The 129,456-nt window shown below is 45.2% G+C and overlaps 93 non-coding genes and 12 pseudogenes across 93 annotated transcripts; 80 read left to right on the top strand and 25 right to left on the bottom strand.

Annotated features, from left to right (window-relative positions):
- Window positions 1-31,970: 31,970 nt before the first annotated feature.
- LOC135005944 (U1 spliceosomal RNA) lies at window positions 31,971-32,133 on the bottom strand. Its single transcript, XR_010206436.1, has one exon. It is a non-coding gene; the product is annotated as a U1 spliceosomal RNA (small nuclear RNA).
- Window positions 32,134-32,285: 152 nt separating this feature from the next.
- On the bottom strand, window positions 32,286-32,449 carry LOC135005642 (U1 spliceosomal RNA). The gene has a single exon (XR_010206172.1). It is a non-coding gene; the product is annotated as a U1 spliceosomal RNA (small nuclear RNA).
- Window positions 32,450-33,141: 692 nt separating this feature from the next.
- Window positions 33,142-33,283, bottom strand: LOC135005898 (U1 spliceosomal RNA; annotated as a pseudogene).
- Window positions 33,284-33,427: 144 nt separating this feature from the next.
- Window positions 33,428-33,543, top strand: LOC135006010 (U5 spliceosomal RNA). Its single transcript, XR_010206470.1, has one exon. It is a non-coding gene; the product is annotated as a U5 spliceosomal RNA (small nuclear RNA).
- A 270-nt stretch (window positions 33,544-33,813) lies between these two features.
- On the top strand, window positions 33,814-33,929 carry LOC135006017 (U5 spliceosomal RNA). The gene has a single exon (XR_010206477.1). It is a non-coding gene; the product is annotated as a U5 spliceosomal RNA (small nuclear RNA).
- A 286-nt stretch (window positions 33,930-34,215) lies between these two features.
- Window positions 34,216-34,331, top strand: LOC135006013 (U5 spliceosomal RNA). The gene has a single exon (XR_010206473.1). It is a non-coding gene; the product is annotated as a U5 spliceosomal RNA (small nuclear RNA).
- A 274-nt stretch (window positions 34,332-34,605) lies between these two features.
- On the top strand, window positions 34,606-34,721 carry LOC135006028 (U5 spliceosomal RNA). Its single transcript, XR_010206487.1, has one exon. It is a non-coding gene; the product is annotated as a U5 spliceosomal RNA (small nuclear RNA).
- Window positions 34,722-34,996: 275 nt separating this feature from the next.
- On the top strand, window positions 34,997-35,112 carry LOC135006045 (U5 spliceosomal RNA). Its single transcript, XR_010206503.1, has one exon. It is a non-coding gene; the product is annotated as a U5 spliceosomal RNA (small nuclear RNA).
- A 4,978-nt stretch (window positions 35,113-40,090) lies between these two features.
- LOC135005983 (U1 spliceosomal RNA) lies at window positions 40,091-40,254 on the bottom strand. The gene has a single exon (XR_010206457.1). It is a non-coding gene; the product is annotated as a U1 spliceosomal RNA (small nuclear RNA).
- A 151-nt stretch (window positions 40,255-40,405) lies between these two features.
- Window positions 40,406-40,569, bottom strand: LOC135005835 (U1 spliceosomal RNA). Its single transcript, XR_010206356.1, has one exon. It is a non-coding gene; the product is annotated as a U1 spliceosomal RNA (small nuclear RNA).
- A 664-nt stretch (window positions 40,570-41,233) lies between these two features.
- On the bottom strand, window positions 41,234-41,397 carry LOC135005878 (U1 spliceosomal RNA). The gene has a single exon (XR_010206397.1). It is a non-coding gene; the product is annotated as a U1 spliceosomal RNA (small nuclear RNA).
- A 152-nt stretch (window positions 41,398-41,549) lies between these two features.
- On the bottom strand, window positions 41,550-41,713 carry LOC135005664 (U1 spliceosomal RNA). Its single transcript, XR_010206193.1, has one exon. It is a non-coding gene; the product is annotated as a U1 spliceosomal RNA (small nuclear RNA).
- Window positions 41,714-42,384: 671 nt separating this feature from the next.
- Window positions 42,385-42,547, bottom strand: LOC135005868 (U1 spliceosomal RNA). Its single transcript, XR_010206387.1, has one exon. It is a non-coding gene; the product is annotated as a U1 spliceosomal RNA (small nuclear RNA).
- A 152-nt stretch (window positions 42,548-42,699) lies between these two features.
- On the bottom strand, window positions 42,700-42,863 carry LOC135005654 (U1 spliceosomal RNA). The gene has a single exon (XR_010206184.1). It is a non-coding gene; the product is annotated as a U1 spliceosomal RNA (small nuclear RNA).
- Window positions 42,864-46,626: 3,763 nt separating this feature from the next.
- LOC135005641 (U1 spliceosomal RNA) lies at window positions 46,627-46,790 on the top strand. The gene has a single exon (XR_010206171.1). It is a non-coding gene; the product is annotated as a U1 spliceosomal RNA (small nuclear RNA).
- A 152-nt stretch (window positions 46,791-46,942) lies between these two features.
- LOC135005827 (U1 spliceosomal RNA) lies at window positions 46,943-47,105 on the top strand. Its single transcript, XR_010206350.1, has one exon. It is a non-coding gene; the product is annotated as a U1 spliceosomal RNA (small nuclear RNA).
- Window positions 47,106-47,779: 674 nt separating this feature from the next.
- On the top strand, window positions 47,780-47,943 carry LOC135005593 (U1 spliceosomal RNA). The gene has a single exon (XR_010206127.1). It is a non-coding gene; the product is annotated as a U1 spliceosomal RNA (small nuclear RNA).
- A 152-nt stretch (window positions 47,944-48,095) lies between these two features.
- LOC135005894 (U1 spliceosomal RNA) lies at window positions 48,096-48,258 on the top strand. The gene has a single exon (XR_010206412.1). It is a non-coding gene; the product is annotated as a U1 spliceosomal RNA (small nuclear RNA).
- A 674-nt stretch (window positions 48,259-48,932) lies between these two features.
- On the top strand, window positions 48,933-49,096 carry LOC135005725 (U1 spliceosomal RNA). The gene has a single exon (XR_010206252.1). It is a non-coding gene; the product is annotated as a U1 spliceosomal RNA (small nuclear RNA).
- Window positions 49,097-49,248: 152 nt separating this feature from the next.
- LOC135005953 (U1 spliceosomal RNA) lies at window positions 49,249-49,385 on the top strand (annotated as a pseudogene).
- Window positions 49,386-50,083: 698 nt separating this feature from the next.
- LOC135005740 (U1 spliceosomal RNA) lies at window positions 50,084-50,247 on the top strand. Its single transcript, XR_010206266.1, has one exon. It is a non-coding gene; the product is annotated as a U1 spliceosomal RNA (small nuclear RNA).
- Window positions 50,248-50,399: 152 nt separating this feature from the next.
- LOC135005861 (U1 spliceosomal RNA) lies at window positions 50,400-50,562 on the top strand. Its single transcript, XR_010206380.1, has one exon. It is a non-coding gene; the product is annotated as a U1 spliceosomal RNA (small nuclear RNA).
- A 674-nt stretch (window positions 50,563-51,236) lies between these two features.
- LOC135005724 (U1 spliceosomal RNA) lies at window positions 51,237-51,400 on the top strand. Its single transcript, XR_010206251.1, has one exon. It is a non-coding gene; the product is annotated as a U1 spliceosomal RNA (small nuclear RNA).
- A 152-nt stretch (window positions 51,401-51,552) lies between these two features.
- LOC135005848 (U1 spliceosomal RNA) lies at window positions 51,553-51,715 on the top strand. Its single transcript, XR_010206368.1, has one exon. It is a non-coding gene; the product is annotated as a U1 spliceosomal RNA (small nuclear RNA).
- A 674-nt stretch (window positions 51,716-52,389) lies between these two features.
- On the top strand, window positions 52,390-52,553 carry LOC135005681 (U1 spliceosomal RNA). The gene has a single exon (XR_010206209.1). It is a non-coding gene; the product is annotated as a U1 spliceosomal RNA (small nuclear RNA).
- A 142-nt stretch (window positions 52,554-52,695) lies between these two features.
- On the top strand, window positions 52,696-52,858 carry LOC135005782 (U1 spliceosomal RNA). The gene has a single exon (XR_010206307.1). It is a non-coding gene; the product is annotated as a U1 spliceosomal RNA (small nuclear RNA).
- A 670-nt stretch (window positions 52,859-53,528) lies between these two features.
- On the top strand, window positions 53,529-53,692 carry LOC135006057 (U1 spliceosomal RNA). Its single transcript, XR_010206515.1, has one exon. It is a non-coding gene; the product is annotated as a U1 spliceosomal RNA (small nuclear RNA).
- A 3,239-nt stretch (window positions 53,693-56,931) lies between these two features.
- LOC135005585 (U1 spliceosomal RNA) lies at window positions 56,932-57,095 on the top strand. The gene has a single exon (XR_010206119.1). It is a non-coding gene; the product is annotated as a U1 spliceosomal RNA (small nuclear RNA).
- A 152-nt stretch (window positions 57,096-57,247) lies between these two features.
- Window positions 57,248-57,383, top strand: LOC135005925 (U1 spliceosomal RNA; annotated as a pseudogene).
- Window positions 57,384-58,081: 698 nt separating this feature from the next.
- On the top strand, window positions 58,082-58,245 carry LOC135005640 (U1 spliceosomal RNA). Its single transcript, XR_010206170.1, has one exon. It is a non-coding gene; the product is annotated as a U1 spliceosomal RNA (small nuclear RNA).
- A 152-nt stretch (window positions 58,246-58,397) lies between these two features.
- LOC135005826 (U1 spliceosomal RNA) lies at window positions 58,398-58,560 on the top strand. Its single transcript, XR_010206349.1, has one exon. It is a non-coding gene; the product is annotated as a U1 spliceosomal RNA (small nuclear RNA).
- Window positions 58,561-59,234: 674 nt separating this feature from the next.
- Window positions 59,235-59,398, top strand: LOC135005581 (U1 spliceosomal RNA). The gene has a single exon (XR_010206115.1). It is a non-coding gene; the product is annotated as a U1 spliceosomal RNA (small nuclear RNA).
- Window positions 59,399-59,550: 152 nt separating this feature from the next.
- LOC135005892 (U1 spliceosomal RNA) lies at window positions 59,551-59,713 on the top strand. Its single transcript, XR_010206410.1, has one exon. It is a non-coding gene; the product is annotated as a U1 spliceosomal RNA (small nuclear RNA).
- A 674-nt stretch (window positions 59,714-60,387) lies between these two features.
- LOC135005723 (U1 spliceosomal RNA) lies at window positions 60,388-60,551 on the top strand. Its single transcript, XR_010206250.1, has one exon. It is a non-coding gene; the product is annotated as a U1 spliceosomal RNA (small nuclear RNA).
- A 152-nt stretch (window positions 60,552-60,703) lies between these two features.
- LOC135005970 (U1 spliceosomal RNA) lies at window positions 60,704-60,839 on the top strand (annotated as a pseudogene).
- Window positions 60,840-61,537: 698 nt separating this feature from the next.
- Window positions 61,538-61,701, top strand: LOC135005693 (U1 spliceosomal RNA). The gene has a single exon (XR_010206221.1). It is a non-coding gene; the product is annotated as a U1 spliceosomal RNA (small nuclear RNA).
- Window positions 61,702-61,853: 152 nt separating this feature from the next.
- LOC135005781 (U1 spliceosomal RNA) lies at window positions 61,854-62,016 on the top strand. The gene has a single exon (XR_010206306.1). It is a non-coding gene; the product is annotated as a U1 spliceosomal RNA (small nuclear RNA).
- A 674-nt stretch (window positions 62,017-62,690) lies between these two features.
- On the top strand, window positions 62,691-62,854 carry LOC135005722 (U1 spliceosomal RNA). The gene has a single exon (XR_010206249.1). It is a non-coding gene; the product is annotated as a U1 spliceosomal RNA (small nuclear RNA).
- A 152-nt stretch (window positions 62,855-63,006) lies between these two features.
- Window positions 63,007-63,169, top strand: LOC135005874 (U1 spliceosomal RNA). Its single transcript, XR_010206393.1, has one exon. It is a non-coding gene; the product is annotated as a U1 spliceosomal RNA (small nuclear RNA).
- Window positions 63,170-63,843: 674 nt separating this feature from the next.
- On the top strand, window positions 63,844-64,007 carry LOC135005680 (U1 spliceosomal RNA). The gene has a single exon (XR_010206208.1). It is a non-coding gene; the product is annotated as a U1 spliceosomal RNA (small nuclear RNA).
- Window positions 64,008-64,149: 142 nt separating this feature from the next.
- On the top strand, window positions 64,150-64,312 carry LOC135005780 (U1 spliceosomal RNA). Its single transcript, XR_010206304.1, has one exon. It is a non-coding gene; the product is annotated as a U1 spliceosomal RNA (small nuclear RNA).
- A 670-nt stretch (window positions 64,313-64,982) lies between these two features.
- Window positions 64,983-65,146, top strand: LOC135005614 (U1 spliceosomal RNA). The gene has a single exon (XR_010206146.1). It is a non-coding gene; the product is annotated as a U1 spliceosomal RNA (small nuclear RNA).
- A 3,240-nt stretch (window positions 65,147-68,386) lies between these two features.
- Window positions 68,387-68,550, top strand: LOC135006031 (U1 spliceosomal RNA). Its single transcript, XR_010206489.1, has one exon. It is a non-coding gene; the product is annotated as a U1 spliceosomal RNA (small nuclear RNA).
- Window positions 68,551-68,702: 152 nt separating this feature from the next.
- Window positions 68,703-68,837, top strand: LOC135005957 (U1 spliceosomal RNA; annotated as a pseudogene).
- Window positions 68,838-69,536: 699 nt separating this feature from the next.
- Window positions 69,537-69,700, top strand: LOC135005639 (U1 spliceosomal RNA). The gene has a single exon (XR_010206169.1). It is a non-coding gene; the product is annotated as a U1 spliceosomal RNA (small nuclear RNA).
- A 152-nt stretch (window positions 69,701-69,852) lies between these two features.
- LOC135005825 (U1 spliceosomal RNA) lies at window positions 69,853-70,015 on the top strand. Its single transcript, XR_010206348.1, has one exon. It is a non-coding gene; the product is annotated as a U1 spliceosomal RNA (small nuclear RNA).
- A 674-nt stretch (window positions 70,016-70,689) lies between these two features.
- On the top strand, window positions 70,690-70,853 carry LOC135005592 (U1 spliceosomal RNA). The gene has a single exon (XR_010206126.1). It is a non-coding gene; the product is annotated as a U1 spliceosomal RNA (small nuclear RNA).
- Window positions 70,854-71,005: 152 nt separating this feature from the next.
- LOC135005891 (U1 spliceosomal RNA) lies at window positions 71,006-71,168 on the top strand. The gene has a single exon (XR_010206409.1). It is a non-coding gene; the product is annotated as a U1 spliceosomal RNA (small nuclear RNA).
- A 674-nt stretch (window positions 71,169-71,842) lies between these two features.
- Window positions 71,843-72,006, top strand: LOC135005721 (U1 spliceosomal RNA). The gene has a single exon (XR_010206248.1). It is a non-coding gene; the product is annotated as a U1 spliceosomal RNA (small nuclear RNA).
- A 152-nt stretch (window positions 72,007-72,158) lies between these two features.
- On the top strand, window positions 72,159-72,295 carry LOC135005952 (U1 spliceosomal RNA; annotated as a pseudogene).
- A 698-nt stretch (window positions 72,296-72,993) lies between these two features.
- On the top strand, window positions 72,994-73,157 carry LOC135005739 (U1 spliceosomal RNA). The gene has a single exon (XR_010206265.1). It is a non-coding gene; the product is annotated as a U1 spliceosomal RNA (small nuclear RNA).
- A 152-nt stretch (window positions 73,158-73,309) lies between these two features.
- LOC135005860 (U1 spliceosomal RNA) lies at window positions 73,310-73,472 on the top strand. The gene has a single exon (XR_010206379.1). It is a non-coding gene; the product is annotated as a U1 spliceosomal RNA (small nuclear RNA).
- Window positions 73,473-74,146: 674 nt separating this feature from the next.
- LOC135005720 (U1 spliceosomal RNA) lies at window positions 74,147-74,310 on the top strand. Its single transcript, XR_010206247.1, has one exon. It is a non-coding gene; the product is annotated as a U1 spliceosomal RNA (small nuclear RNA).
- A 152-nt stretch (window positions 74,311-74,462) lies between these two features.
- On the top strand, window positions 74,463-74,625 carry LOC135005873 (U1 spliceosomal RNA). Its single transcript, XR_010206392.1, has one exon. It is a non-coding gene; the product is annotated as a U1 spliceosomal RNA (small nuclear RNA).
- Window positions 74,626-75,299: 674 nt separating this feature from the next.
- Window positions 75,300-75,463, top strand: LOC135005679 (U1 spliceosomal RNA). The gene has a single exon (XR_010206207.1). It is a non-coding gene; the product is annotated as a U1 spliceosomal RNA (small nuclear RNA).
- Window positions 75,464-75,605: 142 nt separating this feature from the next.
- LOC135005779 (U1 spliceosomal RNA) lies at window positions 75,606-75,768 on the top strand. Its single transcript, XR_010206303.1, has one exon. It is a non-coding gene; the product is annotated as a U1 spliceosomal RNA (small nuclear RNA).
- Window positions 75,769-76,438: 670 nt separating this feature from the next.
- On the top strand, window positions 76,439-76,602 carry LOC135005602 (U1 spliceosomal RNA). The gene has a single exon (XR_010206135.1). It is a non-coding gene; the product is annotated as a U1 spliceosomal RNA (small nuclear RNA).
- Window positions 76,603-79,842: 3,240 nt separating this feature from the next.
- LOC135006018 (U1 spliceosomal RNA) lies at window positions 79,843-80,006 on the top strand. Its single transcript, XR_010206478.1, has one exon. It is a non-coding gene; the product is annotated as a U1 spliceosomal RNA (small nuclear RNA).
- Window positions 80,007-80,158: 152 nt separating this feature from the next.
- On the top strand, window positions 80,159-80,293 carry LOC135005956 (U1 spliceosomal RNA; annotated as a pseudogene).
- Window positions 80,294-80,992: 699 nt separating this feature from the next.
- LOC135005637 (U1 spliceosomal RNA) lies at window positions 80,993-81,156 on the top strand. The gene has a single exon (XR_010206167.1). It is a non-coding gene; the product is annotated as a U1 spliceosomal RNA (small nuclear RNA).
- A 152-nt stretch (window positions 81,157-81,308) lies between these two features.
- LOC135005823 (U1 spliceosomal RNA) lies at window positions 81,309-81,471 on the top strand. The gene has a single exon (XR_010206346.1). It is a non-coding gene; the product is annotated as a U1 spliceosomal RNA (small nuclear RNA).
- A 674-nt stretch (window positions 81,472-82,145) lies between these two features.
- LOC135005591 (U1 spliceosomal RNA) lies at window positions 82,146-82,309 on the top strand. The gene has a single exon (XR_010206125.1). It is a non-coding gene; the product is annotated as a U1 spliceosomal RNA (small nuclear RNA).
- A 152-nt stretch (window positions 82,310-82,461) lies between these two features.
- Window positions 82,462-82,624, top strand: LOC135005890 (U1 spliceosomal RNA). The gene has a single exon (XR_010206408.1). It is a non-coding gene; the product is annotated as a U1 spliceosomal RNA (small nuclear RNA).
- Window positions 82,625-83,298: 674 nt separating this feature from the next.
- On the top strand, window positions 83,299-83,462 carry LOC135005718 (U1 spliceosomal RNA). The gene has a single exon (XR_010206245.1). It is a non-coding gene; the product is annotated as a U1 spliceosomal RNA (small nuclear RNA).
- A 152-nt stretch (window positions 83,463-83,614) lies between these two features.
- Window positions 83,615-83,751, top strand: LOC135005951 (U1 spliceosomal RNA; annotated as a pseudogene).
- A 698-nt stretch (window positions 83,752-84,449) lies between these two features.
- LOC135005737 (U1 spliceosomal RNA) lies at window positions 84,450-84,613 on the top strand. Its single transcript, XR_010206264.1, has one exon. It is a non-coding gene; the product is annotated as a U1 spliceosomal RNA (small nuclear RNA).
- Window positions 84,614-84,765: 152 nt separating this feature from the next.
- On the top strand, window positions 84,766-84,928 carry LOC135005857 (U1 spliceosomal RNA). Its single transcript, XR_010206377.1, has one exon. It is a non-coding gene; the product is annotated as a U1 spliceosomal RNA (small nuclear RNA).
- Window positions 84,929-85,602: 674 nt separating this feature from the next.
- Window positions 85,603-85,766, top strand: LOC135005717 (U1 spliceosomal RNA). The gene has a single exon (XR_010206244.1). It is a non-coding gene; the product is annotated as a U1 spliceosomal RNA (small nuclear RNA).
- A 152-nt stretch (window positions 85,767-85,918) lies between these two features.
- On the top strand, window positions 85,919-86,081 carry LOC135005872 (U1 spliceosomal RNA). Its single transcript, XR_010206391.1, has one exon. It is a non-coding gene; the product is annotated as a U1 spliceosomal RNA (small nuclear RNA).
- A 674-nt stretch (window positions 86,082-86,755) lies between these two features.
- Window positions 86,756-86,919, top strand: LOC135005678 (U1 spliceosomal RNA). The gene has a single exon (XR_010206206.1). It is a non-coding gene; the product is annotated as a U1 spliceosomal RNA (small nuclear RNA).
- A 142-nt stretch (window positions 86,920-87,061) lies between these two features.
- Window positions 87,062-87,224, top strand: LOC135005778 (U1 spliceosomal RNA). The gene has a single exon (XR_010206302.1). It is a non-coding gene; the product is annotated as a U1 spliceosomal RNA (small nuclear RNA).
- Window positions 87,225-87,894: 670 nt separating this feature from the next.
- Window positions 87,895-88,058, top strand: LOC135005590 (U1 spliceosomal RNA). Its single transcript, XR_010206124.1, has one exon. It is a non-coding gene; the product is annotated as a U1 spliceosomal RNA (small nuclear RNA).
- Window positions 88,059-91,297: 3,239 nt separating this feature from the next.
- LOC135005619 (U1 spliceosomal RNA) lies at window positions 91,298-91,461 on the top strand. Its single transcript, XR_010206150.1, has one exon. It is a non-coding gene; the product is annotated as a U1 spliceosomal RNA (small nuclear RNA).
- Window positions 91,462-91,613: 152 nt separating this feature from the next.
- LOC135005924 (U1 spliceosomal RNA) lies at window positions 91,614-91,749 on the top strand (annotated as a pseudogene).
- A 698-nt stretch (window positions 91,750-92,447) lies between these two features.
- LOC135005636 (U1 spliceosomal RNA) lies at window positions 92,448-92,611 on the top strand. The gene has a single exon (XR_010206166.1). It is a non-coding gene; the product is annotated as a U1 spliceosomal RNA (small nuclear RNA).
- Window positions 92,612-92,763: 152 nt separating this feature from the next.
- On the top strand, window positions 92,764-92,926 carry LOC135005822 (U1 spliceosomal RNA). The gene has a single exon (XR_010206345.1). It is a non-coding gene; the product is annotated as a U1 spliceosomal RNA (small nuclear RNA).
- A 674-nt stretch (window positions 92,927-93,600) lies between these two features.
- Window positions 93,601-93,764, top strand: LOC135005580 (U1 spliceosomal RNA). Its single transcript, XR_010206114.1, has one exon. It is a non-coding gene; the product is annotated as a U1 spliceosomal RNA (small nuclear RNA).
- Window positions 93,765-93,916: 152 nt separating this feature from the next.
- On the top strand, window positions 93,917-94,079 carry LOC135005889 (U1 spliceosomal RNA). The gene has a single exon (XR_010206407.1). It is a non-coding gene; the product is annotated as a U1 spliceosomal RNA (small nuclear RNA).
- A 674-nt stretch (window positions 94,080-94,753) lies between these two features.
- Window positions 94,754-94,917, top strand: LOC135005716 (U1 spliceosomal RNA). Its single transcript, XR_010206243.1, has one exon. It is a non-coding gene; the product is annotated as a U1 spliceosomal RNA (small nuclear RNA).
- A 152-nt stretch (window positions 94,918-95,069) lies between these two features.
- Window positions 95,070-95,205, top strand: LOC135005969 (U1 spliceosomal RNA; annotated as a pseudogene).
- A 1,020-nt stretch (window positions 95,206-96,225) lies between these two features.
- Window positions 96,226-96,389, top strand: LOC135005692 (U1 spliceosomal RNA). The gene has a single exon (XR_010206220.1). It is a non-coding gene; the product is annotated as a U1 spliceosomal RNA (small nuclear RNA).
- A 152-nt stretch (window positions 96,390-96,541) lies between these two features.
- LOC135005776 (U1 spliceosomal RNA) lies at window positions 96,542-96,704 on the top strand. The gene has a single exon (XR_010206300.1). It is a non-coding gene; the product is annotated as a U1 spliceosomal RNA (small nuclear RNA).
- A 674-nt stretch (window positions 96,705-97,378) lies between these two features.
- On the top strand, window positions 97,379-97,542 carry LOC135005715 (U1 spliceosomal RNA). Its single transcript, XR_010206242.1, has one exon. It is a non-coding gene; the product is annotated as a U1 spliceosomal RNA (small nuclear RNA).
- A 152-nt stretch (window positions 97,543-97,694) lies between these two features.
- LOC135005846 (U1 spliceosomal RNA) lies at window positions 97,695-97,857 on the top strand. The gene has a single exon (XR_010206366.1). It is a non-coding gene; the product is annotated as a U1 spliceosomal RNA (small nuclear RNA).
- Window positions 97,858-98,531: 674 nt separating this feature from the next.
- LOC135005677 (U1 spliceosomal RNA) lies at window positions 98,532-98,695 on the top strand. The gene has a single exon (XR_010206205.1). It is a non-coding gene; the product is annotated as a U1 spliceosomal RNA (small nuclear RNA).
- A 142-nt stretch (window positions 98,696-98,837) lies between these two features.
- On the top strand, window positions 98,838-99,000 carry LOC135005774 (U1 spliceosomal RNA). The gene has a single exon (XR_010206299.1). It is a non-coding gene; the product is annotated as a U1 spliceosomal RNA (small nuclear RNA).
- A 674-nt stretch (window positions 99,001-99,674) lies between these two features.
- Window positions 99,675-99,838, top strand: LOC135005696 (U1 spliceosomal RNA). Its single transcript, XR_010206224.1, has one exon. It is a non-coding gene; the product is annotated as a U1 spliceosomal RNA (small nuclear RNA).
- Window positions 99,839-99,990: 152 nt separating this feature from the next.
- Window positions 99,991-100,153, top strand: LOC135005807 (U1 spliceosomal RNA). The gene has a single exon (XR_010206331.1). It is a non-coding gene; the product is annotated as a U1 spliceosomal RNA (small nuclear RNA).
- An 828-nt stretch (window positions 100,154-100,981) lies between these two features.
- LOC135005838 (U1 spliceosomal RNA) lies at window positions 100,982-101,144 on the bottom strand. Its single transcript, XR_010206359.1, has one exon. It is a non-coding gene; the product is annotated as a U1 spliceosomal RNA (small nuclear RNA).
- A 468-nt stretch (window positions 101,145-101,612) lies between these two features.
- LOC135005754 (U1 spliceosomal RNA) lies at window positions 101,613-101,775 on the top strand. Its single transcript, XR_010206280.1, has one exon. It is a non-coding gene; the product is annotated as a U1 spliceosomal RNA (small nuclear RNA).
- An 855-nt stretch (window positions 101,776-102,630) lies between these two features.
- Window positions 102,631-102,766, bottom strand: LOC135005936 (U1 spliceosomal RNA; annotated as a pseudogene).
- Window positions 102,767-102,918: 152 nt separating this feature from the next.
- LOC135005684 (U1 spliceosomal RNA) lies at window positions 102,919-103,082 on the bottom strand. The gene has a single exon (XR_010206212.1). It is a non-coding gene; the product is annotated as a U1 spliceosomal RNA (small nuclear RNA).
- Window positions 103,083-103,756: 674 nt separating this feature from the next.
- Window positions 103,757-103,919, bottom strand: LOC135005773 (U1 spliceosomal RNA). The gene has a single exon (XR_010206298.1). It is a non-coding gene; the product is annotated as a U1 spliceosomal RNA (small nuclear RNA).
- A 152-nt stretch (window positions 103,920-104,071) lies between these two features.
- On the bottom strand, window positions 104,072-104,235 carry LOC135005607 (U1 spliceosomal RNA). Its single transcript, XR_010206140.1, has one exon. It is a non-coding gene; the product is annotated as a U1 spliceosomal RNA (small nuclear RNA).
- Window positions 104,236-104,909: 674 nt separating this feature from the next.
- Window positions 104,910-105,072, bottom strand: LOC135005772 (U1 spliceosomal RNA). The gene has a single exon (XR_010206297.1). It is a non-coding gene; the product is annotated as a U1 spliceosomal RNA (small nuclear RNA).
- Window positions 105,073-105,224: 152 nt separating this feature from the next.
- On the bottom strand, window positions 105,225-105,388 carry LOC135006007 (U1 spliceosomal RNA). The gene has a single exon (XR_010206467.1). It is a non-coding gene; the product is annotated as a U1 spliceosomal RNA (small nuclear RNA).
- Window positions 105,389-107,812: 2,424 nt separating this feature from the next.
- LOC135005982 (U1 spliceosomal RNA) lies at window positions 107,813-107,976 on the bottom strand. The gene has a single exon (XR_010206456.1). It is a non-coding gene; the product is annotated as a U1 spliceosomal RNA (small nuclear RNA).
- A 152-nt stretch (window positions 107,977-108,128) lies between these two features.
- On the bottom strand, window positions 108,129-108,292 carry LOC135005824 (U1 spliceosomal RNA). Its single transcript, XR_010206347.1, has one exon. It is a non-coding gene; the product is annotated as a U1 spliceosomal RNA (small nuclear RNA).
- A 670-nt stretch (window positions 108,293-108,962) lies between these two features.
- On the bottom strand, window positions 108,963-109,126 carry LOC135005905 (U1 spliceosomal RNA). The gene has a single exon (XR_010206421.1). It is a non-coding gene; the product is annotated as a U1 spliceosomal RNA (small nuclear RNA).
- Window positions 109,127-109,961: 835 nt separating this feature from the next.
- Window positions 109,962-110,097, bottom strand: LOC135005923 (U1 spliceosomal RNA; annotated as a pseudogene).
- Window positions 110,098-110,249: 152 nt separating this feature from the next.
- LOC135005995 (U1 spliceosomal RNA) lies at window positions 110,250-110,413 on the bottom strand. Its single transcript, XR_010206463.1, has one exon. It is a non-coding gene; the product is annotated as a U1 spliceosomal RNA (small nuclear RNA).
- A 674-nt stretch (window positions 110,414-111,087) lies between these two features.
- On the bottom strand, window positions 111,088-111,250 carry LOC135005794 (U1 spliceosomal RNA). Its single transcript, XR_010206318.1, has one exon. It is a non-coding gene; the product is annotated as a U1 spliceosomal RNA (small nuclear RNA).
- A 152-nt stretch (window positions 111,251-111,402) lies between these two features.
- LOC135005650 (U1 spliceosomal RNA) lies at window positions 111,403-111,566 on the bottom strand. Its single transcript, XR_010206180.1, has one exon. It is a non-coding gene; the product is annotated as a U1 spliceosomal RNA (small nuclear RNA).
- A 674-nt stretch (window positions 111,567-112,240) lies between these two features.
- On the bottom strand, window positions 112,241-112,403 carry LOC135005771 (U1 spliceosomal RNA). The gene has a single exon (XR_010206296.1). It is a non-coding gene; the product is annotated as a U1 spliceosomal RNA (small nuclear RNA).
- A 152-nt stretch (window positions 112,404-112,555) lies between these two features.
- Window positions 112,556-112,719, bottom strand: LOC135005598 (U1 spliceosomal RNA). Its single transcript, XR_010206132.1, has one exon. It is a non-coding gene; the product is annotated as a U1 spliceosomal RNA (small nuclear RNA).
- Window positions 112,720-129,456: the final 16,737 nt, after the last annotated feature.

Genomic DNA, 129,456 nt, shown 5'->3' with positions numbered 1-129,456 from the left:
TGTACCTTTGCATTTTTCTCCCAAACGAAGGACACTAGAATGAAAATTTTAAAGCCTCCTGTTAGTGCTTCATCTACACGTTATAGCCCTGAATTTTCCAATGCCTATCTCTTTGCAAAAGAGAGATATCGGCAAGGAAAAGCAGCATTGTACTTTTGCATTTTTCTCCCAAACGAAAGACACTAGAATGAAAATTTTAAAGCCTCCTATTAGTGCTTCATCTACACGTTATAGCCCTGAATTTTCCAATGCCTAGCTCTTTGCAAAAGAGAGATATCGGCAAGGAAAAGCTGTATTGTACCTTTGCATGTTTCTCCCAAACGAAGGACACTAGAATGAAAATTTTAAAGCCTCCTATTAGTGCTTCATCTACACGTTATAGCCCTGAATTTTCCAATGCCTATCTCTTTGCAAAAGAGAGATATCGGCAAGGAAAAGCTGTATTGTACCTTTGCATTTTTCTCCCAAACGAAGGACACTAGAATGAAAATTTTAAAGCCTTCTGTTAGTGCTTCATCTACACGTTATAGCCCTGAATTTTCAAATGCCTATCTCTTTGCAAAAGAGAGATATCGGCAAGGAAAAGCTGTATTGTACCTTTGCATTTTTCTCCCAAACGAAAGACACTAGAATGAAAATTTTAAAGCCTCCTGTTAGTGCTTCATCTACACGTTATAGCCCTGAATTTTCCAATGCCTATCTCTTTGCAAAAGAGAGATATCGGCAAGGAAAAGCAGCATTGTACTTTTGCATTTTTCTCCCAAACGAAAGACACTAGAATGAAAATTTTAAAGCCTCCTATTAGTGCTTCATCTACACGTTATAGCCCTGAATTTTCCAATGCCTAGCTCTTTGCAAAAGAGAGATATCGGCAAGGAAAAGCTGTATTGTACCTTTGCATGTTTCTCCCAAACGAAGGACACTAGAATGAAAATTTTAAAGCCTCCTATTAGTGCTTCATCTACACGTTATAGCCCTGAATTTTCCAATGCCTATCTCTTTGCAAAAGAGAGATATCGGCAAGGAAAAGCTGTATTGTACCTTTGCATTTTTCTCCCAAACGAAGGACACTAGAATGAAAATTTTAAAGCCTTCTGTTAGTGCTTCATCTACACGTTATAGCCCTGAATTTTCAAATGCCTATCTCTTTGCAAAAGAGAGATATCGGCAAGGAAAAGCTGTATTGTACCTTTGCATTTTTCTCCCAAACGAAAGACACTAGAATGAAAATTTTAAAGCCTCCTGTTAGTGCTTCATCTACACGTTATAGCCCTGAATTTTCCAATGCCTAGCTCTTTGCAAAAGAGAGATATTGGCAAGGAAAAGCTGTATTGTACCTTTGCATTTTTCTCCCAAACGAAGGACACTAGAATGAAAATTTTAAAGCCTCCTGTTAGTGCTTCATCTACACGTTATAGCCCTGAATTTTCCAATGCCTATCTCTTTGCAAAAGAGAGATATCGGCAAGGAAAAGCAGCATTGTACTTTTGCATTTTTCTCCCAAACGAAAGACACTAGAATGAAAATTTTAAAGCCTCCTATTAGTGCTTCATCTACACGTTATAGCCCTGAATTTTCCAATGCCTAGCTCTTTGCAAAAGAGAGATATCGGCAAGGAAAAGCTGTATTGTACCTTTGCATGTTTCTCCCAAACGAAGGACACTAGAATGAAAATTTTAAAGCCTCCTATTAGTGCTTCATCTACACGTTATAGCCCTGAATTTTCCAATGCCTATCTCTTTGCAAAAGAGAGATATCGGCAAGGAAAAGCTGTATTGTACCTTTGCATTTTTCTCCCAAACGAAGGACACTAGAATGAAAATTTTAAAGCCTTCTGTTAGTGCTTCATCTACACGTTATAGCCCTGAATTTTCAAATGCCTATCTCTTTGCAAAAGAGAGATATCGGCAAGGAAAAGCTGTATTGTACCTTTGCATTTTTCTCCCAAACGAAAGACACTAGAATGAAAATTTTAAAGCCTCCTGTTAGTGCTTCATCTACACGTTATAGCCCTGAATTTTCCAATGCCTAGCTCTTTGCAAAAGAGAGATATTGGCAAGGAAAAGCTGTATTGTACCTTTGCATTTTTCTCCCAAACGAAGGACACTAGAATGAAAATTTTAAAGCCTCCTGTTAGTGCTTCATCTACACGTTATAGCCCTGAATTTTCCAATGCCTATCTCTTTGCAAAAGAGAGATATCGGCAAGGAAAAGCAGCATTGTACTTTTGCATTTTTCTCCCAAACGAAAGACACTAGAATGAAAATTTTAAAGCCTCCTATTAGTGCTTCATCTACACGTTATAGCCCTGAATTTTCCAATGCCTAGCTCTTTGCAAAAGAGAGATATCGGCAAGGAAAAGCTGTATTGTACCTTTGCATGTTTCTCCCAAACGAAGGACACTAGAATGAAAATTTTAAAGCCTCCTATTAGTGCTTCATCTACACGTTATAGCCCTGAATTTTCCAATGCCTATCTCTTTGCAAAAGAGAGATATCGGCAAGGAAAAGCTGTATTGTACCTTTGCATTTTTCTCCCAAACGAAGGACACTAGAATGAAAATTTTAAAGCCTTCTGTTAGTGCTTCATCTACACGTTATAGCCCTGAATTTTCAAATGCCTATCTCTTTGCAAAAGAGAGATATCGGCAAGGAAAAGCTGTATTGTACCTTTGCATTTTTCTCCCAAACGAAAGACACTAGAATGAAAATTTTAAAGCCTCCTGTTAGTGCTTCATCTACACGTTATAGCCCTGAATTTTCCAATGCCTATCTCTTTGCAAAAGAGAGATATCGGCAAGGAAAAACTGTATTGTACCTTTGCATTTTTCTCCCAAACGAAAGACACTAGAATGAAAATTTTAAAGCCTCCTGTTAGTGCTTAATCTACACGTTATAGCCCTGAATTTTCCAATGCCTAGCTCTTTGCAAAAGAGAGATATTGGCAAGGAAAAGCTGTATTGTACCTTTGCATTTTTCTCCCAAACGAAAGACACTAGAATGAAAATGTTAAAGTCTACTGTTAGTGCTTCATCTACACGTTATAGCCCTGAATTTTCCAATGCCTAGCTCTTTGCAAAAGAGAGATATCGGCAAGGAAAAGCTGTATTGTACCTTTGCATTTTTCTCCCAAACGAAAGACACTAGAATGAAAATTTTAAAGCCTCCTGTTAGTGCTTCATCTACACGTTATAGCCCTGAATTTTCCAATGCCTAGCTCTTTGCAAAAGAGAGATATCGGCAAGGAAAAGCTGTATTGTACCTTTGCATTTTTCTCCCAAACGAAGGACACTAGAATGAAAATTTTGAAGCCTCCTATTAGTGCTTCATCTACACGTTATAGCCCTGAATTTTCCAATGCCTATCTCTTTGCAAAAGAGAGATATCGGCAAGGAAAAGCTGTATTGTACCTTTGCATTTTTCTCCCAAACGAAGGACACTAGAATGAAAATTTTAAAGCCTCCTTTTAGTGCTTCATCTACACGTTATAGCCCTGAATTTTCCAATGCCTATCTCTTAGCAAAAGAGAGATATCGGCAAGGAAAAGCTGTATTGTACCTTTGCATTTTTCTCCCAAACGAAAGACACTAGAATGAAAATTTTAAAGCCTCCTGTTAGTGCTTCATATACACGTTATAGCCCTGAATTTTCCAATGCCTATCTCTTTGCAAAAGAGAGATATCGGCAAGGAAAAGCTGCATTGTACTTTTACATTTTTCTCCCAAACGAAAGACACTAGAATGAAAATTTTAAAGCCTCCTGTTAGTGCTTCATCTACACGTTATAGCCCTGAATTTTCCAATGCCTATCTCTTTGCAAAAGAGAGATATCGGCAAGGAAAAGCTGCATTGTACTTTTACATTTTTCTCCCAAACGAAAGACACTAGAATGAAAATTTTAAAGCATCCTTTTAGTGCTTCATCTACACGTAATAGCCCTGAATTTTCCAATGCCTATCTCTTTGCAAAAGAGAGATATCGGCAAGGAAATGCTGTATTGTACCTTTGCATTTTTCTCCCAAACGAAAGACACTAGAATGAAAATTTTAAAGCCTCCTGTTAGTGCTTCATCTACACGTTATAGCCCTGAATTTTCCAATGCCTAGCTCTTTGCAACAGAGAGATATTGGCAAGGAAAAGCTGTATTGTACCTTTGCATTTTTCTCCCAAACGAAGGACACTAGAATGAAAATTTTAAAGCCTCCTGTTAGTGCTTCATCTACACGTTATAGCCCTGAATTTTCCAATGCCTATCTCTTTGCAAAAGAGAGATATCGGCAAGGAAAAGCTGTATTGTACCTTTGCATTTTTCTCCCAAACGAAGGACACTAGAATGAAAATTTTAAAGCCTCCTTTTAGTGCTTCATCTACACGTTATAGCCCTGAATTTTCCAATGCCTATCTCTTAGCAAAAGAGAGATATCGGCAAGGAAAAGCTGTATTGTACCTTTGCATTTTTCTCCCAAACGAAAGACACTAGAATGAAAATTTTAAAGTCTACTGTTAGTGCTTCATCTACACGTTATAGCCCTGAATTTTCAAATGCCTAGCTCTTTGCAAAAGAGAGATATCGGCAAGGAAAAGCTGTATTGTACCTTTGCATTTTTCTCCCAAACGAAAGACACTAGAATGAAAATTTTAAAGCCTCCTGTTAGTGCTTCATCTACACGTTATAGCCCTGAATTTTCCAATGCCTATCTCTTTGCAAAAGAGAGATATCGGCAAGGAAAAGCTGTATTGTACCTTTGCATTTTTCTCCCAAACGAAAGACACTAGAATGAAAAATTTTAAAGCCTCCTGTTAGTGCTTCATATACACGTTATAGCCCTGAATTTTCCAATGCCTATCTCTTTGCAAAAGAGAGATATCGGCAAGGAAAAGCTGCATTGTACTTTTACATTTTTCTCCCAAACGAAAGACACTAGAATGAAAATTTTAAAGCCTCCTGTTAGTGCTTCATCTACACGTTATAGCCCTAAATTTTCCAATGCCTATCTCTTTGCAAAAGAGAGATATCGGCAAGGAAAAGCTGCATTGTACTTTTACATTTTTCTCCCAAACGAAAGACACTAGAATGAAAATGTTAAAGCCTCCTTTTAGTGCTTCATCTACACGTAATACCCCTGAATTTTCCAATGCCTATCTCTTTGCAAAAGAGAGATATCGGCAAGGAAATGCTGTATTGTACCTTTGCATTTTTCTCCCAAACGAAAGACACTAGAATGAAAATTTTAAAGCCTCCTGTTAGTGCTTCATCTACACGTTATAGCCCTGAATTTTCCAATGCCTATCTCTTTGCAAAAGAGAGATATCGGCAAGGAAAAGCTGCATTGTACTTTTACATTTTTCTCCCAAACGAAAGACACTAGAATGAAAATTTTAAAGCCTCCTTTTAGTGCTTCATCTACACGTAATACCCCTGAATTTTCCAATGCCTATCTCTTTGCAAAAGAGAGATATCGGCAAGGAAAAGCTGTATTGTACCTTTGCATTTTTCTCCCAAACGAAAGACACTAGAATGAAAATTTTAAAGCCTCCTGTTAGTGCTTCATATACACGTTATAGCCCTGCATTTTCCAATGCCTATCTCTTTGCAAAAGAGAGATATCGGCAAGGAAAAGCAGCATTGTACTTTTGCATTTTTCTCCCAAACGAAAGACACTAGAATGAAAATTTTAAAGCCTCCTGTTAGTGCTTCATCTACACGTTATAGCCCTGAATTTTCCAATGCCTATCTCTTTGCAAAAGAGAGATATCGGCAAGGAAAAACTGTATTGTACCTTTGCATTTTTCTCCCAAACGAAAGACACTAGAATGAAAATTTTTAAGCCTCCTGTTAGTGCTTCATCTACACGTTATAGCCCTGAATTTTCCAATGCCTAGCTCTTTGCAAAAGAGAGATATTGGCAAGGAAAAGCTGTATTGTACCTTTGCATTTTTCTCCCAAACGAAAGACACTAGAATGAAAATTTTAAAGTCTACTGTTAGTGCTTCATCTACACGTTATAGCCCTGAATTTTCCAATGCCTAGCTCTTTGCAAAAGAGAGATATCGGCAAGGAAAAGCTGTATTGTACCTTTGCATTTTTCTCCCAAACGAAAGACACTAGAATGAAAATTTTAAAGCCTCCTGTTAGTGCTTCATCTACACGTTATAGCCCTGAATTTTCCAATGCCTATCTCTTTGCAAAAGAGAGATATCGGCAAGGAAAAGCTGTATTGTACCTTTGCATTTTTCTCCCAAACGAAGGACACTAGAATGAAAATTTTAAAGCCTCCTATTAGTGCTTCATCTACACGTTATAGCCCTGAATTTTCCAATGCCTATCTCTTTGCAAAAGAGAGATATCGGCAAGGAAAAGCTATATTGTACCTTTGCATTTTTCTCCCAAACGAAGGACACTAGAATGAAAATTTTAAAGCCTCCTTTTAGTGCTTCATCTACACGTTATAGCCCTGAATTTTCCAATGCCTATCTCTTAGCAAAAGAGAGATATCGGCAAGGAAAAGCTGTATTGTACCTTTGCATTTTTCTCCCAAACGAAAGACACTAGAATGAAAATTTTAAAGCCTCCTGTTAGTGCTTCATATACACGTTATAGCCCTGAATTTTCCAATGCCTATCTCTTTGCAAAAGAGAGATATCGGCAAGGAAAAGCTGTATTGTACCTTTGCATTTTTCTCCCAAACGAAGGACACTAGAATGAAAATTTTAAAGCCTTCTGTTAGTGCTTCATCTACACGTTATAGCCCTGAATTTTCAAATGCCTATCTCTTTGCAAAAGAGAGATATCGGCAAGGAAAAGCTGTATTGTACCTTTGCATTTTTCTCCCAAACGAAAGACACTAGAATGAAAATTTTAAAGCCTCCTGTTAGTGCTTCATCTACACGTTATAGCCCTGAATTTTCCAATGCCTATCTCTTTGCAAAAGAGAGATATCGGCAAGGAAAAGCAGCATTGTACTTTTGCATTTTTCTCCCAAACGAAAGACACTAGAATGAAAATTTTAAAGCCTCCTATTAGTGCTTCATCTACACGTTATAGCCCTGAATTTTCCAATGCCTAGCTCTTTGCAAAAGAGAGATATCGGCAAGGAAAAGCTGTATTGTACCTTTGCATGTTTCTCCCAAACGAAGGACACTAGAATGAAAATTTTAAAGCCTCCTATTAGTGCTTCATCTACACGTTATAGCCCTGAATTTTCCAATGCCTATCTCTTTGCAAAAGAGAGATATCGGCAAGGAAAAGCTGTATTGTACCTTTGCATTTTTCTCCCAAACGAAGGACACTAGAATGAAAATTTTAAAGCCTTCTGTTAGTGCTTCATCTACACGTTATAGCCCTGAATTTTCAAATGCCTATCTCTTTGCAAAAGAGAGATATCGGCAAGGAAAAGCTGTATTGTACCTTTGCATTTTTCTCCCAAACGAAAGACACTAGAATGAAAATTTTAAAGCCTCCTGTTAGTGCTTCATCTACACGTTATAGCCCTGAATTTTCCAATGCCTATCTCTTTGCAAAAGAGAGATATCGGCAAGGAAAAGCTATATTGTACCTTTGCATTTTTCTCCCAAACGAAGGACACTAGAATGAAAATTTTAAAGCCTCCTTTTAGTGCTTCATCTACACGTTATAGCCCTGAATTTTCCAATGCCTATCTCTTAGCAAAAGAGAGATATCGGCAAGGAAAAGCTGTATTGTACCTTTGCATTTTTCTCCCAAACGAAAGACACTAGAATGAAAATTTTAAAGCCTCCTGTTAGTGCTTCATATACACGTTATAGCCCTGAATTTTCCAATGCCTATCTCTTTGCAAAAGAGAGATATCGGCAAGGAAAAGCTGTATTGTACCTTTGCATTTTTCTCCCAAACGAAGGACACTAGAATGAAAATTTTAAAGCCTTCTGTTAGTGCTTCATCTACACGTTATAGCCCTGAATTTTCAAATGCCTATCTCTTTGCAAAAGAGAGATATCGGCAAGGAAAAGCTGTATTGTACCTTTGCATTTTTCTCCCAAACGAAAGACACTAGAATGAAAATTTTAAAGCCTCCTGTTAGTGCTTCATCTACACGTTATAGCCCTGAATTTTCCAATGCCTATCTCTTTGCAAAAGAGAGATATCGGCAAGGAAAAGCAGCATTGTACTTTTGCATTTTTCTCCCAAACGAAAGACACTAGAATGAAAATTTTAAAGCCTCCTATTAGTGCTTCATCTACACGTTATAGCCCTGAATTTTCCAATGCCTAGCTCTTTGCAAAAGAGAGATATCGGCAAGGAAAAGCTGTATTGTACCTTTGCATGTTTCTCCCAAACGAAGGACACTAGAATGAAAATTTTAAAGCCTCCTATTAGTGCTTCATCTACACGTTATAGCCCTGAATTTTCCAATGCCTATCTCTTTGCAAAAGAGAGATATCGGCAAGGAAAAGCTGTATTGTACCTTTGCATTTTTCTCCCAAACGAAGGACACTAGAATGAAAATTTTAAAGCCTTCTGTTAGTGCTTCATCTACACGTTATAGCCCTGAATTTTCAAATGCCTATCTCTTTGCAAAAGAGAGATATCGGCAAGGAAAAGCTGTATTGTACCTTTGCATTTTTCTCCCAAACGAAAGACACTAGAATGAAAATTTTAAAGCCTCCTGTTAGTGCTTCATCTACACGTTATAGCCCTGAATTTTCCAATGCCTATCTCTTTGCAAAAGAGAGATATCGGCAAGGAAAAACTGTATTGTACCTTTGCATTTTTCTCCCAAACGAAAGACACTAGAATGAAAATTTTAAAGCCTCCTGTTAGTGCTTAATCTACACGTTATAGCCCTGAATTTTCCAATGCCTAGCTCTTTGCAAAAGAGAGATATTGGCAAGGAAAAGCTGTATTGTACCTTTGCATTTTTCTCCCAAACGAAAGACACTAGAATGAAAATTTTAAAGTCTACTGTTAGTGCTTCATCTACACGTTATAGCCCTGAATTTTCCAATGCCTAGCTCTTTGCAAAAGAGAGATATCGGCAAGGAAAAGCTGTATTGTACCTTTGCATTTTTCTCCCAAACGAAAGACACTAGAATGAAAATTTTAAAGCCTCCTGTTAGTGCTTCATCTACACGTTATAGCCCTGAATTTTCCAATGCCTAGCTCTTTGCAAAAGAGAGATATCGGCAAGGAAAAGCTGTATTGTACCTTTGCATTTTTCTCCCAAACGAAGGACACTAGAATGAAAATTTTAAAACCTCCTATTAGTGCTTCATCTACACGTTATAGCCCTGAATTTTCCAATGCCTATCTCTTTGCAAAAGAGAGATATCGGCAAGGAAAAGCTGTATTGTACCTTTGCATTTTTCTCCCAAACGAAGGACACTAGAATGAAAATTTTAAAGCCTCCTTTTAGTGCTTCATCTACACGTTATAGCCCTGAATTTTCCAATGCCTATCTCTTAGCAAAAGAGAGATATCGGCAAGGAAAAGCTGTATTGTACCTTTGCATTTTTCTCCCAAACGAAAGACACTAGAATGAAAATTTTAAAGCCTCCTGTTAGTGCTTCATATACACGTTATAGCCCTGAATTTTCCAATGCCTATCTCTTTGCAAAAGAGAGATATCGGCAAGGAAAAGCTGCATTGTACTTTTACATTTTTCTCCCAAACGAAAGACACTAGAATGAAAATTTTAAAGCCTCCTGTTAGTGCTTCATCTACACGTTATAGCCCTGAATTTTCCAATGCCTATCTCTTTGCAAAAGAGAGATATCGGCAAGGAAAAGCTGCATTGTACTTTTACATTTTTCTCCCAAACGAAAGACACTAGAATGAAAATTTTAAAGCATCCTTTTAGTGCTTCATCTACACGTAATAGCCCTGAATTTTCCAATGCCTATCTCTTTGCAAAAGAGAGATATCGGCAAGGAAATGCTGTATTGTACCTTTGCATTTTTCTCCCAAACGAAAGACACTAGAATGAAAATTTTAAAGCCTCCTGTTAGTGCTTCATCTACACGTTATAGCCCTGAATTTTCCAATGCCTAGCTCTTTGCAACAGAGAGATATTGGCAAGGAAAAGCTGTATTGTACCTTTGCATTTTTCTCCCAAACGAAGGACACTAGAATGAAAATTTTAAAGCCTCCTGTTAGTGCTTCATCTACACGTTATAGCCCTGAATTTTCCAATGCCTATCTCTTTGCAAAAGAGAGATATCGGCAAGGAAAAGCTGTATTGTACCTTTGCATTTTTCTCCCAAACGAAGGACACTAGAATGAAAATTTTAAAGCCTCCTTTTAGTGCTTCATCTACACGTTATAGCCCTGAATTTTCCAATGCCTATCTCTTAGCAAAAGAGAGATATCGGCAAGGAAAAGCTGTATTGTACCTTTGCATTTTTCTCCCAAACGAAAGACACTAGAATGAAAATTTTAAAGTCTACTGTTAGTGCTTCATCTACACGTTATAGCCCTGAATTTTCAAATGCCTAGCTCTTTGCAAAAGAGAGATATCGGCAAGGAAAAGCTGTATTGTACCTTTGCATTTTTCTCCCAAACGAAAGACACTAGAATGAAAATTTTAAAGCCTCCTGTTAGTGCTTCATCTACACGTTATAGCCCTGAATTTTCCAATGCCTATCTCTTTGCAAAAGAGAGATATCGGCAAGGAAAAGCTGTATTGTACCTTTGCATTTTTCTCCCAAACGAAAGACACTAGAATGAAAAATTTTAAAGCCTCCTGTTAGTGCTTCATATACACGTTATAGCCCTGAATTTTCCAATGCCTATCTCTTTGCAAAAGAGAGATATCGGCAAGGAAAAGCTGCATTGTACTTTTACATTTTTCTCCCAAACGAAAGACACTAGAATGAAAATTTTAAAGCCTCCTGTTAGTGCTTCATCTACACGTTATAGCCCTGAATTTTCCAATGCCTATCTCTTTGCAAAAGAGAGATATCGGCAAGGAAAAGCTGCATTGTACTTTTACATTTTTCTCCCAAACGAAAGACACTAGAATGAAAATTTTAAAGCCTCCTTTTAGTGCTTCATCTACACGTAATACCCCTGAATTTTCCAATGCCTATCTCTTTGCAAAAGAGAGATATCGGCAAGGAAATGCTGTATTGTACCTTTGCATTTTTCTCCCAAACGAAAGACACTAGAATGAAAATTTTAAAGCCTCCTGTTAGTGCTTCATCTACACGTTATAGCCCTGAATTTTCCAATGCCTATCTCTTTGCAAAAGAGAGATATCGGCAAGGAAAAGCTGCATTGTACTTTTACATTTTTCTCCCAAACGAAAGACACTAGAATGAAAATTTTAAAGCCTCCTTTTAGTGCTTCATCTACACGTAATACCCCTGAATTTTCCAATGCCTATCTCTTTGCAAAAGAGAGATATCGGCAAGGAAAAGCTGTATTGTACCTTTGCATTTTTCTCCCAAACGAAAGACACTAGAATGAAAATTTTAAAGCCTCCTGTTAGTGCTTCATATACACGTTATAGCCCTGCATTTTCCAATGCCTATCTCTTTGCAAAAGAGAGATATCGGCAAGGAAAAGCAGCATTGTACTTTTGCATTTTTCTCCCAAACGAAAGACACTAGAATGAAAATTTTAAAGCCTCCTGTTAGTGCTTCATCTACACGTTATAGCCCTGAATTTTCCAATGCCTATCTCTTTGCAAAAGAGAGATATCGGCAAGGAAAAACTGTATTGTACCTTTGCATTTTTCTCCCAAACGAAAGACACTAGAATGAAAATTTTAAAGCCTCCTGTTAGTGCTTCATCTACACGTTATAGCCCTGAATTTTCCAATGCCTAGCTCTTTGCAAAAGAGAGATATTGGCAAGGAAAAGCTGTATTGTACCTTTGCATTTTTCTCCCAAACGAAAGACACTAGAATGAAAATTTTAAAGTCTACTGTTAGTGCTTCATCTACACGTTATAGCCCTGAATTTTCCAATGCCTAGCTCTTTGCAAAAGAGAGATATCGGCAAGGAAAAGCTGTATTGTACCTTTGCATTTTTCTCCCAAACGAAAGACACTAGAATGAAAATTTTAAAGCCTCCTGTTAGTGCTTCATCTACACGTTATAGCCCTGAATTTTCCAATGCCTATCTCTTTGCAAAAGAGAGATATCGGCAAGGAAAAGCTGTATTGTACCTTTGCATTTTTCTCCCAAACGAAGGACACTAGAATGAAAATTTTAAAGCCTCCTATTAGTGCTTCATCTACACGTTATAGCCCTGAATTTTCCAATGCCTATCTCTTTGCAAAAGAGAGATATCGGCAAGGAAAAGCTATATTGTACCTTTGCATTTTTCTCCCAAACGAAGGACACTAGAATGAAAATTTTAAAGCCTCCTTTTAGTGCTTCATCTACACGTTATAGCCCTGAATTTTCCAATGCCTATCTCTTAGCAAAAGAGAGATATCGGCAAGGAAAAGCTGTATTGTACCTTTGCATTTTTCTCCCAAACGAAAGACACTAGAATGAAAATTTTAAAGCCTCCTGTTAGTGCTTCATATACACGTTATAGCCCTGAATTTTCCAATGCCTATCTCTTTGCAAAAGAGAGATATCGGCAAGGAAAAGCTGCATTGTACTTTTACATTTTTCTCCCAAACGAAAGACACTAGAATGAAAATTTTAAAGCCTCCTGTTAGTGCTTCATCTACACGTTATAGCCCTGAATTTTCCAATGCCTATCTCTTTGCAAAAGAGAGATATCGGCAAGGAAAAGCTGCATTGTACTTTTACATTTTTCTCCCAAACGAAAGACACTAGAATGAAAATTTTAAAGCCTCCTTTTAGTGCTTCATCTACACGTAATAGCCCTGAATTTTCCAATGCCTATCTCTTTGCAAAAGAGAGATATCGGCAAGGAAATGCTGTATTGTACCTTTGCATTTTTCTCCCAAACGAAAGACACTAGAATGAAAATTTTAAAGCCTCCTGTTAGTGCTTCATCTACACGTTATAGCCCTGAATTTTCCAATGCCTAGCTCTTTGCAACAGAGAGATATTGGCAAGGAAAAGCTGTATTGTACCTTTGCATTTTTCTCCCAAACGAAAGACACTAGAATGAAAATTTTAAAGCCTCCTGTTAGTGCTTCATCTACACGTTATGGCCCTGAATTTTCCAATGCCTATCTCTTTGCAAAAGAGAGATATCGGCAAGGAAAAGCTGTATTGTACCTTTGCATTTTTCTCCCAAACGAAAGACACTAGAATGAAATTTTTAAAGCCTCCTGTTAGTGCTTCATCTACACGTTATAGCCCTGAATTTTCCAATGCCTATCTCTTTGCAAAAGAGAGATATCGGCAAGGAAAAGCTGTATTGTACCTTTGCATTTTTCTCCCAAACGAAAGACACTAGAATGAAAATTTTAAAGCCTCCTGTTAGTGCTTCATCTACACGTTATAGCCCTGAATTTTCCAATGCCAATCTCTTTGCAAAAGAGAGATATCGGCAAGGAAAAGCTGTATTGTACCTTTGCATTTTTCTCCCAAACGAAGGACACTAGAATGAAAATTTTAAAGCCTCCTATTAGTGCTTCATCTACACGTTATAGCCCTGAATTTTCCAATGCCTATCTCTTTGCAAAAGAGAGATATCGGCAAGGAAAAACTGTATTGTACCTTTGCATTTTTCTCCCAAACGAAAGACACTAGAATGAAAATTTTAAAGCCTCCTGTTAGTGCTTCATCTACTCGTTATAGCCCTGAATTTTCAATGCCTATCTCTTTGCAAAAGAGAGATATCGGCAAGGAAAAGCTGTATTGTACCTTTGCATTTTTCTCCCAAACGAAAGACACTAGAATGAAATTTTTAAAGCCTCCTGTTAGTGCTTCATCTACACGTTATAGCCCTGCATTTTCCAATGCCTATCTCTTTGCAAAAGAGAGATATCGGCAAGGAAAAGCTGCATTGTACTTTTGCATTTTTCTCCCAAACGAAAGACACTAGAATGAAAATTTTAAAGCCTCCTGTTAGTGCTTCATCTACACGTTATAGCCCTGAATTTTCCAATGCCTAGCTCTTTGCAAAAGAGAGATATTGGCAAGGAAAAGCTGTATTGTACCTTTGCATTTTTCTCCCAAACGAAAGACACTAGAATGAAAATTTTAAAGCCTCCTGTTAGTGCTTCATCTACACGTTATAGCCCTGAATTTTCCAATGCCTATCTCTTTTCAAAAGAGAGATATCGGCAAGGAAAAACTGTATTGTACCTTTGCATTTTTCTCCCAAACGAAGGACACTAGAATGAAAATTTAAAAGCCTCCTGTTAGTGCTTCATCTACACGTTATAGCCCTGCATTTTCCAATGCCTATCTCTTTGCAAAAGAGAGATATCGGCAAGGAAAAGCAGCATTGTACCTTTGCATTTTTCTCCCAAACGAAAGACACTAGAATGAAAATTGTAAAGCCTCCTGTTAGTGCTTCATCTACACGTTATAGCCCTGCATTTTCCAATGCCTAGCTCTTTGCAAAAGAGAGATATTGGCAAGGAAAAGCTGTATTGTACCTTTGCATTTTTCTCCCAAACGAAAGACACTAGAATGAAAATTTTAAAGCCTCCTGTTAGTGCTTCATCTGCACGTTATAGCCCTGCATTTTCCAATGCCTATCTCTTTGCAAAAGAGAGATATCGGCAAGGAAAAGCAGCATTGTACTTTTGCATTTTTCTCCCAAACGAAAGACACTAGAATGAAAATTTTAAAGCCTCCTGTTAGTGCTTCATCTACATGTTATAGCCCTGCATTTTCCAATGCCTATCTCTTTGCAAAAGAGAGATATCGGCAAGGAAAAGCAGCATTGTACTTTTGCATTTTTCTCCCAAACGAAAGACACTAGAATGAAAATTTTAAAGCCTCCTGTTAGTGCTTCATCTACACGTTATAGCCCTGAATTTTCCAATGCCTATCTCTTTGCAAAAGAGAGATATCGGCAAGGAAAAGCTGTATTGTACCTTTGCATTTTTCTCCCAAACGAAAGACACTAGAATGAAAATTTTAAAGCCTCCTGTTAGTGCTTCATCTACACGTTATAGCCCTGAATTTTCCAATGCCTATCTCTTTGCAAAAGAGAGATATCGGCAAGGAAAAGCTGTATTGTACCTTTGCATTTTTCTCCCAAACGAAAGACACTAGAATGAAAATTTTAAAGCCTCCTGTTAGTGCTTCATCTACACGTTATAGCCCTGAATTTTCCAATGCCTATCTTTTTGCAAAAGAGAGATATCGGCAAGGAAAAGCTGTATTGTACCTTTGCATTTTTCTCCCAAACGAAGGACACTAGAATGAAAATTTTAAAGCCTCCTATTAGTGCTTCATCTACACGTTATAGCCCTGAATTTTCCAATGCCTATCTCTTTGCAAAAGAGAGATATCGGCAAGGAAAAACTGTATTGTACCTTTGCATTTTTCTCCCAAACGAAAGACACTAGAATGAAAATGTTAAAGCCTCCTGTTAGTGCTTCATCTACACGTTATAGCCCTGAATTTTCCAATGCCTATCTCTTTGCAAAAGAGAGATATCGGCAAGGAAAAGCTGCATTGTACTTTTACATTTTTCTCCCAAACGAAAGACACTAGAATGAAAATTTTAAAGCCTCCTTTTAGTGCTTCATCTACACGTAATAGCCCTGAATTTTCCAATGCCTATCTCTTTGCAAAAGAGAGATATCGGCAAGGAAATGCTGTGTTGTACCTTTGCATTTTTCTCCCAAACGAAAGACACTAGAATGAAAATTTTAAAGCCTCCTGTTAGTGCTTCATCTACACGTTATAGCCCTGAATTTTCCAATGCCTAGCTCTTTGCAAAAGAGAGATATTGGCAAGGAAAAGCTGTATTGTACCTTTGCATTTTTCTCCCAAACGAAAGACACTAGAATGAAAATTTTAAAGCCTCCTGTTAGTGCTTCATCTACACGTTATAGCCCTGAATTTTCCAATGCCTATTTCTTTGCAAAAGAGAGATATCGGCAAGGAAAAGCTGTAATGTACCTTTGCATTTTTCTCCCAAACGAAGGACACTAGAATGAAAATTTTAAAGCCTCCTGTTAGTGCTTCATCTACACGTTATAGCCCTGAATTTTCAAATGCCTATCTCTGTGCAAAAGAGAGATATCGGCAAGGAAAAGCTGTATTGTACCTTTGCATTTTTCTCCCAAACGAAAGACACTAGAATGAAAATTTTAAAGCCTCCTGTTAGTGCTTCATCTAAACGTTATAGCCCTGAATTTTCCAATGCCTATCTCTTTGCAAAAGAGAGATATCGGCAAGGAAAAACTGTATTGTACCTTTGCATTTTTCTCCCAAACGAAAGACACTAGAATGAAAATTTTAAAGCCTCCTGTTAGTGCTTCATCTACACGTTATAGCCCTGAATTTTCCAATGCCTAGCTCTTTGCAAAAGAGAGATATTGGCAAGGAAAAGCTGTATTGTACCTTTGCATTTTTCTCCCAAACGAAAGACACTAGAATGAAAATTTTAAAGTCTACTGTTAGTGCTTCATCTACACGTTATAGCCCTGAATTTTCCAATGCCTATCTCTTTGCAAAAGAGAGATATCGGCAAGGAAAAGCTGTATTGTACCTTTGCATTTTTCTCCCAAACGAAGGACACTAGAATGAAAATTTTAAAGCCTCCTATTAGTGCTTCATCTACACGTTATAGCCCTGAATTTTCCAATGCCTATCTCTTTGCAAAAGAGAGATATCGGCAAGGAAAAGCTGTATTGTACCTTTGCATTTTTCTCCCAAACGAAGGACACTAGAATGAAAATTTTAAAGCCTCCTGTTAGTGCTTCATCTACACGTTATAGCCCTGAATTTTCCAATGCCTCTCTTAGCAAAAGAGAGATATCGGCAAGGAAAAGCTGTATTGTACCTTTGCATTTTTCTCCCAAACGAAAGACACTAGAATGAAAATTTTAAAGCCTCCTGTTAGTGCTTCATATACACGTTATAGCCCTGAATTTTCTCATGCCTATCTCTTTGCAAAAGAGAGATATCGGCAAGGAAAAGCTGTATTGTACCTTTGCATTTTTCTCCCAAACGAAAGACACTAGAATGAAAATTTTAAAGCCTCCTGTTAGTGCTTCATCTACACGTTATAGCCCTGAATTTTCCAATGCCTATCTCTTTGCAAAAGAGAGATATCGGCAAGGAAAAGCTGCATTGTACTTTTACATTTTTCTCCCAAACGAAAGACACTAGAATGAAAATTTTAAAGCCTCCTTTTAGTGCTTCATCTACACGTAATAGCCCTGAATTTTCCAATGCCTATCTCTTTGCAAAAGAGAGATATCGGCAAGGAAATGCTGTATTGTACCTTTGCATTTTTCTCCCAAACGAAAGACACTAGAATGAAAATTTTAAAGCCTCCTGTTAGTGCTTCATCTACACGTTATAGCCCTGAATTTTCCAATGCCTATCTCTTTGCAAAAGAGAGATATCGGCAAGGAAAAGCTGTATTGTACCTTTGCATTTTTCTCCCAAACGAAAGACACTAGAATGAAAATTTTAAAGCCTCCTGTTAGTGCTTCATCTACACGTTATAGCCCTGAATTTTCCAATGCCTATCTTTTTGCAAAAGAGAGATATCGGCAAGGAAAAGCTGTATTGTACCTTTGCATTTTTCTCCCAAACGAAGGACACTAGAATGAAAATTTTAAAGCCTCCTATTAGTGCTTCATCTACACGTTATAGCCCTGAATTTTCCAATGCCTATCTCTTTGCAAAAGAGAGATATCGGCAAGGAAAAACTGTATTGTACCTTTGCATTTTTCTCCCAAACGAAAGACACTAGAATGAAAATTTTAAAGCCTCCTGTTAGTGCTTCATCTACACGTTATAGCCCTGAATTTTCCAATGCCTATCTCTTTGCAAAAGAGAGATATCGGCAAGGAAAAGCTGCATTGTACTTTTACATTTTTCTCCCAAACGAAAGACACTAGAATGAAAATTTTAAAGCCTCCTTTTAGTGCTTCATCTACACGTAATAGCCCTGAATTTTCCAATGCCTATCTTTTTGCAAAAGAGAGATATCGGCAAGGAAAAACTGTATTGTACCTTTGCATTTTTCTCCCAAACGAAAGACACTAGAATGAAAATTTTAAAGCCTCCTGTTAGTGCTTCATCTACACGTTATAGCCCTGAATTTTCCAATGCCTATCTCTTTGCAAAAGAGAGATATCGGCAAGGAAAAGCTGTATTGTACCTTTGCATTTTTCTCCCAAACGAAGGACACTAGAATGAAAATTTTAAAGCCTCCTATTAGTGCTTCATCTACACGTTATAGCCCTGAATTTTCCAATGCCTATCTCTTTGCAAAAGAGAGATATCGGCAAGGAAAAGCTGTATTGTACCTTTGCATTTTTCTCCCAAACGAAGGACACTAGAATGAAAATTTTAAAGCCTCCTGTTAGTGCTTCATCTACACGTTATAGCCCTGAATTTTCCAATGCCTATCTCTTAGCAAAAGAGAGATATCGGCAAGGAAAAGCTGTATTGTACCTTTGCATTTTTCTCCCAAACGAAAGACACTAGAATGAAAATTTTAAAGCCTCCTGTTAGTGCTTCATATACACGTTATAGCCCTGAATTTTCTCATGCCTATCTCTTTGCAAAAGAGAGATATCGGCAAGGAAAAGCTGCATTGTACTTTTACATTTTTCTCCCAAACGAAAGACACTAGAATGAAAATTTTAAAGCCTCCTGTTAGTGCTTCATCTACACGTTATAGCCCTGAATTTTCCAATGCCTATCTCTTTGCAAAAGAGAGATATCGGCAAGGAAAAGCTGCATTGTACTTTTACATTTTTCTCCCAAACGAAAGACACTAGAATGAAAATTTTAAAGCCTCCTTTTAGTGCTTCATCTACACGTAATAGCCCTGAATTTTCCAATGCCTATCTCTTTGCAAAAGAGAGATATCGGCAAGGAAATGCTGTATTGTACCTTTGCATTTTTCTCCCAAACGAAAGACACTAGAATGAAAATTTTAAAGCCTCCTGTTAGTGCTTCATCTACACGTTATAGCCCTGAATTTTCCAATGCCTAGCTCTTTGCAAAAGAGAGATATTGGCAAGGAAAAGCTGTATTGTACCTTTGCATTTTTCTCCCAAACGAAAGACACTAGAATGAAAATTTTAAAGTCTACTGTTAGTGCTTCATCTACACGTTATAGCCCTGAATTTTCCAATGCCTAGCTCTTTGCAAAAGAGAGATATCGGCAAGGAAAAGCTGTATTGTACCTTTGCATTTTTCTCCCAAACGAAAGACACTAGAATGAAAATTTTAAAGCCTCCTGTTAGTGCTTCATCTACACGTTATAGCCCTGAATTTTCCAATGCCTATCTCTTTGCAAAAGAGAGATATCGGCAAGGAAAAGCTGTATTGTACCTTTGCATTTTTCTCCCAAACGAAGGACACTAGAATGAAAATTTTAAAGCCTCCTATTAGTGCTTCATCTACACGTTATAGCCCTGAATTTTCCAATGCCTATCTCTTTGCAAAAGAGAGATATCGGCAAGGAAAAGCTGTATTGTACCTTTGCATTTTTCTCCCAAACGAAGGACACTAGAATGAAAATTTTAAAGCCTCCTTTTAGTGCTTCATCTACACGTTATAGCCCTGAATTTTCCAATGCCTATCTCTTAGCAAAAGAGAGATATCGGCAAGGAAAAGCTGTATTGTACCTTTGCATTTTTCTCCCAAACGAAAGACACTAGAATGAAAATTTTAAAGCCTCCTGTTAGTGCTTCATATACACGTTATAGCCCTGAATTTTCCAATGCCTATCTCTTTGCAAAAGAGAGATATCGGCAAGGAAAAGCTGCATTGTACTTTTACATTTTTCTCCCAAACGAAAGACACTAGAATGAAAATTTTAAAGCCTCCTGTTAGTGCTTCATCTACACGTTATAGCCCTGAATTTTCCAATGCCTATCTCTTTGCAAAAGAGAGATATCGGCAAGGAAAAGCTGCATTGTACTTTTACATTTTTCTCCTAAACGAAAGACACTAGAATGAAAATTTTAAAGCCTCCTTTTAGTGCTTCATCTACACGTAATAGCCCTGAATTTTCCAATGCCTATCTCTTTGCAAAAGAGAGATATCGGCAAGGAAAAGCTGTATTGTACCTTTGCATTTTTCTCCCAAACGAAGGACACTAGAATGAAAATTTTAAAGCCTCCTTTTAGTGCTTCATCTACACGTTATAGCCCTGAATTTTCCAATGCCTATCTCTTAGCAAAAGAGAGATATCGGCAAGGAAAAGCTGTATTGTACCTTTGCATTTTTCTCCCAAACGAAAGACACTAGAATGAAAATTTTAAAGTCTACTGTTAGTGCTTCATCTACACGTTATAGCCCTGAATTTTCAAATGCCTAGCTCTTTGCAAAAGAGAGATATCGGCAAGGAAAAGCTGTATTGTACCTTTGCATTTTTCTCCCAAACGAAAGACACTAGAATGAAAATTTTAAAGCCTCCTGTTAGTGCTTCATCTACACGTTATAGCCCTGAATTTTCCAATGCCTATCTCTTTGCAAAAGAGAGATATCGGCAAGGAAAAGCTGTATTGTACCTTTGCATTTTTCTCCCAAACGAAAGACACTAGAATGAAAATTTTAAAGCCTCCTGTTAGTGCTTCATATACACGTTATAGCCCTGAATTTTCCAATGCCTATCTCTTTGCAAAAGAGAGATATCGGCAAGGAAAAGCTGCATTGTACTTTTACATTTTTCTCCCAAACGAAAGACACTAGAATGAAAATTTTAAAGCCTCCTGTTAGTGCTTCTTCTACACGTTATAGCCCTGAATTTTCCAATGCCTATCTCTTTGCAAAAGAGAGATATCGGCAAGGAAAAGCTGCATTGTACTTTTACATTTTTCTCCCAAACGAAAGACACTAGAATGAAAATTTTAAAGCCTCCTTTTAGTGCTTCATCTACACGTAATACCCCTGAATTTTCCAATGCCTATCTCTTTGCAAAAGAGAGATATCGGCAAGGAAATGCTGTATTGTACCTTTGCATTTTTCTCCCAAACGAAAGACACTAGAATGAAAATTTTAAAGCCTCCTGTTAGTGCTTCATCTACACGTTATAGCCCTGAATTTTCCAATGCCTATCTCTTTGCAAAAGAGAGATATCGGCAAGGAAAAGCTGTATTGTACCTTTGCATTTTTCTCCCAAACGAAGGACACTAGAATGAAAATTTTAAAGCCTCCTTTTAGTGCTTCATCTACACGTTATAGCCCTGAATTTTCCAATGCCTATCTCTTAACAAAAGAGAGATATCGGCAAGGAAAAGCTGTATTGTACCTTTGCATTTTTCTCCCAAACGAAAGACACTAGAATGAAAATTTTAAAGCCTCCTGTTAGTGCTTCATATACACGTTATAGCCCTGAATTTTCCAATGCCTATCTCTTTGCAAAAGAGAGATATCGGCAAGGAAAAGCTGCATTGTACTTTTACATTTTTCTCCCAAACGAAAGACACTAGAATGAAAATTTTAAAGCCTCCTGTTAGTGCTTCATCTACACGTTATAGCCCTGAATTTTCCAATGCCTATCTCTTTGCAAAAGAGAGATATCGGCAAGGAAAAGCTGCATTGTACTTTTACATTTTTCTCCCAAACGAAAGACACTAGAATGAAAATTTTAAAGCCTCCTTTTAGTGCTTCATCTACACGTAATAGCCCTGAATTTTCCAATGCCTATCTCTTTGCAAAAGAGAGATATCGGCAAGGAAATGCTGTATTGTACCTTTGCATTTTTCTCCCAAACGAAAGACACTAGAATGAAAATTTTAAAGCCTCCTGTTAGTGCTTCATCTACACGTTATAGCCCTGAATTTTCCAATGCCTAGCTCTTTGCAAAAGAGAGATATTGGCAAGGAAAAGCTGTATTGTACCTTTGCATTTTTCTCCCAAACGAAGGACACTAGAATGAAAATTTTAAAGCCTCCTGTTAGTGCTTCATCTACACGTTATAGCCCTGAATTTTCCAATGCCTATCTCTTTGCAAAAGAGAGATATCGGCAAGGAAAAACTGTATTGTACCTTTGCATTTTTCTCCCAAACGAAAGACACTAGAATGAAAATTTTAAAGCCTCCTGTTAGTGCTTCATCTACACGTTATAGCCCTGAATTTTCCAATGCCTAGCTCTTTGCAAAAGAGAGATATCGGCAAGGAAAAGCTGTATTGTACCTTTGCATTTTTCTCCCAAACGAAAGACACTAGAATGAAAATTTTAAAGCCTCCTGTTAGTGCTTCATCTACACGTTATAGCCCTGAATTTTCCAATGCCTATCTCTTTGCAAAAGAGAGATATCGGCAAGGAAAAACTGTATTGTACCTTTGCATTTTTCTCCCAAACGAAGGACACTAGAATGAAAATTTTAAAGCCTCCTATTAGTGCTTCATCTACACGTTATAGCCCTGAATTTTCCAATGCCTATCTCTTTGCAAAAGAGAGATATCGGCAAGGAAAAGCTGTATTGTACCTTTGCATTTTTCTCCCAAACGAAGGACACTAGAATGAAAATTTTAAAGCCTCCTGTTAGTGCTTCATCTACACGTTATAGCCCTGAATTTTCCAATGCCTATCTCTTAGCAAAAGAGAGATATCAGCAAGGAAAAGCTGTATTGTACCTTTGCATTTTTCTCCCAAACGAAAGACACTAGAATGAAAATTTTAAAGCCTCCTGTTAGTGCTTCATATACACTTTATAGCCCTGAATTTTCTCATGCCTATCTCTTTGCAAAAGAGAGATATCGGCAAGGAAAAGCTGCATTGTACTTTTACATTTTTCTCCCAAACGAAAGACACTAGAATGAAAATTTTAAAGCCTCCTGTTAGTGCTTCATCTACACGTTATAGCCCTGAATTTTCCAATGCCTATCTCTTTGCAAAAGAGAGATATCGGCAAGGAAAAGCGGCATTGTACTTTTACATTTTTCTCCCAAACGAAAGACACTAGAATGAAAATTTTAAAGCCTCCTTTTAGTGCTTCATCTACACGTAATAGCCCTGAATTTTCCAATGCCTATCTCTTTGCAAAAGAGAGATATCGGCAAGGAAATGCTGTATTGTACCTTTGCATTTTTCTCCCAAACGAAAGACACTAGAATGAAAATTTGAAAGCCTCCTGTTAGTGCTTCATCTACACGTTATAGCCCTGAATTTTCCAATGCCTAGCTCTTTGCAAAAGAGAGATATTGGCAAGGAAAAGCTGTAATGTACCTTTGCATTTTTCTCCCAAACGAAGGACACTAGAATGAAAATTTTAAAGCCTCCTGTTAGTGCTTCATCTACACGTTATAGCCCTGAATTTTCCAATGCCTATCTCTTTGCAAAAGAGAGATATCGGCAAGGAAAAGCAGCATTGTACTTTTGCATTTTTCTCCCAAACGAAAGACACTAGAATGAAAATTTTAAAGCCTCCTATTAGTGCTTCATCTACACGTTATAGCCCTGAATTTTCCAATGCCTAGCTCTTTGCAAAAGAGAGATATCGGCAAGGAAAAGCTGTATTGTACCTTTGCATTTTTCTCCCAAACGAAAGACACTAGAATGAAAATTTTAAAGCCTCCTGTTAGTGCTTCATCTACACGTTATAGCCCTGAATTTTCCAATGCCTATCTCTTTGCAAAAGAGAGATATCGGCAAGTAAAAGCTGTATTGTACCTTTGCATGTTTCTCCCAAACGAAGGACACTAGAATGAAAATTTTAAAGCCTCCTATTAGTGCTTCATCTACACGTTATAGCCCTGAATTTTCCAATGCCTATCTCTTTGCAAAAGAGAGATATCGGCAAGGAAAAGCTGTATTGAACCTTTGCATTTTTCTCCCAAACGAAGGACACTAGAATGAAAATTTTAAAGCCTCCTGTTAGTGCTTCATCTACACGTTATAGCCCTGAATTTTCAAATGCCTATCTCTTTGCAAAAGAGAGATATCGGCAAGGAAAAGCTGTATTGTACCTTTGCATTTTTCTCCCAAACGAAAGACACTAGAATGAAAATTTTAAAGCCTCCTGTTAGTGCTTCATCTACACGTTATAGCCCTGAATTTTCCAATGCCTATCTCTTTGCAAAAGAGAGATATCGGCAAGGAAAAACTGTATTGTACCTTTGCATTTTTCTCCCAAACGAAAGACACTAGAATGAAAATTTTAAAGCCTCCTGTTAGTGCTTCATCTACACGTTATAGCCCTGAATTTTCCAATGCCTAGCTCTTTGCAAAAGAGAGATATTGGCAAGGAAAAGCTGTATTGTACCTTTGCATTTTTATCCCAAACGAAAGACACTAGAATGAAAATTTTAAAGTCTACTGTTAGTGCTTCATCTACACGTTATAGCCCTGAATTTTCCAATGCCTAGCTCTTTGCAAAAGAGAGATATCGGCAAAGAAAAGCTGTATTGTACCTTTGCATTTTTCTCCCAAACGAAAGACACTAGAATGAAAATTTTAAAGCCTCCTGTTAGTGCTTCATCTACACGTTATAGCCCTGAATTTTCCAATGCCTATCTCTTTGCAAAAGAGAGATATCGGCAAGGAAAAGCTGTATTGTACCTTTGCATTTTTCTCCCAAACGAAGGACACTAGAATGAAAATTTTAAAGCCTCCTGTTAGTGCTTCATCTACACGTTATAGCCCTGAATTTTCCAATGCCTAGCTCTTTGCAAAAGAGAGATATTGGCAAGGAAAAGCTGTAATGTACCTTTGCATTTTTCTCCCAAACGAAGGACACTAGAATGAAAATTTTAAAGCCTCCTGTTAGTGCTTCATCTACACGTTATAGCCCTGAATTTTCCAATGCCTATCTCTTTGCAAAAGAGAGATATCGGCAAGGAAAAGCAGCATTGTACTTTTGCATTTTTCTCCCAAACGAAAGACACTAGAATGAAAATTTTAAAGCCTCCTATTAGTGCTTCATCTACACGTTATAGCCCTGAATTTTCCAATGCCTAGCTCTTTGCAAAAGAGAGATATCGGCAAGGAAAAGCTGTATTGTACCTTTGCATTTTTCTCCCAAACGAAAGACACTAGAATGAAAATTTTAAAGCCTCCTGTTAGTGCTTCATCTACACGTTATAGCCCTGAATTTTCCAATGCCTATCTCTTTGCAAAAGAGAGATATCGGCAAGGAAAAGCTGTATTGTACCTTTGCATGTTTCTCCCAAACGAAGGACACTAGAATGAAAATTTTAAAGCCTCCTATTAGTGCTTCATCTACACGTTATAGCCCTGAATTTTCCAATGCCTATCTCTTTGCAAAAGAGAGATATCGGCAAGGAAAAGCTGTATTGTACCTTTGCATTTTTCTCCCAAACGAAGGACACTAGAATGAAAATTTTAAAGCCTCCTGTTAGTGCTTCATCTACACGTTATAGCCCTGAATTTTCCAATGCCTATCTCTTTGCAAAAGAGAGATATCGGCAAGGAAAAACTGTATTGTACCTTTGCATTTTTCTCCCAAACGAAAGACACTAGAATGAAAATTTTAAAGCCTCCTGTTAGTGCTTCATATACACGTTATAGCCCTGAATTTTCCAATGCCTATCTCTTTGCAAAAGAGAGATATCGGCAAGGAAAAGCTGCATTGTACTTTTACATTTTTCTCCCAAACGAAAGACACTAGAATGAAAATTTTAAAGCCTCCTGTTAGTGCTTCATCTACACGTTATAGCCCTGAATTTTCCAATGCCTATCTCTTTGCAAAAGAGAGATATCGGCAAGGAAAAGCTGCATTGTACTTTTACATTTTTCTCCCAAACGAAAGACACTAGAATGAAAATTTTAAAGCCTCCTTTTAGTGCTTCATCTACACGTTATAGCCCTGAATTTTCCAATGCCTAGCTCTTTGCAAAAGAGAGATATTGGCAAGGAAAAGCTGTATTGTACCTTTGCATTTTTCTCCCAAACGAAGGACACTAGAATGAAAATTTTAAAGCCTCCTGTTAGTGCTTCATCTACACGTTATAGCCCTGAATTTTCCAATGCCTATCTCTTTGCAAAAGAGAGATATCGGCAAGGAAAAACTGTATTGTACCTTTGCATTTTTCTCCCGAACGAAAGACACTAGAATGAAAATTTTAAAGCCTCCTGTTAGTGCTTCATCTACACGTTATAGCCCTGAATTTTCCAATGCCTAGCTCTTTGCAAAAGAGAGATATTGGCAAGGAAAAGCTGTATTGTACCTTTGCATTTTTCTCCCAAACGAAAGACACTAGAATGAAAATTTTAAAGTCTACTGTTAGTGCTTCATCTACACGTTATAGCCCTGAATTTTCCAATGCCTATCTCTTTGCAAAAGAGAGATATCGGCAAGGAAAAGCTGTATTGTACCTTTGCATTTTTCTCCCAAACGAAAGACACTAGAATGAAAATTTTAAAGCCTCCTGTTAGTGCTTCATATACACGTTATAGCCCTGAATTTTCCAATGCCTATCTCTTTGCAAAAGAGAGATATCGGCAAGGAAAAGCTGTATTGTACCTTTGCATTTTTCTCCCAAACGAAAGACACTAGAATGAAAATTTTAAAGCCTCCTGTTAGTGCTTCATCTACACGTTATAGCCCTGAATTTTCCAATGCCTAGCTCTTTGCAAAAGAGAGATATCGGCAAGGAAAAGCTGTATTGTACCTTTGCATTTTTCTCCCAAACGAAAGACACTAGAATGAAAATTTTAAAGCCGCCTGTTAGTGCTTCATCTACACGTTATAGCCCTGAATTTTCCAATGCCTATCTCTTTGCAAAAGAGAGATATCGGCAAGGAAAAGCTGTATTGTACCTTTGCATTTTTCTCCCAAACGAAGGACACTAGAATGAAAATTTTAAAACCTCCTATTAGAGCTTCATCTACACGTTATAGCCCTGAATTTTCCAATGCCTATCTCTTTGCAAAAGAGAGATATCGGCAAGGAAAAGCTGTATTGTACCTTTGCATTTTTCTCCCAAACGAAGTACACTAGAATGAAAATGTTAAAGCCTCCTGTTAGTGCTTCATCTACACGTTATAGCCCTGAATTTTCCAATGCCTATCTCTTTGCAAAAGAGAGATATCGGCAAGGAAAAGCTGTATTGTACCTTTGCATTTTTCTCCCAAACGAAAGACACTAGAATGAAAATTTTAAAGCCTCCTGTTAGTGCTTCATCTACACGTTATAGCCCTGCATTTTCCAATGCCTATCTCTTTGCAAAAGAGAGATATCGGCAAGGAAAAGCTGCATTGTACTTTTGCATTTTTCTCCCAAACGAAAGACACTAGAATGAAAATTTTAAAGCCTCCTGTTAGTGCTTCATCTATACGTTATAGCCCTGAATTTTCCAATGCCTATCTCTTTGCAAAAGAGAGATATCGGCAAGGAAAAGCTGTATTGTACCTTTGCATTTTTCTCCCAAACGAAGGACACTAGAATGAAAAATTTAAAGCCTCCTGTTAGTGCTTCATCTACACGTTATAGCCCTGAATTTTCCAATGCCTATCTCTTTGCAAAAGAGAGATATCGGCAAGGAAAAGCTGTATTGTACCTTTGCATTTTTCTCCCAAACGAAAGACACTAGAATGAAAATTTTAAAGCCTACTGTTAGTGCTTCATCTACACGTTATAGCCCTGAATTTTCCAATGCCTAGCTCTTTGCAAAAGAGAGATATCGGCAAGGAAATGCTGTATTGTACCTTTGCATTTTTCTCCCAAACGAAAGACACTAGAATGAAAATGTTAAAGCCTACTGTTAGTGCTTCATCTACACGTTATAGCCCTGAATTTTCCAATGCCTAGCTCTTTGCAAAAGAGAGATATCGGCAAGGAAAAGCTGTATTGTACCTTTGCATTTTTCTCCCAAACGAAAGACACTAGAATGAAAATTTTAAAGCCTCCTGTTAGTGCTTCATCTACACGTTATAGCCCTTAATTTTCCAATGCCTATCTCTTTGCAAAAGAGAGATATCAGCAAGGAAAAGCTGTATTGTACCTTTGCATTTTTCTCCCAAACGAAGGACACTAGAATGAAAATTTTAAAGCCTCCTATTAGTGCTTCATCTACACGTTATAGCCCTGAATTTTCCAATGCCTATCTCTTTGCAAAAGAGAGATATCGGCAAGGAAAAACTGTATTGTACCTTTGCATTTTTCTCCCAAACGAAAGACACTAAAATGAAAATTTTAAAGCCTCCTGTTAGTGCTTCATCTACACGTTATAGCCCTGAATTTTCCAATGCCTATCTCTTTGCAAAAGAGAGATATCGGCAAGGAAAAGCTGTATTGTACCTTTGCATTTTTCTCCCAAACGAAAGATACTAGAATGAAAATTTTAAATCCTACTGTTAGTGCTTCATCTGCACGTTATAGCCCTGAATTTTCCAATGCCTAGCTCTTTGCAAAAGAGAGATATCGGCAAGGAAAAGCTGTATTGTACCTTTGCATTTTTCTCCCAAACGAAAGACACTAGAATGAAAATTTTAAAGCCTACTGTTAGTGCTTCATCTACACGTTATAGCCCTGAATTTTCCAATGCCTAGCTCTTTGCAAAAGAGAGATATCGGCAAGGAAAAGCTGTATTGTACCTTTGCATTTTTCTCCCAAACGAAAGACACTAGAATGAAAATTTTAAAGCCTCCTGTTAGTGCTTCATCTACACGTTATAGCCCTGAATTTTCCAATGCCTATCTCTTTTCAAAAGAGAGATATCGGCAAGGAAAAGATGTATTGTACCTTTGCATTTTTCTCCCAAACGAAGGATACTAGAATGAAAATGTTAAAGCCTCCTATTAGTGCTTCATCTACACGTTATAGCCCTGAATTTTCCAATGCCTATCTCTTTGCAAAAGAGAGATATCGGCAAGGAAAAGTGTATTGTACTTTTGCATTTTTCTCCCAAACGAAAGACACTAGAATGATAATTTTAAAGCCTCCTGTTAGTGCTTCATCTACACGTTATAGCCCTGCATTTTCCAATGCCTATCTCTTTGCAAAAGAGAGATATCGGCAAGGAAAAGCTGCATTGTACTTTTGCATTTTTCTCCCAAACGAAAGACACTAGAATGAAAATTTTAAAGCCTCCTGTTAGTGCTTCATCTACACGTTATAGCCCTGAATTTTCCAATGCCTATCTCTTTGCAAAAGAGAGATATCGGCAAGGAAAAGCTGTATTGTGCCTTTGCATTTTTCTCCCAAACGAAAGACACTAGAATGAAAATGTTAAAGCCTACTGTTAGTGCTTCATCTACACGTTATAGCCCTGAATTTTCCAATGCCTAGCTCTTTGCAAAAGAGAGATATCGGCAAGGAAAAGCTGTATTGTACCTTTGCATTTTTCTCCCAAACGAAAGACACTAGAATGAAAATTTTAAAGCCTCCTGTTAGTGCTTCATCTACACGTTATAGCCCTGAATTTTCCAATGCCTATCTCTTTGCAAAAGAGAGATATCGGCAAGGAAAAGCTGTATTGTACCTTTGCATTTTTCTCCCAAACGAAGGACACTAGAATGAAAATGTTAAAGCCTCCTATTAGTGCTTCATCTACACGTTATAGCCCTGAATTTTCCAATGCCTATCTCTTTGCAAAAGAGAGATATCGGCAAGGAAAAACTGTATTGTACCTTTGCATTTTTCTCCCAAACGAAAGACACTAGAATGAAAATTTTAAAGCCTCCTGTTAGTGCTTCATCTACACGTTATAGCCCTGAATTTTCCAATGCCTATCTCTTTGCAAAAGAGAGATATCGGCAAGGAAAAGCTGTATTGTACCTTTGCATTTTTCTCCCAAACGAAAGACACTAGAATGAAAATTTTAAATCCTACTGTTAGTGCTTCATCTACACGTTATAGCCCTGAATTTTCCAATGCCTAGCTCTTTGCAAAAGAGAGATATCACAAGGAAAAGCTGTATTGTACCTTTGCATTTTTCTCCCAAACGAAAGACACTAGAATGAAAATTTTAAAGCCTCCTGTTAGTGCTTCATCTACACGTTATAGCCCTGAATTTTCCAATGCCTATCTCTTTGCAAAAGAGAGATATCGGCAAGGAAAAGCTGTATTGTACCTTTGCATTTTTCTCCCAAACGAAGTACACTAGAATGAAAATTTTAAAGCCTCCTGTTAGTGCTTCATCTACACGTTATAGCCCTGAATTTTCCAATGCCTATCTCTTTGCAAAAGAGAGATATCGGCAAGGAAATGCTGTATTGTACCTTTGCATTTTTCTCCCAAACGAAAGACACTAGAATGAAAATTTTAAAGCCTCCTGTTAGTGCTTCATCTACACGTTATAGCCCTGCATTTTCCAATGCCTATCTCTTTGCAAAAGAGAGATATCGGCAAGGAAAAGCTGCATTGTACTTTTGCATTTTTCTCCCAAACGAAAGACACTAGAATGAAAATTTTAAAGCCTCCTGTTAGTGCTTCATCTACACGTTATAGCCCTGAATTTTCCAATGCCTAGCTCTTTGCAAAAGAGAGATATTGGCAAGGAAAAGCTGTATTGTACCTTTGCATTTTTCTCCCAAACGAAAGACACTAGAATGAAAATTTTAAAGCCTCCTGTTAGTGCTTCATCTACACGATATAGCCCTGAATTTTCCAATGCCTATCTCTTTGCAAAAGAGAGATATCGGCAAGGAAAAGCTGTATTGTACCTTTGCATTTTTCTCCCAAACGAAGGACACTAGAATGAAAATTTTAAAGCCTCCTGTTAGTGCTTCATCTACACGTTATAGCCCTGAATTTTCCAATGCCTATTTCTTTGCAAAAGAGAGATATCGGCAAGGAAAAGCTGTATTGTACCTTTGCATTTTTCTCCCAAACGAAAGACACTAGAATGAAAATTTTAAAGCCTACTGTTAGTGCTTCATCTACACGTTATAGCCCTGAATTTTCCAATGCCTAGCTCTTTGCAAAAGAGAGATATCGGCAAGGAAAAGCTGTATTGTACCTTTGCATTTTTCTCCCAAACGAAAGACACTAGAATGAAAATTTTAAAGCCTCCTGTTAGTGCTTCATCTACACGTTATAGCCCTGAATTTTCCAATGCCTATCTCTTTGCAAAAGAGAGATATCGGCAAGGAAAAGCTGTATTGTACCTTTGCTTTTTTCTCCCAAACGAAAGACACTAGAATGAAAATTTTAAAGCCTCCTATTAGTGCTTCATCTACACGTTATAGCCCTGAATTTTCCAATGCCTATCTCTTTGCAAAAGAGAGATATCGGCAAGGAAAAGCTGCATTGTACTTTTGCATTTTTCTCCCAAACGAAAGACACTAGAATGAAAATTTTAAAGCCTCCTGTTAGTGCTTCATCTACACGTTATAGCCCTGAATTTTCCAATGCCTAGCTCTTTGCAAAAGAGAGATATTGGCAAGGAAAAGCTGTATTGTACCTTTGCATTTTTCTCCCAAACGAAAGACACTAGAATGAAAATTTAAAAGCCTCCTGTTAGTGCTTCATGTACGCGGTATAGCCCTGAATTTTCCAATGCCTAGCTCTTTGCAAAAGAGAGATATCGGCAAGGAAAAGCTGTATTGTACCTTTGCATTTTTCTCCCAAACGAAAGACACTAGAATGAAAATTTTAAAGCCTCCTGTTAGTGCTTCATCTACACGTTATAGCCCTGCATTTTCCAATGCCTATCTCTTTGCAAAAGAGAGATATCGGCAAGGAAAAGCTGCATTGTACTTTTGCATTTTTCTCCCAAACGAAAGACACTAGTCCCAGCCCCAGCCCCTGAAGCATTCAAGCTGATTTCTTGCAGCAGCTGGGCACTGTAACTGCTCCAGAGCTGCTCTGTAAGGCAAGTAAAAGGGTGTGGGCCCTGCAGCACTACCTGTAGTTTGCATTGTGCGTTGGAAGGCACGAAGTAAGCAGACGGGAGAAGTCAGGATAGTGCGCAAGGGCATAGAAGGGAGCGGCTCAAGAAAAGAGAAGTGGAAACAGACAGCAAACTAGGCTGGAGATAGACCTGAGACAAAGAGATCTGAATTATACGAGAGCCGACCAAGGGAAACACAAATTATGCAGTCAAGTTTCCCACATTTGGGGAAATCACAGGGGCAGCACAACCAGAGTGCAATGGGTGAGCCTTGCCCTGGGAGAAGCACCTTCATGATCATAGTATCTCACCTGGCAGGTAAGTAGGAGTTGGGCTAGAGCTGGGGAGGGTCGCTGCTCGGGCACCCCCCTGTCAAGTGAAAGAGATCCAACTGAGGCAGCACAAGGGAACTCTCGAAAGAAGAACAAGGCTAGAGGAAGATCTGAGATAAAGAAATCTGATTTTTACCAGAGCTGACCAGAGGAAAGCACAAACACAGTCCCCCACTACCACAAATAATGCAGTCGAGTTTCCCACATTTGGGGAAATCACAGGGGTCAGCATACCCAGAATGCAATGAATGAACCTCACCCTGGGAGAACAATCTTCATGACCATGGTATCGCCTATGCAAAATAAGTATGATTTGGGATAGGGCTGGGGAGGGCCGCTGCTCAGGCACATCTCTGTCAAGTAAAGGAGATTCAACTGAGGCAGCACAAGGGAACTCTCATCTGGGGACAACAACTGCAGGGAGAACATATATTTTCAGATGAACATGGGAGGGCAGAAGGCTGCCTAATACTGAAGCACCCCCAAACAACAAACCAAATGCAACAACTAGTGCAAGCATTCCTGGGGGAAGGCCTGCAGCAGATGGATTTGCATATGGTGATGTCATCCAAACAGTGGGTCAAAGTTGGCTTCAACCCTCGTCTGCATATGAAAAGAGACAAGGGGCGTGCAGGGCATGGCGGCCTTTTGCGGCGCTTGGATGACCCCTAGTTCGCATTACACACCTCCACCCTCCTTCGGTGTGGGGCTCATGTTGGCTATTCCCCAGCCCCTGAAGCATTCAAGCTGATTTCTTGCAGCAGCTGGGCACTGTAACTGCTCCAGAGACGCTCTGTAAGGCAAGTAAAAGGGTGTGGGTCCTGCAGCACTACCTGTAGTTTGCATTGTGCGTTGGAAGGCACAAAGTAAGCAGACGGGAGAAGTCAGGATAGTGCGCAAGGGCATAGAAGGGAGCGGCTCAAGAAAAGAGAAGTAGAAACAGACAGCAAACTAGGCTGGAGAGAGACCTGAGACAACGAGAGCTCAATTATACGAGAGCCGACCAGGGGAAACACAAATTATGCAGTCAAGTTTCCCACATTTGGGGAAATCGCAGAAGCAGCACACCCAGAGTGCAATGGGTGAGCCTTGCCCTGGGAGAAGCACCTTCATGATCATAGTATCTCACCTGGCAGGTAAGTAGGAGTTGGGCTAGAGCTGGGGAGGGTCGCTGCTCGAGCATCCCCCTGTCAAGTAAAGGAGATTCAACTGAGGCAGCACAAGGGAACTCTCATCTGGGGACAACAACTGCAGGGAGAACACATATTTTCAGATAAAAATCTTGGTCATGCTCTGGTTTCTCTTCAGAACGAACAAATCTTTCGCCTTTTACTAAAGATTTCCGTGGAGAGGAGCAAAACCGAGTTTTATCTCAATTTTTGCATGCCCCATCTTTTTGGGGTTTCTTTTATCGGTTTAAAGATAGAATGAGTGTGCTTTAATGTAAGCTCATTTGCATAGAAATGACAGTAAATGTTTGTTTCTTTTCAAACAGAACTTTCTTGACCATGCTACTTGCTTGAAAGATCTGGGAGCACATGGAATACAGTACAAACCATGCTTATAGCAAGGAGAAGACAGGTGAGAAATCTGCTTTCTTTCAAATTGGGCGCTCACTTTGATCTGAATGAGGACTGCTGGCACGGCACTCAGGCGACAGGTGGAATCTTGGTCATGCTCTGGTTTCTCTTCAGAACGAACAAATCTTTCGCCTTTTACTAAAGATTTCCGTGGAGAGGAGCAAAACTGAGTTTTATCTCAATTTTTGCATGTCCCATATTATTGGGGTTTCTTTTATCGGATTAAAGACAGAACGAGTGTGCTTTCTTGTTAGCTTTAATGTAAGTATATTTGCATAACAATGACAATAAATGTCTGTTTCTTTTCAAGCAGAACTTTCTTGACCATACTAATTGCTTGAAAGATCTGGGAGCACATGGAAAAGAGTACAAACCATGCTTATAGCAAGGGGAAGCCTGGTGAGAAATCTGCTTTCTTTCTTTCAAATTGGGTGCTCACTTTGAGCTGAATGAGGACTGCTGGCATGGCACTCAGGCGACAGGTGGAATCTTGGTCATGCTCTGGTTTCTCTTCAGAACGAACAAATCTTTCGCCTTTTACTAAAGATTTCCGTGGAGAGGAGCAAAACTGAGTTTTATCTCAATTTTTGCATGCCCCGTCTTATTGGGGTTTCTTTTATCAGTTTAAAGATAGAACGAGTGTGCTTTAATGTAAGCTCATTTGCGTAGAAATGACAGTAAATGTTTGTTTCTTTTCAAACAGAACTTTCTTGACTATACTAATTGCTTGAAAGATCTGGGAGCACATGGAAAAGAGTACAAACCATGTTTATAGCAAGGGGAAGCCTGGTGAGAAATCTGCTTTCTTTCTTTCAAATTGGGTGCTCACTTTGAGCTGAATGAGGACTGCTGGCATGGCACTCAGGCGACAGGTAGAATCTTGGTCATGCTGTGGTTTCTCTTCAGAACGAACAAATCTTTCGCCTTTTACTAAAGATTTCCGTGGAGAGGAGCAAAACTGAGTTTTATCTCAATTTTTGCATGCCCCATCTTATTGGGGTTTTATTTTATTGGTTTAAAGATAGAACGAGTGTGCTTTAATGTAAGCTCATTTGCATAGAAATTACAGTAAATGTTTGTTTCTTTTCAAACAGAACTTTCTTGACCACACTAATTGTTTGAAAGATCTGGGAGCACATGGAAAAGAGTACAAACCATGTTTATAGCAAGGGGAAGCCTGGTGAGAAATCTGCTTTCTTTCATTCAAATTGGGTGCTCACTTTGAGCTGAATGAGAACTGCTGGCATGGCACTCAGGCGACAGGTGGAATCTTGGTCATGCTCTGGTTTCTCTTCAGAACTAACAAATATTTCGCCTTTTATTAAAGATTTCCGTGGAGAGGAGCAAAACTGAGTTTTATCTCAATTTTTGCATGCCCCATATTATTGGGGTTTCTTTTATCAGTTTAAAGACAGAACGAGTGTGCTTTCTTGTTAGCTTTAATGTAAGTTTATTTGCATAACAATGACAGTAAATGTTTGTTTCTTTTCAAACAGAACTTTCTTGACCATGCTACTTGCTTGAAAGATCTGGGAGCACATGGAAAACAGTACAAACCATGCAGTATCACAAGAGCCTTTATTTGATCTTTCATGAAGATAGAGCAGAATTGAGGACACGTCAACAATTTCTGCCGAAGGTGGTTCATCTTTCCACATGGTGCCTTTGGCCACTGACACCTTCGTTGAGTCAAAGTCTCTGGCTGTGGTCAGAACTTTGAAAATTTATGTCACCAGAACGGTTCAGATTAGGAAAACAGAGGCTCTGTTTGTCCTGTATGCTCCCAACATGATTGGGTGTCCTGCTTCCATGCAGACCATTATGCGCTGGATCTGTGGTAAGATTCAGCATGCTCATTCCACGGCAGGATTGCCGTTACTGAATTAGGTGAAGACCCATTCTACTAGAAAGGTGGGTTCATCCTGGGCAGCTGGTCGGGGAGTCTCGGCATTGCAACTTTGCCGAGCAGCTATTTAGTAAACACTTTTGCTAAGTTTTACAAGTTTGATACCTTGGCTGATGATAACCTCAAGTTGGGTCATTCGGTGCTGCAGAGTCGTACGCACTCTCCCACCCGTTCAAGAGCTTTGGTATAACCCCATGGTTCTTAATGTGACCCCAGCATCCTCTAGGTCGTATGAGAAAATAGGATTTTAATACCTACCGGTAAATCCTTTTCTCTTAGTACGTAGAGGATGCTGGGCACCCGTCCCAGTCCATACTGTGTCTGCAGTTATTACTTGTGGTTATACACATGTTGTGTTACGGTTCTGGTCAGCTTTTTGCTGCAATTGTTCATGCCGTTGGCTTGTGTTCTGTTGAATGCCACGTTCTGCGGCATGCTTAAGGTGTGAGCTGGTAAGATGCTCACCTCAGGTTAACTATAAATCCTTTCCTCGAAATGTCCGTCTCCCTGGGCACAGTTCCTATAACTGGAGTCTGGAGGAGGGGCATAGAGGGAGGAGCCAGTTCACACCCTTTGAAAGTCTTAAAGTGCCCATGTCTCTTGCGGATCCCGTCTATACCCCATGGTTCTTAATGTGACCCCAGCATCCTCTACGGACTAAGAGAAAAGGATGCCCTTGTGTACTATCCTGACTTCTCCTCCCGTCTGCTTACTTTGTGCCTTCCAACGCACAATGCGAACTACAGGTGGTGCTGCAGGGCCCACACCCTTTTACTTGCCTTACAGAGCAGCTCTGGAGCTGTTACAGTGCCCAGCTGCTGCAAGAAATCAGCTTGAATGCTTCAGGGGATGGGGCATGGCCAACATGAGCCCCACACCAAAGGAGGGTGGGGGTGTTTAATGCGAACAAGGGGTCATCCAAGCACTGCAAAAGGCCGCCATGCCCTGCATGCCCCTTTTCTCTATGGAATCCGAATCTCGCAAGAATCCGACAGCGGGATGATGACATTTTCCCTTGTTCAGGTTTTCCGAGTCAGGCGGGAACAACTGAGCCTGCCTCGGACCAGTGTAAACCACGTGGAGTTCGTGGGGAATTCGGTTCTCGGAGAACCGAACCCGCTCCTCTCTACCTTATACCCATCAATTTTTTTTATTTTCAATCTAAGCCCCTGCAGTTTTCTGTAAGCATCTGATTCGCTATGATGATCAACAAGTCACAAGGGCAAACACTCAGGGTGTGAGGCGTAGATCTTAGGACCAGCTGCTACAAGCATGGCAGAGGTGTCACTATCACTGGTGACACCCAGAGAGGTGGCGAGGGAGATTGTAATGCAGTGCGCGCAGATAAGCAGCGCAATGGTAAAAAGGAGGCATGGTTTCATAGGTAGGGGCGTGGCCTGGTGGCCTGAATCTACATTTTGTTGCTCCGGGTGTCCCGGGGGTTGGGGGCTGCACCCGGGGACTAGTGTGTGAGCGGTGCTGGCTCCTGCATAGTGACAGGGCATGGCCACCCAGCATGACGCCTCCCTTCTTGACCATGCTGTAATTGCAGTCGCACTGCAGTTCAGCGTGATCATAAAAAATGGTGTAGGCTCCTGCTGGTGCAGACTGTATGTGCGCGCAGGAAGCCGCCACCATTTTTGTGATCACAGCGGCTGAATGTGATGTCATACAGCCGCTGTGACCACGCCCCCTGTGTCTCCTCCGTTGCAGACCCCATTTTGAAGCCTTGCCCCCGCACCGCTCCATCCCTGACTTGGAAATGGAGTGTTGCTGACCCACCTCTCCCCCCCTTCCCCGCCCCGATTGACAGGCAGAGGCGATCACATTCTCTGCGGGGTGCCGCAGAAAATGCAGGCACATGCGTATGCTCTTAGCAATTTTTGCAGTTGGATCGCTTATTGTGATTGCAATCCAACCTGAATCAGGCCCTATTACCTATCACAATGCGCTGCGGGCAGTACAAAATTGGGTTAATATAGGAGAAAAACCCCCAGACCTGTGCTCCTTAACTGTACCTGGTGGCTAGTGGAGCGGCTGCCCAGTAATCAGTGTCCACCGCAGTGCGCACACGGCCCACCCCCTACGGCCTCGCTCCCCTTCATCAGCGGCCTCGTGATCCGGAAGGGTGGTGTGTGTGTGACTGACCTTAGGATGAAACCGGAGCCTCCGCTGCAGTGACCCAGCAACCAGGGCACGGGAGTATACAGCGCCGCTGGGAGTGATGAAGCTGCAGTAAAGATGTCTATTAGACCTAGCCTGCTGCAGCCCTTGTAGATTCTCATAAAACAAGTTCTTCTTTTCTTGTCAAAATTAATAGCTAAGAATAGGCTGCCTGAGGCAGGCCCCTGTTAATTGGCCTGCTACTGAAGGCACCAACTACAAACTGAGCTCCCTGTTCATGGAAGCGGGGTTATAGAGGAGAATGCACTGAGCTTCTTGGGAACAGTCAAAAGCTTTGAGCCGGTTGGTGCCTCAGATCAAGATCCTACTCTACACCCCAATGTGAATCCTTGTGGAGTCCAGTGTACCCCACAGAAGAAATGAATGTGTCACACCCATTGGCAGCAACCTTAGAATAGCTGCTGACGGGCACAATTGAGAAAGGAAGGGGGGGGGGACATTTGAATCCAGCACATAGATGCAATTCAAATATGTAATTTGTACCTTCCTATTTTAAAATATAATGGATGAACCTCACCCTGTGAGAACAATCTTCATGATCAAGAGATCTAATATGTAAAATAAGTATGAGTTGGGATAGGGCTGGGGAGGGTGGCAGCTCGGGCAGCCCCTCCCCCGTCAAGTTAAGGAGATTCAACTGAGGAAGCACAAGGGAACTCTCGTCTGGGGACAACAACTGCAGGGAGACCACATCTTTTCAGATGAACATGGGATGGCGGAAGGCTGCCTAATACTGAAGCACCATCAAATATCAAACCATATCCAACAACTAGTACAAGCATTCCTGGGGGAAGGTCTGCAGCAGAAGGATTTGCATATGGTGATGTCATCCAAGCAGTGGGCCAAAGTTGGCTGGAACCCTCATCTGCATATAAAAAGAGAAAAGGGGCATGCAGGGCATGGCGGCCTTTTGCAGTGCTTGGATGACCCCTAGTTCGCATTAAACACCCCCACCCTCCTTTGGTGTGGGGCTCATGTTGGCCATGCCCCATCCCCTGAAGCATTCATGCTGATTCGGATTCCATAGAGAAAAGGGGCATGCAGGGCATGGCGGCCTTTTGCAGTGCTTGGATGACCCCTAGTTTGCATTAAACACCCCCACCCTCCTTTGGTGTGGGGCTCATGTTGGCCATGCCCCATCCCCTGAAGCATTCAAGCTGATTTCTTGCAGCAGCTGGGCACTGTAACATATAAAGAGCTGCGCGTTGCTGCCATTTTTACTCGTGCATTGAAGAGAGAGCGGAGAGGACGTGGCTATGTTCTCTCAGTGGAAATCTCAATATCAGTGCTCAGTATCAGTGGTTACTTATTGCTGCTCAGTAATACTAGTAGTGTGTCTCTCCTGCTCAGTGTCAGTTCTCAGTAGTATCCTCATCAGTGCTCAGTATCACTGCTCATTGTCTTGTGCTGCATTGTGGTGCTCAGCATACTACAGTACATTACTAATAGTCCAGTGCTGCATCTTGCTGCTCAGTGTCAGTTCTAGTATCCTCATCAGTGCTCACTATCACTGCTCATTGCATTGTGGTGTTCTGTATACTACAGTAACATAGTAATATAGTATATATAGAGGAGCGGGTTCGGTTCTCCGAGAACCGAATTCCCGACGAACTCCACGTGGTTTACACTGGTCCGAGGCAGGCTCGGTTGTTCCCGCCTGACTCGGAAAACCTGAACAAGGGAAAATGTCTTCATCCCGCTGTCGGATTCTCGCGAGATTCGGATTCCATATAAAGAGCTGCGCGTTGCCGCCATTTTTACTCGTGCATTGAAGAGAGAGCGGAGAGGACGTGGCTATGTTCTCTCAGTGGAAATCTCAATATCAGTGCCCAGTATCAGTGGTTACTTATTGCTGCTCAGTAATACTAGTAGTGTGTCTCTCCTGCTCAGTGTCAGTTCTCTGTAGTATCCTCATCAGTGCTCAGTATCACTGCTCATTGTCTTGTGCTGCATTGTGGTGCTCAGCATACAACAGTACATTACTAATAGTCCAGTGCTGCATCTTGCTGCTCATGTTGGCTATGCCCCAGCCCCTGAAGCATTCAAGCTGATTTCTTGCAGCAGCTGGGCACTGTAACAGCTCCAGAGCTGCTCTGTAAGGCAAGTAAAAGGGTGTTGGCCCTGCAGCACTACCTGTAGTTTGCATTGTGCGTTGGAAGGCACAAAGTAAGCAGACAGGAGAAGTCAGGAGAGTGCACAAGGGCATAGAAGGCAGGGGCTCAAGAAAAGAGAAGTGGAAACAGACAGCAAACTAGGCTGGAGAGAGACCTGAGACAAAGAGATCTGAATTATACGAGTAGCCGACCAGAGGAAACACAAATTATGCAGTCAAGTGTCCCACATTTGGGGAAATCGTAGGAGCAGCACACCCAGAGTGCAATGGGTGAGCCTTGCCCTGGTAGAAGCACCTTCCTGATCATAGTATCTCACTTGGCAGGTAAGTAGGAGTTGGGCTTGAGCTGGGGAGGGTCGCTGCTCGGATACCCCCCTGTCAAGTGAAGGAGATCCAACTGAGGCAGCACAAGGAAACTCTCGAAAAAAAACAAGGCTAGAGGAAGATCTGAGACAAAGAAATCTGACTTTTACCAGAGCTGACCAGAGGAAAGCACAAACACAGTCCCCCACTACCACAAATAATGCAGTCGAGTTTCCCACATTTGGGGAAATCACAGGGGTCAGCATACCCAGAATGCAATGAATGAACCTCACCCTGGGAGAACAATCTTCATGACCATGGTATCTCCTATGCAAAATAAGTATGATTTGGGATAGGGCTGGGGAGGGCCGCTGCTCAGGCACATCTCTGTCAAGTAAAGGAGATTCAACTGAGGCAGCACAAGGGAACTCTCATCTGGGGACAACAACTGCAGGGAGAACACATATTTTCAGATGAACATGGGAGAGCAGAAGGCTGCCTAATGCACCCCAAACAACAAACCAAATGCAACAACTAGTACAAGCATTCCTGGGGGAAGGTCTGCAGAAGACGGATTTGCATACGGTGATGTCATCCAAGCAGTGGGCCAAAGTTGGCTGGAACCCTCATCTGCATATGAAAAGAGAAAAGGGGTATGCAGGGCATGGCGGCCTTTTGCGGCGCTTGGATGACCCTTAGTTCGCATTAAACACCTCCACCCTCCGTCGGTGTGGGGCTCATGTTGGCTATGCCCCAGCCCCTGAAGCATTCAAGCTGATTTCTTGCAGCAGCTGGGCACTGTAACAGCTCCAGAGCTGCTCTGAAAGGCAAGTAAAAGGGTGTGGGCCCTGCAGCACTACCTGTAGTTTGCATTGTGCGTTGGAAGGCACAAAGTAAGCAGACAGGAGAAGTCAGGAGAGTGCACAAGGGCATAGAAGGCAGCGGCTCAAGAAAAGAGAAGTGGAAACAGACAGCAAACTAGGCTGGAGAGAGACCTGAGACAAAGAGATCTGAATTATACGAGTAGCCGACTAGAGGAAACACAAATTATGCAGTCAAGTGTCCCACATTTGGGGAAATCGTAGGAGCAGCACACCCAGAGTGCAATGGGTGAGCCTTGCCCTGGGAGAAGCACCTTCATGATCATAGTATCTCACCTGGCAGGTAAGTAGGAGTTGGGCTAGAGATGGGGAGGGTCGCTGCTCGGGCACCCCCCTGTCAAGTGAAGGAGATCCAACTGAGGCAGCACAAGGAAACTCTCGAAAAAAGAACAAGGCTAGAGGAAGATCTGAGACAAAGAAATCTGTCTTTTACCAGAGCTGACCAGAGGAAAGCACAAACACAGTCCCCCACTACCACAATTAATGCAGTCGAGTTTCCCACATTTGGGGAAATCACAGGGGTCAGCATACCCAGAATGCAATGAATGAACCTCACCCTGGGAGAACAATCTTCATGACCATGGAAACTCCTATGCAAAATAAGTATGATTTGGGATAGGGCTGGGGAGGGCCGCTGCTCAGGCACATCTCTGTCAAGTAAAGGAGATTCAACTGAGGCAGCACAAGGGAACTCTCATCTGGGGACAACAACTGCAGGGAGAACACATATTTTCAGATGAACATGGGAGGGCAGAAGGCTGCCTAATACTGAAGCACCCCCAAACAACAAACCAAATGTAACAACTAGTAAAAGCATTCCTGGGAGAAGGTCTGCAGAAGACGGATTTGCATACGGTGATGTCATCCAAGCAGTGGGCCAAAGTTGGCTGGAACCCTCATCTGCATATGAAAAGAGAAAAGGGTTATGCAGGGCATGGCGGCCTTTTGCGGTGCTTGGATGACCCCTAGTTCGCATTAAATACCTCCACCCTCCTTCGGTGTGGGGCTCATGTTGGCTATGCCCCAGCCCCTGAAGCATTCAAGCTGATTTCTTGCAGCAGCTGGGCACTGTAACAGCTCCAGAGCTGCTCTGTACGGCAAGTAAAAGGGTGTGGGCCCTGCAGCACTACCTGTAGTTCGCATTGTGCGTTGGAAGGCACAAAGTAAGCAGACGGGAGAAGTCAGGATAGTGCGCAAGGGCATAGAAGGGAGCGGCTCAAGAAAACAGAAGTGGAAACAGACAGCAAACTAGGCTGGAGAGAGACCTGAGACAAAGAGATCTGAATTATACGAGAGCCGACCAGGGGAAACACAAATTATGCAGTCAAGTTTCCCACATTTGGGGAAATCGCAGGAGCAGCACACCCAGAGTGCAATGGGTGAGCCTTGCCCTGGGAGAAGCACCTTCATGATCATAGTATCTCACCTGGCAGGTATGTAGGAGTTGGGCTAGAGCTGGGGAGGGTCGCTGCTCGGGTACCCCCCTGTCAAGTGAAGGAGATCAAACTGAGGCAGCACAATGGAACTCTCGAAAGAAGAACAAGGCTAGAGGAAGATCTGAGACAAAGAAATCTGACTTTTACCAGAGCTGACAAGAGGAAAACACAAACACAGTGCCCCACTACCACAAATAATGCAGTTGAGTTTCCCACATTTGGGGAAATCACAGGGGTCAGCATACCCAGAATGCAATGAATGAACCTCACCCTGGGAGAACAATCTTTATGACCATGGTATCTCCTATGCAAAATAAGTATGATTTGAGATAGGGCTGGGGAGGGCCGCTGCTCAGGCACATCTCTGTCAAGTAAAGGAGATTCAACTGAGGCAGCACAAGGGAACTCTCATCTGGGGACAACAACTGCCGGGAGAACACATATTTTCAGATGAACATGGGAGGGCAGAAGGCTGCCTAATACTGAAGCACGCCCAAACAACAAACCAAATGCAACAACTAGTACAAGCATTCCTGGGAGAAGGTCTGCAGAAGACGGATTTACATACGGTGATGTCATCCAAGCAGTGGGCCAAAGTTGGCTGGAACCCTCATCTGCATATGTTGAAGATACAATTTGTGAATTGCATTTAATACTATCTCCCTTTCCTGGGGAGAAGATGGTAGGGCCGATTTGAAAAACCGGCGAGGAGGCACCTCTTCGAATTTCAGCTTGTAACCCTGAGAAACAATTTCTATTGCCTAGGGATCCACCTGCGAATGAACCCAGATGTGGCTGAAAACTCGAAGACGTGCCCTCAACTGGGCGGACTCCTTTAGCGGAGCCCCAGCGTCATGCGGTGGATTTTGTAGAGGCCGGGGAGGACTTCTGTTCCTGGGAACTAGCTGTGTTGTGCAGCTTCTTCCCTCTGCCCTTACCTCTGGCAAGAAAGGACGCACCTCGTACTTTCTTGTTTCTCTGTGATCGAAAGGACTGCATTTGATAATGTGGTGCTTTCTTAGGCTGTGAGGGAATATAAGGCAAAAAATTTGATTTACCAGCTGTAGCTGTGGAGACTAGGTCCGAGAGACCTTTCCCAAACAATTCCTCACCCCTGTAAGGTAAAACCTCCATATGCCTTTTTGAGTCGGCATCACCTGTCCATTGCCGGGTCCATAGGACTCGTCTAGCAGAAATCGACATAGCGTTTATTCTAGAACCCAGTAGACTAATGTCACTTTGAGCATCTCTCATATATAGGACAGCATCTTTTATATGCCCTATGGTCAATAACATAGCATCCTTATCTAGGGTCTCAATCTCTGCTGATAAGGTATCTGTCCATGCTGCCACCGCGCTACAACCCCGGCCGACGCAATTGCCGGTCTGAGTAAGGTACCAGAATGTGTGTAAATGGACTTTAGGGTAACCTCCTGCTTGCGGTCAGCAGGGTCCCTGATGGTAGCCGTATCCTGGGATGGCAGCGCTACCTTTTTGGATAAGCGTGTCAATGCTTTATCCACCCTAGGGGAGGATTCCCACCGTATCCTGTCCATTGGCGGGAAAGGATACGCCATAAGAATCCTTTTGGGAATCTGCAGCTTTTTGTCTGGAGATTCCCAAGCTTTTTCACATAATTCGTTCAACTCATGTGAGGGGGGAAAGGTTATCTCAGGTTTCTTTCCCTTATACATGTGTACCCTCGTGTCAGGGACAGGGGACTCTGTGATGTGCAAAACATCTTTTATTGCAATAATCATATATCGAATACATTTAGCCAATTTTGGCTGTAACTTTGCATCATCGTAGTCGACACTGGAGTCAGAATCTGTGTCGGTATCTGTGTCAACTATTTGGGATAGTGGGCGCTTTTGAGACCCCGAAGGTCCCTGCGACATAGGGACAGGCATGGGTTGACTCCCTGACTGTTCCCTAGCTTCAGCTTTGTCTAATCTCTTGTGTAATAAGTTTACATTAGCACTTAAAACATTCCACATATCCATCCAGTCAGGTGTCGGCGTTGTCGATGGAGACACCACATTAATTTGCTCCTGCTCCTCTCTAGGAGAGCCTTCTACCTCAGACATGTCGACACACGTGTACCGACACACCATACACTCAGGGAATCCTCTTATCTGAGGACAGTTCCCCAACAAGGCCCTTTGGAGAGACAGAGAGAGAGAGTATGCCAGCACACACCCCAGCGCTATATGACCCAGGAAAAAAACACAATAATTTTATGTTTACCCAGTAGCGCTGTATTTCCATATATATATATGCGCCTAATTATGTGCCCCCCTCTTCTTTAAGACCCTCTTTCTACCGTGGTATAAGCAGGGGAGAGTCCGTGGAGCTTCCCATCAGCGGTGCTGTGGAGAAAATGGCGCTGGTGAGTGCTGAGGGAGAAGCCCCACCCCCTCAGCGACGGGCTTCTGTCCCGCTCAAATATAGTAAAAAAATGGCGGGGGCTCTTATATATATATACAGTGCCTAGCTGCATATATATTTATTTTGCCAAAGAGAGGTCTATATTGCTGCCCAGGGCGTCCCCCCTGCGCCCTTCACCCTTACACTGACTGCCGTGTGTGAGGTGTATTGGAGCAATGGAGCACAGCTTTACTGCTGTGCGTTACCTCAGTGAAGATCATGAAGTCTTCCGCCGCCTCTGAAGTCTTCTTTTCTTCTCATACTCACCCGGCTTCTATCTTCCGGCTCTGCGAGGGGGACGGCGGCGCGGCTCTGGGACGGACGGCGAGGGTGAGACCTGCGTACCGATCCCTCTGGAGCTAATGCTGTACAGTAGCCTAAGAAGCAGAGCCTATCAACTCACAGAAGTAGGTGTGCATCTCTCCCCTCCGCCCCTCGATGCAGGGAGTCTGTTGCCAGCAGGCTCCCTGAAAATAAAAAAATCTAACAAATATACTTTCTGTCAGGAAACTCAGGAGAGCTCCCTGAAAAGCACCCAGTCTCCTCTGGGCACAGTAGTAAACTGAGGTCTGGAGGAGGGGCATAGAGGGAGGAGCCAGTGCACACCCAGATCTAAAGTCTTTCTTAAAGTGCCCATGTCTCCTGCGGAGCCCGTCTATCCTTACGGAGTCCCCAGCATCCTCTAGGACGTAAGAGAAAAATTATGCTGGCAGAAAAATCCAATTGAGTGATTAAACAGCTCCAGAGCTGCTCTGTAAGGCAAGTAAAAGGGTGTGGGCCCTGCAGCACTACCTGTAGTTTGCATTGTGCATTGGAAGCCTAGTTTGCTGTCTGTTTCCACTTCTTTTTTCTTGAGCCCCTCCCGTCTATACCCTTGTGCACTATCCTGACTTCTCCTCCCGTCTGCTTACTTTGTGCCTTCCAATGCACAATGCAAACTACAGGTAGTGCTGCAGGGCCCACACCCTTTTACTTGCCTTATAGAGCAGCTCTTGAGCTGTTACAGTGCCCAGCTGCTGCAAGAAATCAGCGTGAATGCTTCAGGGGCTGGGGCATGGCCAACATGAGCCCCACACCGAAGGAGGGTGGGGGTGTTTAATGCGAACTAGGGGTCTCGCACAATGCGAACTACAGGTAGTGCTGCAGGGCCCACACCCTTTTACTTGCCTTACAGAGTAGCTCTGGAGCAGTTACAGTGCCCAGCTGCTGCAAGAAATCAGCTTGAATGCTTCAGGGGCTGGGGCATAGCCAACATGAGCCCCACACCGAAGGAGGGAGGAGGTGTGTAATGCAAACTAGGGGTCATCCAAGCGCTGCAAAAGGCCGCCATGCCCTGCACGCCCCTTTTCTCTTTTCATATGCAGACGAGGGTTGAAGCCAACTTTGACCCACTGCTTGGATGACATCACCATATGCAAATCCATCTGCTGCAGGCCTTCCCCCAGGAATGCTTGCACTAGTTGTTGCATTTGGTTTGTTGTTTGGGGGTGCTTCAGTATTAGGCAGCCTTCTGCCCTCACATGTTCATCTGAAAATATGTGTTCTCCCTGCAGTTGTTGTCCCCAGATGAGAGTTCCCTTGTGCTGCCTCAGTTGAATCTCCTTTACTTGACAGAGATGTGCCTGAGAAGCGGCCCTCCCCAGCCCTATCCCAAATCATACTTATTTTGCATAGGCGATACCATGGTCATGAAGATTGTTCTCCCAGGGTGAGGTTCATTCATTGCATTCTGGGTATGCTGACCCCTGTGATTTCCCCAAATGTGGGAAACTCGACTGCATTATTTGTGGTAGTGGGGGACTGTGTTTGTGCTTTCCTCTGGCCAGCTCTGGAAAAAGTCAGATTTCTTTGTCTCAGATCTTCCTCTAGCCTTGTTCTTCTTTCGAGAGTTCCCTTGTGCTGCCTCAGTTGGATCTCTTTCACTTGACAGGGGGGTGCCCGAACAGCGACCCTCCCCAGCTCTAGCCCAACTCCTACTTACCTGCCAGGTGAGATACTATGATCATGAAGGTGCTTCTCCCAGGGCAAGGCTCACCCATTGCACTCTGGGTGTGCTGCCCCTGCGATTTCCCCAAATGTGGGAAACTTGACTGCATAATTTGTGTTTCCCTTGGTCGGCTCTCGTATAATTCAGATCTCTTTGTCTCAGGTCTCTCTCCAGCCTAGTTTGCTGTCTGTTTCCACTTCTCTTTTCTTCAGCCGCTCCCTTCTATACCCTTGTGCACTATCCTGACTTCTCCTCCCGTCTGCTTACTTTGTGCCTTCCAATGCACAATGCAAACTACAGGTAGTGCTGCAGGGCCCACACCCTTTTACTTGCCTTACAGAGCAGCTCTGGAGCTGTTACAGTGCCCAGCTGCTGCAAGAAATCAGCTTGAATGCTTCAGGGGATGGGGCATGGCCAACATGAGCCCCACACCAAAGGAGGGTGGAGGTGTTTAATGCGAACTAGGGGTCATCCAAGCACCGCAAAAGGCCGCCATGCCCTGCACGCCCCTTTTCTCTTTTCATATGCAGATGAGGGTTGAAGCCAACTTTGACCCACTGCTTGGATGACATCACCGTATGCAAATCCGTCTTCTGCAGAACTTCCCCCAGGAATGCTTGCACTAGTTGTTGCATTTGGTTTGTTGTTTGGGGGTGCTTCAGTATTAGGCAGCCTTCTGCCCTCCCATGTTCATCTGAAAATATGTGTTCTCCCTGCAGTTGTTGTCCCCAGATGAGAGTTCCCTTGTGCTGCCTCAGTTAAATCTCCTTTACTTGACAGAGATGTGCATGAGCAGCGGCCCTCCCCAGCCCTATTCCAAATCATACTTATTTTGCATAGGAGATACCATGGTCATGAAGATTTTTCTCCCAGGGTGAGGTTCATTCATTGCATTTTGGGTATGCTGACCCCTGTGATTTCCCCAAATGTGGGAAACTCAGCTGCATTATTTGTGGTAGTGGGGGACTGTGTTTGTGCTTTCCTCTGGTCAGCTCTGGTAAAAGTCAGATTTCTTTGTCTCAGATTTTCCTCTAGCCTTGTTCTTCTTTCGAGAGTTCCCTTGTGCTGCCTTAGTTGGATCTCCTTCACTTTACAGGGGGGTACCCGAGCAGCGACCCTCCCCAGCTCTAGCCCAACTCCTACTTACCTGCCAGGTGAGATACTATGATCATGAAGGTGCTTCTCCCAGGGCAAGGCTAACCCATTGCACTCTGGGTGTGCTGCTCCTGCGATTTCCCCAAATGTGGGAAACTTGACTGTATAATTTGTGTTTCCCCTGGTCGGCTCTCGTATAATTCAGATCTCTTTGTCTCAGGTCTCTCTCCAGCCTAGTTTGCTGTCTGTTTCCACTTCTCTTTTCTTGAGCCGCTCCCTTCTATGCCCTTGCGCACTATCCTGACTTCTCCTCCTGTCTGCTTACTTTGTGCCTTCCAACGCACAATGCGAACTACAGGTAGTGCTGCAGGGCCCACACCCTTTTACTTGCCTTACAGAGCAGCTCTGGAGCTGTTACAGTGCCCAGCTGCTGCAAGAAATCAGCTTGAATGCTTCAGGGGCTGGGGCATAGCCAACATGAGCCCCACACCAAAGGAGGGTGGAGGTGTTTAATGCAAACTAGGGGTCAGCCAAGCGCCGCAAAAGGCCACCATGCCCTGCACGCCCCTTTTCTCTTTTCATATGCAGACGAGGGTTGAAGCCAACTTTGACCCACTGCTTGGATGACATCACCATATGCAAATCCATCTGCGGCAGGCCTTCCCCCAGGAATGCTTGCACTAGTTGTTGCATTTGGTTTGTTGTTTGGGGGTGCTTCAGTATTAGGCAGTCTTCTGCCCTCCCATGTTCATCTGAAAATATATGTTCTCCCTGCAGTTGTTGTCCCAAGATGAGAGTTCCCTTGTGCTGCCTCAGTTGAATCTCCTTTACTTGACAGAGATGTGCATGAGCAGCGGCCCTCCCCAGCCCTATGCCAAATCATACTTATTTTGCATAGGAGATACCATGGTCATGAAGATTTTTCTCCCAGGGTGAGGTTCATTCATTGCATTTTGGGTATGCTGACCCCTGTGATTTCCCCAAATGTGGGAAACTTGACTGCATTATTTGTGGTAGTGGGAGACTGTGTTTGTGCTTTCCTCTGGTCAGCTCTGGTAAAAGTCAGATTTCTTTGTCTCAGATCTTCCTCTAGCCTTGTTCTTCTTTCAAGAGTTCCCTGGTGCTGCCTCAGTTGGATCTCCTTCACTTCACAGGGGGGAACCCGAGCAGCGACCCTCCCCAGCTCTAGCCCAACTCCTACTTACCTGCCAGGTGAGATACTATGATCATGAAGGTGCTTCTCCCAGGGCAAGGCTCAACCATTGCACTCTGGGTGTGCTGCTCCTGCGATTTCCCCAAAATGTGGGAAACTTGACTGCATAATTTGTGTTTCCCCTCGTCGGCTCTCGTATAATTCAGATCTCTTTGTCTCAGGTCTCTCTCCAGCCTAGTTTGCTGTCTGTTTCCACTTCTCTTTTCTTGAGCCGCTCCCTTCTATGCCCTTGCGCACTATCCTGACTTCTCCCGTCTGCTTACTTTGTGCCTTCCAACGCACAATGCGAACTACAGGTAGTGCTGCAGGGTCCACACCCTTTTACTTGCCTTACAGAGTAGCTCTGGAGCAGTTACAGTGCCCAGCTGCTGCAAGAAATCAGCTTGAATGCTTCAGGGGCTGGGGCATAGCCAACATGAGCCCCACACCGAAGGAGGGTGGAGGTGTGTAATGCGAACTAGGGGTCATCCAAGCGCTGCAAAAGGCCGCCATGCCCTGCACGCCCCTTTTCTCTTTTCATATGCAGACGAGGGTTGAAGCCAACTTTGACCCACTGCTTGGATGACATCACCATATGCAAATCCATCTGCTGCAGGCCTTCCCCCAGGAATGCTTGCACTAGTTGTTGCATTTGGTTTGTTGTTTGGGGGTGCATCAGTATTAGGCAGCCTTCTGCCCTCACATGTTCATCAGAAAATATGTGTTCTCCCTGCAGTTGTTGTCCCCAGATGAGAGTTCCCTTGTGCTGCCTCAGTTGAATCTCCTTTACTTGACAGAGATGTGCCTGAGCAGCGGCCCTCCCCAGCCCTATCCCAAATCATACTTATTTTGCATAGGCGATACCATGGTCATGAAGATTGTTCTCCCAAGGTGAGGTTCATTCATTGCATTCTGGGTATGCTGACCCCTGTGATTTCCCCAAATGTGGGAAACTCGACAGCATTATTTGTGGTAGTGGGGGACTGTGTTTGTGCTTTCCTCTGGTCAGCTCTGGAAAAAGTCAGATTTCTTTGTCTCAGATCTTCCTCTAGCCTTGTTCTTCTTTCGAGAGTTCCCTTGTGCTACCTCAGTTGGATCTCTTTCACTTGACAGGGGGGTGCCCGAACAGCGACCCTCCCCAGCTCTAGCCCAACTCCTACTTACCTGCCAGGTGAGATACTATGATTATGAAGGTGCTTCTCCCAGGGCAAGGCTCACCCATTGCACTCTGGGTGTGCTGCCCCTGCGATTTCCCCAAATGTGGGAAACTTGACTGCATAATTTGTGTTTCCCCTGGTCGGCTCTCGTATAATTCAGATCTCTTTGTCTCAGGTCTCTCTCCAGCCTAGTTTGCTGTCTGTTTCCACTTCTCTTTTCTTGAGCCGCTCCCTTCTATGCCCTTGCGCACTATCCTGACTTCTCCTCCTGTCTGCTTACTTTGTGCCTTCCAACGCACAATGCGATCTACAGGTAGTGCTGCAGGGCCCAGACCCTTTTACTTGCCTTACAGAGCAGCTCTGGAGCTGTTACAGTGCCCAGCTGCTGCAAGAAATCAGCTTGAATGCTTCAGGGGCTGGGGCATAGCCAACATGAGCCCCACACCAAAGGAGGGTGGAGGTGTTTAATGCAAACTAGGGGTCAGCCAAGCGCCGCAAAAGGCCACCATGCCCTGCACGCCCCTTTTCTCTTTTCATATGCAGACGAGGGTTGAAGCCAACTTTGACCCACTGCTTGGATGACATCACCATATGCAAATCCCTCTGCGGCAGGCCTTCCCCCAGGAATGCTTGCACTAGTTGTTGCATTTGGTTTGTTGTTTGGGGGTGCTTCAGTATTAGGCAGCCTTCTGCCCTCCCATGTTCATCTGAAAATATATGTTCTCCCTGCAGTTGTTGTCCCAAGATGAGAGTTCCCTTGTGCTGCCTCAGTTGAATCTCCTTTACTTGACAGAGATGTGCATGAGCAGCGGCCCTCCCCAGCCCTATTCCAAATCATACTTATTTTGCATAGGAGATACCATGGTCATGAAGATTTTTCTCCCAGGGTGAGGTTCATTCATTGCATTTTGGGTATGCTGACCCCTGTGATTTCCCCAAATGTGGGAAACTTGACTGCATTATTTGTGGTAGTGGGAGACTGTGTTTGTGCTTTCCTCTGGTCAGCTCTGGTAAAAGTCAGATTTCTTTGTCTCAGATTTTCCTTTAGCCTTGTTCTTCTTTCGAGAGTTCCCTTGTGCTGCCTCAGTTGGATCTCCTTCACTTTACAGGGGGGTGCCCGAGCAGCGACCCTCCCCAGCTCTAGCCCAACTCCTACTTACCTGCCAGGTGAGATACTATGATCATGAAGGTGCTTCTCCCAGGGCAAGGCTCACCCATTGTACTCTGGGTGTGCTGCTCCTGCGATTTCCCCAAATGTGGGAAACTTGACTGCATAATTTGTGTTTCCCCTGGTCGGCTCTCGTATAATTCAGATCTCTTTGTCTCAGGTCTCTCTCCAGCCTAGTTTGCTGTCTGTTTCCACTTCTCTTTTCTTCAGCCGCTCCCTTCTATACCCTTGTGCACTATCCTGACTTCTCCTCCCGTCTGCTTACTTTGTGCCTTCCAATGCACAATGCAAACTACAGGTAGTGCTGCAGGGCCCACACCCTTTTACTTGCCTTACAGAGCAGCTCTGGAGCTGTTGCAGTGCCAAGCTGCTGCAAGAAATCAGCTTGAATGCTTCAGGGGCTGGGGCATAGCCAACATGAGCCCCACACCGAAGGAGGGTGGAGGTGTTTAATGCAAACTAGGGGTCAGACAAGCGCAGCAAAAGGCCACCATGCCCTGCGCGCCCCTTTTCTGTTTTCATATGCAGACGAGGGTTGAAGCCAACTTTGACCCACTGCTTGGATGACATCACCATATGCAAATCCATCTGCGGCAGGCCTTCCCCCAGGAATGCTTGCACTAGTTGTTGCATTTGGTTTGTTGTTTGGGGGTGCTTCAGTATTAGGCAGCCTTCTGCCCTCCCATGTTCATCTGAAAATATGTGTTCTCCCTGCAGTTGTTGTCCCTAGATGAGAGTTCCCTTGTGCTGCCTCAGTTGAATCTCCTTAACTTGACAGAGATGTGCCTGAGCAGCGGCCCTCCCCAGCTCTATCCCAAATCATACTTATTTTGCATAGGAGATACCATGGTCATGAAGATTATTCTCCCAGGGTGAGGTTCATTCATTGCATTCTGGGTATGCTGACCCCTGTGATTTCCCCAAATGTGGGAAACTCGACTGCTTTATTTGTGGTAGTGGGGGACTGTGTTTGTGTTTTCCTCTGGTCAGCTCTGGTAAAAGTCAGATTTCTTTGTTTCAGAGCCTTGTTCTTCTTTTGAGAGTTCCCTTGTGCTGCCTCAGTTGGATCTCCTTCACTTGACAGGGGGGTGCCCGAGCAGAGACCCTCCCCAGCTCTAGCCCAACTCCTACTTACCTGCCAGGTGAGATACTATGATCATGAAGGTGCTTCTCCCAGGGCAAGGCTCACCCATTGCACTCTGGGTGTGCTGCCCCTGCGATTTCCCCAAATGTGGGAAACTTGACTGCATAATTTGTGTTTCCCCTGGTCGGCTCTCGTATAATTCAGATCTCTTTGTCTCAGGTCTCTCTCCAGCCTAGTTTGCTGTCTGTTTCCACTTCTCTTTTCTTCAGCCGCTCCCTTCTATGCCCTTGTGCACTATCCTGACTTCCCCGTCTGCTTACTTTGTGCCTTCCAATGCACAATGCAAACTACAGGTAGTGCTGCAGGGCCCACACCCTTTTACTTGCTTTACAGAGCAGCTCTGGAGCTGTTACAGTGCCCAGCTGCTGCAAGAAATCAGCTTGAATGCTTCAGGGGCTGGGGCATAGCCAACATGAGCCCCACACCGAAGGAGGGTGGAGGTGTTTAATGCGAACTAGGGGTCATCCAAGCGCCGCAAAAGGCAGCCATGCCCTGCACACCCCTTTTTTATTTTCATATGCAGACGAGGGTTGAAGCCAACTTTGACCCACTGCTTGGATGACATCACCATATGCAAATCCGTCTGCTGCAGGCCTTCCCCCAGGAATGCTTGCACTAGTAGTTGCATTTGGTTTGTTGTTTGGGGGTGCTTCAGTATTAGGCAGCCTTCTGCCCTCCCATGTTCATCTGAAAATATGTGTTCTCCCTGCAGTTGTTGTCCCCAGATGAGAGTTCCCTTGTGCTGCCTCAGTTGAATCTCCTTTACTTGACAGAGATGTGCCTGAGCAGCGGCCCTCCCCAGCCCTATCCCAAATCATACTTATTTTGCATAGGAGATACCATGGTCATGAAGATTGTTCTCCCAGGGTGATGTTCATTCATTGCACTCTGGGTATGCTGACCCCTGTGATTTCCCCAAATGTGGGAAACTCGACTGCATTATTTGTGGTAGTGGGGGACTGTGTTTGTGCTTTCCTCTGGTCAGCTCTGGTAAAAGTCAGATTTCTTTGTCTCAGATCTTCCTCTAGCCTTGTTCTTCTTTCGAGAGTTCCCTTGTGCTGCCTCAGTTGGATCTCCTTCACTTGACAGGGGGTGCCCGAGCAGCAATCCTCCACAGCTCTAGCCCAACTCCTACTTACCTGCCAGGTGAGATACTATGATCTTCACTGTTAGGGCAATCAGGATGTGGAATTCCCTGCCAGGGAAGGTGGTAATGGCGGACTCTGTAATTGGATTTAAAAAAGGAATGGATACATTTCTGAATGAAAAAGCTATCCAAGGTTATAATACTTAAAATATCAACATGGTTAATCCGGGGGTAACATGAGTTATAGTAGCTAACTAGTCATAAAACATTATTCAGCAAGTATGTAGAATCATCACAACTTAAATCAGGTTGAACACGATGGGCAATTTGCCTCTATTCAACCTCAAAAACTATGTTACCATATGTTACTATATTACTATGTTACTGTAGTATACAGAACACCACAATGTAATGAGCAGTGATAGTGAGCACTGATGAGGATACTAGAACTGACACTGAGCAGCAAGATGCAGCACTGGACTATTAGTAATGTACTGTAGTATGCTGAGCACCACAATGCAGCACAAGACAATGAGCAGTGATACTGAGCACTGATGAGGATACTACTGAGAACTGACACTGAGCAGGAGAGACACACTACTAGTATTACTGAGCAGCAATAAGTAACCACTGATACTGAGCACTGATATTGAGATTTCCACTGAGAGAACATAGCCACGTCCTCTCCGCTCTCTCTTCAATGCACGAGTAAAAATGGCGGCAACGCGCAGCTCTTTATATGGAATCCGAATCTCGCGAGAATCCGACAGCGGGATGATGACATTTTCCCTTGTTCAGGTTTTCCGAGTCAGGCAGGAACAACCGAGCCTGCCTCGGACCAGTGTAAACCACGTGGAGTTCGTCGGGAATTCGGTTCTCGGAGAACCGAACCCGCTCCTCTATATATACTATATTACTATGTTACTGTAGTATACAGAACACCACAATGCAATGAGCAGTGATAGTGAGCACTGATGAGGATACTAGAACTGACACTGAGCAGCAAGATGCAGCACTGGACTATTAGTAATGTACTGTAGTATGCTGAGCACCACAATGCAGCACAAGACAATGAGCAGTGATACTGAGCACTGATGAGGATACTACTGAGAACTGACACTGAGCAGGAGAGACACACTACTAGTATTACTGAGCAGCAATAAGTAACCACTGATACTGAGCACTGATATTGAGATTTCCACTGAGAGAACATAGCCACGTCCTCTCCGCTCTCTCTTCAATGCACGAGTAAAAATGGCAGCAACGCGCAGCTCTTTATATGGAATCCGAATCTCACGAGAATCTGACAGCGGGATGATGACATTTTCCCTTGTTCAGGTTTTCCGAGTCAGGCAGGAACAACCGAGCCTGCCTCGGACCAATGTAAACCACGTGGAGTTCGTGGGGAATTCGGTTCTCGGAGAACCGAACCCACTCCTCTCTACCTTATACCCATCAATTGTTTTTATTTTCAATCTAAGCCCCTGCAGTTTTCTGTAAGCATCTGCTTCGCTATGATGATCAACAAGTCACAAGGGCAAACACTCAGGGCTTGAGGCGTAGATCTTAGGACCAGCTGCTACAAGCATGGCAGAGGTGTCACTATCACTGGTGACACCCAGAGAGGTGGCGAGGGAGATTGTAATGCAGTGCGCGCAGATAAACAGCGCAATGGTAAAAAGGAGGCATGGTTTCATAGGTAGGGGCGTGGCCTGGTGGCCTGAATCTACATTTTGTTGCTCCGGGTGTCCCGGGGGTTGGGGCTGCACCCGGGGACTAGTGTGTGAGCGGTGCTGGCTCCTGCACAGTGACAGGGCATGGCCACCCAGCATGACGCCTCCCTTCTTGACCATGCTGTAATTGCAGTCGCACTGCAGTTCAGCGTGATCATAAAAAATGGTGTAGGCTCCTGCTGGTGCAGACTGTAGAGAAAAGCTGCTGTGACCACGCCCCCTGTGTCTCCTCCGTTGCAGACCCCATTTTGAAGCCTTGCCCCCGGACTAAGAGAAAAGAATGCCCTTGCGCACTATCCTGACTTCTCCTCCCGTCTGCTTAATTTGTGCCTTCCAACGCACAATGCGAACAACAGGTGGTGCTGCAGGGCCCACACACTTTTACTTGCCTTACAGAACAGCTCTGGAGCTGTTACAGTGCCCAGCTGCTGCAAGAAATCAGCTTGAATGCATCAGGGGATGGGGCATGGCCAACATGAGCCCCACACCAAAGGAGGGTGGGGGTGTTTAATGCGAACTAGGGGTCATCCAAGCACTGCAAAAGGCCGCCATGCCCTGCATGCCCCTTTTCTCTTTTCATATGCAGATGAGGGTTCCAGTCAACTTTGGCCCACTGCTTGGATTTACATCACCGTATGCAAATCCGTCTGCTGCAGACCTTCCCCCAGGAGTGCTTGTACTAGTTGTTGCATATGGGCCCTCATTCCGAGTCGTTCGCTCTGTAAATTTCATCGCATCGCAGTGAAATTCTGCTTAGTACGCATGCGCAATATTCGCACTGCGACTGCGCCAAGTAATTTTACAATGAAGAAAGTATTTTTACTCACGGATTTTTCTTCGCTCCGGCGATCGTAATGTGATTGACAGGAAATGGGTGTTACTGGGCGGAAACAGGCCGTTTTATGGGCGTGTGGGAAAAAACGCTACAGTTTCCGGAAAAAACGCAGGAGTGGCCGGAGAAACGGGGGAGTGTCTGGGCGAACTCTGGGAGTGTTTGTGACGTCAAACCAGGAACGACAAGCACTGAACTGATCGCAGATGCAGAGTAAGTCTGAAGCTACTCTGAAACTGCTAAGTAGTTTGTAATCGCAATATTGCGAATACATCGGTCGCAATTTTAAGAAGCTAAGATTCACTCCCAGTAGGCGGCGGCTTAGCGTGTGTAACTCTGCTAAAATCGCCTTGCGAGCGATCAACTCGGAATGAGGGCCATGGTTTGATATTTGATGGTGCTTCAGTATTAGGCAGCCTTCCGCCCTCCCATGTTCATCTGAAAAGATGTGGTCTCCCTGCAGTTGTTGTCCCCAGATGAGAGTTCCCTTGTGCTGCCTCAGTTGAATCTCCTTTACTTGACAGAGATGTGCCTGAGCAGCGGCCCTCACCAGCCCTATCCCAAATCATACTTATTTTGCATAGGAGATACTATGGTCATGAAGATTGTTCTCCCAGGGTTAGGTTCATTCATTGCATTCTGGGTATGCTGACCCCTGTGATTTTCCCAAATGTGGGAAACTCGACTGCATTATTTGTGGTAGTGGGGGACTGTGTTTGTGCTTTCCTCTGGTCAGCTCTGGTAAAAGTCAGATTTCTTTGTCTCAGATCTTCCTCTAGCCTTGTTCTTCTTTCGAGAGTTCCCTGGTGCTGCTTCAGTTGGATCTCCTTCACTTCACAGGGGGGAACCCGAGCAGCGACCCTCCCCAGCTCTAGCCCAACTCCTACTTACCTGCCAGGTGAGATACTATGATCATGAAGGTGCTTCTCCCAGGGCAAGGCTCAACCATTGCACTCTGGGTGTGCTGCTCCTGCGATTTCCCCAAATGTGGGAAACTTGACTGCATAATTTGTGTTTCCCCTCGTCGGCTCTCGTATAATTCAGATCTCTTTGTCTCAGGTCTCTCTCCAGCCTAGTTTGCTGTCTGTTTCCACTTCTCTTTTCTTGAGCCGCTCCCTTCTATGCCCTTGCGCACTATCCTGACTTCTCCCGTCTGCTTACTTCGTGCCTTCCAACGCACAATGCGAACTACAGGTAGTGCTGCAGGGCCCACACCCTTTTACTTGCCTTACAGAGTAGCTCTGGAGCAGTTACAGTGCCCAGCTGCTGCAAGAAATCAGCTTTAATGCTTCAGGGGCTGGGGCATAGCCAACATGAGCCCCACACCGAAGGAGGGAGGAGGTGTGTAATGCAAACTAGGGGTCATCCAAGCGCTGCAAAAGGCCGCCATGCCCTGCACGCCCCTTTTCTCTTTTCATATGCAGACGAGGGTTGAAGCCAACTTTGACCCACTGCTTGGATGACATCACCATATGCAAATCCATCTGCTGCAGGCCTTCCCCCAGGAATGCTTGCACTAGTTGTTGCATTTGGTTTGTTGTTTGGGGGTGCTTCAGTATTAGGCAGCCTTCTGCCCTCACATGTTCATCTGAAAATATGTGTTCTCCCTGCAGTTGTTGTCCCCAGATGAGAGTTCCCTTGTGCTGCCTCAGTTGAATCTCCTTTACTTGACAGAGATGTGCCTGAGCAGCGGCCCTCCCCAGCCCTATCCCAAATCATACTTATTTTGCATAGGCGATACCATGGTCATGAAGATTGTTCTCCCAGGGTGAGGTTCATTCATTGCATTCTGGGTATGCTGACCCCTGTGATTTCCCCAAATGTGGGAAACTCGACTGCATTATTTGTGGTAGTGGGGGACTGTGTTTGTGCTTTCCTCTGGCCAGCTCTGGAAAAAGTCAGATTTCTTTGTCTCAGATCTTCCTCTAGCCTTGTTCTTCTTTCGAGAGTTCCCTTGTGCTGCCTCAGTTGGATCTCTTTCACTTGACAGGGGGGTGCCCGAACAGCGACCCTCCCCAGCTCTAGCCCAACTCCTACTTACCTGCCAGGTGAGATACTATGATCATGAAGGTGCTTCTCCCAGGGCAAGGCTCACCCATTGCACTCTGGGTGTGCTGCCCCTGCGATTTCCCCAAATGTGGGAAACTTGACTGCATAATTTGTGTTTCCCTTGGTCGGCTCTCGTATAATTCAGATCTCTTTGTCTCAGGTCTCTCTCCAGCCTAGTTTGCTGTCTGTTTCCACTTCTCTTTTCTTCAGCCGCTCCCTTCTATACCCTTGTGCACTATCCTGACTTCTCCTCCCGTCTGCTTACTTTGTGCCTTCCAATGCACAATGCAAACTACAGGTAGTGCTGCAGGGCCCACACCCTTTTACTTGCCTTACAGAGCAGCTCTGGAGCTGTTACAGTGCCCAGCTGCTGCAAGAAATCAGCTTGAATGCTCCAGGGGATGGGGCATGGCCAACATGAGCCCCACACCAAAGGAGGGTGGAGGTGTTTAATGCGAACTAGGGGTCATCCAAGCACCGCAAAAGGCCGCCATGCCCTGCACGCCCCTTTTCTCTTTTCATATGCAGATGAGGGTTGAAGCCAACTTTGACCCACTGCTTGGATGACATCACCGTATGCAAATCCGTCTTCTGCAGAACTTCCCCCAGGAATGCTTGCACTAGTTGTTGCATTTGGTTTGTTGTTTGGGGGTGCTTCAGTATTAGGCAGCCTTCTGCCCTCCCATGTTCATCTGAAAATATGTGTTCTCCCTGCAGTTGTTGTCCCCAGATGAGAGTTCCCTTGTGCTGCCTCAGTTAAATCTCCTTTACTTGACAGAGATGTGCATGAGCAGCGGCCCTCCCCAGCCCTATTCCAAATCATACTTATTTTGCATAGGAGATACCATGGTCATGAAGATTTTTCTCCCAGGGTGAGGTTCATTCATTGCATTTTGGGTATGCTGACCCCTGTGATTTCCCCAAATGTGGGAAACTCAACTGCATTATTTGTGGTAGTGGGGGACTGTGTTTGTGCTTTCCTCTGGTCAGCTCTGGTAAAAGTCAGATTTCTTTGTCTCAGATTTTCCTCTAGCCTTGTTCTTCTTTCGAGAGTTCCCTTGTGCTGCCTTAATTGGATCTCCTTCACTTTACAGGGGGGTACCCTAGCAGCGACCCTCCCCAGCTCTAGCCCAACTCCTACTTACCTGCCAGGTGAGATACTATGATCATGAAGGTGCTTCTCCCAGGGCAAGGCTAACCCATTGCACTCTGGGTGTGCTGCTCCTGCGATTTCCCCAAATGTGGGAAACTTGACTGTATAATTTGTGTTTCCCCTGGTCGGCTCTCGTATAATTCAGATCTCTTTGTCTCAGGTCTCTCTCCAGCCTAGTTTGCTGTCTGTTTCCACTTCTCTTTTCTTGAGCCGCTTACTTCTATGCCCTTGCGCACTATCCTGACTTCTCCTCCTGTCTGCTTACTTTGTGCCTTCCAACGCACAATGCGAACTACAGGTAGTGCTGCAGGGCCCACACCCTTTTACTTGCCTTACAGAGCAGCTCTGGAGCTGTTACAGTGCCCAGCTGCTGCAAGAAATCAGCTTGAATGCTTCAGGGGCTGGGGCATAGCCAACATGAGCCCCACACCAAAGGAGGGTGGAGGTGTTTAATGCAAACTAGGGGTCAGCCAAGCGCCGCAAAAGGCCACCATGCCCTGCACGCCCCTTTTCTCTTTTCATATGCAGACGAGGGTTGAAGCCAACTTTGACCCACTGCTTGGATGACATCACCATATGCAAATCTATCTGCGGCAGGCCTTCCCCCAGGAATGCTTGCACTAGTTGTTGCATTTGGTTTGTTGTTTGGGGGTGCTTCAGTATTAGGCAGTCCTCTGCCCTCCCATGTTCATCTGAAAATATATGTTCTCCCTGCAGTTGTTGTCCCAAGATGAGAGTTCCCTTGTGCTGCCTCAGTTGAATCTCCTTTACTTGACAGAGATGTGCATGAGCAGCGGCCCTCCCCAGCCCTATTCCAAATCATACTTATTTTGCATAGGAGATACCATGGTCATGAAGATTTTTCTCCCAGGGTGAGGTTCATTCATTGCATTTTGGGTATGCTGACCCCTGTGATTTCCCCAAATGTGGGAAACTTGACTGCATTATTTGTGGTAGTGGGAGACTGTGTTTGTGCTTTCCTCTGGTCAGCTCTGGTAAAAGTCAGATTTCTTTGTCTCAGATCTTCCTCTAGCCTTGTTCTTCTTTCGAGAGTTCCCTGGTGCTGCCTCAGTTGGATCTCCTTCACTTCACAGGGGGGAACCCGAGCAGCGACCCTCCCCAGCTCTAGCCCAACTCCTACTTACCTGCCAGGTGAGATACTATGATCATGAAGGTGCTTCTCCCAGGGCAAGGCTCAACCATTGCACTCTGGGTGTGCTGCTCCTGCGATTTCCCCAAATGTGGGAAACGTGACTGCATAATTTGTGTTTCCCCTCGTCGGCTCTCGTATAATTCAGATCTCTTTGTCTCAGGTCTCTCTCCAGCCTAGTTTGCTGTCTGTTTCCACTTCTCTTTTCTTGAGCCGCTCCCTTCTATGCCCTTGCGCACTATCCTGACTTCTCCCGTCTGCTTACTTCGTGCCTTCCAACGCACAATGCGAACTACAGGTAGTGCTGCAGGGCCCACACCCTTTTACTTGCCTTACAGAGTAGCTCTGGAGCAGTTACAGTGCCCAGCTGCTGCAAGAAATCAGCTTGAATGCTTCAGGGGCTGGGGCATAGCCAACATGAGCCCCACACCGAAGGAGGGTGGAGGTGTGTAATGCGAACTAGGGGTCATCCAAGCGCTGCAAAAGGCCGCCATGCCCTGCACGCCCCTTTTCTCTTTTCATATGCAGACGAGGGTTGAAGCCAACTTTGACCCACTGCTTGGATGACATCACCATATGCAAATCCATCTGCTGCAGGCCTTCCCCCAGGAATGCTTGCACTAGTTGTTGCATTTGGTTTGTTGTTTGGGGGTGCTTCAGTATTAGGCAGCCTTCTGCCCTCACATGTTCATCTGAAAATATGTGTTCTCCCTGCAGTTGTTGTCCCCAGATGAGAGTTCCCTTGTGCTGCCTCAGTTGAATCTCCTTTACTTGACAGAGATGTGCCTGAGCAGCGGCCCTCCCCAGCCCTATCCCAAATCATACTTATTTTGCATAGGCGATACCATGGTCATGAAGATTGTTCTCCCAAGGTGAGGTTCATTCATTGCATTCTGGGTATGCTGACCCCTGTGATTTCCCCAAATGTGGGAAACTCGACTGCATTATTTGTGGTAGTGGGGGACTGTGTTTGTGCTTTCCTCTGGTCAGCTCTGGAAAAAGTCAGATTTCTTTGTCTCAGATCTTCCTCTAGCCTTGTTCTTCTTTCGAGAGTTCCCTTGTGCTGCCTCAGTTGGATCTCTTTCACTTGACAGGGGGGTGCCCGAACAGCGACCCTCCCCAGCTCTAGCCCAACTCCTACTTACCTGCCAGGTGAGATACTATGATCATGAAGGTGCTTCTCCCAGGGCAAGGCTCACCCATTGCACTCTGGGTGTGCTGCCCCTGCGATTTCCCCAAATGTGGGAAACTTGACTGCATAATTTGTGTTTCCCCTGGTCGGCTCTCGTATAATTCAGATCTCTTTGTCTCAGGTCTCTCTCCAGCCTAGTTTGCTGTCTGTTTCCACTTCTCTTTTCTTGAGCCGCTCCCTTCTATGCCCTTGCGCACTATCCTGACTTCTCCTCCTGTCTGCTTACTTTGTGCCTTCCAACGCACAATGCGATCTACAGGTAGTGCTGCAGGGCCCAGACCCTTTTACTTGCCTTACAGAGCAGCTCTGGAGCTGTTACAGTGCCCAGCTGCTGCAAGAAATCAGCTTGAATGCTTCAGGGGCTGGGGCATAGCCAACATGAGCCCCACACCAAAGGAGGGTGGAGGTGTTTAATGCAAACTAGGGGTCAGCCAAGCGCCGCAAAAGGCCACCATGCCCTGCACGCCCCTTTTCTCTTTTCATATGCAGACGAGGGTTGAAGCCAACTTTGACCCACTGCTTGGATGACATCACCATATGCAAATCCATTTGCGGCAGGCCTTCCCCCAGGAATGCTTGCACTAGTTGTTGCATTTGGTTTGTTGTTTGGGGGTGCTTCAGTATTAGGCAGCCTTCTGCCCTCCCATGTTCATCTGAAAATATATGTTCTCCCTGCAGTTGTTGTCCCAAGATGAGAGTTCCCTTGTGCTGCCTCAGTTGAATCTCCTTTACTTGACAGAGATGTGCATGAGCAGCGGCCCTCCCCAGCCCTATTCCAAATCATACTTATTTTGCATAGGAGATACCATGGTCATGAAGATTTTTCTCCCAGGGTGAGGTTCATTCATTGCATTTTGGGTATGCTGACCCCTGTGATTTCCCCAAATGTGGGAAACTTGACTGCATTATTTGTGGTAGTGGGAGACTGTGTTTGTGCTTTCCTCTGGTCAGCTCTGGTAAAAGTCAGATTTCTTTGTCTCAGATTTTCCTTTAGCCTTGTTCTTCTTTCGAGAGTTCCCTTGTGCTGCCTCAGTTGGATCTCCTTCACTTTACAGGGGGGTGTCCGAGCAGCGACCCTCCCCAGCTCTAGCCCAACTCCTACTTACCTGCCAGGTGAGATACTATGATCATGAAGGTGCTTCTCCCAGGGCAAGGCTCACCCATTGAACTCTGGGTGTGCTGCTCCTGCGATTTCCCCAAATGTGGGAAACTTGACTGCATAATTTGTGTTTCCCCTGGTCGGCTCTCGTATAATTCAGATCTCTTTGTCTCAGGTCTCTCTCCAGCCTAGTTTGCTGTCTGTTTCCACTTCTCTTTTCTTCAGCCGCTCCCTTCTATACCCTTGTGCACTATCCTGACTTCTCCTCCCGTCTGCTTACTTTGTGCCTTCCAATGCACAATGCAAACTACAGGTAGTGCTGCAGGGCCCACACCCTTTTACTTGCCTTACAGAGCAGCTCTGGAGCTGTTGCAGTGCCAAGCTGCTGCAAGAAATCAGCTTGAATGCTTCAGGGGCTGGGGCATAGCCAACATGAGCCCCACACCGAAGGAGGGTGGAGGTGTTTAATGCAAACTAGGGGTCAGACAAGCGCAGCAAAAGGCCACCATGCCCTGCGCGCCCCTTTTCTGTTTTCATATGCAGACGAGGGTTGAAGCCAACTTTGACCCACTGCTTGGATGACATCACCATATGCAAATCCATCTGCGGCAGGCCTTCCCCCAGGAATGCTTGCACTAGTTGTTGCATTTGGTTTGTTGTTTGGGGGTGCTTCAGTATTAGGCAGCCTTCTGCCCTCCCATGTTCATCTGAAAATATGTGTTCTCCCTGCAGTTGTTGTCCCTAGATGAGAGTTCCCTTGTGCTGCCTCAGTTGAATCTCCTTAACTTGACAGAGATGTGCCTGAGCAGCGGCCCTCCCCAGCTCTATCCCAAATCATACTTATTTTGCATAGGAGATACCATGGTCATGAAGATTATTCTCCCAGGGTGAGGTTCATTCATTGCATTCTGGGTATGCTGACCCCTGTGATTTCCCCAAATGTGGGAAACTCGACTGCTTTATTTGTGGTAGTGGGGGACTGTGTTTGTGTTTTCCTCTGGTCAGCTCTGGTAAAAGTCAGATTTCTTTGTTTCAGAGCCTTGTTCTTCTTCTGAGAGTTCCCTTGTGCTGCCTCAGTTGGATCTCCTTCACTTGACAGGGGGGTGCCCGAGCAGAGACCCTCCCCAGCTCTAGCCCAACTCCTACTTACCTGCCAGGTGAGATACTATGATCATGAAGGTGCTTCTCCCAGGGCAAGGCTCACCCATTGCACTCTGGGTGTGCTGCCCCTGCGATTTCCCCAAATGTGGGAAACTTGACTGCATAATTTGTGTTTCCCCTGGTCGGCTCTCGTATAATTCAGATCTCTTTGTCTCAGGTCTCTCTCCAGCCTTGTTTGCTGTCTGTTTCCACTTCTCTTTTCTTCAGCCGCTCCCTTCTATGCCCTTGTGCACTATCCTGACTTCCCCGTCTGCTTACTTTGTGCCTTCCAATGCACAATGCAAACTACAGGTAGTGCTGCAGGGCCCACACCCTTTTACTTGCTTTACAGAGCAGCTCTGGAGCTGTTACAGTGCCCAGCTGCTGCAAGAAATCAGCTTGAATGCTTCAGGGGCTGGGGCATAGCCAACATGAGCCCCACACCGAAGGAGGGTGGAGGTGTTTAATGCGAACTAGGGGTCATCCAAGCGCCGCAAAAGGCAGCCATGCCCTGCACACCCCTTTTTTATTTTCATATGCAGACGAGGGTTGAAGCCAACTTTGACCCACTGCTTGGATGACATCACCATATGCAAATCCGTCTGCTGCAGGCCTTCCCCCAGGAATGCTTGCACTAGTAGTTGCATTTGGTTTGTTGTTTGGGGGTGCTTCAGTATTAGGCAGCCTTCTGCCCTCCCATGTTCATCTGAAAATATGTGTTCTCCCTGCAGTTGTTGTCCCCAGATGAGAGTTCCCTTGTGCTGCCTCAGTTGAATCTCCTTTACTTGACAGAGATGTGCCTGAGCAGCGGCCCTCCCCAGCCCTATCCCAAATCATACTTATTTTGCATAGGAGATACCATGGTCATGAAGATTGTTCTCCCAGGGTGAGGTTCATTCATTGCACTCTGGGTATGCTGACCCCTGTGATTTCCCCAAATGTGGGAAACTCGACTGCATTATTTGTGGTAGTGGGGGACTGTGTTTGTGCTTTCCTCTGGTCAGCTCTGGTAAAAGTCAGATTTCTTTGTCTCAGATCTTCCTCTAGCCTTGTTCTTCTTTCGAGAGTTCCCTTGTGCTGCCTCAGTTGGATCTCCTTCACTTGACAGGGGGTGCCCGAGCAGCAATCCTCCACAGCTCTAGCCCAACTCCTACTTACCTGCCAGGTGAGATACTATGATCTTCACTGTTAGGGCAATCAGGATGTGGAATTCCCTGCCAGGGAAGGTGGTAATGGCGGACTCTGTAATTGGATTTAAAAAAGGAATGGATACATTTCTGAATGAAAAAGCTATCCAAGGTTATAATACTTAAAATATCAACATGGTTAATCCGGGGGTAACATGAGTTATAGTAGCTAACTAGTCATAAAACATTATTCAGCAAGTATGTAGAATCATCACAACTTAAAACAGGTTGAACACGATGGGCAATTTGCCTCTATTCAACCTCAAAAACTATGTTACCATATGTTACTATATTACTATGTTACTGTAGTATACAGAACACCACAATGTAATGAGCAGTGATAGTGAGCACTGATGAGGATACTAGAACTGACACTGAGCAGCAAGATGCAGCACTGGACTATTAGTAATGTACTGTAGTATGCTGAGCACCACAATGCAGCACAAGACAATGAGCAGTGATACTGAGCACTGATGAGGATACTACTGAGAACTGACACTGAGCAGGAGAGACACACTACTAGTATTACTGAGCAGCAATAAGTAACCACTGATACTGAGCACTGATATTGAGATTTCCACTGAGAGAACATAGCCACGTCCTCTCCGCTCTCTCTTCAATGCACGAGTAAAAATGGCGGCAACGCGCAGCTCTTTATATGGAATCCGAATCTCGCGAGAATCCGACAGCGGGATGATGACATTTTCCCTTGTTCAGGTTTTCCGAGTCAGGCAGGAACAACCGAGCCTGCCTCGGACCAGTGTAAACCACGTGGAGTTCGTCGGGAATTCGGTTCTCGGAGAACCGAACCCGCTCCTCTATATATACTATATTACTATGTTACTGTAGTATACAGAACACCACAATGCAATGAGCAGTGATAGTGAGCACTGATGAGGATACTAGAACTGACACTGAGCAGCAAGATGCAGCACTGGACTATTAGTATTGTACTGTAGTATGCTGAGCACCACAATGCAGCACAAGACAATGAGCAGTGATACTGAGCACTGATGAGGATACTACTGAGAACTGACACTGAGCAGGAGAGACACACTACTAGTATTACTGAGCAGCAATAAGTAACCACTGATACTGAGCACTGATATTGAGATTTCCACTGAGAGAACATAGCCACGTCCTCTCCGCTCTCTCTTCAATGCACGAGTAAAAATGGCAGCAACGCGCAGCTCTTTATATGGAATCCGAATCTCACGAGAATCTGACAGCGGGATGATGACATTTTCCCTTGTTCAGGTTTTCCGAGTCAGGCAGGAACAACCGAGCCTGCCTCGGACCAATGTAAACCACGTGGAGTTCGTGGGGAATTCGGTTCTCGGAGAACCGAACCCGCTCCTCTCTACCTTATACCCATCAATTGTTTTTATTTTCAATCTAAGCCCCTGCAGTTTTCTGTAAGCATCTGCTTCGCTATGATGATCAACAAGTCACAAGGGCAAACACTCAGGGCTTGAGGCGTAGATCTTAGGACCAGCTGCTACAAGCATGGCAGAGGTGTCACTATCACTGGTGACACCCAGAGAGGTGGCGAGGGAGATTGTAATGCAGTGCGCGCAGATAAACAGCGCAATGGTAAAAAGGAGGCATGGTTTCATAGGTAGGGGCGTGGCCTGGTGGCCTGAATCTACATTTTGTTGCTCCGGGTGTCCCGGGGGTTGGGGGCTGCACCCGGGGACTAGTGTGTGAGCGGTGCTGGCTCCTGCACAGTGACAGGGCATGGCCACCCAGCATGACGCCTCCCTTCTTGACCATGCTGTAATTGCAGTCGCACTGCAGTTCAGCGTGATCATAAAAAATGGTGTAGGCTCCTGCTGGTGCAGACTGTAGAGAAAAGCTGCTGTGACCACGCCCCCTGTGTCTCCTCCGTTGCAGACCCCATTTTGAAGCCTTGCCCCCGGACTAAGAGAAAAGAATGCCCTTGCGCACTATCCTGACTTCTCCTCCCGTCTGCTTAATTTGTGCCTTCCAACGCACAATGCGAACAAGAGGTGGTGCTGCAGGGCCCACACCCTTTTACTTGCCTTACAGAACAGCTCTGGAGCTGTTACAGTGCCCAGCTGCTGCAAGAAATCAGCTTGAATGCATCAGGGGATGGGGCATGGCCAACATGAGCCCCACACCAAAGGAGGGTGGAGGTGTTTAATGCGAACTAGGGGTCATCCAAGCACTGCAAAAGGCCGCCATGCCCTGCATGCCCCTTTTCTCTTTTCATATGCAGATGAGGGTTCCAGTCAACTTTGGCCCACTGCTTGGATTTACATCACCGTATGCAAATCCGTCTGCTGCAGACCTTCCCCCAGGAGTGCTTGTACTAGTTGTTGCATATGGGCCCTCATTCCGAGTCGTTCGCTCTGTAAATTTCATCGCATCGCAGTGAAATTCTGCTTAGTACGCATGCGCAATATTCGCACTGCGACTGCGCCAAGTAATTTTACAATGAAGAAAGTATTTTTACTCACGGCTTTTTCTTCGCTCCGGCGATCGTAATGTGATTGACAGGAAATGGGTGTTACTGGGCGGAAACAGGCCGTTTTATGGGCGTGTGGGAAAAAACGCTACAGTTTCCGGAAAAAACGCAGGAGTGGCCGGAGAAACGGGGGAGTGTCTGGGCGAACTCTGGGAGTGTTTGTGACGTCAAACCAGGAACGACAAGCACTGAACTGATCGCAGATGCCGAGTAAGTCTGAAGCTACTCTGAAACTGCTAAGTAGTTTGTAATCGCAATATTGCGAATACATCGGTCGCAATTTTAAGAAGCTAAGATTCACTCCCAGTAGGCGGCGGCTTAGCGTGTGTAACTCTGCTAAAATCGCCTTGCGAGCGATCAACTCGGAATGAGGGCCATGGTTTGATATTTGATGGTGCTTCAGTATTAGGCTGCCTTCCGCCCTCCCATGTTCATCTGAAAAGATGTGGTCTCCCTGCAGTTGTTGTCCCAAGATGAGAGTTCCCTTGTGCTGCCTCAGTTGAATCTCCTTTACTTGACAGAGATGTGCCTGAGCAGCGGCCCTCACCAGCCCTATCCCAAATCATACTTATTTTGCATAGGAGATACCATGGTCATGAAGATTGTTCTCCCAGGGTGAGGTTCATTCATTGCATTCTGGGTATGCTGACCCCTGTGATTTTCCCAAATGTGGGAAACTCGACTGCATTATTTGTGGTAGTGGGGGACTGTGTTTGTGCTTTCCTCTGGTCAGCTCTGGTAAAAGTCAGATTTCTTTGTCTCAGATCTTCCTCTAGCCTTGTTCTTCTTTCGAGAGTTCCCTGGTGCTGCTTCAGTTGGATCTCCTTCACTTCACAGGGGGGAACCCGAGCAGCGACCCTCCCCAGCTCTAGCCCAACTCCTACTTACCTGCCAGGTGAGATACTATGATCATGAAGGTGCTTCTCCCAGGGCAAGGCTCAACCATTGCACTCTGGGTGTGCTGCTCTTGCGATTTCCCCAAATGTGGGAAACTTGACTGCATAATTTGTGTTTCCCCTCATCGGCTCTCGTATAATTCAGATCTCTTTGTCTCAGGTCTCTCTCCAGCCTAGTTTGCTGTCTGTTTCCACTTCTCTTTTCTTGAGCCGCTCCCTTCTATGCCCTTGCGCACTATCCTGACTTCTCCCGTCTGCTTACTTCGTGCCTTCCAACGCACAATGCGAACTACAGGTAGTGCTGCAGGGCCCACACCCTTTTACTTGCCTTACAGAGTAGCTCTGGAGCAGTTACAGTGCCCAGCTGCTGCAAGAAATCAGCTTGAATGCTTCAGGGGCTGGGGCATAGCCAACATGAGCCCCACACCGAAGGAGGGAGGAGGTGTGTAATGCAAACTAGGGGTCATCCAAGCGCTGCAAAAGGCCGCCATGCCCTGCACGCCCCTTTTCTCTTTTCATATGCAGACGAGGGTTGAAGCCAACTTTGACCCACTGCTTGGATGACATCACCATATGCAAATCCATCTGCTGCAGGCCTTCCCCCAGGAATGCTTGCACTAGTTGTTGCATTTGGTTTGTTGTTTGGGGGTGCTTCAGTATTAGGCAGCCTTCTGCCCTCACATGTTCATCTGAAAATATGTGTTCTCCCTGCAGTTGTTGTCCCCAGATGAGAGTTCCCTTGTGCTGCCTCAGTTGAATCTCCTTTACTTGACAGAGATGTGCCTGAGAAGCGGCCCTCCCCAGCCCTATCCCAAATCATACTTATTTTGCATAGGCGATACCATGGTCATGAAGATTGTTCTCCCAGGGTGAGGTTCATTCATTGCATTCTGGGTATGCTGACCCCTGTGATTTCCCCAAATGTGGGAAACTCGACTGCATTATTTGTGGTAGTGGGGGACTGTGTTTGTGCTTTCCTCTGGCCAGCTCTGGAAAAAGTCAGATTTCTTTGTCTCAGATCTTCCTCTAGCCTTGTTCTTCTTTCGAGAGTTCCCTTGTGCTGCCTCAGTTGGATCTCTTTCACTTGACAGGGGGGTGCCCGAACAGCGACCCTCCCCAGCTCTAGCCCAACTCCTACTTACCTGCCAGGTGAGATACTATGATCATGAAGGTGCTTCTCCCAGGGCAAGGCTCACCCATTGCACTCTGGGTGTGCTGCCCCTGCGATTTCCCCAAATGTGGGAAACTTGACTGCATAATTTGTGTTTCCCTTGGTCGGCTCTCGTATAATTCAGATCTCTTTGTCTCAGGTCTCTCTCCAGCCTAGTTTGCTGTCTGTTTCCACTTCTCTTTTCTTCAGCCGCTCCCTTCTATACCCTTGTGCACTATCCTGACTTCTCCTCCCGTCTGCTTACTTTGTGCCTTCCAATGCACAATGCAAACTACAGGTAGTGCTGCAGGGCCCACACCCTTTTACTTGCCTTACAGAGCAGCTCTGGAGCTGTTACAGTGCCCAGCTGCTGCAAGAAATCAGCTTGAATGCTTCAGGGGATGGGGCATGGCCAACATGAGCCCCACACCAAAGGAGGGTGGAGGTGTTTAATGCGAACTAGGGGTCATCCAAGCACCGCAAAAGGCCGCCATGCCCTGCACGCCCCTTTTCTCTTTTCATATGCAGATGAGGGTTGAAGCCAACTTTGACCCACTGCTTGGATGACATCACCGTATGCAAATCCGTCTTCTGCAGAACTTCCCCCAGGAATGCTTGCACTAGTTGTTGCATTTGGTTTGTTGTTTGGGGGTGCTTCAGTATTAGGCAGCCTTCTGCCCTCCCATGTTCATCTGAAAATATGTGTTCTCCCTGCAGTTGTTGTCCCCAGATGAGAGTTCCCTTGTGCTGCCTCAGTTAAATCTCCTTTACTTGACAGAGATGTGCATGAGCAGCGGCCCTCCCCAGCCCTATTCCAAATCATACTTATTTTGCATAGGAGATACCATGGTCATGAAGATTTTTCTCCCAGGGTGAGGTTCATTCATTGCATTTTGGGTATGCTGACCCCTGTGATTTCCCCAAATGTGGGAAACTCAGCTGCATTATTTGTGGTAGTGGGGGACTGTGTTTGTGCTTTCCTCTGGTCAGCTCTGGTAAAAGTCAGATTTCTTTGTCTCAGATTTTCCTCTAGCCTTGTTCTTCTTTCGAGAGTTCCCTTGTGCTGCCTTAGTTGGATCTCCTTCACTTTACAGGGGGGTACCCGAGCAGCGACCCTCCCCAGCTCTAGCCCAACTCCTACTTACCTGCCAGGTGAGATACTATGATCATGAAGGTGCTTCTCCCAGGGCAAGGCTAACCCATTGCACTCTGGGTGTGCTGCTCCTGCGATTTCCCCAAATGTGGGAAACTTGACTGTATAATTTGTGTTTCCCCTGGTCGGCTCTCGTATAATTCAGATCTCTTTGTCTCAGGTCTCTCTCCAGCCTAGTTTGCTGTCTGTTTCCACTTCTCTTTTCTTGAGCCGCTCCCTTCTATGCCCTTGCGCACTATCCTGACTTCTCCTCCTGTCTGCTTACTTTGTGCCTTCCAACGCACAATGCGAACTACAGGTAGTGCTGCAGGGCCCACACCCTTTTACTTGCCTTACAGAGCAGCTCTGGAGCTGTTACAGTGCCCAGCTGCTGCAAGAAATCAGCTTGAATGCTTCAGGGGCTGGGGCATAGCCAACATGAGCCCCACACCAAAGGAGGGTGGAGGTGTTTAATGCAAACTAGGGGTCAGCCAAGCGCCGCAAAAGGCCACCATGCCCTGCACGCCCCTTTTCTCTTTTCATATGCAGACGAGGGTTGAAGCCAACTTTGACCCACTGCTTGGATGACATCACCATATGCAAATCCATCTGCGGCAGGCCTTCCCCCAGGAATGCTTGCACTAGTTGTTGCATTTGGTTTGTTGTTTGGGGGTGCTTCAGTATTAGGCAGTCTTCTGCCCTCCCATGTTCATCTGAAAATATATGTTCTCCCTGCAGTTGTTGTCCCAAGATGAGAGTTCCCTTGTGCTGCCTCAGTTGAATCTCCTTTACTTGACAGAGATGTGCATGAGCAGCGGCCCTCCCCAGCCCTATTCCAAATCATACTTATTTTGCATAGGAGATACCATGGTCATGAAGATTTTTCTCCCAGGGTGAGGTTCATTCATTGCATTTTGGGTATGCTGACCCCTGTGATTTCCCCAAATGTGGGAAACTTGACTGCATTATTTGTGGTAGTGGGAGACTGTGTTTGTGCTTTCCTCTGGTCAGCTCTGGTAAAAGTCAGATTTCTTTGTCTCAGATCTTCCTCTAGCCTTGTTCTTCTTTCAAGAGTTCCCTGGTGCTGCCTCAGTTGGATCTCCTTCACTTCACAGGGGGGAACCCGAGCAGCGACCCTCCCCAGCTCTAGCCCAACTCCTACTTACCTGCCAGGTGAGATACTATGATCATGAAGGTGCTTCTCCCAGGGCAAGGCTCAACCATTGCACTCTGGGTGTGCTGCTCCTGCGATTTCCCCAAAATGTGGGAAACTTGACTGCATAATTTGTGTTTCCCCTCGTCGGCTCTCGTATAATTCAGATCTCTTTGTCTCAGGTCTCTCTCCAGCCTAGTTTGCTGTCTGTTTCCACTTCTCTTTTCTTGAGCCGCTCCCTTCTATGCCCTTGCGCACTATCCTGACTTCTCCCGTCTGCTTACTTCGTGCCTTCCAACGCACAATGCGAACTACAGGTAGTGCTGCAGGGTCCACACCCTTTTACTTGCCTTACAGAGTAGCTCTGGAGCAGTTACAGTGCCCAGCTGCTGCAAGAAATCAGCTTGAATGCTTCAGGGGCTGGGGCATAGCCAACATGAGCCCCACACCGAAGGAGGGTGGAGGTGTGTAATGCGAACTAGGGGTCATCCAAGCGCTGCAAAAGGCCGCCATGCCCTGCACGCCCCTTTTCTCTTTTCATATGCAGACGAGGGTTGAAGCCAACTTTGACCCACTGCTTGGATGACATCACCATATGCAAATCCATCTGCTGCAGGCCTTCCCCCAGGAATGCTTGCACTAGTTGTTGCATTTGGTTTGTTGTTTGGGGGTGCATCAGTATTAGGCAGCCTTCTGCCCTCACATGTTCATCAGAAAATATGTGTTCTCCCTGCAGTTGTTGTCCCCAGATGAGAGTTCCCTTGTGCTGCCTCAGTTGAATCTCCTTTACTTGACAGAGATGTGCCTGAGCAGCGGCCCTCCCCAGCCCTATCCCAAATCATACTTATTTTGCATAGGCGATACCATGGTCATGAAGATTGTTCTCCCAAGGTGAGGTTCATTCATTGCATTCTGGGTATGCTGACCCCTGTGATTTCCCCAAATGTGGGAAACTCGACAGCATTATTTGTGGTAGTGGGGGACTGTGTTTGTGCTTTCCTCTGGTCAGCTCTGGAAAAAGTCAGATTTCTTTGTCTCAGATCTTCCTCTAGCCTTGTTCTTCTTTCGAGAGTTCCCTTGTGCTACCTCAGTTGGATCTCTTTCACTTGACAGGGGGGTGCCCGAACAGCGACCCTCCCCAGCTCTAGCCCAACTCCTACTTACCTGCCAGGTGAGATACTATGATTATGAAGGTGCTTCTCCCAGGGCAAGGCTCACCCATTGCACTCTGGGTGTGCTGCCCCTGCGATTTCCCCAAATGTGGGAAACTTGACTGCATAATTTGTGTTTCCCCTGGTCGGCTCTCGTATAATTCAGATCTCTTTGTCTCAGGTCTCTCTCCAGCCTAGTTTGCTGTCTGTTTCCACTTCTCTTTTCTTGAGCCGCTCCCTTCTATGCCCTTGCGCACTATCCTGACTTCTCCTCCTGTCTGCTTACTTTGTGCCTTCCAACGCACAATGCGATCTACAGGTAGTGCTGCAGGGCCCAGACCCTTTTACTTGCCTTACAGAGCAGCTCTGGAGCTGTTACAGTGCCCAGCTGCTGCAAGAAATCAGCTTGAATGCTTCAGGGGCTGGGGCATAGCCAACATGAGCCCCACACCAAAGGAGGGTGGAGGTGTTTAATGCAAACTAGGGGTCAGCCAAGCGCCGCAAAAGGCCACCATGCCCTGCACGCCCCTTTTCTCTTTTCATATGCAGACGAGGGTTGAAGCCAACTTTGACCCACTGCTTGGATGACATCACCATATGCAAATCCCTCTGCGGCAGGCCTTCCCCCAGGAATGCTTGCACTAGTTGTTGCATTTGGTTTGTTGTTTGGGGGTGCTTCAGTATTAGGCAGCCTTCTGCCCTCCCATGTTCATCTGAAAATATATGTTCTCCCTGCAGTTGTTGTCCCAAGATGAGAGTTCCCTTGTGCTGCCTCAGTTGAATCTCCTTTACTTGACAGAGATGTGCATGAGCAGCGGCCCTCCCCAGCCCTATTCCAAATCATACTTATTTTGCATAGGAGATACCATGGTCATGAAGATTTTTCTCCCAGGGTGAGGTTCATTCATTGCATTTTGGGTATGCTGACCCCTGTGATTTCCCCAAATGTGGGAAACTTGACTGCATTATTTGTGGTAGTGGGAGACTGTGTTTGTGCTTTCCTCTGGTCAGCTCTGGTAAAAGTCAGATTTCTTTGTCTCAGATTTTCCTTTAGCCTTGTTCTTCTTTCGAGAGTTCCCTTGTGCTGCCTCAGTTGGATCTCCTTCACTTTACAGGGGGGTGTCCGAGCAGCGACCCTCCCCAGCTCTAGCCCAACTCCTACTTACCTGCCAGGTGAGATACTATGATCATGAAGGTGCTTCTCCCAGGGCAAGGCTCACCCATTGAACTCTGGGTGTGCTGCTCCTGCGATTTCCCCAAATGTGGGAAACTTGACTGCATAATTTGTGTTTCCCCTGGTCGGCTCTCGTATAATTCAGATCTCTTTGTCTCAGGTCTCTCTCCAGCCTAGTTTGCTGTCTGTTTCCACTTCTCTTTTCTTCAGCCGCTCCCTTCTATACCCTTGTGCACTATCCTGACTTCTCCTCCCGTCTGCTTACTTTGTGCCTTCCAATGCACAATGCAAACTACAGGTAGTGCTGCAGGGCCCACACCCTTTTACTTGCCTTACAGAGCAGCTCTGGAGCTGTTGCAGTGCCAAGCTGCTGCAAGAAATCAGCTTGAATGCTTCAGGGGCTGGGGCATAGCCAACATGAGCCCCACACCGAAGGAGGGTGGAGGTGTTTAATGCAAACTAGGGGTCAGACAAGCGCAGCAAAAGGCCACCATGCCCTGCGCGCCCCTTTTCTGTTTTCATATGCAGACGAGGGTTGAAGCCAACTTTGACCCACTGCTTGGATGACATCACCATATGCAAATCCATCTGCGGCAGGCCTTCCCCCAGGAATGCTTGCACTAGTTGTTGCATTTGGTTTGTTGTTTGGGGGTGCTTCAGTATTAGGCAGCCTTCTGCCCTCCCATGTTCATCTGAAAATATGTGTTCTCCCTGCAGTTGTTGTCCCTAGATGAGAGTTCCCTTGTGCTGCCTCAGTTGAATCTCCTTAACTTGACAGAGATGTGCCTGAGCAGCGGCCCTCCCCAGCTCTATCCCAAATCATACTTATTTTGCATAGGAGATACCATGGTCATGAAGATTATTCTCCCAGGGTGAGGTTCATTCATTGCATTCTGGGTATGCTGACCCCTGTGATTTCCCCAAATGTGGGAAACTCGACTGCTTTATTTGTGGTAGTGGGGGACTGTGTTTGTGTTTTCCTCTGGTCAGCTCTGGTAAAAGTCAGATTTCTTTGTTTCAGAGCCTTGTTCTTCTTCTGAGAGTTCCCTTGTGCTGCCTCAGTTGGATCTCCTTCACTTGACAGGGGGGTGCCCGAGCAGAGACCCTCCCCAGCTCTAGCCCAACTCCTACTTACCTGCCAGGTGAGATACTATGATCATGAAGGTGCTTCTCCCAGGGCAAGGCTCACCCATTGCACTCTGGGTGTGCTGCCCCTGCGATTTCCCCAAATGTGGGAAACTTGACTGCATAATTTGTGTTTCCCCTGGTCGGCTCTCGTATAATTCAGATCTCTTTGTCTCAGGTCTCTCTCCAGCCTTGTTTGCTGTCTGTTTCCACTTCTCTTTTCTTCAGCCGCTCCCTTCTATGCCCTTGTGCACTATCCTGACTTCCCCGTCTGCTTACTTTGTGCCTTCCAATGCACAATGCAAACTACAGGTAGTGCTGCAGGGCCCACACCCTTTTACTTGCTTTACAGAGCAGCTCTGGAGCTGTTACAGTGCCCAGCTGCTGCAAGAAATCAGCTTGAATGCTTCAGGGGCTGGGGCATAGCCAACATGAGCCCCACACCGAAGGAGGGTGGAGGTGTTTAATGCGAACTAGGGGTCATCCAAGCGCCGCAAAAGGCAGCCATGCCCTGCACACCCCTTTTTTATTTTCATATGCAGACGAGGGTTGAAGCCAACTTTGACCCACTGCTTGGATGACATCACCATATGCAAATCCGTCTGCTGCAGGCCTTCCCCCAGGAATGCTTGCACTAGTAGTTGCATTTGGTTTGTTGTTTGGGGGTGCTTCAGTATTAGGCAGCCTTCTGCCCTCCCATGTTCATCTGAAAATATGTGTTCTCCCTGCAGTTGTTGTCCCCAGATGAGAGTTCCCTTGTGCTGCCTCAGTTGAATCTCCTTTACTTGACAGAGATGTGCCTGAGCAGCGGCCCTCCCCAGCCCTATCCCAAATCATACTTATTTTGCATAGGAGATACCATGGTCATGAAGATTGTTCTCCCAGGGTGAGGTTCATTCATTGCACTCTGGGTATGCTGACCCCTGTGATTTCCCCAAATGTGGGAAACTCGACTGCATTATTTGTGGTAGTGGGGGACTGTGTTTGTGCTTTCCTCTGGTCAGCTCTGGTAAAAGTCAGATTTCTTTGTCTCAGATCTTCCTCTAGCCTTGTTCTTCTTTCGAGAGTTCCCTTGTGCTGCCTCAGTTGGATCTCCTTCACTTGACAGGGGGTGCCCGAGCAGCAATCCTCCACAGCTCTAGCCCAACTCCTACTTACCTGCCAGGTGAGATACTATGATCTTCACTGTTAGGGCAATCAGGATGTGGAATTCCCTGCCAGGGAAGGTGGTAATGGCGGACTCTGTAATTGGATTTAAAAAAGGAATGGATACATTTCTGAATGAAAAAGCTATCCAAGGTTATAATACTTAAAATATCAACATGGTTAATCCGGGGGTAACATGAGTTATAGTAGCTAACTAGTCATAAAACATTATTCAGCAAGTATGTAGAATCATCACAACTTAAAACAGGTTGAACACGATGGGCAATTTGCCTCTATTCAACCTCAAAAACTATGTTACCATATGTTACTATATTACTATGTTACTGTAGTATACAGAACACCACAATGTAATGAGCAGTGATAGTGAGCACTGATGAGGATACTAGAACTGACACTGAGCAGCAAGATGCAGCACTGGACTATTAGTAATGTACTGTAGTATGCTGAGCACCACAATGCAGCACAAGACAATGAGCAGTGATACTGAGCACTGATGAGGATACTACTGAGAACTGACACTGAGCAGGAGAGACACACTACTAGTATTACTGAGCAGCAATAAGTAACCACTGATACTGAGCACTGATATTGAGATTTCCACTGAGAGAACATAGCCACGTCCTCTCCGCTCTCTCTTCAATGCACGAGTAAAAATGGCGGCAACGCGCAGCTCTTTATATGGAATCCGAATCTCGCGAGAATCCGACAGCGGGATGATGACATTTTCCCTTGTTCAGGTTTTCCGAGTCAGGCAGGAACAACCGAGCCTGCCTCGGACCAGTGTAAACCACGTGGAGTTCGTCGGGAATTCGGTTCTCGGAGAACCGAACCCGCTCCTCTATATATACTATATTACTATGTTACTGTAGTATACAGAACACCACAATGCAATGAGCAGTGATAGTGAGCACTGATGAGGATACTAGAACTGACACTGAGCAGCAAGATGCAGCACTGGACTATTAGTATTGTACTGTAGTATGCTGAGCACCACAATGCAGCACAAGACAATGAGCAGTGATACTGAGCACTGATGAGGATACTACTGAGAACTGACACTGAGCAGGAGAGACACACTACTAGTATTACTGAGCAGCAATAAGTAACCACTGATACTGAGCACTGATATTGAGATTTCCACTGAGAGAACATAGCCACGTCCTCTCCGCTCTCTCTTCAATGCACGAGTAAAAATGGCAGCAACGCGCAGCTCTTTATATGGAATCCGAATCTCACGAGAATCTGACAGCGGGATGATGACATTTTCCCTTGTTCAGGTTTTCCGAGTCAGGCAGGAACAACCGAGCCTGCCTCGGACCAATGTAAACCACGTGGAGTTCGTGGGGAATTCGGTTCTCGGAGAACCGAACCCGCTCCTCTCTACCTTATACCCATCAATTGTTTTTATTTTCAATCTAAGCCCCTGCAGTTTTCTGTAAGCATCTGCTTCGCTATGATGATCAACAAGTCACAAGGGCAAACACTCAGGGCTTGAGGCGTAGATCTTAGGACCAGCTGCTACAAGCATGGCAGAGGTGTCACTATCACTGGTGACACCCAGAGAGGTGGCGAGGGAGATTGTAATGCAGTGCGCGCAGATAAACAGCGCAATGGTAAAAAGGAGGCATGGTTTCATAGGTAGGGGCGTGGCCTGGTGGCCTGAATCTACATTTTGTTGCTCCGGGTGTCCCGGGGGTTGGGGGCTGCACCCGGGGACTAGTGTGTGAGCGGTGCTGGCTCCTGCACAGTGACAGGGCATGGCCACCCAGCATGACGCCTCCCTTCTTGACCATGCTGTAATTGCAGTCGCACTGCAGTTCAGCGTGATCATAAAAAATGGTGTAGGCTCCTGCTGGTGCAGACTGTAGAGAAAAGCTGCTGTGACCACGCCCCCTGTGTCTCCTCCGTTGCAGACCCCATTTTGAAGCCTTGCCCCCGGACTAAGAGAAAAGAATGCCCTTGCGCACTATCCTGACTTCTCCTCCCGTCTGCTTAATTTGTGCCTTCCAACGCACAATGCGAACAAGAGGTGGTGCTGCAGGGCCCACACCCTTTTACTTGCCTTACAGAACAGCTCTGGAGCTGTTACAGTGCCCAGCTGCTGCAAGAAATCAGCTTGAATGCATCAGGGGATGGGGCATGGCCAACATGAGCCCCACACCAAAGGAGGGTGGAGGTGTTTAATGCGAACTAGGGGTCATCCAAGCACTGCAAAAGGCCGCCATGCCCTGCATGCCCCTTTTCTCTTTTCATATGCAGATGAGGGTTCCAGTCAACTTTGGCCCACTGCTTGGATTTACATCACCGTATGCAAATCCGTCTGCTGCAGACCTTCCCCCAGGAGTGCTTGTACTAGTTGTTGCATATGGGCCCTCATTCCGAGTCGTTCGCTCTGTAAATTTCATCGCATCGCAGTGAAATTCTGCTTAGTACGCATGCGCAATATTCGCACTGCGACTGCGCCAAGTAATTTTACAATGAAGAAAGTATTTTTACTCACGGCTTTTTCTTCGCTCCGGCGATCGTAATGTGATTGACAGGAAATGGGTGTTACTGGGCGGAAACAGGCCGTTTTATGGGCGTGTGGGAAAAAACGCTACAGTTTCCGGAAAAAACGCAGGAGTGGCCGGAGAAACGGGGGAGTGTCTGGGCGAACTCTGGGAGTGTTTGTGACGTCAAACCAGGAACGACAAGCACTGAACTGATCGCAGATGCCGAGTAAGTCTGAAGCTACTCTGAAACTGCTAAGTAGTTTGTAATCGCAATATTGCGAATACATCGGTCGCAATTTTAAGAAGCTAAGATTCACTCCCAGTAGGCGGCGGCTTAGCGTGTGTAACTCTGCTAAAATCGCCTTGCGAGCGATCAACTCGGAATGAGGGCCATGGTTTGATATTTGATGGTGCTTCAGTATTAGGCTGCCTTCCGCCCTCCCATGTTCATCTGAAAAGATGTGGTCTCCCTGCAGTTGTTGTCCCAAGATGAGAGTTCCCTTGTGCTGCCTCAGTTGAATCTCCTTTACTTGACAGAGATGTGCCTGAGCAGCGGCCCTCACCAGCCCTATCCCAAATCATACTTATTTTGCATAGGAGATACCATGGTCATGAAGATTGTTCTCCCAGGGTGAGGTTCATTCATTGCATTCTGGGTATGCTGACCCCTGTGATTTTCCCAAATGTGGGAAACTCGACTGCATTATTTGTGGTAGTGGGGGACTGTGTTTGTGCTTTCCTCTGGTCAGCTCTGGTAAAAGTCAGATTTCTTTGTCTCAGATCTTCCTCTAGCCTTGTTCTTCTTTCGAGAGTTCCCTGGTGCTGCTTCAGTTGGATCTCCTTCACTTCACAGGGGGGAACCCGAGCAGCGACCCTCCCCAGCTCTAGCCCAACTCCTACTTACCTGCCAGGTGAGATACTATGATCATGAAGGTGCTTCTCCCAGGGCAAGGCTCAACCATTGCACTCTGGGTGTGCTGCTCTTGCGATTTCCCCAAATGTGGGAAACTTGACTGCATAATTTGTGTTTCCCCTCATCGGCTCTCGTATAATTCAGATCTCTTTGTCTCAGGTCTCTCTCCAGCCTAGTTTGCTGTCTGTTTCCACTTCTCTTTTCTTGAGCCGCTCCCTTCTATGCCCTTGCGCACTATCCTGACTTCTCCCGTCTGCTTACTTCGTGCCTTCCAACGCACAATGCGAACTACAGGTAGTGCTGCAGGGCCCACACCCTTTTACTTGCCTTACAGAGTAGCTCTGGAGCAGTTACAGTGCCCAGCTGCTGCAAGAAATCAGCTTGAATGCTTCAGGGGCTGGGGCATAGCCAACATGAGCCCCACACCGAAGGAGGGAGGAGGTGTGTAATGCAAACTAGGGGTCATCCAAGCGCTGCAAAAGGCCGCCATGCCCTGCACGCCCCTTTTCTCTTTTCATATGCAGACGAGGGTTGAAGCCAACTTTGACCCACTGCTTGGATGACATCACCATATGCAAATCCATCTGCTGCAGGCCTTCCCCCAGGAATGCTTGCACTAGTTGTTGCATTTGGTTTGTTGTTTGGGGGTGCTTCAGTATTAGGCAGCCTTCTGCCCTCACATGTTCATCTGAAAATATGTGTTCTCCCTGCAGTTGTTGTCCCCAGATGAGAGTTCCCTTGTGCTGCCTCAGTTGAATCTCCTTTACTTGACAGAGATGTGCCTGAGAAGCGGCCCTCCCCAGCCCTATCCCAAATCATACTTATTTTGCATAGGCGATACCATGGTCATGAAGATTGTTCTCCCAGGGTGAGGTTCATTCATTGCATTCTGGGTATGCTGACCCCTGTGATTTCCCCAAATGTGGGAAACTCGACTGCATTATTTGTGGTAGTGGGGGACTGTGTTTGTGCTTTCCTCTGGCCAGCTCTGGAAAAAGTCAGATTTCTTTGTCTCAGATCTTCCTCTAGCCTTGTTCTTCTTTCGAGAGTTCCCTTGTGCTGCCTCAGTTGGATCTCTTTCACTTGACAGGGGGGTGCCCGAACAGCGACCCTCCCCAGCTCTAGCCCAACTCCTACTTACCTGCCAGGTGAGATACTATGATCATGAAGGTGCTTCTCCCAGGGCAAGGCTCACCCATTGCACTCTGGGTGTGCTGCCCCTGCGATTTCCCCAAATGTGGGAAACTTGACTGCATAATTTGTGTTTCCCTTGGTCGGCTCTCGTATAATTCAGATCTCTTTGTCTCAGGTCTCTCTCCAGCCTAGTTTGCTGTCTGTTTCCACTTCTCTTTTCTTCAGCCGCTCCCTTCTATACCCTTGTGCACTATCCTGACTTCTCCTCCCGTCTGCTTACTTTGTGCCTTCCAATGCACAATGCAAACTACAGGTAGTGCTGCAGGGCCCACACCCTTTTACTTGCCTTACAGAGCAGCTCTGGAGCTGTTACAGTGCCCAGCTGCTGCAAGAAATCAGCTTGAATGCTTCAGGGGATGGGGCATGGCCAACATGAGCCCCACACCAAAGGAGGGTGGAGGTGTTTAATGCGAACTAGGGGTCATCCAAGCACCGCAAAAGGCCGCCATGCCCTGCACGCCCCTTTTCTCTTTTCATATGCAGATGAGGGTTGAAGCCAACTTTGACCCACTGCTTGGATGACATCACCGTATGCAAATCCGTCTTCTGCAGAACTTCCCCCAGGAATGCTTGCACTAGTTGTTGCATTTGGTTTGTTGTTTGGGGGTGCTTCAGTATTAGGCAGCCTTCTGCCCTCCCATGTTCATCTGAAAATATGTGTTCTCCCTGCAGTTGTTGTCCCCAGATGAGAGTTCCCTTGTGCTGCCTCAGTTAAATCTCCTTTACTTGACAGAGATGTGCATGAGCAGCGGCCCTCCCCAGCCCTATTCCAAATCATACTTATTTTGCATAGGAGATACCATGGTCATGAAGATTTTTCTCCCAGGGTGAGGTTCATTCATTGCATTTTGGGTATGCTGACCCCTGTGATTTCCCCAAATGTGGGAAACTCAGCTGCATTATTTGTGGTAGTGGGGGACTGTGTTTGTGCTTTCCTCTGGTCAGCTCTGGTAAAAGTCAGATTTCTTTGTCTCAGATTTTCCTCTAGCCTTGTTCTTCTTTCGAGAGTTCCCTTGTGCTGCCTTAGTTGGATCTCCTTCACTTTACAGGGGGGTACCCGAGCAGCGACCCTCCCCAGCTCTAGCCCAACTCCTACTTACCTGCCAGGTGAGATACTATGATCATGAAGGTGCTTCTCCCAGGGCAAGGCTAACCCATTGCACTCTGGGTGTGCTGCTCCTGCGATTTCCCCAAATGTGGGAAACTTGACTGTATAATTTGTGTTTCCCCTGGTCGGCTCTCGTATAATTCAGATCTCTTTGTCTCAGGTCTCTCTCCAGCCTAGTTTGCTGTCTGTTTCCACTTCTCTTTTCTTGAGCCGCTCCCTTCTATGCCCTTGCGCACTATCCTGACTTCTCCTCCTGTCTGCTTACTTTGTGCCTTCCAACGCACAATGCGAACTACAGGTAGTGCTGCAGGGCCCACACCCTTTTACTTGCCTTACAGAGCAGCTCTGGAGCTGTTACAGTGCCCAGCTGCTGCAAGAAATCAGCTTGAATGCTTCAGGGGCTGGGGCATAGCCAACATGAGCCCCACACCAAAGGAGGGTGGAGGTGTTTAATGCAAACTAGGGGTCAGCCAAGCGCCGCAAAAGGCCACCATGCCCTGCACGCCCCTTTTCTCTTTTCATATGCAGACGAGGGTTGAAGCCAACTTTGACCCACTGCTTGGATGACATCACCATATGCAAATCCATCTGCGGCAGGCCTTCCCCCAGGAATGCTTGCACTAGTTGTTGCATTTGGTTTGTTGTTTGGGGGTGCTTCAGTATTAGGCAGTCTTCTGCCCTCCCATGTTCATCTGAAAATATATGTTCTCCCTGCAGTTGTTGTCCCAAGATGAGAGTTCCCTTGTGCTGCCTCAGTTGAATCTCCTTTACTTGACAGAGATGTGCATGAGCAGCGGCCCTCCCCAGCCCTATTCCAAATCATACTTATTTTGCATAGGAGATACCATGGTCATGAAGATTTTTCTCCCAGGGTGAGGTTCATTCATTGCATTTTGGGTATGCTGACCCCTGTGATTTCCCCAAATGTGGGAAACTTGACTGCATTATTTGTGGTAGTGGGAGACTGTGTTTGTGCTTTCCTCTGGTCAGCTCTGGTAAAAGTCAGATTTCTTTGTCTCAGATCTTCCTCTAGCCTTGTTCTTCTTTCAAGAGTTCCCTGGTGCTGCCTCAGTTGGATCTCCTTCACTTCACAGGGGGGAACCCGAGCAGCGACCCTCCCCAGCTCTAGCCCAACTCCTACTTACCTGCCAGGTGAGATACTATGATCATGAAGGTGCTTCTCCCAGGGCAAGGCTCAACCATTGCACTCTGGGTGTGCTGCTCCTGCGATTTCCCCAAAATGTGGGAAACTTGACTGCATAATTTGTGTTTCCCCTCGTCGGCTCTCGTATAATTCAGATCTCTTTGTCTCAGGTCTCTCTCCAGCCTAGTTTGCTGTCTGTTTCCACTTCTCTTTTCTTGAGCCGCTCCCTTCTATGCCCTTGCGCACTATCCTGACTTCTCCCGTCTGCTTACTTCGTGCCTTCCAACGCACAATGCGAACTACAGGTAGTGCTGCAGGGTCCACACCCTTTTACTTGCCTTACAGAGTAGCTCTGGAGCAGTTACAGTGCCCAGCTGCTGCAAGAAATCAGCTTGAATGCTTCAGGGGCTGGGGCATAGCCAACATGAGCCCCACACCGAAGGAGGGTGGAGGTGTGTAATGCGAACTAGGGGTCATCCAAGCGCTGCAAAAGGCCGCCATGCCCTGCACGCCCCTTTTCTCTTTTCATATGCAGACGAGGGTTGAAGCCAACTTTGACCCACTGCTTGGATGACATCACCATATGCAAATCCATCTGCTGCAGGCCTTCCCCCAGGAATGCTTGCACTAGTTGTTGCATTTGGTTTGTTGTTTGGGGGTGCATCAGTATTAGGCAGCCTTCTGCCCTCACATGTTCATCAGAAAATATGTGTTCTCCCTGCAGTTGTTGTCCCCAGATGAGAGTTCCCTTGTGCTGCCTCAGTTGAATCTCCTTTACTTGACAGAGATGTGCCTGAGCAGCGGCCCTCCCCAGCCCTATCCCAAATCATACTTATTTTGCATAGGCGATACCATGGTCATGAAGATTGTTCTCCCAAGGTGAGGTTCATTCATTGCATTCTGGGTATGCTGACCCCTGTGATTTCCCCAAATGTGGGAAACTCGACAGCATTATTTGTGGTAGTGGGGGACTGTGTTTGTGCTTTCCTCTGGTCAGCTCTGGAAAAAGTCAGATTTCTTTGTCTCAGATCTTCCTCTAGCCTTGTTCTTCTTTCGAGAGTTCCCTTGTGCTACCTCAGTTGGATCTCTTTCACTTGACAGGGGGGTGCCCGAACAGCGACCCTCCCCAGCTCTAGCCCAACTCCTACTTACCTGCCAGGTGAGATACTATGATTATGAAGGTGCTTCTCCCAGGGCAAGGCTCACCCATTGCACTCTGGGTGTGCTGCCCCTGCGATTTCCCCAAATGTGGGAAACTTGACTGCATAATTTGTGTTTCCCCTGGTCGGCTCTCGTATAATTCAGATCTCTTTGTCTCAGGTCTCTCTCCAGCCTAGTTTGCTGTCTGTTTCCACTTCTCTTTTCTTGAGCCGCTCCCTTCTATGCCCTTGCGCACTATCCTGACTTCTCCTCCTGTCTGCTTACTTTGTGCCTTCCAACGCACAATGCGATCTACAGGTAGTGCTGCAGGGCCCAGACCCTTTTACTTGCCTTACAGAGCAGCTCTGGAGCTGTTACAGTGCCCAGCTGCTGCAAGAAATCAGCTTGAATGCTTCAGGGGCTGGGGCATAGCCAACATGAGCCCCACACCAAAGGAGGGTGGAGGTGTTTAATGCAAACTAGGGGTCAGCCAAGCGCCGCAAAAGGCCACCATGCCCTGCACGCCCCTTTTCTCTTTTCATATGCAGACGAGGGTTGAAGCCAACTTTGACCCACTGCTTGGATGACATCACCATATGCAAATCCCTCTGCGGCAGGCCTTCCCCCAGGAATGCTTGCACTAGTTGTTGCATTTGGTTTGTTGTTTGGGGGTGCTTCAGTATTAGGCAGCCTTCTGCCCTCCCATGTTCATCTGAAAATATATGTTCTCCCTGCAGTTGTTGTCCCAAGATGAGAGTTCCCTTGTGCTGCCTCAGTTGAATCTCCTTTACTTGACAGAGATGTGCATGAGCAGCGGCCCTCCCCAGCCCTATTCCAAATCATACTTATTTTGCATAGGAGATACCATGGTCATGAAGATTTTTCTCCCAGGGTGAGGTTCATTCATTGCATTTTGGGTATGCTGACCCCTGTGATTTCCCCAAATGTGGGAAACTTGACTGCATTATTTGTGGTAGTGGGAGACTGTGTTTGTGCTTTCCTCTGGTCAGCTCTGGTAAAAGTCAGATTTCTTTGTCTCAGATTTTCCTTTAGCCTTGTTCTTCTTTCGAGAGTTCCCTTGTGCTGCCTCAGTTGGATCTCCTTCACTTTACAGGGGGGTGTCCGAGCAGCGACCCTCCCCAGCTCTAGCCCAACTCCTACTTACCTGCCAGGTGAGATACTATGATCATGAAGGTGCTTCTCCCAGGGCAAGGCTCACCCATTGAACTCTGGGTGTGCTGCTCCTGCGATTTCCCCAAATGTGGGAAACTTGACTGCATAATTTGTGTTTCCCCTGGTCGGCTCTCGTATAATTCAGATCTCTTTGTCTCAGGTCTCTCTCCAGCCTAGTTTGCTGTCTGTTTCCACTTCTCTTTTCTTCAGCCGCTCCCTTCTATACCCTTGTGCACTATCCTGACTTCTCCTCCCGTCTGCTTACTTTGTGCCTTCCAATGCACAATGCAAACTACAGGTAGTGCTGCAGGGCCCACACCCTTTTACTTGCCTTACAGAGCAGCTCTGGAGCTGTTGCAGTGCCAAGCTGCTGCAAGAAATCAGCTTGAATGCTTCAGGGGCTGGGGCATAGCCAACATGAGCCCCACACCGAAGGAGGGTGGAGGTGTTTAATGCAAACTAGGGGTCAGACAAGCGCAGCAAAAGGCCACCATGCCCTGCGCGCCCCTTTTCTGTTTTCATATGCAGACGAGGGTTGAAGCCAACTTTGACCCACTGCTTGGATGACATCACCATATGCAAATCCATCTGCGGCAGGCCTTCCCCCAGGAATGCTTGCACTAGTTGTTGCATTTGGTTTGTTGTTTGGGGGTGCTTCAGTATTAGGCAGCCTTCTGCCCTCCCATGTTCATCTGAAAATATGTGTTCTCCCTGCAGTTGTTGTCCCTAGATGAGAGTTCCCTTGTGCTGCCTCAGTTGAATCTCCTTAACTTGACAGAGATGTGCCTGAGCAGCGGCCCTCCCCAGCTCTATCCCAAATCATACTTATTTTGCATAGGAGATACCATGGTCATGAAGATTATTCTCCCAGGGTGAGGTTCATTCATTGCATTCTGGGTATGCTGACCCCTGTGATTTCCCCAAATGTGGGAAACTCGACTGCTTTATTTGTGGTAGTGGGGGACTGTGTTTGTGTTTTCCTCTGGTCAGCTCTGGTAAAAGTCAGATTTCTTTGTTTCAGAGCCTTGTTCTTCTTCTGAGAGTTCCCTTGTGCTGCCTCAGTTGGATCTCCTTCACTTGACAGGGGGGTGCCCGAGCAGAGACCCTCCCCAGCTCTAGCCCAACTCCTACTTACCTGCCAGGTGAGATACTATGATCATGAAGGTGCTTCTCCCAGGGCAAGGCTCACCCATTGCACTCTGGGTGTGCTGCCCCTGCGATTTCCCCAAATGTGGGAAACTTGACTGCATAATTTGTGTTTCCCCTGGTCGGCTCTCGTATAATTCAGATCTCTTTGTCTCAGGTCTCTCTCCAGCCTTGTTTGCTGTCTGTTTCCACTTCTCTTTTCTTCAGCCGCTCCCTTCTATGCCCTTGTGCACTATCCTGACTTCCCCGTCTGCTTACTTTGTGCCTTCCAATGCACAATGCAAACTACAGGTAGTGCTGCAGGGCCCACACCCTTTTACTTGCTTTACAGAGCAGCTCTGGAGCTGTTACAGTGCCCAGCTGCTGCAAGAAATCAGCTTGAATGCTTCAGGGGCTGGGGCATAGCCAACATGAGCCCCACACCGAAGGAGGGTGGAGGTGTTTAATGCGAACTAGGGGTCATCCAAGCGCCGCAAAAGGCAGCCATGCCCTGCACACCCCTTTTTTATTTTCATATGCAGACGAGGGTTGAAGCCAACTTTGACCCACTGCTTGGATGACATCACCATATGCAAATCCGTCTGCTGCAGGCCTTCCCCCAGGAATGCTTGCACTAGTAGTTGCATTTGGTTTGTTGTTTGGGGGTGCTTCAGTATTAGGCAGCCTTCTGCCCTCCCATGTTCATCTGAAAATATGTGTTCTCCCTGCAGTTGTTGTCCCCAGATGAGAGTTCCCTTGTGCTGCCTCAGTTGAATCTCCTTTACTTGACAGAGATGTGCCTGAGCAGCGGCCCTCCCCAGCCCTATCCCAAATCATACTTATTTTGCATAGGAGATACCATGGTCATGAAGATTGTTCTCCCAGGGTGAGGTTCATTCATTGCACTCTGGGTATGCTGACCCCTGTGATTTCCCCAAATGTGGGAAACTCGACTGCATTATTTGTGGTAGTGGGGGACTGTGTTTGTGCTTTCCTCTGGTCAGCTCTGGTAAAAGTCAGATTTCTTTGTCTCAGATCTTCCTCTAGCCTTGTTCTTCTTTCGAGAGTTCCCTTGTGCTGCCTCAGTTGGATCTCCTTCACTTGACAGGGGGTGCCCGAGCAGCAATCCTCCACAGCTCTAGCCCAACTCCTACTTACCTGCCAGGTGAGATACTATGATCTTCACTGTTAGGGCAATCAGGATGTGGAATTCCCTGCCAGGGAAGGTGGTAATGGCGGACTCTGTAATTGGATTTAAAAAAGGAATGGATACATTTCTGAATGAAAAAGCTATCCAAGGTTATAATACTTAAAATATCAACATGGTTAATCCGGGGGTAACATGAGTTATAGTAGCTAACTAGTCATAAAACATTATTCAGCAAGTATGTAGAATCATCACAACTTAAAACAGGTTGAACACGATGGGCAATTTGCCTCTATTCAACCTCAAAAACTATGTTACCATATGTTACTATATTACTATGTTACTGTAGTATACAGAACACCACAATGTAATGAGCAGTGATAGTGAGCACTGATGAGGATACTAGAACTGACACTGAGCAGCAAGATGCAGCACTGGACTATTAGTAATGTACTGTAGTATGCTGAGCACCACAATGCAGCACAAGACAATGAGCAGTGATACTGAGCACTGATGAGGATACTACTGAGAACTGACACTGAGCAGGAGAGACACACTACTAGTATTACTGAGCAGCAATAAGTAACCACTGATACTGAGCACTGATATTGAGATTTCCACTGAGAGAACATAGCCACGTCCTCTCCGCTCTCTCTTCAATGCACGAGTAAAAATGGCGGCAACGCGCAGCTCTTTATATGGAATCCGAATCTCGCGAGAATCCGACAGCGGGATGATGACATTTTCCCTTGTTCAGGTTTTCCGAGTCAGGCAGGAACAACCGAGCCTGCCTCGGACCAGTGTAAACCACGTGGAGTTCGTCGGGAATTCGGTTCTCGGAGAACCGAACCCGCTCCTCTATATATACTATATTACTATGTTACTGTAGTATACAGAACACCACAATGCAATGAGCAGTGATAGTGAGCACTGATGAGGATACTAGAACTGACACTGAGCAGCAAGATGCAGCACTGGACTATTAGTATTGTACTGTAGTATGCTGAGCACCACAATGCAGCACAAGACAATGAGCAGTGATACTGAGCACTGATGAGGATACTACTGAGAACTGACACTGAGCAGGAGAGACACACTACTAGTATTACTGAGCAGCAATAAGTAACCACTGATACTGAGCACTGATATTGAGATTTCCACTGAGAGAACATAGCCACGTCCTCTCCGCTCTCTCTTCAATGCACGAGTAAAAATGGCAGCAACGCGCAGCTCTTTATATGGAATCCGAATCTCACGAGAATCTGACAGCGGGATGATGACATTTTCCCTTGTTCAGGTTTTCCGAGTCAGGCAGGAACAACCGAGCCTGCCTCGGACCAATGTAAACCACGTGGAGTTCGTGGGGAATTCGGTTCTCGGAGAACCGAACCCACTCCTCTCTACCTTATACCCATCAATTGTTTTTATTTTCAATCTAAGCCCCTGCAGTTTTCTGTAAGCATCTGCTTCGCTATGATGATCAACAAGTCACAAGGGCAAACACTCAGGGCTTGAGGCGTAGATCTTAGGACCAGCTGCTACAAGCATGGCAGAGGTGTCACTATCACTGGTGACACCCAGAGAGGTGGCGAGGGAGATTGTAATGCAGTGCGCGCAGATAAACAGCGCAATGGTAAAAAGGAGGCATGGTTTCATAGGTAGGGGCGTGGCCTGGTGGCCTGAATCTACATTTTGTTGCTCCGGGTGTCCCGGGGGTTGGGGCTGCACCCGGGGACTAGTGTGTGAGCGGTGCTGGCTCCTGCACAGTGACAGGGCATGGCCACCCAGCATGACGCCTCCCTTCTTGACCATGCTGTAATTGCAGTCGCACTGCAGTTCAGCGTGATCATAAAAAATGGTGTAGGCTCCTGCTGGTGCAGACTGTAGAGAAAAGCTGCTGTGACCACGCCCCCTGTGTCTCCTCCGTTGCAGACCCCATTTTGAAGCCTTGCCCCCGGACTAAGAGAAAAGAATGCCCTTGCGCACTATCCTGACTTCTCCTCCCGTCTGCTTAATTTGTGCCTTCCAACGCACAATGCGAACAACAGGTGGTGCTGCAGGGCCCACACACTTTTACTTGCCTTACAGAACAGCTCTGGAGCTGTTACAGTGCCCAGCTGCTGCAAGAAATCAGCTTGAATGCATCAGGGGATGGGGCATGGCCAACATGAGCCCCACACCAAAGGAGGGTGGGGGTGTTTAATGCGAACTAGGGGTCATCCAAGCACTGCAAAAGGCCGCCATGCCCTGCATGCCCCTTTTCTCTTTTCATATGCAGATGAGGGTTCCAGTCAACTTTGGCCCACTGCTTGGATTTACATCACCGTATGCAAATCCGTCTGCTGCAGACCTTCCCCCAGGAGTGCTTGTACTAGTTGTTGCATATGGGCCCTCATTCCGAGTCGTTCGCTCTGTAAATTTCATCGCATCGCAGTGAAATTCTGCTTAGTACGCATGCGCAATATTCGCACTGCGACTGCGCCAAGTAATTTTACAATGAAGAAAGTATTTTTACTCACGGATTTTTCTTCGCTCCGGCGATCGTAATGTGATTGACAGGAAATGGGTGTTACTGGGCGGAAACAGGCCGTTTTATGGGCGTGTGGGAAAAAACGCTACAGTTTCCGGAAAAAACGCAGGAGTGGCCGGAGAAACGGGGGAGTGTCTGGGCGAACTCTGGGAGTGTTTGTGACGTCAAACCAGGAACGACAAGCACTGAACTGATCGCAGATGCAGAGTAAGTCTGAAGCTACTCTGAAACTGCTAAGTAGTTTGTAATCGCAATATTGCGAATACATCGGTCGCAATTTTAAGAAGCTAAGATTCACTCCCAGTAGGCGGCGGCTTAGCGTGTGTAACTCTGCTAAAATCGCCTTGCGAGCGATCAACTCGGAATGAGGGCCATGGTTTGATATTTGATGGTGCTTCAGTATTAGGCAGCCTTCCGCCCTCCCATGTTCATCTGAAAAGATGTGGTCTCCCTGCAGTTGTTGTCCCCAGATGAGAGTTCCCTTGTGCTGCCTCAGTTGAATCTCCTTTACTTGACAGAGATGTGCCTGAGCAGCGGCCCTCACCAGCCCTATCCCAAATCATACTTATTTTGCATAGGAGATACCATGGTCATGAAGATTGTTCTCCCAGGGTTAGGTTCATTCATTGCATTCTGGGTATGCTGACCCCTGTGATTTTCCCAAATGTGGGAAACTCGACTGCATTATTTGTGGTAGTGGGGGACTGTGTTTGTGCTTTCCTCTGGTCAGCTCTGGTAAAAGTCAGATTTCTTTGTCTCAGATCTTCCTCTAGCCTTGTTCTTCTTTCGAGAGTTCCCTGGTGCTGCTTCAGTTGGATCTCCTTCACTTCACAGGGGGGAACCCGAGCAGCGACCCTCCCCAGCTCTAGCCCAACTCCTACTTACCTGCCAGGTGAGATACTATGATCATGAAGGTGCTTCTCCCAGGGCAAGGCTCAACCATTGCACTCTGGGTGTGCTGCTCCTGCGATTTCCCCAAATGTGGGAAACTTGACTGCATAATTTGTGTTTCCCCTCGTCGGCTCTCGTATAATTCAGATCTCTTTGTCTCAGGTCTCTCTCCAGCCTAGTTTGCTGTCTGTTTCCACTTCTCTTTTCTTGAGCCGCTCCCTTCTATGCCCTTGCGCACTATCCTGACTTCTCCCGTCTGCTTACTTCGTGCCTTCCAACGCACAATGCGAACTACAGGTAGTGCTGCAGGGCCCACACCCTTTTACTTGCCTTACAGAGTAGCTCTGGAGCAGTTACAGTGCCCAGCTGCTGCAAGAAATCAGCTTTAATGCTTCAGGGGCTGGGGCATAGCCAACATGAGCCCCACACCGAAGGAGGGAGGAGGTGTGTAATGCAAACTAGGGGTCATCCAAGCGCTGCAAAAGGCCGCCATGCCCTGCACGCCCCTTTTCTCTTTTCATATGCAGACGAGGGTTGAAGCCAACTTTGACCCACTGCTTGGATGACATCACCATATGCAAATCCATCTGCTGCAGGCCTTCCCCCAGGAATGCTTGCACTAGTTGTTGCATTTGGTTTGTTGTTTGGGGGTGCTTCAGTATTAGGCAGCCTTCTGCCCTCACATGTTCATCTGAAAATATGTGTTCTCCCTGCAGTTGTTGTCCCCAGATGAGAGTTCCCTTGTGCTGCCTCAGTTGAATCTCCTTTACTTGACAGAGATGTGCCTGAGCAGCGGCCCTCCCCAGCCCTATCCCAAATCATACTTATTTTGCATAGGCGATACCATGGTCATGAAGATTGTTCTCCCAGGGTGAGGTTCATTCATTGCATTCTGGGTATGCTGACCCCTGTGATTTCCCCAAATGTGGGAAACTCGACTGCATTATTTGTGGTAGTGGGGGACTGTGTTTGTGCTTTCCTCTGGCCAGCTCTGGAAAAAGTCAGATTTCTTTGTCTCAGATCTTCCTCTAGCCTTGTTCTTCTTTCGAGAGTTCCCTTGTGCTGCCTCAGTTGGATCTCTTTCACTTGACAGGGGGGTGCCCGAACAGCGACCCTCCCCAGCTCTAGCCCAACTCCTACTTACCTGCCAGGTGAGATACTATGATCATGAAGGTGCTTCTCCCAGGGCAAGGCTCACCCATTGCACTCTGGGTGTGCTGCCCCTGCGATTTCCCCAAATGTGGGAAACTTGACTGCATAATTTGTGTTTCCCTTGGTCGGCTCTCGTATAATTCAGATCTCTTTGTCTCAGGTCTCTCTCCAGCCTAGTTTGCTGTCTGTTTCCACTTCTCTTTTCTTCAGCCGCTCCCTTCTATACCCTTGTGCACTATCCTGACTTCTCCTCCCGTCTGCTTACTTTGTGCCTTCCAATGCACAATGCAAACTACAGGTAGTGCTGCAGGGCCCACACCCTTTTACTTGCCTTACAGAGCAGCTCTGGAGCTGTTACAGTGCCCAGCTGCTGCAAGAAATCAGCTTGAATGCTCCAGGGGATGGGGCATGGCCAACATGAGCCCCACACCAAAGGAGGGTGGAGGTGTTTAATGCGAACTAGGGGTCATCCAAGCACCGCAAAAGGCCGCCATGCCCTGCACGCCCCTTTTCTCTTTTCATATGCAGATGAGGGTTGAAGCCAACTTTGACCCACTGCTTGGATGACATCACCGTATGCAAATCCGTCTTCTGCAGAACTTCCCCCAGGAATGCTTGCACTAGTTGTTGCATTTGGTTTGTTGTTTGGGGGTGCTTCAGTATTAGGCAGCCTTCTGCCCTCCCATGTTCATCTGAAAATATGTGTTCTCCCTGCAGTTGTTGTCCCCAGATGAGAGTTCCCTTGTGCTGCCTCAGTTAAATCTCCTTTACTTGACAGAGATGTGCATGAGCAGCGGCCCTCCCCAGCCCTATTCCAAATCATACTTATTTTGCATAGGAGATACCATGGTCATGAAGATTTTTCTCCCAGGGTGAGGTTCATTCATTGCATTTTGGGTATGCTGACCCCTGTGATTTCCCCAAATGTGGGAAACTCAACTGCATTATTTGTGGTAGTGGGGGACTGTGTTTGTGCTTTCCTCTGGTCAGCTCTGGTAAAAGTCAGATTTCTTTGTCTCAGATTTTCCTCTAGCCTTGTTCTTCTTTCGAGAGTTCCCTTGTGCTGCCTTAATTGGATCTCCTTCACTTTACAGGGGGGTACCCTAGCAGCGACCCTCCCCAGCTCTAGCCCAACTCCTACTTACCTGCCAGGTGAGATACTATGATCATGAAGGTGCTTCTCCCAGGGCAAGGCTAACCCATTGCACTCTGGGTGTGCTGCTCCTGCGATTTCCCCAAATGTGGGAAACTTGACTGTATAATTTGTGTTTCCCCTGGTCGGCTCTCGTATAATTCAGATCTCTTTGTCTCAGGTCTCTCTCCAGCCTAGTTTGCTGTCTGTTTCCACTTCTCTTTTCTTGAGCCGCTTACTTCTATGCCCTTGCGCACTATCCTGACTTCTCCTCCTGTCTGCTTACTTTGTGCCTTCCAACGCACAATGCGAACTACAGGTAGTGCTGCAGGGCCCACACCCTTTTACTTGCCTTACAGAGCAGCTCTGGAGCTGTTACAGTGCCCAGCTGCTGCAAGAAATCAGCTTGAATGCTTCAGGGGCTGGGGCATAGCCAACATGAGCCCCACACCAAAGGAGGGTGGAGGTGTTTAATGCAAACTAGGGGTCAGCCAAGCGCCGCAAAAGGCCACCATGCCCTGCACGCCCCTTTTCTCTTTTCATATGCAGACGAGGGTTGAAGCCAACTTTGACCCACTGCTTGGATGACATCACCATATGCAAATCCATCTGCGGCAGGCCTTCCCCCAGGAATGCTTGCACTAGTTGTTGCATTTGGTTTGTTGTTTGGGGGTGCTTCAGTATTAGGCAGTCCTCTGCCCTCCCATGTTCATCTGAAAATATATGTTCTCCCTGCAGTTGTTGTCCCAAGATGAGAGTTCCCTTGTGCTGCCTCAGTTGAATCTCCTTTACTTGACAGAGATGTGCATGAGCAGCGGCCCTCCCCAGCCCTATTCCAAATCATACTTATTTTGCATAGGAGATACCATGGTCATGAAGATTTTTCTCCCAGGGTGAGGTTCATTCATTGCATTTTGGGTATGCTGACCCCTGTGATTTCCCCAAATGTGGGAAACTTGACTGCATTATTTGTGGTAGTGGGAGACTGTGTTTGTGCTTTCCTCTGGTCAGCTCTGGTAAAAGTCAGATTTCTTTGTCTCAGATCTTCCTCTAGCCTTGTTCTTCTTTCGAGAGTTCCCTGGTGCTGCCTCAGTTGGATCTCCTTCACTTCACAGGGGGGAACCCGAGCAGCGACCCTCCCCAGCTCTAGCCCAACTCCTACTTACCTGCCAGGTGAGATACTATGATCATGAAGGTGCTTCTCCCAGGGCAAGGCTCAACCATTGCACTCTGGGTGTGCTGCTCCTGCGATTTCCCCAAATGTGGGAAACGTGACTGCATAATTTGTGTTTCCCCTCGTCGGCTCTCGTATAATTCAGATCTCTTTGTCTCAGGTCTCTCTCCAGCCTAGTTTGCTGTCTGTTTCCACTTCTCTTTTCTTGAGCCGCTCCCTTCTATGCCCTTGCGCACTATCCTGACTTCTCCCGTCTGCTTACTTCGTGCCTTCCAACGCACAATGCGAACTACAGGTAGTGCTGCAGGGCCCACACCCTTTTACTTGCCTTACAGAGTAGCTCTGGAGCAGTTACAGTGCCCAGCTGCTGCAAGAAATCAGCTTGAATGCTTCAGGGGCTGGGGCATAGCCAACATGAGCCCCACACCGAAGGAGGGTGGAGGTGTGTAATGCGAACTAGGGGTCATCCAAGCGCTGCAAAAGGCCGCCATGCCCTGCACGCCCCTTTTCTCTTTTCATATGCAGACGAGGGTTGAAGCCAACTTTGACCCACTGCTTGGATGACATCACCATATGCAAATCCATCTGCTGCAGGCCTTCCCCCAGGAATGCTTGCACTAGTTGTTGCATTTGGTTTGTTGTTTGGGGGTGCTTCAGAGTAGCTCTGGAGCAGTTACAGTGCCCAGCTGCTGCAAGAAATCAGCTTGAATGCTTCAGGGGCTGGGGCATAGCCAACATGAGCCCCACACCGAAGGAGGGTGGAGGTGTGTAATGCGAACTAGGGGTCATCCAAGCGCTGCAAAAGGCCGCCATGCCCTGCACGCCCCTTTTCTCTTTTCATATGCAGACGAGGGTTGAAGCCAACTTTGACCCACTGCTTGGATGACATCACCATATGCAAATCCATCTGCTGCAGGCCTTCCCCCAGGAATGCTTGCACTAGTTGTTGCATTTGGTTTGTTGTTTGGGGGTGCTTCAGTATTAGGCAGCCTTCTGCCCTCACATGTTCATCTGAAAATATGTGTTCTCCCTGCAGTTGTTGTCCCCAGATGAGAGTTCCCTTGTGCTGCCTCAGTTGAATCTCCTTTACTTGACAGAGATGTGCCTGAGCAGCGGCCCTCCCCAGCCCTATCCCAAATCATACTTATTTTGCATAGGCGATACCATGGTCATGAAGATTGTTCTCCCAAGGTGAGGTTCATTCATTGCATTCTGGGTATGCTGACCCCTGTGATTTCCCCAAATGTGGGAAACTCGACTGCATTATTTGTGGTAGTGGGGGACTGTGTTTGTGCTTTCCTCTGGTCAGCTCTGGAAAAAGTCAGATTTCTTTGTCTCAGATCTTCCTCTAGCCTTGTTCTTCTTTCGAGAGTTCCCTTGTGCTGCCTCAGTTGGATCTCTTTCACTTGACAGGGGGGTGCCCGAACAGCGACCCTCCCCAGCTCTAGCCCAACTCCTACTTACCTGCCAGGTGAGATACTATGATCATGAAGGTGCTTCTCCCAGGGCAAGGCTCACCCATTGCACTCTGGGTGTGCTGCCCCTGCGATTTCCCCAAATGTGGGAAACTTGACTGCATAATTTGTGTTTCCCCTGGTCGGCTCTCGTATAATTCAGATCTCTTTGTCTCAGGTCTCTCTCCAGCCTAGTTTGCTGTCTGTTTCCACTTCTCTTTTCTTGAGCCGCTCCCTTCTATGCCCTTGCGCACTATCCTGACTTCTCCTCCTGTCTGCTTACTTTGTGCCTTCCAACGCACAATGCGATCTACAGGTAGTGCTGCAGGGCCCAGACCCTTTTACTTGCCTTACAGAGCAGCTCTGGAGCTGTTACAGTGCCCAGCTGCTGCAAGAAATCAGCTTGAATGCTTCAGGGGCTGGGGCATAGCCAACATGAGCCCCACACCAAAGGAGGGTGGAGGTGTTTAATGCAAACTAGGGGTCAGCCAAGCGCCGCAAAAGGCCACCATGCCCTGCACGCCCCTTTTCTCTTTTCATATGCAGACGAGGGTTGAAGCCAACTTTGACCCACTGCTTGGATGACATCACCATATGCAAATCCATCTGCGGCAGGCCTTCCCCCAGGAATGCTTGCACTAGTTGTTGCATTTGGTTTGTTGTTTGGGGGTGCTTCAGTATTAGGCAGCCTTCTGCCCTCCCATGTTCATCTGAAAATATATGTTCTCCCTGCAGTTGTTGTCCCAAGATGAGAGTTCCCTTGTGCTGCCTCAGTTGAATCTCCTTTACTTGACAGAGATGTGCATGAGCAGCGGCCCTCCCCAGCCCTATTCCAAATCATACTTATTTTGCATAGGAGATACCATGGTCATGAAGATTTTTCTCCCAGGGTGAGGTTCATTCATTGCATTTTGGGTATGCTGACCCCTGTGATTTCCCCAAATGTGGGAAACTTGACTGCATTATTTGTGGTAGTGGGAGACTGTGTTTGTGCTTTCCTCTGGTCAGCTCTGGTAAAAGTCAGATTTCTTTGTCTCAGATTTTCCTTTAGCCTTGTTCTTCTTTCGAGAGTTCCCTTGTGCTGCCTCAGTTGGATCTCCTTCACTTTACAGGGGGGTACCCGAGCAGCGACCCTCCCCAGCTCTAGCCCAACTCCTACTTACCTGCCAGGTGAGATACTATGATCATGAAGGTGCTTCTCCCAGGGCAAGGCTCACCCATTGTACTCTGGGTGTGCTGCTCCTGCGATTTCCCCAAATGTGGGAAACTTGACTGCATAATTTGTGTTTCCCCTGGTCGGCTCTCGTATAATTCAGATCTCTTTGTCTCAGGTCTCTCTCCAGCCTAGTTTGCTGTCTGTTTCCACTTCTCTTTTCTTCAGCCGCTCCCTTCTATACCCTTGTGCACTATCCTGACTTCTCCTCCCGTCTGCTTACTTTGTGCCTTCCAATGCACAATGCAAACTACAGGTAGTGCTGCAGGGCCCACACCCTTTTACTTGCCTTACAGAGCAGCTCTGGAGCTGTTGCAGTGCCAAGCTGCTGCAAGAAATCAGCTTGAATGCTTCAGGGGCTGGGGCATAGCCAACATGAGCCCCACACCGAAGAAGGGTGGAGGTGTTTAATGCAAACTAGGGGTCAGACAAGCGCAGCAAAAGGCCACCATGCCCTGCACGCCCCTTTTCTGTTTTCATATGCAGACGAGGGTTGAAGCCAACTTTGACCCACTGCTTGGATGACATCACCATATGCAAATCCATCTGCGGCAGGCCTTCCCCCAGGAATGCTTGCACTAGTTGTTGCATTTGGTTTGTTGTTTGGGGGTGCTTCAGTATTAGGCAGCCGTCTGCCCTCCCATGTTCATCTGAAAATATGTGTTCTCCCTGCAGTTGTTGTCCCTAGATGAGAGTTCCCTTGTGCTGCCTCAGTTGAATCTCCTTAACTTGACAGAGATGTGCCTGAGCAGCGGCCCTCCCCAGCTCTATCCCAAATCATACTTATTTTGCATAGGAGATACCATGGTCATGAAGATTATTCTCCCAGGGTGAGGTTCATTCATTGCATTCTGGGTATGCTGACCCCTGTGATTTCCCCAAATGTGGGAAACTCGACTGCTTTATTTGTGGTAGTGGGGGACTGTGTTTGTGTTTTCCTCTGGTCAGCTCTGGTAAAAGTCAGATTTCTTTGTTTCAGAGCCTTGTTCTTCTTTTGAGAGTTCCCTTGTGCTGCCTCAGTTGGATCTCCTTCACTTGACAGGGGGGTGCCCGAGCAGAGACCCTCCCCAGCTCTAGCCCAACTCCTACTTACCTGCCAGGTGAGATACTATGATCATGAAGGTGCTTCTCCCAGGGCAAGGCTCACCCATTGCACTCTGGGTGTGCTGCCCCTGCGATTTCCCCAAATGTGGGAAACTTGACTGCATAATTTGTGTTTCCCCTGGTCGGCTCTCGTATAATTCAGATCTCTTTGTCTCAGGTCTCTCTCCAGCCTAGTTTGCTGTCTGTTTCCACTTCTCTTTTCTTCAGCCGCTCCCTTCTATACCCTTGTGCACTATCCTGACTTCTCCTCCCGTCTGCTTACTTTGTGCCTTCCAATGCACAATGCAAACTACAGGTAGTGCTGCAGGGCCCACACCCTTTTACTTGCCTTACAGAGCAGCTCTGGAGCTGTTACAGTGCCCAGCTGCTGCAAGAAATCTGCTTGAATGCTTCAGGGGATGGGGCATGGCCAACATGAGCCCCACACCAAAGGAGGGTGGAGGTGTTTAATGCGAACTAGGGGTCATCCAAGCACCGCAAAAGGCCGCCATGCCCTGCACGCCCCTTTTCTCTTTTCATATGCAGATGAGGGTTGAAGCCAACTTTGACCCACTGCTTGTATGACATCACCGTATGCAAATCCGTCTTCTGCAGAACTTCCCCCAGGAATGCTTGCACTAGTTGTTGCATTTGGTTTGTTGTTTGGGGGTGCTTCAGTATTAGGCAGCCTTCTGCCCTCCCATGTTCATCTGAAAATATGTGTTCTCCCTGCAGTTGTTGTCCCCAGATGAGAGTTCCCTTGTGCTGCCTCAGTTGAATCTCCTTTACTTGACAGAGATGTGCATGAGCAGCGGCCCTCCCCAGCCCTATTCCAAATCATACTTATTTTGCATAGGAGATACCATGGTCATGAAGATTGTTCTCCCAGGGTGAGGTTCATTCATTGCATTTTGGGTATGCTGACCCCTGTGATTTCCCCAAATGTGGGAAACTCAACTGCATTATTTGTGGTAGTGGGGGACTGTGTTTGTGCTTTCCTCTGGTCAGCTCTGGTAAAAGTCAGATTTCTTTGTCTCAGATTTTCCTCTTGCCTTGTTCTTCTTTCGAGAGTTCCCTTGTGCTGCCTCAGTTGGATCTCCTTCACTTGACAGGGGGGTACCCGAGCAGCGACCCTCCCCAGCTCTAGCCCAACTCCTACTTACCTGCCAGGTGAGATACTATGATCATGAAGGTGCTTCTCCCAGGGCAAGGCTCACCCATTGCACTCTGGGTGTGCTGCTCCTGCGATTTCCCCAAATGTGGGAAACTTGACTGCATAATTTGTGTTTCCCCTGGTCGGCTCTCGTATAATTCAGATCTCTTTGTCTCAGGTCTCTCTCCAGCCTAGTTTGCTGTCTGTTTCCACTTCTCTTTTCTTCAGCCGCTCCCTTCTATACCCTTGTGCACTATCCTGACTTCTCCTCCCGTCTGCTTACTTTGTGCCTTCCAATGCACAATGCAAACTACAGGTAGTGCTGCAGGGCCCACACCCTTTTACTTGCCTTACAGAGCAGCTCTGGAGCTGTTAAAGTGCCCAGCTGCTGCAAGAAATCAGCTTGAATGCTTCAGGGGCTGGGGCATAGCCAACATGAGCCCCACACCGAAGGAGGGTGGAGGTGTTTAATGCAAACTAGGGGTCGGTCAAGCGCCGCAAAAGGCCACCATGCCCTGCACGCCCCTTTTCTGTTTTCATATGCAGACGAGGGTTGAAGCCAACTTTGACCCACTGCTTGGATGACATCACCATATGCAAATCCATCTGCGGCAGGCCTTCCCCCAGGAATGCTTGCACTAGTTGTTGCATTTGGTTTGTTGTTTGGGGGTGCTTCAGTATTAGTCAGCCTTCTGCTCCACCCTCCTTTGGTGTGGGGCTCATGTTGGCCATGTCCCATCCCCTGAAGCATTCAAGCAGATTTCTTGCAGCAGCTGGGCACTGTAACAGCTCCAGAGCTGCTCTGTAAGGCAAGTAAAAGGGTGTGGGCCCTGCAGCACTACCTGTAGTTTGCATTGTGCATTGGAAGGCACAAAGTAAGCAGACGGGAGGAGAAGTCAGGATAGTGCACAAGGGTATAGAAGGGAGCGGCTGAAGAAAAGAGAAGTGGAAACAGACAGCAAACTAGGCTGGAGAGAGATCTGAGACAAAGAGATCTGAATTATACGAGAGCCGACCAGGGGAAACACAAATTATGCAGTCAAGTTTCCCACATTTGGGGAAATCGCAGGGGCTGCACACCCAGAGTGCAATGGGTGAGCCTTGCCCTGGGAGAAGCACCTTCATGATCATAGTATCTCACCTGGCAGGTAAGTAGGAGTTGGGCTAGAGCTGGGGAGGGTCGCTGCTCGGGCACCCCCCTGTTAAGTGAAGGAGATCCAACTGAGGCAGCACAAGGGAACTCTCAAAAGAAGAACAAGGCTAGAGGAAGATCTGAAACAAAGAAATCTGACTTTTACCAGAGCTGACCAGAAGAAAACACAAACACAGTCCCCCACTACCACAAATAAAGCAGTCGAGTTTCCCACATTTGGGGAAATCACAGGGGTCAGCATACCCAAAATGCAATGAATGAACCTCACCTCGACTGCTTTATTTGTGGTAGTGGGGGACTGTGTTTGTGTTTTCTTCTGGTCAGCTCTGGTAAAAGTCAGATTTCTTTGTTTCAGATCTTCCTCTAGCCTTGTTCTTCTTTTGAGAGTTCCCTTGTGCTGCCTCAGTTGGATCTCCTTCACTTAACAGGGGGGTGCCCGAGCAGCGACCCTCCCCAGCTCTAGCCCAACTCATACTTACCTGCCAGGTGAGATACTATGATCATGAAGGTGCTTCTCCCAGGGCAAGGCTCACCCATTGCACTCTGGGTGTGCTGCCCCTGCGATTTCCCCAAATGTGGGAAACTTGACTGCATAATTTGTGTTTCCCCTGGTCGGCTATCGTATAATTCAGATCTCTTTGTCTCAGATCTCTCTCCAGCCTAGTTTGCTGTCTGTTTCCACTTCTCTTTTCTTCAGCCGCTCCCTTCTATACCCTTGTGCACTATCCAGACTTCTCCTCCCGTCTGCTTACTTTGTGCCTTCCAATGCACAATGCAAACTACAGGTAGTGCTGCAGGGCCCACACCCTTTTACTTGCCTTACAGAGCAGCTCTTGAGCTGTTACAGTGCCCAGCTGCTGCAAGAAATCTGCTTGAAAGCTTCAGGGGATGGGGCATGGCCAACATGAGCCCCACACCAAAGCAGGGTGCAGCAGAAGGCTGCCTAATACTGAAGCACCCCCAAACAACAAACCAAATGCAACAACTAGTGCAAGCATTCCTGGGGGAAGGCCTGCCGCAGATGGATTTGCATATGGTGATGTCATCCAAGCAGTGGGTCAAAGTTGGCTTCAACCCTCATCTGCATATGAAAACAGAAAAGGGGCGTGCAGGGCATGGTGGCCTTTTGCGGCGCTTGACTGACCCCTAGTTTGCATTAAACACCTCCACCCTCCTTCGGTGTGGGGCTGATGTTGGCTATGCCCCAGCCCCTGAAGCATTCAAGCTGATTTCTTGCAGCAGCTGGGCACTGTAACAGCTCCAGAGCTGCTCTGTAAGGCAAGTAAAAGGGTGTGGGCCCTGCAGCACTACCTGTAGTTTGCATTGTGCATTGGAAGGCACAAAGTAAGCAGACGGGAGGAGAAGTCAGGATAGTGCACAAGGGTATAGAAGGGAGCGGCTGAAGAAAAGAGAAGTGGAAACAGACAGCAAACTAGGCTGGAGAGAGACCTGAGACAAAGAGATCTGAATTATACGAGAGCCGACGAGGGGAAACACAAATTATGCAGTCAAGTTTCCCACATTTGGGGAAATCGCAGGAGCAGCACACCCAGAGTACAATGGGTGAGCCTTGCCCTGGGAGAAGCACCTTAATGATCATAGTATCTCACCTGGCAGGTAAGTAGGAGTTGGGCTAGAGCTGGGGAGGGTCGCTGCTCGGGTACCCCCCTGTAAAGTGAAGGAGATCCAACAAAGGCAGCACAAGGGAACTCTCGAAAGAAGAACAAGGCTAGAGGAAAATGTGAGACAAAGAAATCTGACTTTTACTAGAGCTGACCAGAGGAAAGCACAAACACAGTCCCCCACTACCACAAATAATGCAGTTGAGTTTCCCACATTTGGGGAAATCACAGGGGTCAGCATACCCAAAATGCAATGAATGAACCTCACCCTGGGAGAACAATCTTCATGACCATGGTATCTCCTATGCAAAATAAGTATGATTTGGGATAGGGCTGGTGAGGGCAGCTGCTCAGGCACATCTCTGTCAAGTAAAGGAGATTCAACTGAGGCAGCACAAGTGAACTCTCATCTGGGGACAACAACTGCAGGGAGAACATATATTTTCAGATGAACATGGGAGGGCGGAAGGCTGCCTAATACTGAAGCACCATCAAATATCAAACCATATGCAACAACTAGTACAAGCACTCCTGGGGGAAGGTCTGCAGCAGACGGATTTGCATACGGTGATGTTATCCAAGCAGTGGGCCAAAGTTGACTGGAACCCTCATCTGCATATGAAAAGAGAAAAGGGGCATGCAGGGCATGGCGGCCTTTTGCAGTGCTTGGATGACCCCTAGTTCGCATTAAACACCTCCCCCCTCCTTTGGTGTGGGGCTCATGTTGGCCATGCCCCATCCCCTGAAGCATTCAAGCTGATTTCTTGCAGCAGCTGGGCACTGTAACAGCTCCAGAGCTGCTCTGTAAGGCAAGTAAAAGGGTGTGGGCCCTGCAGCACTACCTGTAGTTTGCATTGTGCATTGGAAGGCACAAAGTAAGCAGACGGGAGGAGAAGTCAGGATAGTGCACAAGGGTATAGAAGGGAGCGGCTGAAGAAAAGAGAAGTGGAAACAGACAGCAAACTAGGCTGGAGAGAGACCTGAGACAAAGAGATCTGAATTATACGAGAGCCGACCAGGGGAAACACAAATTATGCAGTCAAGTTTCCCACATTTGGGGAAATCGCAGGGGCAGCACACCCAGAGTGCAATGGGTGAGCCTTGCCCTGGGAGAAGCACCTTCATGATCATAGTATCTCACCTGGCAGGTAAGTAGGAGTTGGGCTAGAGCTGGGGAGGGTCGCTGCTCGGGTACCCCCCTGTCAAGTGAAGGAGATCCAACTGAGGCAGCACAATGGAACTCTCGAAAGAAGAACAAGGCTAGAGGAAAATCTGAGACAAAGAAATCTGACTTTTACCAGAGCTGACCAGAGGAAAGCACAAACACAGTCCCCCACTACCACAAATAATGCAGTCAAGTTTCCCACATTTGGGGAAATCACAGGGGTCAGCATACCCAAAATGCAATGAATGAACCTCACCCTGGGAGAACAATCTTCATGACCATGGTATCTCCTATGCAAAATAAGTATGATTTGGAATAGGGCTGGGGAGGGCCGCTGCTCATGCACATCTCTGTCAAGTAAAGGAGATTCAACTGAGGCAGCACAAGGGAACTCTCATCTGGGGACAACAACTGCAGGGAGAACACATATTTTCAGATGAACATGGGAGGGCAGAAGGCTGCCTAATACTGAAGCACCCCCAAACAACAAACCAAATGCAACAACTAGTGCAAGCATTCCTGGGGGAAGTTCTGCAGAAGACGGATTTGCATACGGTGATGTCATCCAAGCAGTGGGTCAAAGTTGGCTTCAACCCTCATCTGCATATGAAAAGAGAAAAGGGGCGTGCAGGGCATGGCGGCCTTTTGCGGTGCTTGGATGACCCCTAGTTCGCATTAAACACCTCCACCCTCCTTTGGTGTGGGGCTCATGTTGGCCATGCCCCATCCCCTGAAGCATTCAAGCTGATTTCTTGCAGCAGCTGGGCACTGTAACAGCTCCAGAGCTGCTCTGTAAGGCAAGTAAAAGGGTGTGGGCCCTGCAGCACTACCTGTAGTTTGCATTGTGCATTGGAAGGCACAAAGTAAGCAGACGGGAGGAGAAGTCAGGATAGTGCACAAGGGTATAGAAGGGAGCGGTTGAAGAAAAGAGAAGTGGAAACAGACAGCAAACTAGGCTGGAGAGAGACCTGAGACAAAGAGATCTGAATTATACGAGAGCCGACCAGGGGAAACACAAATTATGCAGTCAAGTTTCCCACATTTGGGGAAATCGCAGGGGCAGCACACCCAGAGTGCAATGGGTGAGCCTTGCCCTGGGAGAAGCACCTTCATGATCATAGTATCTCACCTGGCAGGTAAGTAGGAGTTGGGCTAGAGCTGGGGAGGGTCGCTGTTCGGGCACCCCCCTGTCAAGTGAAAGAGATCCAACTGAGGCAGCACAAGGGAACTCTCGAAAGAAGAACAAGGCTAGAGGAAGATCTGAGACAAAGAAATCTGACTTTTACCAGAGCTGACCAGAGGAAAGCACAAACACAGTCCCCCACTACCACAAATAATGCAGTCGAGTTTCCCACATTTGGGAAAATCACAGGGGTCAGCATACCCAGAATGCAATGAATGAACCTCACCCTGGGAGAACAATCTTCATGACCATGGTATCTCCTATGCAAAATAAGTATGATTTGGGATAGGGCTGGTGAGGGCCGCTGCTCAGGCACATCTCTGTCAAGTAAAGGAGATTCAACTGAGGCAGCACAAGGGAACTCTCATCTGGGGACAACAACTGCAGGGAGACCACATCTTTTCAGATGAACATGGGAGGGCGGAAGGCTGCCTAATACTGAAGCACCATCAAATATCAAACCATATGCAACAACTAGTACAAGCACTCCTTGGGGAAGGTCTGCAGCAGACGGATTTGCATACGGTGATGTTATCCAAGCAGTGGGCCAAAGTTGACTGGAACCCTCATCTGCATATGAAAAGAGAAAAGGGGCATGCAGGGCATGGCGGCCTTTTGCAGTGCTTGGATGACCCCTAGTTCGCATTAAACACCTCCACCCTCCTTTGGTGTGGGGCTCATGTTGGCCATGCCCCATCCCCTGAAGCATTCAAGCTGATTTCTTGCAGCAGCTGGGCACTGTAACAGCTCCAGAGCTGTTCTGTAAGGCAAGTAAAAGGGTGTGGGCCCTGCAGCACCACCTGTTGTTCGCATTGTGCGTTGGAAGGCACAAATTAAGCAGACGGGAGGAGAAGTCAGGATAGTGCGCAAGGGCATACTTTTCTCTTAGTCCGGGGGCAAGGCTTCAAAATGGGGTCTGCAACGGAGGAGACACAGGGGGCGTGGTCACAGCAGCTTTTCTCTACAGCCTGCACCAGCAGGAGCCTACACCATTTTTTATGATCACGCTGAACTGCAGTGCGACTGCAATTACAGCATGGTTAAGAAGGGAGGCGTCATGCTGGGTGGCCATGCCCTGTCACTGTGCAGGAGCCAGCACAGCTCACACACTAGTCCCCGGGTGCAGCCCCCAACCCCCGGGACACCCGGAGCAACAAAATGTAGATTCAGGCCACCAGGCCACGCCCCTACCTATGAAACCATGCCTCCTTTTTACCATTGCGCTGTTTATCTGCGCGCACTGCATTACAATCTCCCTCGCCACCTTTCTGGGTGTCACCAGTGATAGTGACACCTCTGCCATGCTTGTAGCAGCTGGTCCTAAGATCTACGCCTCAAGCCCTGAGTGTTTGCCCTTGTGACTTGTTGATCATCATAGCGAAGCAGATGCTTACAGAAAACTGCAGGGGCTTAGATTGAAAATAAAAAAATTGATGGGTATAAGGTAGAGAGGAGCGGGTTCGGTTCTCCGAGAACCGAATTCCCCACGAACTCCACGTGGTTTACACTGGTCCGAGGCAGGCTCGGTTGTTCACGCCTGACTCGGAAAACCTGAACAAGGGAAAATGTCATCATCCCGCTGTCGGATTCTTGCGAGATTCGGATTCCATATAAAGAGCTGCGCGTTGCTGCCATTTTTACTCGTGCATTGAAGAGAGAGCGGAGAGGACGTGGCTATGTTCTCTCAGTGGAAATCTCAATATCAGTGCTCAGTATCAGTGGTTACTTATTGCTGCTCAGTAATACTAGTAGTGTGTCTCTCCTGCTCAGTGTATGTTCTCAGTAGTATCCTCATCAGTGCTCAGTATCACTGCTCATTGTCTTGTGCTGCATTGTGGTGCTCAGCATACTACAGTACATTACTAATAGTCCAGTGCTGCATCTTGCTGCTCAGTGTCAGTTCTAGTATCCTCATCAGTGCTCACTATCACTGCTCATTGCATTGTGGTGTTCTGTATACTACAGTAACATAGTAATATAGTATATATAGAGGAGCGGGTTCGGTTCTCCGAGAACCGAATTCCCGACGAACTCCACGTGGTTTACACTGGTCCGTGGCAGGCTCGGTTGTTCCCGCCTGACTCGGAAAACCTGAACAAGGGAAAATGTCATCATCCCGCTGTCGGATTCTCGCGAGATTCGGATTCCATATAAAGAGCTGCGCGTTGCCGCCATTTTTACTCGTGCATTGAAGAGAGAGCGGAGAGGACGTGGCTATGTTCTCTCAGTGGAAATCTCAATATCAGTGCCCAGTATCAGTGGTTACTTATTGCTGCTCAGTAATACTAGTAGTGTGTCTCTCCTGCTCAGTGTCAGTTCTCAGTAGTATCCTCATCAGTGCTCAGTATCACTGCTCATTGTCTTGTGCTGCATTGTGGTGCTCAGCATACAACAGTACATTACTAATAGTCCAGTGCTGCATCTTGCTGCTCATGTTGGCTATGCCCCAGCCCCTGAAGCATTCAAGCTGATTTCTTGCAGCAGCTGGGCACAGTAACAGCTCCAGAGCTGCTCTGTAAGGCAAGTAAAAGGGTGTCGGCCCTGCAGCACTACCTGTAGTTTGCATTGTGCGTTGGAAGGCACAAAGTAAGCAGACAGGAGAAGTCAGGAGAGTGCACAAGGGCATAGAAGGCAGGGGCTCAAGAAAAGAGAAGTGGAAACAGACAGCAAACTAGGCTGGAGAGAGACCTGAGACAAAGAGATCTGAATTATACGAGTAGCCGACCAGAGGAAACACAAATTATGCAGTCAAGTGTCCCACATTTGGGGAAATCGTAGGAGCAGCACACCCAGAGTGCAATGGGTGAGCCTTGCCCTGGTAGAAGCACCTTCCTGATCATAGTATCTCACTTGGCAGGTAAGTAGGAGTTGGGCTTGAGCTGGGGAGGGTCGCTGCTCGGGCACCCCCCTGTCAAGTGAAGGAGATCCAACTGAGGCAGCACAAGGAAACTCTCAAAAAAAGAACAAGGCTAGAGGAAGATCTGAGACAAAGAAATCTGACTTTTACCAGAGCTGACCAGAGGAAAGCACAAACACAGTCCCCCACTACCACAAATAATGCAGTCGAGTTTCCCACATTTGGGGAAATCACAGGGGTCAGCATACCCAGAATGCAATGAATGAACCTCACCCTGGGAGAACAATCTTCATGACCATGGTATCTCCTATGCAAAATAAGTATGATTTGGGATAGGGCTGGGGAGGGCCGCTGCTCAGGCACATCTCTTTCAAGTAAAGGAGATTCAACTGAGGCAGCACAAGGGAACTCTCATCTGGGGACAACAACTGCAGGGAGAACACATATTTTCAGATGAACATGGGAGAGCTGAAGGCTGCCTAATACTGAAGCACCCCAAACAACAAACCAAATGCAACAACTAGTACAAGCATTCCTGGGGGAAGGTCTGCAGAAGACGGATTTGCATACGGTGATGTCATCCAAGCAGTGGGCCAAAGTTGGCTGGAACCCTCATCTGCATATGAAAAGAGAAAAGGGGTATGCAGGGCATGGCGGCCTTTTGCGGCGCTTGGATGACCCTTAGTTCGCATTAAACACCTCCACCCTCCGTCGGTGTGGGGCTCATGTTGGCTATGCCCCAGCCCCTGAAGCATTCAAGCTGATTTCTTGCAGCAGCTGGGCACTGTAACAGCTCCAGAGCTGCTCTGAAAGGCAAGTAAAAGGGTGTGGGCCCTGCAGCACTACCTGTAGTTTGCATTGTGCGTTGGAAGGCACAAAGTAAGCAGACAGGAGAAGTCAGGAGAGTGCACAAGGGCATAGAAGGCAGCGGCTCAAGAAAAGAGAAGTGGAAACAGACAGCAAACTAGGCTGGAGAGAGACCTGAGACAAAGAGATCTGAATTATACGAGTAGCCGACTAGAGGAAACACAAATTATGCAGTCAAGTGTCCCACATTTGGGGAAATCGTAGGAGCAGCACACCCAGAGTGCAATGGGTGAGCCTTGCCCTGGGAGAAGCACCTTCCTGATCATAGTATCTCACCTGGCAGGTAAGTAGGAGTTGGGCTAGAGATGGGGAGGGTCGCTGCTCGGGCACCCCCCTGTCAAGTGAAGTTCTGCAGAAGACGGATTTGCATACGGTGATGTCATCCAAGCAGTGGGTCAAAGTTGGCTTCAACCCTCATCTGCATATGAAAAGAGAAAAGGGGCGTGCAGGGCATGGCGGCCTTTTGCGGTGCTTGGATGACCCCTAGTTCGCATTAAACACCTCCACCCTCCTTTGGTGTGGGGCTCATGTTGGCCATGCCCCATCCCCTGAAGATGAACATGGGAGGGCAGAAGGCTGCCTAATACTGAAGCACCCCCAAACAACAAACCAAATGCAACAACTAGTGCAAGCATTCCTGGGGGAAGGCCTGCCGCAGATGGATTTGCATATGGTGATGTCATCCAAGCAGTGGGTCAAAGTTGGCTTCAACCCTCGTCTGCATATGAAAAGAGAAAAGGGGCGTGCAGGGCATGGTGGCCTTTTGCGGCGCTTGGCTGACCCCTAGTTTGCATTAAACACCTCCACCCTCCTTTGGTGTGGGGCTCATGTTGGCTATGCCCCAGCCCCTGAAGCATTCAAGCTGATTTCTTGCAGCAGCTGGGCACTGTAACAGCTCCAGAGCTGCTCTGTAAGGCAAGTAAAAGGGTGTGGGCCCTGCAGCACTACCTGTAGTTTGCATTGTGCATTGGAAGGCACAAAGTAAGCAGACGGGAGGAGAAGTCAGGATAGTGCACAAGGGTATAGAAGGGAGCGGCTGAAGAAAAGAGAAGTGGAAACAGACAGCAAACTAGGCTGGAGAGAGACCTGAGACAAAGAGATCTGAATTATACGAGAGCCGACGAGGGGAAACACAAATTATGCAGTCAAGTTTCCCACATTTGGGGAAATCGCAGGAGCAGCACACCCAGAGTGCAATGGTTGAGCCTTGCCCTGGGAGAAGCACCTTCATGATCATAGTATCTCACCTGGCAGGTAAGTAGGAGTTGGGCTAGAGCTGGGGAGGGTCGCTGCTCGGGTTCCCCCCTGTGAAGTGAAGGAGATCCAACTGAGGCAGCACCAGGGAACTCTCGAAAGAAGAACAAGGCTAGAGGAAGATCTGAGACAAAGAAATCTGACTTTTACCAGAGCTGACCAGAGGAAAGCACAAACACAGTCCCCCACTACCACAAATAATGCAGTCGAGTTTCCCACATTTGGGAAAATCACAGGGGTCAGCATACCCAGAATGCAATGAATGAACCTCACCCTGGGAGAACAATCTTCATGACCATGGTATCTCCTATGCAAAATAAGTATGATTTGGGATAGGGCTGGTGAGGGCAGCTGCTCAGGCACATCTCTGTCAAGTAAAGGAGATTCAACTGAGGCAGCACAAGTGAACTCTCATCTGGGGACAACAACTGCAGGGAGACCACATCTTTTCAGATGAACATGGGAGGGCGGAAGGCTGCCTAATACTGAAGCACCATCAAATATCAAACCATATGCAACAACTAGTACAAGCACTCCTGGGGGAAGGTCTGCAGCAGACGGATTTGCATACGGTGATGTTATCCAAGCAGTGGGCCAAAGTTGACTGGAACCCTCATCTGCATATGAAAAGAGAAAAGGGGCATGCAGGGCATGGCGGCCTTTTGCAGTGCTTGGATGACCCCTAGTTCGCATTAAACACCTCCCCCCTCCTTTGGTGTGGGGCTCATGTTGGCCATGCCCCATCCCCTGAAGCATTCAAGCTGATTTCTTGCAGCAGCTGGGCACTGTAACAGCTCCAGAGCTGCTCTGTAAGGCAAGTAAAAGGGTGTGGGCCCTGCAGCACTACCTGTAGTTTGCATTGTGCATTGGAAGGCACAAAGTAAGCAGACGGGAGGAGAAGTCAGGATAGTGCACAAGGGTATAGAAGGGAGCGGCTGAAGAAAAGAGAAGTGGAAACAGACAGCAAACTAGGCTGGAGAGAGACCTGAGACAAATAGATCTGAATTATACGAGAGCCGACCAGGGGAAACACAAATTATGCAGTCAAGTTTCCCACATTTGGGGAAATCGCAGGGGCAGCACACCCAGAGTGCAATGGGTGAGCCTTGCCCTGGGAGAAGCACCTTCATGATCATAGTATCTCACCTGGCAGGTAAGTAGGAGTTGGGCTAGAGCTGGGGAGGGTCGCTGCTCGGGTACCCCCCTGTCAAGTGAAGGAGATCCAACTGAGGCAGCACAATGGAACTCTCGAAAGAAGAACAAGGCTAGAGGAAAATCTGAGACAAAGAAATCTGACTTTTACCAGAGCTGACCAGAGGAAAGCACAAACACAGTCCCCCACTACCACAAATAATGCAGTCAAGTTTCCCACATTTGGGGAAATCACAGGGGTCAGCATACCCAAAATGCAATGAATGAACCTCACCCTGGGAGAACAATCTTCATGACCATGGTATATCCTATGCAAAATAAGTATGATTTGGAATAGGGCTGGGGAGGGCCGCTGCTCATGCACATCTCTGTCAAGTAAAGGAGATTCAACTGAGGCAGCACAAGGGAACTCTCATCTGGGGACAACAACTGCAGGGAGAACACATATTTTCAGATGAACATGGGAGGGCAGAAGGCTGCCTAATACTGAAGCACCCCCAAACAACAAACCAAATGCAACAACTAGTGCAAGCATTCCTGGGGGAAGTTCTGCAGAAGACGGATTTGCATACGGTGATGTCATCCAAGCAGTGGGTCAAAGTTGGCTTCAACCCTCATCTGCATATGAAAAGAGAAAAGGGGCGTGCAGGGCATGGCGGCCTTTTGCGGTGCTTGGATGACCCCTAGTTCGCATTAAACACCTCCACCCTCCTTTGGTGTGGGGCTCATGTTGGCCATGCCCCATCCCCTGAAGCATTCAAGCTGATTTCTTGCAGCAGCTGGGCACTGTAACAGCTCCAGAGCTGCTCTGTAAGGCAAGTAAAAGGGTGTGGGCCCTGCAGCACTACCTGTAGTTTGCATTGTGCATTGGAAGGCACAAAGTAAGCAGACGGGAGGAGAAGTCAGGATAGTGCACAAGGGTATAGAAGGGAGCGGTTGAAGAAAAGAGAAGTGGAAACAGACAGCAAACTAGGCTGGAGAGAGACCTGAGACAAAGAGATCTGAATTATACGAGAGCCGACCAGGGGAAACACAAATTATGCAGTCAAGTTTCCCACATTTGGGGAAATCGCAGGGGCAGCACACCCAGAGTGCAATGGGTGAGCCTTGCCCTGGGAGAAGCACCTTCATGATCATAGTATCTCACCTGGCAGGTAAGTAGGAGTTGGGCTAGAGCTGGGGAGGGTCGCTGTTCGGGCACCCCCCTGTCAAGTGAAAGAGATCCAACTGAGGCAGCACAAGGGAACTCTCGAAAGAAGAACAAGGCTAGAGGAAGATCTGAGACAAAGAAATCTGACTTTTACCAGAGCTGACCAGAGGAAAGCACAAACACAGTCCCCCACTACCACAAATAATGCAGTCGAGTTTCCCACATTTGGGAAAATCACAGGGGTCAGCATACCCAGAATGCAATGAATGAACCTCACCCTTGGAGAACAATCTTCATGACCATGGTATCTCCTATGCAAAATAAGTATGATTTGGGATAGGGCTGGTGAGGGCAGCTGCTCAGGCACATCTCTGTCAAGTAAAGGAGATTCAACTGAGGCAGCACAAGTGAACTCTCATCTGGGGACAACAACTGCAGGGAGACCACATCTTTTCAGATGAACATGGGAGGGCGGAAGGCTGCCTAATACTGAAGCACCATCAAATATCAAACCATATGCAACAACTAGTACAAGCACTCCTGGGGGAAGGTCTGCAGCAGACGGATTTGCATACGGTGATGTTATCCAAGCAGTGGGCCAAAGTTGACTGGAACCCTCATCTGCATATGAAAAGAGAAAAGGGGCATGCAGGGCATGGCGGCCTTTTGCAGTGCTTGGATGACCCCTAGTTCGCATTAAACACCTCCCCCCTCCTTTGGTGTGGGGCTCATGTTGGCCATGCCCCATCCCCTGAAGCATTCAAGCTGATTTCTTGCAGCAGCTGGGCACTGTAACAGCTCCAGAGCTGCTCTGTAAGGCAAGTAAAAGGGTGTGGGCCCTGCAGCACTACCTGTAGTTTGCATTCTAGTGTCTTTCGTTTGGGAGAAAAATGCAAAGGTACAATACAGCTTTTCCTTGCCGATATCTCTCTTTTGCAAAGAGCTAGGCATTGGAAAATTCAGGGCTATACCGTGTAGATGAAGCACTAACAGGAGGCTTTTAAATTTTCATTCTAGTGTCTTTCGTTTGGGAGAAAAATGCAAAGGTACAATACAGCTTTTCCTTGCCAATATCTCTCTTTTGCAAAGAGCTAGGCATTGGAAAATTCAGGGCTATAACGTGTAGATGAAGCACTAACAGGAGGCTTTAAAATTTTCATTCTAGTGTCTTTCGTTTGGGAGAAAAATGCAAAAGTACAATGCAGCTTTTCCTTGCCGATATCTCTCTTTTGCAAAGAGATAGGCATTGGAAAATTCAGGGCTATAACGTGTAGATGAAGCACTAATAGGAGGCTTTAAAATTTTCATTCTAGTGTCTTTCGTTTGGGAGAAAAAAGCAAAGGTACAATACAGCTTTTCCTTGCCGATATCTCTCTTTTGCAAAGAGATAGGCATTGGAAAATTCAGGGCTATAACGTGTAGATGAAGCACTAACAGGAGGCTTTAAAATTTTCATTCTAGTGTCTTTCGTTTGGGAGAAAAATGCAAAGGTACAATACAGCTTTTCCTTGCCGATATCTCTCTTTTGCAAAGAGCTAGGCATTGGAAAATTCAGGGCTATAACGTGTAGATGAAGCACTAACAGTAGGCTTTAAAATTTTCATTCTAGTGTATTTCGTTTGGGAGAGAAATGCAAAGGTACAATACAGCTTTTCCTTGCCAATATCTCTCTTTTGCAAAGAGCTAGGCATTGGAAAATTCAGGGCTATAACGTGTAGATGAAGCACTAACAGGAGGCTTTAAAATTTTCATTCTAGTGTCTTTCGTTTGGGAGAAAAATGCAAAAGTACAATGCAGCTTTTCCTTGCCGATATCTCTCTTTTGCAAAGAGATAGGCATTGGAAAATGCAGGGCTATAACGTGTAGATGAAGCACTAACAGGAGGCTTTAAAATTTTCATTCTAGTGTCTTTCGTTTGGGAGAAAAATGCAAAGGTACAATACAGCATTTCCTTGCCGATATCTCTCTTTTGCAAAGAGATAGGCATTGGAAAATTCAGGGCTATAACGTGTAGATGAAGCACTAACAGGAGGCTTTAAAATTTTCATTCTAGTGTCTTTCGTTTGGGAGAAAAATGCAAAGGTACAATACAGCTTTTCCTTGCCGATATCTCTCTTTTGCAAAGAGATAGGCATTGGAAAATTCAGGGCTATAACGTGTAGATGAAGCACTAACAGGAGGCTTTAACATTTTCATTCTAGTGTACTTCGTTTGGGAGAAAAATGCAAAGGTACAATACAGCTTTTCCTTGCCGATATCTCTCTTTTGCAAAGAGATAGGCATTGGAAAATTCAGGGCTATAACGTGTAGATGAAGCACTAATAGGAGGCTTTAAAATTTTCATTCTAGTGTCCTTCGTTTGGGAGAAAAATGCAAAGGTACAATACAGCTTTTCCTTGCCGATATCTCTCTTTTGCAAAGAGATAGGCATTGGAAAATTCAGGGCTATAACGTGTAGATGAAGCACTAACAGGAGGCTTTAAAATTTTCATTCTAGTGTCTTTCGTTTGGGAGAAAAATGCAAAGGTACAATACAGTTTTTCCTTGCCGATATCTCTCTTTTGCAAAGAGATAGGCATTGGAAAATTCAGGGCTATAACGTGTAGATGAAGCACTAACAGGAGGCTTTAAAATTTTCATTCTAGTGTCTTTCGTTTGGGAGAAAAATGCAAAGGTACAATACAGCTTTTCCTTGCCAATATCTCTCTTTTGCAAAGAGCTAGGCATTGGAAAATTCAGGGCAATAACGTGTAGATGAAGCACTAACAGGAGGCTTTAAAATTTTCATTCTAGTGTCTTTCGTTTGGGAGAAAAATGCAAAAGTACAATGCAGCTTTTCCTTGCCGATATCTCTCTTTTGCAAAGAGATAGGCATTGGAAAATGCAGGGCTATAACGTGTAGATGAAGCACTAACAGGAGGCTTTAAAATTTTCATTCTAGTGTCTTTCGTTTGGGAGAAAAATGCAAAGGTACAATACAGCATTTCCTTGCCGATATCTCTCTTTTGCAAAGAGATAGGCATTGGAAAATTCAGGGCTATAACGTGTAGATGAAGCACTAACAGGAGGCTTTAAAATTTTCATTCTAGTGTCTTTCGTTTGGGAGAAAAATGCAAAGGTACAATACAGCTTTTCCTTGCCGATATCTCTCTTTTGCAAAGAGCTAGGCATTGGAAAATTCAGGGCTATACCGCGTACATGAAGCACTAACAGGAGGCTTTTAAATTTTCATTCTAGTGTCTTTCGTTTGGGAGAAAAATGCAAAGGTACAATACAGCTTTTCCTTGCCAATATCTCTCTTTTGCAAAGAGCTAGGCATTGGAAAATTCAGGGCTATAACGTGTAGATGAAGCACTAACAGGAGGCTTTAAAATTTTCATTCTAGTGTCTTTCGTTTGGGAGAAAAATGCAAAAGTACAATGCAGCTTTTCCTTGCCGATATCTCTCTTTTGCAAAGAGATAGGCATTGGAAAATTCAGGGCTATAACGTGTAGATGAAGCACTAATAGGAGGCTTTAAAATTTTCATTCTAGTGTCTTTCGTTTGGGAGAAAAAAGCAAAGGTACAATACAGCTTTTCCTTGCCGATATCTCTCTTTTGCAAAGAGATAGGCATTGGAAAATTCAGGGCTATAACGTGTAGATGAAGCACTAACAGGAGGCTTTAAAATTTTCATTCTAGTGTCTTTCGTTTGGGAGAAAAATGCAAAGGTACAATACAGCTTTTCCTTGCCGATATCTCTCTTTTGCAAAGAGCTAGGCATTGGAAAATTCAGGGCTATAACGTGTAGATGAAGCACTAACAGTAGGCTTTAAAATTTTCATTCTAGTGTCTTTCGTTTGGGAGAAAAATGCAAAGGTACAATACAGCTTTTCCTTGCCGATATCTCTCTTTTGCAAAGAAATAGGCATTGGAAAATTCAGGGCTATAACGTGTAGATGAAGCACTAACAGGAGGCTTTAAAATTTTCATTCTAGTGTCCTTCGTTTGGGAGAAAAATGCAAAGGTACAATACAGCTTTTCCTTGCCGATATCTCTCTTTTGCAAAGAGATAGGCATTGGAAAATTCAGGGCTATATCGTGTAGATGAAGCACTAACAGGAGGCTTTAAAATTTTCATTCTAGTGTCTTTCGTTTGGGAGAAAAATGCAAAGGTACAATACAGCTTTTCCTTGCCAATATCTCTCTTTTGCAAAGAGCTAGGCATTGGAAAATTCAGGGCTATAACGTGTAGATGAAGCACTAACAGGAGGCTTTAAAATTTTCATTCTAGTGTCTTTCGTTTGGGAGAAAAATGCAAAAGTACAATGCAGCTTTTCCTTGCCGATATCTCTCTTTTGCAAAGAGATAGGCATTGGAAAATGCAGGGCTATAACGTGTAGATGAAGCACTAACAGGAGGCTTTAAACTTTTCATTCTAGTGTCTTTCGTTTGGGAGAAAAATGCAAAGGTACAATACAGCATTTCCTTGCCGATATCTCTCTTTTGCAAAGAGATAGGCATTGGAAAATTCAGGGCTATAACGTGTAGATGAAGCACTAACAGGAGGCTTTAAAATTTTCATTCTAGTGTACTTCGTTTGGGAGAAAAATGCAAAGGTACAATACAGCTTTTCCTTGCCGATATCTCTCTTTTGCAAAGAGATAGGCATTGGAAAATTCAGGGCTATAACGTGTAGATGAAGCACTAATAGGAGGCTTTAAAATTTTCATTCTAGTGTCCTTCGTTTGGGAGAAAAATGCAAAGGTACAATACAGCTTTTCCGTGCCGATATCTCTCTTTTGCAAAGAGATAGGCATTGGAAAATTCAGGGCTATAACGTGTAGATGAAGCACTAACAGGAGGCTTTAAAATTTTCATTCTAGTGTCTTTCGTTTGGGAGAAAAATGCAAAGGTACAATACAGCTTTTCCTTGCCGATATCTCTCTTTTGCAAAGAGCTAGGCATTGGAAAATTCAGGGCTATAACGTGTAGATGAAGCACTAACAGGAGGCTTTAAAATTTTCATTCTAGTGTCTTTCGTTTGGGAGAAAAATGCAAAGGTACAATACAGCTTTTCCTTGCCGATATCTCTCTTTTGCAAAGAGATAGGCATTGGAAAATTCAGGGCTATAACGTGTAGATGAAGCACTAACAGTAGGCTTTAAAATTTTCATTCTAGTGTCTTTCGTTTGGGAGAAAAATGCAAAGGTACAATACAGCTTTTCCTTGCCGATATCTCTCTTTTGCAAAGAGCTAGGCATTGGAAAATGCAGGGCTATAACGTGTAGATGAAGCACTAACAGGAGGCTTTACAATTTTCATTCTAGTGTCTTTCGTTTGGGAGAAAAATGCAAAAGTACAATGCAACTTTTCCTTGCCGATATCTCTCTTTTGCAAAGAGATAGGCATTGGAAAATGCAGGGCTATAACGTGTAGATGAAGCACTAACAGGAGGCTTTAAAATTTTCATTCTAGTGTCTTTCGTTTGGGAGAAAAATGCAAAGGTACAATACAGCATTTCCTTGCCGATATCTCTCTTTTGCAAAGAGATAGGCATTGGAAAATTCAGGGCTATTACGTGTAGATGAAGCACTAACAGGAGGCTTTAAAATTTTCATTCTAGTGTCCTTCGTTTGGGAGAAAAATGCAAAGGTACAATACAGCTTTTCCTTGCCGATATCTCTCTTTTGCAAAGAGATAGGCATTGGAAAATTCAGGGCTATAACGTGTAGATGAAGCACTAACAGGAGGCTTTAAAATTTTCATTCTAGTGTCTTTCGTTTGGGAGAAAAATGCAAAGGTACAATACAGCTTTTCCTTGTCGATATCTCTCTTTTGCAAAGAGCTAGGCATTGGAAAATTCAGGGCTATAACGTGTAGATGAAGCACTAACAGGAGGCTTTAAAATTTTCATTCTAGTGTCTTTCGTTTGGGAGAAAAATGCAAAGGTACAATACAGCTTTTCCTTGCCGATATCTCTCTTTTGCAAAGAGCTAGGCATTGGAAAATTCAGGGCTATAACGTGTAGATGAAGCACTAACAGTAGGCTTTAAAATTTTCATTCTAGTGTCTTTCGTTTAGGAGAAAAATGCAAAGGTACAATACAGCTTTTCCTTGCCGATATCTCTCTTTTGCAAAGAGCTAGGCATTGGAAAATTCAGGGCTATAACGTGCAGATGAAGCACTAACAGTAGGATTTAAAATTTTCATTCTAGTATCTTTCGTTTGGGAGAAAAATGCAAAGGTACAATACAGCTTTTCCTTGCCGATATCTCTCTTTTGCAAAGAGATAGGCATTGGAAAATTCAGGGCTATAACGTGTAGATGAAGCACTAACAGGAGGCTTTAAAATTTTCATTTTAGTGTCTTTCGTTTGGGAGAAAAATGCAAAGGTACAATACAGTTTTTCCTTGCCGATATCTCTCTTTTGCAAAGAGATAGGCATTGGAAAATTCAGGGCTATAACGTGTAGATGAAGCACTAATAGGAGGCTTTAAAATTTTCATTCTAGTGTCCTTCGTTTGGGAGAAAAATGCAAAGGTACAATACAGCTTTTCCTTGCTGATATCTCTCTTTTGCAAAGAGATAGGCATTGGAAAATTAAGGGCTATAACGTGTAGATGAAGCACTAACAGGAGGCTTTAAAATTTTCATTCTAGTGTCTTTCGTTTGGGAGAAAAATGCAAAGGTTCAATACAGCTTTTCCTTGCCGATATCTCTCTTTTGCAAAGAGCTAGGCATTGGAAAATTCAGGGCTATAACGTGTAGATGAAGCACTAACAGTAGGCTTTAACATTTTCATTCTAGTGTCTTTCGTTTGGGAGAAAAATGCAAAGGTACAATACAGCATTTCCTTGCCGATATCTCTCTTTTGCAAAGAGATAGGCATTGGAAAATTCAGGGCTATAACGTGTAGATGAAGCACTAACAGTAGGCTTTAAAATTTTCATTCTAGTGTCTTTCGTTTGGGAGAAAAATGCAAAGGTACAATACAGCTTTTCCTTGCCGATATCTCTCTTTTGCAAAGAGATAGGCATTGGAAAATTCAGGGCTATAACGTGTAGATGAAGCACTAACAGGAGGCTTTAAATTTTTCATTCTAGTGTCCTTCGTTTGGGAGAAAAATGCAAAGGTACAATACAGCTTTTCCTTGCCGATATCTCTCTTTTGCAAAGAGATAGGCATTGGAAAATTCAGGGCTATAACGTATAGATGAAGCACTAACAGGAGGCTTTAAAATTTTCATTCTAGTGTCTTTCGTTTGGGAGAAAAATGCAAAAGTACAATGCAGCTTTTCCTTGCCGATATCTCTCTTTTGCAAAGAGATAGGCATTGGAAAATGCAGGGCTATAACGTGTAGATGAAGCACTAACAGGAGGCTTTAAAATTTTCATTCTAGTGTCTTTCGTTTGGGAGAAAAATGCAAAGGTACAATATAGCTTTTCCTTGCCGATATCTCTCTTTTGCAAAGAGATAGGCATTGGAAAATTCAGGGCTATAACGTGTAGATGAAGCACTAACAGGAGGCTTTAACATTTTCATTCTAGTGTACTTCGTTTGGGAGAAAAATGCAAAGGTACAATACAGCTTTTCCTTGCCGATATCTCTCTTTTGCAAAGAGATAGGCATTGGAAAATTCAGGGCTATAACGTGTAGATGAAGCACTAATAGGAGGTTTTAAAATTTTCATTCTAGTGTCCTTCGTTTGGGAGAAAAATGCAAAGGTACAATACAGCTTTTCCTTGCCGATATCTCTCTTTTGCAAAGAGATAGGCATTGGAAAATTCAGGGCTATAACGTGTAGATGAAGCACTAACAGGAGGCTTTAAAATTTTCATTCTAGTGTCTTTCGTTTGGGAGAAAAATGCAAAGGTACAATACAGCTTTTCCTTGCCGATATCTCTCTTTTGCAAAGAGCTAGGCATTGGAAAATTCAGGGCTATAACGTGTAGATGAAGCACTAACAGGAGGCTTTAAAATTTTCATTCTAGTGTCTTTCGTTTGGGAGAAAAATGCAAAGGTACAATACAGCTTTTCCTTGCCGATATCTCTCTTTTGCAAAGAGATAGGCATTGGAAAATTCAGGGCTATAACGTGTATATGAAGCACTAACAGGAGGCTTTAAAATTTTCATTCTAGTGTCTTTCGTTTGGGAGAAAAATGCAAAGGTACAATACAGCTTTTCCTTGCCGATATCTCTCTTTTGCAAAGAGATAGGCATTGGAAAATTCAGGGCTATAACGTGTAGATGAAGCACTAACAGTAGACTTTAAAATTTTCATTCTAGTGTCTTTCGTTTGGGAGAAAAATGCAAAGGTACAATACAGCTTTTCCGTGCCAATATCTCTCTTTTGCAAAGAGCTAGGCATTGGAAAATTCAGGGCTATAACGTGTAGATGAAGCACTAACAGGAGGCTTTAAAATTTTCATTCTAGTGTCTTTCGTTCGGGAGAAAAATGCAAAGGTACAATACAGTTTTTCCTTGCCGATATCTCTCTTTTGCAAAGAGATAGGCATTGGAAAATTCAGGGCTATAACGTGTAGATGAAGCACTAACAGGAGGCTTTAAAATTTTCATTCTAGTGTCCTTCGTTTGGGAGAAAAATGCAAAGGTACAATACAGCTTTTCCTTGCAAATATCTCTCTTTTGCAAAGAGCTAGGCATTGGAAAATTCAGGGCTATAACGTGTAGATGAAGCACTAAAAGGAGGCTTTAAAATTTTCATTCTAGTGTCTTTCGTTTGGGAGAAAAATGTAAAAGTACAATGCAGCTTTTCCTTGCCGATATCTCTCTTTTGCAAAGAGATAGGCATTGGAAAATTCAGGGCTATAACGTGTAGATGAAGCACTAACAGGAGGCTTTAAAATTTTCATTCTAGTGTCTTTCGTTTGGGAGAAAAATGTAAAAGTACAATGCAGCTTTTCCTTGCCGATATCTCTCTTTTGCAAAGAGATAGGCATTGGAAAATTCAGGGCTATAACGTGTATATGAAGCACTAACAGGAGGCTTTAAAATTTTCATTCTAGTGTCTTTCGTTTGGGAGAAAAATGCAAAGGTACAATACAGCTTTTCCTTGCCGATATCTCTCTTTTGCTAAGAGATAGGCATTGGAAAATTCAGGGCTATAACGTGTAGATGAAGCACTAAAAGGAGGCTTTAAAATTTTCATTCTAGTGTCCTTCGTTTGGGAGAAAAATGCAAAGGTACAATACAGCTTTTCCTTGCCGATATCTCTCTTTTGCAAAGAGATAGGCATTGGAAAATTCAGGGCTATAACGTGTAGATGAAGCACTAATAGGAGGCTTTAAAATTTTCATTCTAGTGTCCTTCGTTTGGGAGAAAAATGCAAAGGTACAATACAGCTTTTCCTTGCCGATATCTCTCTTTTGCAAAGAGATAGGCATTGGAAAATTCAGGGCTATAACGTGTAGATGAAGCACTAACAGGAGGCTTTAAAATTTTCATTCTAGTGTCTTTCGTTTGGGAGAAAAATGCAAAGGTACAATACAGCTTTTCCTTGCCGATATCTCTCTTTTGCAAAGAGCTAGGCATTGGAAAATTCAGGGCTATAACGTGTAGATGAAGCACTAACAGTAGACTTTAAAATTTTCATTCTAGTGTCTTTCGTTTGGGAGAAAAATGCAAAGGTACAATACAGCTTTTCCTTGCCAATATCTCTCTTTTGCAAAGAGCTAGGCATTGGAAAATTCAGGGCTATAACGTGTAGATGAAGCACTAACAGGAGGCTTTAAAATTTTCATTCTAGTGTCTTTCGTTTGGGAGAAAAATGCAAAGGTACAATACAGTTTTTCCTTGCCGATATCTCTCTTTTGCAAAGAGATAGGCATTGGAAAATTCAGGGCTATAACGTGTAGATGAAGCACTAACAGGAGGCTTTAAAATTTTCATTCTAGTGTCTTTCGTTTGGGAGAAAAATGCAAAGGTACAATACAGCTTTTCCTTGCCGATATCTCTCTTTTGCAAAGAGATAGGTATTTGAAAATTCAGGGCTATAACGTGTAGATGAAGCACTAACAGGAGGCTTTAAAATTTTCATTCTAGTGTCCTTCGTTTGGGAGAAAAATGCAAAGGTACAATACAGCTTTTCCTTGCCGATATCTCTCTTTTGCAAAGAGATAGGCATTGGAAAATTCAGGGCTATAACGTGTAGATGAAGCACTAATAGGAGGCTTTAAAATTTTCATTCTAGTGTCCTTCGTTTGGGAGAAACATGCAAAGGTACAATACAGCTTTTCCTTGCCGATATCTCTCTTTTGCAAAGAGATAGGCATTGGAAAATTCAGGGCTATAACGTGTAGATGAAGCACTAACAGGAGGCTTTAAAATTTTCATTCTAGTGTCTTTCGTTTGGGAGAAAAATGCAAAGGTACAATACAGCTTTTCCTTGCCGATATCTCTCTTTTGCAAAGAGCTAGGCATTGGAAAATTCAGGGCTATAACGTGTAGATGAAGCACTAATAGGAGGCTTTAAAATTTTCATTCTAGTGTCTTTCGTTTGGGAGAAAAATGCAAAAGTACAATGCTGCTTTTCCTTGCCGATATCTCTCTTTTGCAAAGAGATAGGCATTGGAAAATTCAGGGCTATAACGTGTAGATGAAGCACTAACAGGAGGCTTTAAAATTTTCATTCTAGTGTCCTTCGTTTGGGAGAAAAATGCAAAGGTACATTACAGCTTTTCCTTGCCAATATCTCTCTTTTGCAAAGAGCTAGGCATTGGAAAATTCAGGGCTATAACGTGTAGATGAAGCACTAACAGGAGGCTTTAAAATTTTCATTCTAGTGTCCTTCGTTTGGGAGAAAAATGCAAAGGTACAATACAGCTTTTCCTTGCCGATATCTCTCTTTTGCAAAGAGATAGGCATTGGAAAATTCAGGGCTATAACGTGTAGATGAAGCACTAACAGGAGGCTTTAAAATTTTCATTCTAGTGTCTTTCGTTTGGGAGAAAAATGCAAAGGTACAATACAGCTTTTCTTTGCCGATATCTCTCTTTTGCAAAGAGCTAGGCATTGGAAAATTCAGGGCTATAACGTGTAGATGAAGCACTAACAGTAGACTTTAAAATTTTCATTCTAGTGTCTTTCGTTTGGGAGAAAAATGCAAAGGTACAATACAGCTTTTCCTTGCCAATATCTCTCTTTTGCAAAGAGCTAGGCATTGGAAAATTCAGGGCTATAACGTGTAGATGAAGCACTAACAGGAGGCTTTAAAATTTTCATTCTAGTGTCTTTCGTTTGGGAGAAAAATGCAAAGGTACAATACAGCTTTTCCTTGCCGATATCTCTCTTTTGCAAAGAGATAGGCATTGGAAAATTCAGGGCTATAACGTGTAGATGAAGCACTAACAGGAGGCTTTAAAATTTTCATTCTAGTGTCTTTCGTTTGGGAGAAAAATGCAAAGGTACAATACAGCTTTTCCTTGCCGATATCTCTCTTTTGCAAAGAGCTAGGCATTGGAAAATTCAGGGCTATAACGTGTAGATGAAGCACTAATAGGAGGCTTTAAAATTTTCATTCTAGTGTCTTTCGTTTGGGAGAAAAATGCAAAAGTACAATGCTGCTTTTCCTTGCCGATATCTCTCTTTTGCAAAGAGATAGGCATTGGAAAATTCAGGGCTATAACGTGTAGATGAAGCACTAACAGGAGGCTTTAAAATTTTCATTCTAGTGTCCTTCGTTTGGGAGAAAAATGCAAAGGTACATTACAGCTTTTCCTTGCCAATATCTCTCTTTTGCAAAGAGCTAGGCATTGGAAAATTCAGGGCTATAACGTGTAGATGAAGCACTAACAGGAGGCTTTAAAATTTTCATTCTAGTGTCCTTCGTTTGGGAGAAAAATGCAAAGGTACAATACAGCTTTTCCTTGCCGATATCTCTCTTTTGCAAAGAGATAGGCATTGGAAAATTCAGGGCTATAACGTGTAGATGAAGCACTAACAGGAGGCTTTAAAATTTTCATTCTAGTGTCTTTCGTTTGGGAGAAAAATGCAAAGGTACAATACAGCTTTTCTTTGCCGATATCTCTCTTTTGCAAAGAGCTAGGCATTGGAAAATTCAGGGCTATAACGTGTAGATGAAGCACTAACAGTAGACTTTAAAATTTTCATTCTAGTGTCTTTCGTTTGGGAGAAAAATGCAAAGGTACAATACAGCTTTTCCTTGCCAATATCTCTCTTTTGCAAAGAGCTAGGCATTGGAAAATTCAGGGCTATAACGTGTAGATGAAGCACTAACAGGAGGCTTTAAAATTTTCATTCTAGTGTCTTTCGTTTGGGAGAAAAATGCAAAGGTACAATACAGTTTTTCCTTGCCGATATCTCTCTTTTGCAAAGAGATAGGCATTGGAAAATTCAGTGCTATAACGTGTAGATGAAGCACTAACAGGAGGCTTTAAAATTTTCATTCTAGTGTCTTTCGTTTGGGAGAAAAATGCAAAGGTACAATACAGCTTTTCCTTGCCGATATCTCTCTTTTGCAAAGAGATAGGCATTTGAAAATTCAGGGCTATAACGTGTAGATGAAGCACTAACAGGAGGCTTTAAAATTTTCATTCTAGTGTCCTTCGTTTGGGAGAAAAATGCAAAGGTTCAATACAGCTTTTCCTTGCCGATATCTCTCTTTTGCAAAGAGATAGGCATTGGAAAATTCAGGGCTATAACGTGTAGATGAAGCACTAATAGGAGGCTTTAAAATTTTCATTCTAGTGTCCTTCGTTTGGGAGAAACATGCAAAGGTACAATACAGCTTTTCCTTGCCGATATCTCTCTTTTGCAAAGAGATAGGCATTGGAAAATTCAGGGCTATAACGTGTAGATGAAGCACTAACAGGAGGCTTTAAAATTTTCATTCTAGTGTCTTTCGTTTGGGAGAAAAATGCAAAGGTACAATACAGCTTTTCCTTGCCGATATCTCTCTTTTGCAAAGAGCTAGGCATTGGAAAATTCAGGGCTATAACGTGTAGATGAAGCACTAATAGGAGGCTTTAAAATTTTCATTCTAGTGTCTTTCGTTTGGGAGAAAAATGCAAAAGTACAATGCTGCTTTTCCTTGCCGATATCTCTCTTTTGCAAAGAGATAGGCATTGGAAAATTCAGGGCTATAACGTGTAGATGAAGCACTAACAGGAGGCTTTAAAATTTTAATTCTAGTGTCCTTCGTTTGGGAGAAAAATGCAAAGGTACATTACAGCTTTTCCTTGCCAATATCTCTCTTTTGCAAAGAGCTAGGCATTGGAAAATTCAGGGCTATAACGTGTAGATGAAGCACTAACAGGAGGCTTTAAAATTTTCATTCTAGTGTCTTTCGTTTGGGAGAAAAATGCAAAGGTACAATACAGCATTTCCTTGCCGATATCTCTCTTTTGCAAAGAGATAGGCATTGGAAAATTCAGGGCTATTACGTGTAGATGAAGCACTAAAAGGAGGCTTTAAAATTTTCATTCTAGTTTCTTTCGTTTGGGAGAAAAATGTAAAAGTACAATGCCGCCTTTCCTTGCCGATATCTCTCTTTTGCAAAGAGATAGGCATTGGAAAATTCAGGGCTATAACGTGTAGATGAAGCACTAACAGGAGGCTTTAAAATTTTCATTCTAGTGTCTTTCGTTTGGGAGAAAAATGCAAAGGTACAATACAGCTTTTCCTTGCCGATATCTCTCTTTTGCAAAGAGCTAGGCATTGGAAAATTCAGGGCTATAACGTGTAGATGAAGCACTAACAGGAGGCTTTAAAATTTTCATTCTAGTGTCTTTCGTTTGGGAGAAAAATGTAAAAGTACAATGCAGCTTTTCCTTGCCGATATCTCTCTTTTGCAAAGAGATAGGCATGAGAAAATTCAGGGCTATAAAGTGTATATGAAGCACTAACAGGAGGCTTTAAAATTTTCATTCTAGTGTCTTTCGTTTGGGAGAAAAATGCAAAGGTACAATACAGCTTTTCCTTGCCGATATCTCTCTTTTGCTAAGAGATAGGCATTGGAAAATTCAGGGCTATAACGTGTAGATGAAGCACTAAAAGGAGGCTTTAAAATTTTCATTCTAGTGTCCTTCGTTTGGGAGAAAAATGCAAAGGTACAATACAGCTTTTCCTTGCCGATATCTCTCTTTTGCAAAGAGATAGGCATTGGAAAATTCAGGGCTATAACGTGTAGATGAAGCACTAATAGGAGGCTTTAAAATTTTCATTCTAGTGTCCTTCGTTTGGGAGAAAAATGCAAAGGTACAATACAGCTTTTCCTTGCCGATATCTCTCTTTTGCAAAGAGATAGGCATTGGAAAATTCAGGGCTATAACGTGTAGATGAAGCACTAACAGGAGGCTTTAAAATTTTCATTCTAGTGTCTTTCGTTTGGGAGAAAAATGCAAAGGTACAATACAGCTTTTCCTTGCCGATATCTCTCTTTTGCAAAGAGCTAGGCATTGGAAAATTCAGGGCTATAACGTGTAGATGAAGCACTAACAGTAGACTTTAAAATTTTCATTCTAGTGTCTTTCGTTTGGGAGAAAAATGCAAAGGTACAATACAGCTTTTCCTTGCCAATATCTCTCTTTTGCAAAGAGCTAGGCATTGGAAAATTCAGGGCTATAACGTGTAGATGAAGCACTAACAGGAGGCTTTAAAATTTTCATTCTAGTGTCTTTCGTTTGGGAGAAAAATGCAAAGGTACAATACAGTTTTTCCTTGCCGATATCTCTCTTTTGCAAAGAGATAGGCATTGGAAAATTCAGGGCTATAACGTGTAGATGAAGCACTAACAGGAGGCTTTAAAATTTTCATTCTAGTGTCTTTCGTTTGGGAGAAAAATGCAAAGGTACAATACAGCTTTTCCTTGCCGATATCTCTCTTTTGCAAAGAGATAGGTATTTGAAAATTCAGGGCTATAACGTGTAGATGAAGCACTAACAGGAGGCTTTAAAATTTTCATTCTAGTGTCCTTCGTTTGGGAGAAAAATGCAAAGGTACAATACAGCTTTTCCTTGCCGATATCTCTCTTTTGCAAAGAGATAGGCATTGGAAAATTCAGGGCTATAACGTGTAGATGAAGCACTAATAGGAGGCTTTAAAATTTTCATTCTAGTGTCCTTCGTTTGGGAGAAACATGCAAAGGTACAATACAGCTTTTCCTTGCCGATATCTCTCTTTTGCAAAGAGATAGGCATTGGAAAATTCAGGGCTATAACGTGTAGATGAAGCACTAACAGGAGGCTTTAAAATTTTCATTCTAGTGTCTTTCGTTTGGGAGAAAAATGCAAAGGTACAATACAGCTTTTCCTTGCCGATATCTCTCTTTTGCAAAGAGCTAGGCATTGGAAAATTCAGGGCTATAACGTGTAGATGAAGCACTAATAGGAGGCTTTAAAATTTTCATTCTAGTGTCTTTCGTTTGGGAGAAAAATGCAAAAGTACAATGCTGCTTTTCCTTGCCGATATCTCTCTTTTGCAAAGAGATAGGCATTGGAAAATTCAGGGCTATAACGTGTAGATGAAGCACTAACAGGAGGCTTTAAAATTTTCATTCTAGTGTCCTTCGTTTGGAAGAAAAATGCAAAGGTACATTACAGCTTTTCCTTGCCAATATCTCTCTTTTGCAAAGAGCTAGGCATTGGAAAATTCAGGGCTATAACGTGTAGATGAAGCACTAACAGGAGGCTTTAAAATTTTCATTCTAGTGTCCTTCGTTTGGGAGAAAAATGCAAAGGTACAATACAGCTTTTCCTTGCCGATATCTCTCTTTTGCAAAGAGATAGGCATTGGAAAATTCAGGGCTATAACGTGTAGATGAAGCACTAACAGGAGGCTTTAAAATTTTCATTCTAGTGTCTTTCGTTTGGGAGAAAAATGCAAAGGTACAATACAGCTTTTCCTTGCCGATATCTCTCTTTTGCAAAGAGCTAGGCATTGGAAAATTCAGGGCTATAACGTGTAGATGAAGCACTAACAGGAGGCTTTAAAATTTTCATTCTAGTGTCTTTCGTTTGGGAGAAAAATGCAAAGGTACAATACAGTTTTTCCTTGCCGATATCTCTCTTTTGCAAAGAGATAGGCATTGGAAAATTCAGTGCTATAACGTGTAGATGAAGCACTAACAGGAGGCTTTAAAATTTTCATTCTAGTGTCTTTCGTTTGGGAGAAAAATGCAAAGGTACAATACAGCTTTTCCTTGCCGATATCTCTCTTTTGCAAAGAGATAGGCATTTGAAAATTCAGGGCTATAACGTGTAGATGAAGCACTAACAGGAGGCTTTAAAATTTTCATTCTAGTGTCCTTCGTTTGGGAGAAAAATGCAAAGGTTCAATACAGCTTTTCCTTGCCGATATCTCTCTTTTGCAAAGAGATAGGCATTGGAAAATTCAGGGCTATAACGTGTAGATGAAGCACTAATAGGAGGCTTTAAAATTTTCATTCTAGTGTCCTTCGTTTGGGAGAAACATGCAAAGGTACAATACAGCTTTTCCTTGCCGATATCTCTCTTTTGCAAAGAGATAGGCATTGGAAAATTCAGGGCTATAACGTGTAGATGAAGCACTAACAGGAGGCTTTAAAATTTTCATTCTAGTGTCTTTCGTTTGGGAGAAAAATGCAAAGGTACAATACAGCTTTTCCTTGCCGATATCTCTCTTTTGCAAAGAGCTAGGCATTGGAAAATTCAGGGCTATAACGTGTAGATGAAGCACTAATAGGAGGCTTTAAAATTTTCATTCTAGTGTCTTTCGTTTGGGAGAAAAATGCAAAAGTACAATGCTGCTTTTCCTTGCCGATATCTCTCTTTTGCAAAGAGATAGGCATTGGAAAATTCAGGGCTATAACGTGTAGATGAAGCACTAACAGGAGGCTTTAAAATTTTCATTCTAGTGTCCTTCGTTTGGGAGAAAAATGCAAAGGTACATTACAGCTTTTCCTTGCCAATATCTCTCTTTTGCAAAGAGCTAGGCATTGGAAAATTCAGGGCTATAACGTGTAGATGAAGCACTAACAGGAGGCTTTAAAATTTTCATTCTAGTGTCTTTCGTTTGGGAGAAAAATGCAAAGGTACAATACAGCATTTCCTTGCCGATATCTCTCTT

Source organism: Pseudophryne corroboree, unplaced genomic scaffold (genome assembly GCF_028390025.1).
Source record: "Pseudophryne corroboree isolate aPseCor3 unplaced genomic scaffold, aPseCor3.hap2 scaffold_207, whole genome shotgun sequence".
In the NCBI taxonomy this organism is placed as follows: Eukaryota; Metazoa; Chordata; class Amphibia; order Anura; family Myobatrachidae; genus Pseudophryne; species Pseudophryne corroboree.
The sequence above is the reverse complement of the archived record's forward strand: the minus strand, read 5'-3'. Positions and strand labels throughout refer to the sequence as shown.